The sequence below is a fragment of the Adiantum capillus-veneris genome, chromosome 6 (genome assembly GCF_014529385.1).
Source record: "Adiantum capillus-veneris isolate H3 chromosome 6, ASM1452938v2, whole genome shotgun sequence".
NCBI classification, from domain to species: Eukaryota; Viridiplantae; Streptophyta; class Polypodiopsida; order Polypodiales; family Pteridaceae; genus Adiantum; species Adiantum capillus-veneris.
The window spans coordinates 148,836,884-148,981,062 of NC_140936.1; the positions used below are offsets into that span (position 1 = coordinate 148,836,884).

General features: G+C 44.1%; 2 protein-coding genes and 1 pseudogene across 2 annotated transcripts; 1 reads left to right on the plus strand and 2 right to left on the minus strand.

The window, feature by feature from the left end:
• The first annotated feature begins 12,973 nt into the window (after window positions 1–12,973).
• Window positions 12,974–83,076, plus strand: LOC147456451 (autophagy-related protein 9-like). The gene is made up of 9 exons (XM_086514908.1): window positions 12,974–13,949; window positions 14,023–14,343; window positions 79,882–80,104; window positions 80,193–80,372; window positions 80,476–80,682; window positions 80,783–80,860; window positions 81,268–81,338; window positions 81,468–81,578; window positions 81,663–83,076. Exons 1-9 carry the CDS (start codon window positions 13,384–13,386, stop codon window positions 82,576–82,578), a joined length of 2,673 nt encoding a protein of 890 aa, XP_086371034.1. The 5' UTR covers window positions 12,974–13,383; the 3' UTR covers window positions 82,579–83,076.
• Window positions 83,077–103,536: 20,460 nt separating this feature from the next.
• On the minus strand, window positions 103,537–104,151 carry LOC147456452 (protein MAINTENANCE OF PSII UNDER HIGH LIGHT 1-like; annotated as a pseudogene).
• Window positions 104,152–115,053: 10,902 nt separating this feature from the next.
• Window positions 115,054–142,481, minus strand: LOC147456453 (autophagy-related protein 9-like). Its single transcript, XM_086514909.1, has 10 exons — window positions 142,345–142,481; window positions 120,456–121,091; window positions 120,058–120,378; window positions 118,261–118,483; window positions 117,992–118,171; window positions 117,689–117,895; window positions 117,444–117,521; window positions 116,701–116,771; window positions 116,483–116,593; window positions 115,054–116,399 (listed from the first exon to the last, which is right to left on the minus strand). The coding sequence occupies exons 2-10, from the start codon at window positions 121,019–121,021 to the stop codon at window positions 115,472–115,474; spliced, it is 2,685 nt and encodes an 894-aa protein (XP_086371035.1). The 5' UTR covers window positions 121,022–121,091; window positions 142,345–142,481; the 3' UTR covers window positions 115,054–115,471.
• Window positions 142,482–144,179: the final 1,698 nt, after the last annotated feature.

Genomic DNA, 144,179 nt, shown 5'->3' on the forward strand with positions numbered 1-144,179 from the left:
AGTTGGCCACCAAGTTGGGCATTCAAGCTTTCGAGATGGGAGATACTATAACGACGGACACAACTTTCAAGGGACAACAAGCCTCCGTTACTCCCTTAATTAAGAAATTGAGGCTTCATGTCCAAAGCTACGTCGACAAAGAAGACTTTTTCATCTCTTCTCTCCAACACGAAGATGTTATCCTAGGGGCACCATGGTTCAACCGCATGGCTGCCAACATGAACTTCCTTGAAAGGAGAATCTACTTCACCTACAAGGAAAAGAACATGTATATAGATGCTAGTGGGTCTGGTTGTACTATACCACTTGTAAATCCTCTTGCTTTTGATAAATCAATGAAGAGCTCGGTTTTTGCGTACATGATTTTTGTTAAAGAGTCCCTAAAAGATCCTAAAATTTCATCAAATGTAAATGGTAGGAATTAAGAAGAGTTAGACTTGTCTAATTTTCTAAAAGGATTCCAAGATGTATTCATCGATGATATCCCTATGGACTTAGCTCCAAAATGAGGAGATGATGACCATCGAATTGAGCTCCTACCAGGAAGCTCATCGCCTAACAAGCCTCCTTATCGAGTTTCCCAAGATCAACAAGAGGATATTATGAGGCAAGTATAAGAATTAGTAGACAAAGGGATGGTGAGGCCTAGATCCTCTCCCTTTTGCTCTCCAATCCTTTTAGTGCAAAAGAAAGATGGTACATTTCGTATGTGTGTGGACTATCAAGCACTAAATCATATCATTATCAAAAACAGATTTCCCGTATCTTAGGTAGAAGGTCTGTTTGATAAGCTACATGGCTCTATCTACTTCAGAAGGATTGACCTTAAAAGTGGCTACCATCAAATGAGGAAAGTGGACAAAGATATCTTAAAGACCGCGTTTCATACAACATTTGGTCTTTATGAATATCTACTCATGCATTTTGGCTTAACTATTGCACCAGCCACGTTCAATCGTTTAATGTAGAAAATCTTTAGACCCTATCGCAAATTCATTGGAGTGCTCTTTCATAATATCATCATCTACTCCAAGTCCTTGGAGGAACACAAGCAACATCTCCAAGTGATTTTTCAAGCATTGAGGGAGAACAAGCTTTTTCTCAATCAAAACAAAAGCGAATTTTTCCTTCAAAAGAGTCAATACTTAGGTCATATTATCTCACACAAAATGGTATCCGTATGGATCCATCAAAGTTGGAGGTAATAAAAGCATGGCCTAATCCAAGGATAAGAATCTTTATTGGTATGTGTGCATACTAGAGACGCTTCATAGAAAAATTCTCTCAAATAGCAGGACCATTACATGACTTAACAAAGAAGAACGTTAAGTATTCATGGACTCCTAAGGAGCAAAATGCTTTTAAAAAGCTCAAAGAGAAGCTTACCTCCCAACCAGTCCTTATGCTTCCAGACATCTCAAAGCCATTTGAGGTCCAATGTGATGCTTGTGGTGATTGCCTTGCAGCAGTCTTGCTTCAAGAAGGGCATGCCATAGCATATGAGAGTCGAAGGCTCAATACCGATGAACGTGCCTTGGGCATTCATGAGAAAGAGATTTCAGTTATTCTACATACCCTAGACACAAGGAAGCACTATCTATTGGGGACTCCATTTATTCAAACAGAATACCAAAGTCTCAAGTACTTCATGTTGCAAACCAAGCTTACCAACAAACAAATGAGGTGGGAAAATTTTATTTTTATATTGCTCACGTTGATGGTAAGCACAATCAAGTGGCCGATGCACTTTCACGACGACCAAAAATTAATGTGGTGTCGGCAATCCACAATGATTTATCTTTTATTCCTGATTTTAAAGACATAATGTCCACCCTTGCTTTGGGAAAGAAAGAGGAACCATTTACCTTGCAGGATGGTTATCTTCCTATCAAAAAGACTGTTAAGGCACACCAAATGGCAACTCTCTTCATATCCCAGATTTTCAAACACCATGGATTGCCAACATCCATCGTGTCAGATAGAGATCTTAGAATGTCCAGTAATTTTTGGAAAGGTCTCTTTGAAAATCTAGGTACAAGATTGAATTTCTCTTTGGCCTATCACCCACAAACGGATGGCCAAAGTGAGACATCCAATCTTATAATACTTGATCTACTAAAGACTTATGTTATAGAAGTAGATCAACGCTCACAATGGGAAAAGTACTTACCTCTTGTAGAGTATGCATACAATAATACTGTCCATACTTCTATAGGAAAAGCACCTTTTGAAATCATTGAGGGAAGACTTAAAAGTCCCTTGCTACTTAAAGTAGATGGAAAGATCTCCAATGAGTATATCCATGACCTACAAGAATCTTTCAAAAGATTAAGGAGGCTATATCCATCTCTCAACAAAGGCAAAAATCTACGGTTGACAAAAACAGAAGGGCCTTAACTTTTAAATAAAATGATTGGGTCTTATTTAAGTTTCCCAAGGCTTGATTGAGGCACATGATGGGCAAAAATCCTACAGCCCATCAAAAGTATTATGCTAAACTAGCAAAAAGATACGATGGTCCTTTCTAGATTTTGAAGCTAATCAATGAGACGACTTATCAACTTGAGTTGCTCAACCATTGGCTCATACACAATGCTTTTCATGTGAGGCTACATAAGCCTTACAAAGGAGAGCCACCAAGTGAACCAATTATTGAAGACCCTCCAAAAATCAAACACCAAGAAGAGGTACTCCAACCCGAAGCTATGATCCTTCGGCATGAAGACAAGGTACTACGACATGCTTGCGGCGCTAATATAATGGTCGAAAGGCACTAGAGGTCAACTACTATTACCATGGGCAAGCTTTTCAATTTTCTCTGGTCAATTAAGCTATTTAATCGCGAAAGCAAAGTATTTCATGTTTGAGTGATGACTAGAGACTATACCTAGAAGACCTTGTAGTTAATCTATGATAAAAGGAATTGATCATGAAATCGTCACCTGACTAATTCCCTTTTATTTGACCCCCCAAAGTTTTTTCACATTGATTCAATTTTGATGTGTGCTTATTTTGTATGCCTTGGGCTTTTTGCTTTTCAAGAAAAAGCGCCCACATTGGGAACCTCTAGAGCTCTAGTACCATCCCGTACCATAGGCAATACATGTATGAGAAGTACCAAATCAAGATATTACATTTTGTTACACTTTTGATGTTTTCTTTTGGTTCATTTTCAACATTTCAATTTTGTAACTTTAGGGGGTCATATGACATTCTTAGCCTCCCCACGCTCATCACAGTAGTAAACTCCTTTATAATACTTAAGCTAAAGGTCAATAAGGACTAAGTCCACTAGAAAGCCCTAGTACATTGCACATAATGATGCCTAAGGAACATTAATAACCTAAAGTAACCATTGATTATTAGGAAGGCATTTCCCATGGTATTAAGAGAAGATCTCTAGCACCTAACTTGGTCAAACTAGCTTAGTCGAACTGCTTGATTTTTAAACCTAAACAAGGGATTATGACAGAAAATTACATCAAATTTAATGTTTGATACTTAGAAATGCGTTGAATATTATGCTACCAATTACAATTAAAGCATACAAACAGGGATGCAAAAAAGACAAAGGGAAATGCTAATGGACAAGAAACACTTGTTCGTGTTGATGATCGCACTTGATTTGAAGAGTGAACGAGAGAAAGACTCCATGAAGTGCAAAATCCTAACATCCTGTACACACTAGAAAACACAAAGAATACCTCTAGGAGGCACATCAGTGGGAAGAGGCGCCAACCCTTATTGAACACAATCAAACAACATAAGGAACTCTAACCTAATGATTTGCACCCACTCCTAGAGAGTCAAGGGAATATGATATTGTAGAGATGGGGAGGTAATCCTAAGGCTAAATCCATATCCTCGTCATCGTCGAGAAAACCAAAGTCATCATCCGTGAGACCATATGTTCCATCCCTGTAATCATGTAACTCTTCCTCATCATTAGAGGCACAAATGTTCACTAAGAATATCACTAGACGCCTATAGTCATCTTGGTCAAGAGGGTAGTCTTGTGCAATCGGGGAGATCTCCTCTACTAAGTATGGATGAATCGTGGTCAAGAGACGTATCAACCATTCTAATTCCTCAAAATTCCTCTCACATGCTAGCGTATCTACCAAATCCTATTCACAGGCAATCACCAGGTAGACACTGTGAAACACTTGTAAAAAGTAAAGAGGGTACCTCTCACCCACGGTATAAGTGGATAACTCTAGTGTACTAGCCATATCTGTACACACAGATAGATGATGGTTGGTCGTGTTAAAAGGTTGTGTCCTTGTGCATAATGTGTTTTTATAATTTTGGGTCATGTACTAGAACTTGTAGGTTTTCAAATTTTTTGTTTGGCGTCTCTTGCTCATTTACTTTTTTATTTTCTTTTCTATGAGTATAGGGCTATTATATATAGTCCCTAAGATTGGAGATTGAGAGGTCAAGGAGGAAGGTTAAGAGGGGAGCAAGTGAATGATGGATGTCAGCAAACACTCCCCCCTTCCTTGTGTAGATCATACCTTTTAGAACGATGTCGTCACCCTTTGAAACCAAATGTTCCAAGTTGTTATGGGTAAGGGCTTTGACCAATAGTTTTCGACCAACGTAGGTGTTTCATCTAGTTGCAAGGGTGGTAGGGTACTCTCCCATGATTTTATTTGCAACATTGTTGTAGGTCGTGAACTTCTAACGAGAGGTGCAAATTCTTTCTTGTTTGTTGGGATATTTACAATGGTAGGTGGAGGTTGTGTCGAAGCTTCTATTTCTGTATATGAACTACATGAAGAGTAAGAAGCTTCATTTGACTTCTTTGTTCTTGAGCTAGGTGGAACAAATCGTTCTTTCTTCGGTACCCAAACTAGCTCTGAAGCGAGTGTGTAGCATTCCGTGAATTTTTCCTTTCCGCGATCTTCAAATCATTTTGGAGCTACAGGATTTGGCTCACATGCATCAGGTGACAGTTAAGAGCACAATTTATGTTTCGACGCCGAGATTTGATCATTTCCTTCATAGTAGCCTTGGGCTTCCAATAGTTTTTTAGGAATCCTACATAAAGTTTCTTTACGTTTCTCGGGGCGAGTGGACGTCTCTTTCCAGGCTCCTATTTTTTAGCACTAGCAATGGTCGCTAAAGAAGCTTTAGGGACCCACTTGTATGTTTTCTTCGTTATATTAGGATGGGTCTTGTGTGTCTCAAGCTTTATTTCAACTACGAAAGTTGAAGCTCTAGAGAGTTGGGCTATAGGGACATATGGTTCAACCTCTTGGACATGCAATGTTTTGGGTTTTATTTCCTTAAGAGGCAATATCTCAGGGATTATGGATTGAGTGGCAGGGCTAAGAGTTGGTTTTTGTGTTGTGACACCCCCAGTCCCCCAATCAATAGTGCATTTGGTGGCTATCATCCACGTGTGTCCTAGGTTTATATTACCCTCCATAGTTCTAGTACGCATGACCAAAAAGTCTTGAGCTACAACCCCGTTGTCATAACTGACAAAAGTGTGCCAGATTCCAAAAACCGTGGTTTTTTTTTTGTTGACACCCTTGACTTGGATAGTACTCTCAGATAGAGACGACTTTCCTAACTAACACCACACCCCATATGAGAGCAAATTATACTTAGCACATGTGTCCAATAAGGCGTTATATAGCACTTTTCCATAGGCACTATTTAGCTCAATAGGGTATCATAGAGGTGTGTCAGAGTCCAACCAATCGTCCTCTGTTTCAATGTGGAATGCATGTGTAACTCCCAGGTTGGCCTCCCATTGGCATCTTATATATTGTTGTCGCTCTTTAGCCTCAGCTTGAGCTTGTATCTTCTTCAACTCGGCTTGTGTCTTAGCTGCCTTTTTTCTTTGGATGGTATGTAGTTCCTCTTGGCTTAAAGGATTATAATATCTTTTAAATTTGCTCCCATTGAGGAATCCAATGGTTTCGACTCCTTCAAGAGTTTCGACCCGAATGGTACCTTGTGGGTGACTTTACATACTCCATAGGGTCCTTTTCTCGCATATTTCAACTTTTCTTCTCGTTACACACTCCATGCATAAGAACTTTATCCCCAACATTGATATCTTTGTTCTTTAGATGACGGTCCATTTCTTTCTCCTTTGTTTCTCCACAAGTGCATTTTGCACAGCCAATTGCCTTTCTCATCTAACCTCTCAAGGATACATAAATGCTCAACTAAAGGGTTACCATCCCAACCTTCTTGTGAATCTATACGTAGACTAGGAATTACGAACTCCCATGGCATAAATGCTTATTTGCCATATACCATTTTGAATGGTGTACAATTAATAGCCACTTTGTAAGAAGTACGATAAGCCCATAGAGCTGATGTCAGCTTCAAATCCCAATCTGTGCGATGAGCTTCCACCGTTTTGGTCAAGATAGAAATTAAGGTCTTGGTGGTACGCTCGGCTTGGCCATTTGCTTGTGGATAATAAGGTGTGGACTTATGGTGAGCTATCATGAAGCTAGTAGTGAGTTCTTTTATCACTCCATTTATAAAATGAGTACCATTGTCACTCACAATCTCAAAGGGACAACCAAATCGCGTAATAATGTTCTCAAAGAGAAACTTGGCAGTTGACCTTGCATCAACCTTGCGTGTCGCCCTGGCTTCCGTCCACTTTGTCACATAGTCAGTGGCAACAATAATAGGGTTGAGCTTGGGAACCCGACCCAAGCTTGAGGTGCTTGTCATGCTTGCTGACTAAGGTGCTTGATGTGATTGAGGTGCTTAATGACTAAGGTGCTCCATGGCTAAGGTGCTTGAGGAGAAGGTGTTCCACAAAGTCAACATAATCCCTACTCATGAGGGGACGAGCCCTAATTGTAGGGGCTAGAGAGAGAACACACACACACACCCTCACACATGCCAAGCTTGGTACAAAGAAAGCAAATAGGACACTTGTCAAGCTCCTCTTCATGTTGCCCTCATGGTGTGCCTAAAGCCTATTGGTTGGCCTCCCAAGGGGCTGTATGGTTTAACGTATGTGTTGAAGGCTGAGGACTTGCATGTGCACTGTGCGCGAGCCTCAAAAGGCTGCAAACACACAACTAGAGAGTCCTAGCAAGCTCAAAGAACAATGGTGTGTCACTCACCTCCCAATGCTTCCGTCGTGAAGGATCCCGTGCTGCGAAGAAGAAGGAGCTACCGCGGATGCCGTGCTCTACCGCCGATGCCGCCGCAATGCTCAATCGCTCTCTCTCTCTCTCTCTCTCTCTCTCTCTCTCTCTCTCTCTCGCTCTCTCTCTCTCTCTCTCTCAAGCATACACACACACACACACACACACGTACACACATGAGCATACGAAGGAGAAAGAGACAGAGATGGGGCAAGAGCACTTCTTAGCTTACACCTCCAAGAACGAGGATTTTTAGGTCAAATGGACCTTATATAAGAGTTTGACCCATTCACACATGTACGCCCACAATGGCCGATTGTTGCACTAATATTATAGAAATAGGATAAGTGGTGCGCCTTTCATCGACCATCACCTACACACCTATTGGACCAACAAGCCTGGTCCATGACTCTGCCAAATAAATAATATGATGTCCCCCCTTCCTAATGTAGATTCCGTCCTCGGAAGCTATTGAGATGAAGCTCGTTTGTCGAGGTGGAAGAGCATCTGAGATAAATGTCCTTAGCCTTCTTCAGTCACTGCAAAATCAACCAAAATTGGCACAATAATTGCATTCTCATATACAATTAAAAAGCATATGCAGTTGTAGGCACATAAATTGATTGGTAACAAAATATTAAACAATTTGTTAGCAGTAACATTAAACGTAATATAATCAAACGCATAAGCAGTTGTAAAGGTCAAAAGATAAACGAGTATGGGGTCGCTAATTTAATGATCGAAAGGCAATAGAGGTCAGCTATTATTACCATGGACAAGCTTTTCAATTTCTCTGGTCAATTAAGTTGTTTAATCGCGAAAGCAAAGTATTTCATGTTTGAATGATGACTAGAGGCTATACCTAGAAGACCTTGTAGTTAAGCTACGATAAAAGGAATTGATCATGGAATCATCGCCTGATTCATTCCCTTTTGTTTGACCCCCAAAAGTTTTTTTACATTGATTCAATTTTGGTGTGTGTGCTTATTTTGTATGCCTTGGGCTTTTTGCTTTTCAAGAAAAAGCACCTACACTAGGAACCTCTAGGGCTCTAGTACCATGGGCAATACATGTGAGTGAAGTACCAAATCAAGATATTACATTTTGTGGCGATTTTGATGTTTTTTTTTTGGTTCGTTTTCAGCATTTCATGACGACCAAAAGCTAATGTGGTGTCTATAGCAATCCACAATGATCTATCTTCTATGATAGATGAGTATGCTACTGACCCTGACTTTTTGGGAAAGAAAGCGGAACCATTCACCTTGCAGGATGGTTATCTTCTCCACCCACTCCCTTCGGAGAAAGTCATGTATGAATCATGCTCCTCCCCATGCAGGGCATAGAGGTATTCAACCTACTCTTTGAGGAGTAGAGACGCATTTCTATTGGCCTACCATGAAAGTGAACATACAAGAGTATGTTTCAAAATGTGTGGTATGCCAAAAGACTAAGTATGATAGAGAGAAGCAACCTGGATTACTCCAACCATTGCCAATTCTTAATTCACCATGGGAGAGTATATCCATGGATTTTATCTTTGGATTACCCAATTCTATCCATGGGAATACAGGAATATAGACAATAGTCAATAGCAAGCAAGCACACTTTATTCCTATCAAAAAGACTATTAAGGCATACCAAATGGCAACTCTCTTCATATCTCAGATTTTCAAACACCATGGATTGCCAACATCCATTGTGTCAGATAGAGATCTTAGAATGACCAGTAATTTTTGGAAAGGTCTCTTTGAAAATCTAGGTACAAGATTGAATTTCTCTTTGGCCTATCACCCACAAACGGATGGCCAAAGTGAGATGTCCAAATCTTATGATACTTGATCTACTAAAGACTTATGTTACGGAAGTATATCAACGCTCACAATGGGAAAAGTACTTATCTCTTGTAGAATATGCATACAATAATATTGTCTATACTTCTATAGGAAAAGCACCTTTTGAATCATTCAGGGAAGACCTAAAAGTCCCTTGCTACTTAAAGTACATGGGAAGATCTTCGTTTCCAATGAGTATAGCTGTGACCTACAAGAATCTTTTCAAAAGATTAAGGAGGCTATATCCATCTCTCAACAAAGGCAAAAATCTATGGCTGACAAAAACAGAAGGGCCTTAACTTTTAAAGAAAATGAATGGGTATTATTTAAGTTTCCCAAGGCTTGATTGAGGCACACGACGGGCAAAAATCCTACAGGCCATCAAAAGTATTATGCTAAACTAACAAAAAGATACTATGGTCTTTCCAGATTTTGAAGCCAATCAATAAGACGGCTTATCAACTCGAGTTGCTCAACCATTGGTTCATACACAATGCTTTTCATGTGAGCCTACTTATGCCCTACAAAGGAGAGCCACCAAGTGAACCAATTATTGAAGACCCTCCAAAAATTGAAGACCAAGAAGAGGTGATGCAAATGGAAGCTATCGGCATGAAGACAAGGTACTACAACATGGTAAGATTATCCGGAGGTATCTTATTTAGTTCAAAAATTATCCTTTTGAAGATGCTAGATGGATGCAAGGAATACAGCTTAAGGATAGTATGAACCTTGTCAATGCTTACAATGCTACATTAGAGTAAGAAAATGTACAAATTTCTTTTAAATGACCAATGTTTTTGTCTTATAAGACTAATTCCTTTTTTTCTTGTGCACAAATTTAAATAGTATGCATTCTTAGAATCATGTTTGTGATGACGAAACACCAAGTAGAATTTGTACTCTACTTTGGGAGAATGAAATGGACTAAAGAGCACTCATGCTTGCAGCAACTATGTCTCCCAAGCACCAAATGGATTAGTCATCCATCTTGGAAAGATGTCGAAGGGTAAAAAGGGATCCTCTATCCACTAAGAAACATTGACTAATGACTAAGGCTTTATCTCTTCTATCTCATAGTCGAGGAAAACTATGATTTCAAGAGAGAGGTAATGTCATAAAATCTAATATCTAACTAATCCAAATAATTTTCTCATATTAAATTGATTATTTAATGTGGGAGAATAGACAGGAATAAGGGTTAGAATATAGACAAGTGCTTACGAGTCTATCTCAACACGGGGCCAATAGTAAAGGGGTCTAAACGAGACATGATTTGCCAAAGAGAAAGGCTAGCTAATGGAGCTTAAATACCTTAGGGTTAGCTTCATCAAAGACCTCCAATGGTTAGTGTTAAAAGTCCTTTGACCTTAGGTAAGCTAGGGTTGAGCTTGAGGTGGGAACCTGGCCTAAGCTTGAGGTGCTTGTCGTGGTTGTTGACTAAGGTGTTTGAGGTGCTTAATGACTAAGGTGCTAATGTGCTCCATGACTAAGGTGCTTGAGGAGAAGATGTTTCACAAAGTCAGCATAATCCCTACTCATGAGGGGGCGAGCCCTAATTGTAGGGGCTAGAGAGAGAACACACACACACCCTCACACAAGCCAAGCTTGGTACAAAGAAAGCAAATAGGACACTTGTTAAGCTCCTCTTCATGTTGTTCTCATGGTGTGCCTAAAGCCTATTGGTTGGCCTCCCAAGGGGCCCAATGATAAACTAATTAATTTAATTAATTGTTTTTGTATTTTTTAAGTCCTCTCTCTCAAAGGGGACACTTGTCCCAGGGCTACCCTTGTTCCTTGTTATGCATTAGGCCTGTGATTGGCCAAGCTTGAGGAGGTCCAATCAAATGCCAGATAGTGCTAGAAGAGGGGGTTGACCAGAGTAAGAAGGGTACTATCTTGGGGGGTATACTCTCCCACACATACACACTCTCTCTCATTGCGTGAGGTGCAAATGCAAGAGCTCCATCTCCTTCTCCAAGCTAGTAGAGAAGTTGAGAGCCTACACCAACACTCTTGGCTATGGTATGCAAATCCAACTAAGAGCCATGCTTCAATGCTTAAGCTTGCCATCTTCTCCATCTTTATTATTGTGCTATTATGTATGCTAGCAAGAAGAGGATGATAAGCGAGGAACTACTTCTTTCTCCTATGAATGTTTCTTCTTCCTCTTTCCTACCCTCATATCCTACTAGCACTCTCCACCTTTGAAGGTTCTTTAGGCCTTGGGAGTAAGGCTGGGATAGTTAATGCTTTTTACAAAGTCTATGTTATGCTCGTGATGTATGAAGCTGTCCATCTGCATTGCATCACCTAGGTCACAAGGAACACAAAGATTGTATTGTACCAGTCTCTCTTGATGGGAGAATTTATAATACAAAATCCTATTGGAGGGCGGACCGGCTCCACATAAATCCGGTCCTCAGTTGTTGTCAAGTTCTCTAAACTCTCTCTCTTGCAAAAGTATTGTTCATGCCAAGTTAATTAAGTACTATGATTATGTTGCTACCATCAATTAAGTTCAATCTCTATGTTCTCAAAGGAGTCTCACAAAAATGCTCTCTTTAATTCTCCTATTCCGCTATTCTCAAAGTTCATAGGCCATTTCCATTACACATGTTCAACACTTTTTCAAGAGAGGAGCGAGAAAGGATTGTTGCAGAAGAGACTAACTTCAACATGAAGAGCAAGGTTTCTCCCTCTCGAAAGACTCACTCCTCTCTCTCTCTCCCCCCCCCCCCCAAACAAAGATCTCCATAGCTGTAATGCTTCACTATGCCTCTCTTTGAGCATCTATGGTATCACTTTCATGTTCTAAGAATGTAAACTAGTTTTTGCAGTAGCATCTTTGCTCACCAATCTTGGAGAAGACGATGAAGACGTTATTTGTCATGCATGAACCATATGTGGCACTTTGTAAGTCTATGCCTGAAACTCTATGAGTCACAATCTTCTAAAAAAAAGCATGCACATTTTTTCTTGAAGAGTTTTGTGTGTTTTTGTGATGCTTCCACAGGAGAAAGAAGAGATGCCCAAAAAGGAAGAAGATGACAAGAGAGGACTTTATGAGTCTATGTTTCTAATATAAGAAAGCTGAAATTTTTGACTTAATCAAATAAGGCCATCAAAGGCCACTTTATGGGCAAGTTGATGTATCATGATTGTATTTGGCTTTATTGAAAGCTTAGTAATACAAAAAGCCTTGTGGCAAGGTCGGCCATTCCAACCCTCAATATTTCGTCTCTCTCTCTCTCTCTCTCTCTCTCTCTCTCGCTTTCTCTCTTTCTCTTTAAGTTTCTACTTAGGGTTATGTGATTTATGTTATGAATCTCTTATGATGATTACGTTCAATGATGGTGACAATCTATTCCTCCAAAATTTTGTTGCAGCTTACATGTTAGCATTAACAATCTTTTAAGCCAGCTATGTACATATAGAGGGTGCAAGATATGGATCTCTCTTTCGTCCTTTTGAAGTGTGGGTAAGGTGGAGCGTTTAAGCGTGGTGAAAGCCATTTGGGTTTTTGGTTTTGTCTTTGAGATTAGTCGAATAATTCATTCAAGGAAGGTGGCCAAGATGACATCAATGAATATTAGGCATAATTATCCGTTCCAATAATTGAGGCAACTAAGCCTCTTTCACATTGAAACCACGTAACTGAGTCGTGGTCATGGTCTCACAGGCACATATTTATCCATGAAGGCTTGTGGCAATGAGCTATAGCTCTTTATAGGATTATTACCTTTGCTAACAGGTAGAGAGGAGAAAGAATCTAGAGAGAGAACGCTCTTTTCTTCGAGAGTCGCCTGCATTAGATGAGTTACAAACCTCTACTCTTGTAATTGTGCCGAAATCGGCATAGTTGCAAGAGGGGCTGCATAATTCTACTTGCCTTCCACATAGTGCTCGTGTGACCATGGATGAGCCATAGTGATCACAAAAGTAACAGGTATTGTGCCTCGCGTGACCACTGCCTAATTACATTCCTATGATGACGATCATTATTATTTGGCGTGCTCTTCTCCCCAAGTAATTAAACTGCAATTTGCGTGTTTCATTAAGGTACTTCCATGTCTGCAGTGCTACAGACATTGCCCATGTAGAGGCTGCTGCCTGCAGTTTTCTCTTTTCCATGACCCATCTAGGGTTTTGTTCTGACGCCTTCGTTCACTCGACTTTGGTACGTCATCGACTCTGGCAGCTTCAGATTCCATGAACATAGTATTTTCCTTCGCTCTCTAAACGCTAAATAGTCGCGCTTCCAGAAGGAATCCCTTCAACAAGTGTTTGAACCACAGTGATTGGGTTACCTGCATCATCACTGCCGATTGCTTGTAGCAGAGGAAGTTTCATCATGATCTGAATTCTTCCACTTGGAAGAATGATGGAATTGTATGCAGGGTTAGGTCAAGAAGATGTACAGCGAGTGGAATCGTTTACGACATGATGAAAACAGGGCTTCAAATAGGCCATGGATTATGTTGCATAATCAAGCCTCTGCAGGTTTGGGAAGACGCGGCATTGAGGTGGAACTTTCTGACTATCACAGGCTGCCTAGTGGTGAAGAGCAGTTAAGCCCCCGGAACCTACTTCAAGGAGAAAGCTCAAAGCCTGAAGTTATCACAGACTTGGATGCTTTTTTTGAAAGGCTGTATAAATACTATTGTGGAAAGGGTCTTTGGTGCATTGTCATTCAATGGGTCATCGAGCTTCTCAGTTTGGGATTCACGATATGCTTCTCAGGATTCTTCTTATTAATAGTCGATTGGCAGGTGCTTCACACTTGTGGTGTTCATGCAGTTGAACCTTGTGATCTTTTGAAGGAGGCTATTAAGGAACACCCTCTTGATCCGCTCACCTTCTCAAAGGGTATCGTTGTGACATATTTGATACTCTTTTCTTTGTATTGGGGCTTCTGTTTTCTCCGTTTCTTAGTGCAGCTGAGAGAAGTTTTGAAGGTTCGGAACTTCTATCATCATCGGTGAGTACTATATGTTTGTTTCTTTTGTAATAATTTGCGAAAAGTGAATTTTGAATTTTGGGGAATGTTACAGATTGCAGATTAGCAACAGGGAGCTGCAAACCTTGTCATGGTCAGCTCTTTTGGACAAGATTGTGAAGTTTCAGGAGCATCAATGCCTTTGTGTTGTGCGTGAGCTCTCTGCTCATGATGTGGTCATGCGAATCATGCGAAGGGACAATTATCTAATTGGTATGGTGAACAAAGGCGTCTTTGCAGTCCCTCTACCTGTGTGGGTGCCAGGATTGGGTCCTGTTGCATCTCATGATAGAGCAAGTAATGAACGACGTCTTCTGCTAACAAAAACGCTGGAGTGGAGCTTGGATTGGTGTGTTCTACAACACATGTTTGACAGGTATGCATTTTTGTACGCAACAGTCAAAGTTATGGTACAAGTGTGGCCAATTGAAATATTGTAAATGCTTTTTTTTTGCTTTGATGCATTTGCCTTGTGCATTTATTTTTTAACTATGTGATTCTTTTTAACTGCTTTGCAAACCTACAACTTTGGGATGCATAACTTCTAGTATAGTTTCCTTTTGTCTAGTAGCCTTGGATGAGCCGATGGAGAAGGATTGCTGTGGGCTGTCTCTTGAGATAAAGAGGTTTTGCCCTAAGTAAAAGGCTTTTGATGTAGAGGCGATGATGGACACATACTCAGGATTGGTGCGCTTGCTCACCGGAAAGCTTACTTTTGAGGTAGAGAAGTCAACGCAAACATCAGGATTCAGAGAGAGAGAAGATCTTCATCAAGAACAAGTTTGGGTAGCCAAAAAAGTTTGCGGAGCAGAAGTTTGAATTGTTTAAGCAAGGAAATTGCTTCACTTGTGGAGAACTATGGCACAAATCTTCACAATGTCCAACCAAAGAGGAAGACAGAGGAGAAACATCTAGAGTTGCAGGGGGGGAGAGAGAGAGGGAAAGAAATCAAAGACCGCTGTTGAAATTGTCTTTGAAATTCTGAAAATTCAGTAAGAGGACGAGTTTTCAGAGCTTTGCAGAGCGTGAGAGCATGGGAAATAAAGAGACAATGGGGAGGTTGTATCATGCGTTAAAGTGAAGCCTAAGGAGATGGACCACAGATTGATGTGGCTTTGGCCGCACCAGGCTTTGCTTGCCAAGCCAAAGTCGAAGAAGTGAAGACAGGAGCGCGCACAGAGAGAGAGAGAGAGAGAGAGAGAGAGAGAGAGAGAGAGAGAGAGAGAGAGAGAGAGAGAGAGAGAGGATTTCTTTGCACATTGTAATGGGGACGGGCTCACGCGCCAACAGAAAAGAACAAATTGAACAACTTTAAGCACTTCAATTAATACTGAAAAGAGATGCACGACACACAAGACGGGGCGTGGCATAGTTCCGACCCCAAACGCTGGCGGGAGTATTGTTAACGGGAATATTTGCTTTGCCATCAAGAATGGACGCTTCTGATGCGTCACATCGGATGGGTGATGTAACGGGAGAGCACCATGTGTCAACGGAAAATAACGGACTGAACAACTTTATGCACTTCAAATAACAACTAAACTGAAAGATATGCACCACACGAGATGGGTAGTGGTCGAGTTCCACCCCGAGAGAGAGCACTGGCCCCAAACCCTGTCGCCCCTTTTGGTATTTTTTTATATTGCTTGAACTCAGTATGCCGGTACTCCGTCCTTCATAATTCCACGCGGAAACGTGCTTGAGAATGAGCCCATGGCACATATTTACATGCCCTTGGCCCTCTAAAAGCAATTTACAAAGCATAAATTTCAAAAGCTTCTGGTCCAAAAGCATATGACCAAAAAGCAACCCAACGCAAATCACGGACTGTCCGTGCACTTGCCACGTCATCAACTGCAGTGCAAATCGTAGCGGCCCGTACAATGCCACATCAACATGTCAGCACAAATCGTGGGGGCATCCGTACAGGCCTGCCACATCATCAGCCGTTCGTGACTGTGTGAGCTGCCTTCTTTTATTGTCTTTGGGTCACTTGGGCCCCATCCGGTGGGGTCCCATAGGTTGGTAACACTTTATTTAAGTTGTTGGCCCCACTCGACGAGGACCTGTAAGTTGGTGAGGACTCCTGCATCTACTACGTCTGTTTAGGCCCCTTGACTGGGATCTACAGGTCAGCTAGGGTTGGGTCTGGGAAACCCCACCTAACGGGTCTTCAATTGCTTGATACATCAACAATTTGTGACATCCCTCTTCTCGAAAGAAGAGTAATCGTTCGCGATTACAGTATATCTGCAAAACAATTCAAGTTAGCTAAAAACTTTAGAGGGTCATTCCGAGGGACAATCAGTTTTCTTCTTCAAGATCAAAGCTCGTGATATTCTGGCGTAGCAAAATTAGCCATCACATCTAGAGCGCGCTGATCTTGAATGGGTATCTCGATGCACTCAAATTACATACCTAGGGAATTTTACCCAATTAGGAATATATTTAGTGGTTGGCACATCACAAATGCTCACATATGCATGTTACAAGGACACGACGACATCGCCGCTAAGCACTCCCCTTAGACCGACGATTTGCGGTATGAATCTACTCAACGACTATCTCGTCACTCCCCCCCCCTCAAATAACCTAAAAAGGTCCAGGCAATGAGTTCAGAAAACGAAGTTTGAGCTTGCTACTGCTGCTCGCCCCCCCCTTGTTGCGCCATCGCTACCCTCCCCCCCCCCCCCCCCCCCCCCCCCCCCACTCGCTGCCCCTGCACTGCCCCTGCGCGCTAACCTCTCCCCCCCCCCCCCCCAAAACCGTTGCCCCTGCGCGCTGCTGCCCGCCCGTTGCCCCCCCCTGTTTTCGTGCTGCCCCAAAGGCTGCCCGCTGCCCTCCTCTTGCGTTGCCTTCCCCACCCCATCCCCCCGCTCGCTGCCGCTTGTGCACTCGCACATTACCCGGCTGCCCACTTCGCCCTCGCCGTCCCCCCACCCCCCCCGTCCTCTTTGCTCCCGAAGGTCTTCTGCACCTGGCTTGGCAGCGCTTTCTCTTCAGACAAGTGCTTGGCGTACTCGTTCGCAGATTTTCTTCACCGCCCGCTTCTTCGACTCAGCAGTAGACACAGATGGAGGCTCCAGCTCCACCTCAGAGGGACTCGCCTGAAGCCCCCTCGCCCTACCCCGCTGAGCCCACCATTCGACTTGCTCTTACACCGGCAGAGCAAGCGAGCCTTGCCACAGAGGTAGAACGCTTGCAGGCGACTTCTGTCATCTGCAAGGTTCTCGGCACTCGTCCCAGCAGAGGAGAGCTGCGAGACCTTCTCCAGGCCCGCCTCCTCGCAGAGGTGGGCAAGATCTTAGATGTCCAGATTCTCGGACGGGGGTACTACCAGATTGAGTTCGAGACTTCCGAGATGGCCTCCAAGGTCATAGCTATGAGTCCATTGGCCATCCGAGCAGCACGCGCCCACTTTCGACAGTGGCGACATGGTTTTGACCCGGCTTCGGATGTGCTAGTAGAGGAGGCGGACATCCCCATCTCAGTCTACTTTCCGGGTTTATGGAGGGAGTACCTTCCACTTCTCTCCAGGATTGGCTCCGCCATCGGAACTGTCCTGGAGACACCTCGTACGGCAGCATCAGTAGCTGCCAAGGCGGCTGGCATCCCTTCAGTTCGAGTTTTGGTCAGAGATACCCACACGCTTCCGAAGGTCATCCTTCTGCCTCGGGTGAGTGGGGGTTGGCTTAGACAGAGTGTGGAGTACTCGGGTCTCCCGAACCAGTGTTTCATTTGCAGACAGATGGGCCACCTAGCGAAGGCCTGTCCACGGAGGAGACCACGACCCGCACCCCAGCCTCAGCCCCCAGCCTCAGCCCCAGCCTGCCAAGGCTGGGCCGTAGCCACAGCCAGCGACAGAGCACAGATTCAGCGCCACCCTCCGAGCCTGGGGCTCCAGCGGAGGAGGGGTGGCAGCAGGCCCATGGCCATCGACGCCAGGGGCCACAGCGACAACCTGGCACTCAGAGTGGCCCCCAGGTGCCTACTCAGCAGCAGTGGGTTCCCACGGGGAACCGCTTTGGTCCTCTTGAGCAGGAGGAGCCCCCTACGCCAGCCTCCACCTCCGCTTCACCCTCGCCAGCCGCTCCGCCTTCCGATCTCCCCTCCTCCTCCTCATGCCCTCCCCCGCCCTCTGCCACCGCTCACTCCCCACCTCGCCCCCCCCATGTCTCTGCCGCCCCACCCCGCTTCTCCTCTCCCCCGCCCCCCCCCCAGCCCCTTCTCCCCCTCCTGCTTCAGTACCACAGTCAGCTCAGGAGACTGGACCCTTGCCGGCGGCCAGGAGATCTCTTGGCAGCGCCTTCGCCACGAGTCGCCTAGCGAGAGAGGGTCAGCCCTTCATGCGGCCCCCACTGCAGATTCAGACATCTCCTCTTGCAGCTATCCCTCGTGGTTTGACGAGCTTTGACCTCCGACGCCGCTGGGATTTCTTCGATTACGGGTTTACTCGTTTTCTTGGCGATTCCGCAGCAGACCACGAGGCTGCCTGCTTCAGAGTCCACGCTTTGTTCCTCGCCGCTAGGGGGACAGAGGCCTTGGACGCAGCAGTTGGTTTCTCCTTCCCCCTCTGTGGCAGGACTGAGACAGAGTGGTCCCTCGACTCAGTGGTGGGATGGTTGCATACATAGGTTCTCGAGTTCTCTCACCACATGGGAGAACTTGGCGTTACAGATCTGTTGCAGACTTTGTGGCCACTGGCCAAGTTTGCAGTGACATCCCTAGATTCAGCAGGATGTAGACACATTGTGGTGTACTTTTTTGCTGATACGCAGTGTTTGCCTTGCTATGTATTCATTCATGAGGACTCGTGGACAGAGGAGGTTGCTTTACGCACGGCTCGCTCTACTTGGGCTTGGACCAGGCACTCACTGCAGTCTCGCCTATCTAGAGGACGCTCGGATGCGGATTACTCCCCATCCAAGCCTGCTTCAAAGATAGCTCGTCTTGCTGCTGCGGCAGCATCTGTTCTCTCTCGCTCCCCATGAGGATCGTCTCGTGGAACGTGCAGGGACTCGGTGGGCCCCAGTTTCAGCGACAGCAGGGCCGATTGCGTCAGGAGCTTCAGTGATGCCTTGTGGGAGGAGAGATCGATCTCCTTATGCTTCAGGAGCACCATTTGTCTGAGAGCCGCATTCGGCGATGTGGTCAGGTTTTGCGTGGACGCTATGGTACCTTTTGGTCAGCTGCTTTTGGACCTGGAGGCATCCAAGGTGGGGTATGTATGACTATTGCGGACTCATTACAGCAGGCCATTGTGGGCAGAGGGATTATTGTACCAGGCAGGGCTCAGTGGATTACTATGCAGGTTCAGGGTAGCCTTGTGGGTTTCCTGAACATCTATGCGCCCAATGTGGCGAGTGCTCGTGCAGAGTTTTGGTCACAGATTGTTGAGTCTTTGCCACAGGTTGACCAGTGGTGTGTAGGAGGGGACTTCAACATGTTGGAGGACCCTTCTGACAGAATCGGAGGCAGCCATGCTACTTTGCATGGAGTCGAGTTAGTAGCTTGGGAGAGGTTTTGTATGACGTTGAGGGTCTCGGATACATGGCAGCATTCTGGCTTTGTGAGGCCTCCAGAGAGTCTTGCCTTCTCTAGATCGGACCGCAGAGTGGGAGGAGTGAATCATAGATCGCTTCTACACTAGTGACCACTTCAGTGACTTGGGGGGATCAATGGGCATCCTGGCAGGGACATCCTTCTCGGACCATGCACCAGTGATCCTCACAGTGGCAGACAGGCAAAGGAGTGGGAGCACGATGCTTCGCATCCCAGAGCGGGTCTTGCTGGACTCAACACTCAGAGAGAGGGTCGAGGCTCTATGGACAGAGGGCATGGACAGCCAGGCTCCACCTGCAGACAGAGTGGCCTCAGGCCTAGCTCAGCTCAGCCACTTCTTTCTCCAGGAGTCTTTGGCTCGACGGGCTGCAGCGAGAGAGGAGCAGCGTCTTAGACGAGGCATTGCTTCACTACAGAGGATGCAGGAGCAGCATCCAGACAGTCCATGGTTGGAGGAGCAGCTACAGCAGGCTCGACAGGAGCTTGCTTGCACAGAGGAGAGGCGCCATGAGTTTGCCTTCCACCGACAGGCATCTCAGTGGACTCAGGTGGGTGATAGAGTGACAGGTGTTTTTTTTGAGACAGTGGGACCTCGGCACTCGCATGCCAAGGTCAATCAGTTGAGGAGACCCGATGGGTCAGTTGTTTGCGAGCCAGAGGATATGCGTGCAGTTGCTACTGACTTTTACCGTGAGCTACTGTCGGCTGAGCCCGAGTCAGAGAGACAGGATGCATGCAGGGAGCAGGTTTGGGCACAGATGCCTTGTCTTGTGACTGAGGAGATGCGGCAGAGGCTTGAGTTACCTCTTCAGCTTGAGGAGCTGCACACGGCTCTTAGGGCCCTCCCTCGTGGTAGCTGTCCAGGTGAGGATGGGCTGCCTTTCAACTTCTTCTTGGAGTACTGGGACCTGCTTGGCCCAGATCTTTGTAGTGCCTTTCAGTACATTCTGCACACAGAAGTGATGCCGGATAGCATGAGTGAGGGCCTGATTTACCTCATTCCAAAGGAGGGTGGCTCCTTGGATGAGATTCGACAGTGGCGTCCCATCACCATTCTCAACTCAGCCTACAAAATTCTTGCCAAGGCTCTGAGTTTGAGGATTCAGCCACTTTTGGAGAGCCTTATACATGGGACTCAGACAGGTTTTGTCAAGGAACGCAGTATCCTTGACAACATCTTCACTTTTTGGGAGGCTTTTGCCCTTGCACGGCTCCGTGGGGAGGACCTTGTGATTCTTCTTCTCGATTTTGAGAAGTCATACGACAGAGTTGACTGGGACTTTCTAGAGGGCACGCTACGCAGGATGGGCTTCTCAGAGGCTTGGATCAGAGGGGTGTCAGCTTTGTACAGACAGGCCCACAGTCAGGTGCTTATGGCAGGAGGTAGAGGTGAGCGCTTCATGCTCACACGATCGGTCAGACAGGGTTGTCCTCTTGCCCCCTTTCTCTTTCTGTTCTATGCGGAGGCGATGAGCAGATTTTTGGTGTCACAGTAGGTTGGTTTGAGGGGCTTAGCACTCCCTATACGGGGAGATGAGCTTCTGGACGCTGAGTTTACCGACGACTCAGCCTTGTACTTAGAGGGCCAGGAGGCCAATTTACACAGATGTGGGCAGGCTTTGGAGACCTTCTGCTGTGCATCGGGCGCACTGATCAACTGGAGAAAGACAGTGGCTTTCTCAGTTGGTAGTGCTCCTGTGCCAGATTGGATGCCAGGAGAGGGTTTCAGGTGGATTCCTCCAGGGACTGCAGTTCGGTACTTGGGTTGTCAGGTTGGTTTGGATTTGTCCCCCGAGCAGCAGATTGCTCCTCTTCTCCTGTCCATCAGGAGAAAGCTGTTACATTGGAGCTCAGCACGACTTTCGCTGGCTGGTAGAGTAGTAGTTGCCAACCAGGTGTTGTTGGCGACTATGTGGTACATCACTTCTTGCTGGATCTTCTCGAGTTCTTGCATCAGCCAGGTAGAGAGGCTGATCAGGAACTTCCTTTGGTCTGGTCGCGACACTCAGATTGCCCGAGCCAAGGTGGCTTGGTCGGTCATCACACTTTCTTGTTCTGAGGGAGGGCTTGGGATCATTGATCCAGCACAGCAGAGCAGAGCCCTTCTTGGGAAGTTCGTCGTCAGAGGACTTCTTCCAGGCGAGGAGCCCTGGAAGGAGTTCTTGTTGCAGAGGCTTCGTGCCAGGGTGCCTCAGACAGGAGGCGCTTGGCAACCTTCGACCAGATGGATCTTTTCAGAGTTGCGCTGAGTTGGTTTGAGCAGGAGACTGGAGGACCGATTCGCTGTGAGTTTGCTTCGGTCTTGGGAGCTATTGCGGCGTGGCCTAGAGCAGCGACAGCCGACGTGCACGGAGGAGCGCCTACGGCAGCCCCTCGTCTGGAACCCCATGGTTAGCACTCAGAGAGGCCACTTGGTTGGGAGTAGGCCTCATGTTTCTTGGGGTCCCATGGCAGCAGGTCCAGCGCGCTCTCTAGGTGACTGGCTAGAGTTCACAGGTTTGTCAGAGGAGGTGCAGGTTGTCCAGCTACAGGGCATGAGAGGGGTTCAGAGCATGTGTCAGGACATCTCAGAGTCAGTTCCAGCTGATTGGCTCACGCCTCTCGAGCCAGAAGCACCCCGGTGGATGGGAGCCTTCACACGACTGGAGGTTCTCATTTCAGTCAGGGCTTGCTCAGAGATTGTCCCAGCCCTGTTCTTCGAGCTTGAGGGTGGGGGACGATTACAGAGAGTTGCAGTAGAGGCCCCGCAGGTAGCAGAGTGTTGTTTCCAGAGGATCCGAGTTGTGGGCATCTGTGGGAGGACTTGCGTCATAGACCCTGACCCAACAGCTCTTGAGACAGGACATTGAAGGCTATGGGCTTGGGAGTGCTGTCCACTGGCACGAGTACAGTGGGATCCTGGTGAGTGGCTATGGAGGGACCCATTCTCTTCTGCAGACCGCCCAGGAGTCCCTTTCTTTCAGTACACTGTTCGGCTTGGACGTCATATACTTGCAGCACAGAGAGGCCCACCCCGCTGCAGCACGTCATTGGCAGGAGGAGGGTCTCACAGTTGAGTTCTTGGCAGCTTTTTGGCAGAGGCTGTGGGACTCCAGACAGCCGAGGCGCGTCACCTTGTTCTAGTGGTTGGTTGCACACAGAGCCACAGCAGTAGGGAGCTGGCTTGTACATTGTGGTCTCTCGGCCGCATGTACAGCCTGTGACGAGTTGGTGGAGAGTCAGCGACACTGTCTTTGGGACTGTCCCTCGGCCCAGCAGGTGTTGCTACGAGTTCTTCGGCTGATGCCTGCCCTCTCCACGGCTCGACAGTACACTTGGGGGGCGGCGGCTTGGTCCACCCTCACGGGCCCGGCACTTCAGTTTGAGCTATCTTCCACCAGCAGGATGATAGTGATACAGGGGGGTCGACCTACACTCCAGCCTGCTACAGACCTTACTCCACAGGAGTGGAGCAGTGAGAGAGCGGAGTGTTGGGAGCTCATCAGCGGCCTAGCTCTCTGGTTCATCTGGCGGGCCCGTTGTTTCCGCATCTTTGAGGCTCGCCTTGTACCACCAGCAGAGACTGTTCGTGACTTTTGGCTAGAGCTGATCCATACTCTCAGAGGACAGCTTGAGGGACTACAGGGCAGCTCCGACCGCATGCGGGAGCACCGCGAGGCTTTCCTTCGTCTCTGGCGCCCTGGGCCGTTTTACTCCATGGTCCAGGGGGTGCTCAGATGGCACTACTGTCCACCTGTGTGGCTTTTCCCTCCTCCCATCTCTTGATTTAGCCCCATTGTATATACGCTGTTTTTTCATTGGGAGAGTCTCCCCATCATGTTTGTTGTAGCCCTCTCTTGCAGAGGTGGATGTAGCCCTATGGGCAGCTTTCATTAACTAATAGAAGGATCTTTTTCTCGAAAAAAAAAAAATGAGTTCAGAAAACAGATACAACCAAACGCTCCCCAAACCGCAGCTTGCGTCGCTTGGAGGTTTCAAACACACAACTAAATGCTCCCCAGATATCCTATCTGTGTCGTTTAGAGGTTTTCTAGCATATAACGAAACGCTCCCTAGACATCCTGTCTGCTTTATTCCGAGGTTTTCAAGCATACAACAAAACGCTCCCCAAACATCCTGTTTGGATCGTTCCGAGGTTCAAACATTATCAACCAGCATTTCTCACTACTCCACACAGGCGTAAATAACCAATCATTCAAACCAGTATTAAAACCAGAGTCAAACAATTCAAACCGGCGCCAAGTCAGATTTAAAACAGATATCATCCATTTCAAACAAATTCTAAACAGGATTTCCAAACAAATCTCAAACAAAATTCAAAAAGTGTCGTAATCAATCTCAAAAAGCATTCCCAATGTCAGTCGAACTCGAAAGTCGACTGGCATTCCATCCTAAAACGTGCATCAAAATTAGGTTGGATTCCTTCCATAAGGTTGTAGCTGACTGCAGCATGATGTAAGCTCTTGAATGGTCGAAATTGGCTTGGACAGACAATGTTCCTGTAGCGGCGATGGTAGCCCTAAGATATAGCAATGACACTCGGCCTCCAAGGTTATCTGGTCGAGAAGAGACACCTATTGGGAGATGTTTTAAAATTTCAAGTTGCCATTTGCTATGTCAAAGTGTTGCAGAACTATAAAGATTTCCTTGGATCTTCTTCCCCAAAAAGCGAGAAAAATTTCTTGTGAAATCTGGAAGCATCATCTTGATCCATCTTCTTTTTATTAGGACTGATATGCTTTGAGAAAGTAACGGAAGAGCACAATGTGCTAACGGAAAAGAATAGTCCGAACAACTTTATGCACTTCAAATAACAATTGAACTGAAAGAGATGCACGACACACGAGCCGGGGAGTAGCGGAGTTCCACCCTGAGAGAGAGCACTGGCCCCAAAACCTGGCGCTCCTTTCGATAGTTCTTGAAATTGCTTAAACTCAATACAACGCCGATACTCCGTCCTCTGCACTTCGACTCGGAAACGTGCCAGAAGAGGAAGAAGAAGAGAGTTTTAACGTCATAGGAAACTATCCCAAGAGACCTTAAAGATCTAATGTTAGGTGCAGTGGAATGATTGTTTGCGCTTTGCTCAAGATGATTGCTCCGAACTGTGCTCAAGGTTCCTTTTAGTTCTTATGGAAGGGAGAGCCTTCCATTCTTAATGGAAAGTACTATGATCACAACAAAGTGAATGGACACTGTGCGTGCAAGTGTATGAGATTGAGAGAAAGAGAGAGAAGAGAGATACGACACCAGAGACGTTGTAAAAACCCTCCTCCGAAGGCCCCACTCTCGTCGGCGAGAGTGGTTTACTTTTGATTGCACAAAGTGGTACAATGATGATGCAATGGACTGATGCAATCGGGACTATGCCGGTGACGACGACGACTTTAGGGCTGAAATCTGTGGTCTTCTATCTCCTGAAAATCTGCAAATCTTTGGGCTGTTTTGGGTGGCTGAAAATGACTTTTGGCTGCGTTTTTATGGCTGAAAATGGGGGTTCTTCTGCACCCAACTAGGAATGAACTGTCTGCTGCTAAGGCTTGCTGAAAACGCTGAGCATCTGCTGTCGCTAAGGCTGAAAACCAAAAACGCTGGCCTGCTGTCCTATTGTTAGTAAATTGCTGACCTCTTGCTGCCAATTGGCTGGGAACAGGAAACGCTAGGGCTGTCCTGTATCAGCTGATGAAAACGCTGAGGTTCTGGAGTGTGGCGATATTTGCAAAGCTGAAAATGCCCAAGGTTGAGGGAGGTGCTGATGGAGATGAAAAACGCTAGGGGTACTGCTGGGGTTCTGCTGAGAAGGTGCCTGTTGAGCATGTGCTCCTGCTGCCTCTTCTGCCAGAAAGTGCTAACTTGGGGTTGCTTATATATTAACTTAGCAAAATTGCCCTACCTACTTTTGTTGGAAAGTCACTTAAAAATAACAAGTGAAAAATACCAAAAATAGGGAAAATAGGCTAAATGCACTGGAAACTTCCCCTGATTGAATCTGATGGATTCTGAAGGGAATACTAATGATCATGCTGTGCGCAACCAGAGGATATGCATCTACACTAAGTGACTGGGCATGCACGGTCTACGAAGACTCACAAAAGTGCCATATCACTGCTAATCTAGACTTGACTGGAATGATTGAACCTTGATCATGCTGTAGCTTGTCCACGGACACATAGGGTTGGATGTGTCACGTGACATCTAGCCGACGAGGAGAGTTGAACTCAAGACCTGTTATCCAGAGAATGAACCTATGGCACATATAAAAAGGCCCTTGGTCCTCTACATGCAGTTTACACGAGAAGCATTAACCCCAAAATCTTCTGGTCCAAAAGCATTTGACTGAAAAGCAGCCAGGATAATTTCCGCACAGTTGCTACGTTAGCAACCCATCGCAAATCATCGATTGTCCGTACATGTCACAAAGTGATGATGTGGCGGACAACAAAAACTTTAATTTCTGGCTGAAACCCTAAAATTCCTGCAAACCCTAAAATCTGCCAAAAACCCTAATTTGCAGCAAACCCTAATTTCTGGCTGAAACCCTAATTTGCAGCAAACCTTAATTTTTGCCGGGATGCCATGTGGCAGCACTGGTACGGATTTCCGTGATTTGTGGCGGGAATTGCGGGCTGCTTTTTCTACGCAATGAGAAAGAGAGAGAGGAGATGCTTTTGTTTTTTTTGTTAACTCTCTGTGAGAGAGAGAGAAAAAGCTTTTAGGCTTTTGATTTTGAAGCTTTTGGGGCTCTGCTTTTGGGCATCCCTTGTAAACCTTTAAATAAGTGGCTTGGGCCTTCACTTCTCAGAGCATCTGGACGCAGAGTCTGAGAGTGAACCCCGAGTCACTCCCTTGTACTTTGAACTGATTAATATAAAAACAAATACCGAAAGGGGCGCCAGTCTTTGGGGCCAATATCTCTAGGCATGGAACTCCGCCGGGCCAGTGCAAATCTATTGTGATGTGTGAATTGTTTGAAGTGGTTATTTGGTGCTGTCGCGGTTGATTCTTGACTTGGAGTGTCCAAGTCTGTTACAGTGGTATCAGAGCGTGGTCGATTTCTCTTCTACGGGAAATCCGATCCCCAATTTCTTTTCTGCGGCACTATGGCTTCACGCAAGGATCAATCGACTCCCTCTGCATGTGGAGATGCGGGCAGGGATCACAACGAAGATTCCGGCAGAGAGTATGGCCCGCCTCGGCCTACTGAGGCGGAGCGGCGAGAGATGGAGCGTCGCCAATTGATCGGCGATGCAACGAAGATGATGCTCAATTTTGCGAAGGACCCAAAATTTGCAAAATATATGAGCGAGACTTCTTTTGAGGAAGTGCATGAGCAGTTGCAGAAAACCACTATACCCACTCTCAAGAAACCTTCTGCTCACAAGAAATATTCAGAGAAGGAATTAGAAGAGGTGGTTGATGCACCGATCGCCCAGCTTTTTGACGTGAAAAAGAAAGCCAAAAAGCACGGCAAAAAACAAAAGAAAAGCACCGACTTCTCGGGATATTTGGGTCGTCAGTCAACTTTTGATAAGGCAAAGAAACAGAAGAAGCATGTTCGATTTGAAGGAGTACCCAGTTCTTCTTCTTCTTCTTCTGACAGTTCTTCTAGCTCTTCAGATTCGAGCGAAGAAGACAGAAAAGGTAAAAAGCGAAGCAAGAAACAAAGCTTCGGAAAGGGAAAGAAAAAGGCAAAGAAGGCTAAATCTCGCCCAGAGACTGACAGTTCTACTGAGGACTCGTCTACAGATAGCTCAGATTCTGATGATGGAAACTTCTATGCGAACAAGAAGAATTTTTACAAAGCCAACCAATATGACTTTCTCGAAGATAAAAGCAAGAGTTTAAGGAAGGTGGCCACTCGATCAAGTTTGATACTTTTTCAGGATACTCAGATGCTTCGAAGTCTTTGTCTTTTATACAAAAGTTTGACATTGCTTTCGCGGGAGGACTCTATTCAGAGCACTCCAAGAGTCGGAGAGCTACCTCTTACCTTAAGGGGAATGCTCGTACTTGGTGGTCCACGCTTCTTTTAAACAAGACTACGCCGGTTAAATGGCTGAAATTTAAAAAGCTTTTTATTTCTTCTTGGTTGACGCAAGAATATGAACGAGATATACGAGCTCTTGGAACCATCTTCGGATGACCAAGAAAGATATAATCAATGCTTATTGTGAAAGATTATGGAGCTCTTTTCTACCTGCCTCTTCATTCAAGAAGATCTCGTTCAGAGAACATATTGAGCGGTTCACCTTGGGTCTACCTACAGAGATCCGAGATCACTGCTTGGAACAGAAGTCAACTTCTATTCAGGAGTTGATGAGTCATGTGAAGCGGGGCTTTGCCATTCACTCTGGCAGTCTGACCTACCCCACAGATGAGGCCATGACACAACGAGCCGAACAAACTTCTGGGAATGAAAGTAGAAAGAAAAAGAGCAACCCAGAGAAAAAGGATTCATGACCCAAGCTTACTCCCGAGGAGAGAGCTCGCTTCATCAGAGAGGGGAAGTGCTTTGGATGCGGGGAACAGGGACATATCTCCGCGAGGTGCCCTAAAAAGGCACAGAAAGAACAGAATGATAAAGACGACGACACGCCTGAGAGTTCGAGAGCAGCTGAGGAACGTGGCAGAAAAGGCAGATAGAAAAGCAGAACTGGTACCCACATGGCGTGGGACCTGCACCGAATCTAATGAATGAAAGTACAAACTTTACCGCTTTTGGGGCAAAGTGAAGGATCAGGAAGCTCTTTTGAAGGAGCCAAGGTCAACTTCTTTTCACTTGGAATTGGTATTTTTGACATTTTTCACTTATTATTTTTAAGTGACTTTTGTTGGAAAGTAGGTAGGGCAAATTGAGTAAGTTTGTATATAAGCAAACCTAGACTAGCACTAAATGGCAGAAGAGGCAACAGAAGCCAAGCTCAGTAGGCAACTTCTAAACAAGACCTTGGCGGTTTCCCCCACCAAGCAAGAAGAACTTCAGCCCCTAGCGTTTTCCTTCCACAAGCCAAGCCTAGCGTTTTTGCAGAGTACCATCAGATAGCGTTTTTGCAGATCATAAGTCTTGTGTTTTTGCCTCATGACACCATCGCCACAGAACCTTACAGCTAGCGTTTTCAGCCATTATGACCTCAACCTGCAGAGATTTCAGCAGCAGTAAAGACCAACAAGATTCAGCCTAAAGTGTAGCAGATTCAGCCCGGTAAGAACCTCAGTTTTCAGCCTTTAGGAACCTCAGTTTCCAGCCCTAAACCTGCAGATTTTCAGCGACAAAGACCCATAGAAACAGGCCCCAAATCAGCGTTTTTGGACTAGTCGCAGATTTCAGCCCATAGCGTTTTTGGACAGCAGTAGAAAGATTGCAGATTTCAGCCCGTAGGTCGACTTCGTCATCACCGTCGTCATCGCCGACATAGCCTAGACTTGCATCAGTCTCATGCATACAGTTTGTACTAGTTGTGTAATCATAAGTAGAACACTCTTGCTGACGAGAGTGGGGCCTTCGGAGGAGGGTTTTACGTCTTTGGTGTCGTATCTCTCTTCTCTCTCTATCTCTCAGTCTCATACACTTTCACGCACAGTGTCCATCCACTTGTTTGTGATCATTGCATTCACATTAAGAACGGAAGGCTCTCCCTTCCATAAGAACAAAAGGAACCTTGAGCACAGTTCGGAGCACTCATCTTGAGCAAAGCGCAAACATTCATTCTGCTGACCTAACATTGGTATCAGAGCTTTGGCAATGTTCTGTATCACTCAAGGAAAGAACCACAAGAATGACAAGAATTTTTTTTGCTTGTTGCGGGTCGTACAAACCCAACTTCGCTTGGGCGTGTCGATTCCTAATCGTGTTTTTGAAGAGTGACAGGAATCCCAAGAAAGAAGGGCTTGTCCAGCCTCCCCTTGTGTCTCTTTTCACTCATTGAGAGCGGACCGTACTTAGCGGCCGGCCAATCGACGTGAGGTGGGAAAAAGCAACCTTGGTGTGAGCGCAAGGCTGCCAAGGGGTGCGCCCACAGAAAGGAGTAGAACTCGGATGAAGAGAAGATCCTCTCAAACGCGGTTTGCAAGCGAAAGAAAACCTCAAGAACCTCAAGACCCTCAAGACCCTCAAGAACTCAAGACCTGCAAGAACCCAAGTTCCTTGTGAACTTAAGAACCGAAGACCAGAAGAACCCACGACTTCAAAATGGTCATCACTCGAAGCGGAAGGGATACTTCGCTTGGAGGTGATGAGCATGAGAGAGGCGAAGAAGAATTTTCCCCACCAGGAGGTTTTTCGAACCCTTCCCCATCTACGTCCAGGATTGCACTAACTCCTATGGAGGCTTTGGATCAGATGTTTATGGAAAGGAAGTTAGAACGCGAAGCAAGACATGCAGAAAGAATGACAGAAATGGAACGCAGACACGCAGAAAGAAGAGCAAAAATGGAGCGCAGACACCAAGAAAGAATGGCAGCCGCCGTCAAAGGAAAGAGCGACCAACACATGAAAGAGTTCTTGAAACTCTTTTCTCAAGCTCAGGCACAGATGCAAGAGATTCGGGAAAAGGAGACTCTCTCAGTCTCTTCTTCTCCAAAGCATGATACAAAGGATTTGCATGATGATTTGAATGATAATGATGAGCATGATGTTTTGAATGATGATGATAAGCATGATGATTTGATTGACAATGATCAGCATGATGATTTGATGATAAAGACAAGCATGATGATTTGCATGATCAAGATGTGATTTCTCACAAGCATGATGATTTGCATGATCAAGATGTGATTTCTCACGAGCATGATGATTTGCATGATCAAGATGTGCTTTCTCACGAGCATGATGAGTTGCATGAAGATGATGTGATTGTTCACAAGGATGATGTGTTAGTGGATGCTTTTTCTAGCGAAGCTAATCTCGTTGTAGATTCGATCAATCACAAAGGATCAATCTTGGCTCTCGAGCCTAGGTCCAAAGAACCCCCTCAGGAAGAAGCGATCTTGGCTCTCGAGCTTAGGTCCAAAGAACCCTCACAGGAAGTATTATGTGTTCGCATGATTCATACGCATGCATTGTTCGAGTGTTTCATTCGTGATCGTTTCTTGTATTTTAGTCAGCGTCTTTATGTGATCCCTTTCCTAGGCATGACATATTGTACGTTGAGCACGTTTCTCTCATGAATGAGCACGAATGTATGCGGATTTTTCATGAAAGCTGAAAAGTATGCATTCAAGGAAGTCACATTCCATGTCTCTTCCTTGGCATGACACATTTGTAGAAAGAGCACATGAAAGTATGAGCACCAAGCATGGACATTTCCGTTATGAATTGCCACAGTTCATTGCTTTAGATCATAAGAGAAAGATTCGATCTCATTGTTTGCGTGTGTGTGGTGAACGGTTTGGCACTCCTTCTCTTTGTTCATCTAATTGCATGCACAGTCTTTTAGGAAGACAAGATGCTTTCCACTCACTTTACATGGAATATGTATGTTCATGGTTTTGTGTTGGAAGTGGTTTCAAGAATTTTCAGCCATGGAGACCCTTGAAGAAGAAAGAAGCATGACTCTCGACGAAGTTGAAGCATTGAAGGAGCCACAGAAGACTTTGTGTCGCTTTTGGTGGCCCAAAGAAGGAAGCGTTGCAGACCTTTATGAAGTTCAAGTACCGCCACACTTCAGAGTGGGTCGGCGAAGAGTCCCTTCCAAGATTCCGGATGCTATTGGCAATCTCCCTTGACGCCATACAGTTCGGTACCAGTACCTCACTTTGAAAAGGAGGGGATGTCACGTGACACATCCAACCCTATGTGTCCGTGGACAAGCTACAACATGATCAGGGTTCAGTTAGTCCAGTCAGTCTAGATTAGAAGTGATCTGGCACTTTTGTGAGTCTATTCGTATACCGTGCATGCCCAGTCACTTAGTGTAGATGCATATCCTCTGGTTGCACACAGCATGATCATCAGTATTCCCATCAGATTCCATCGAGGGAATTTTCCAGTGCATTTAGCCTATTTTACCTATTTTTGACATTTTTTACTTATTATTTTTAAGTGACTTTTGTTGGAAAGTAGGTAGGGCAAATTGAGTAAGTTTGTATATAAGCAAACCTAAACTAGCACTAAATGGTAGAAGAGGCAACAGGAGCCAAGCTCAGCAAGCAACTTCTCAACAAGACCTTGGCGGTTGCCCCCACCAAGCAAGAAGAACTTCAGCCCCTAGCGTTTTCCTTCCACAAGCCAAGCCTAGCGTTTTTGCAGAGCACCATCAGATAGCGTTTTTGCAGAGCATAAGCCTGGCGTTTTTGCCTCATGACACCATCGCCACAGAACCTTACAGCTAGCGTTTTTGGGAACCCATTAGCCTAGCGTTTTAGCCATTATGACCTCAGCATGCAGAGATTTCAGCAGCAGTAAAGACCAACAAGATTCAGCCTAAAGTGTAGCAGATTCAGCCCGGTAAGAACCTCAGTTTTCAGCCTTTAGGAACCTCAGTTTTCAGCCCTAAACCTGCAGATTTTCAGCGACAAAGACCCACAGAAACAGGCCCCAAATCAGCGTTTTTGGACTAGTCGCAGATTTCAGCCCATATCGTTTTTGGACAGCAGTAGAAAGATTGCAGATTTCAGCCCGTAGGTCGACTTCGTCATCACCGTCGTCATCGCCGACATAGCCTACTAGACTTGCATCAGTCTCATGCATACAGTTTGTACTAGTTGTGTAATCATAAGTAGAACACTCTTGCTGACGAGAGTGGGGCCTTCGGAGGAGGGTTTTACGTCTTTGGTGTCGTATCTCTCTTCTCTCTCTATCTCTCAGTCTCATACACTTTCACGCACAGTGTCCATCCACTTGTTTGTGATCATTGCATTCACATTAAGAACGGAAGGCTCTCCCTTCCATAAGAACAAAAGGAACCTTGAGCACAGTTCGGAGCACTCATCTTGAGCAAAGCGCAAACATTCATTCTGCTGACCTAACATTGGTATCAGAGCTTTGGCAATGTTCTGTATCACTCAAGGAAAGAACCACAAGAATGACAAGAATTTTTTTTGCTTGTTGCGGGTCGTACAAACCCAACTTCGCTTGGGCGTGTCGATTCCTAATCGTGTTTTTGAAGAGTGACAGGAATCCCAAGAAAGAAGGGCTTGTCCAGCCTCCCCTTGTGTCTCTTTTCACTCATTGAGAGCGGACCGTACTTAGCGGCCGGCCAATCGACGTGAGGTGGGAAAAAGCAACCTTGGTGTGAGCGCAAGGCTGCCAAGGGGTGCGCCCACAGAAAGGAGTAGAACTCGGATGAAGAGAAGATCCTCTCAAACGCGGTTTGCAAGCGAAAGAAAACCTCAAGAACCTCAAGACCCTCAAGACCCTCAAGAACTCAAGACCTGCAAGAACCCAAGTTCCTTGTGAACTTAAGAACCGAAGACCAGAAGAACCCACGACTTCAAAATGGTCATCACTCGAAGCGGAAGGGATACTTCGCTTGGAGGTGATGAGCATGAGAGAGGCGAAGAAGAATTTTCCCCACCAGGAGGTTTTTCGAACCCTTCCCCATCTACGTCCAGGATTGCACTAACTCCTATGGAGGCTTTGGATCAGATGTTTATGGAAAGGAAGTTAGAACGCGAAGCAAGACATGCAGAAAGAATGACAGAAATGGAACGCAGACACGCAGAAAGAAGAGCAAAAATGGAGCGCAGACACCAAGAAAGAATGGCAGCCGCCGTCAAAGGAAAGAGCGACCAACACATGAAAGAGTTCTTGAAACTCTTTTCTCAAGCTCAGGCACAGATGCAAGAGATTCGGGAAAAGGAGACTCTCTCAGTCTCTTCTTCTCCAAAGCATGATACAAAGGATTTGCATGATGATTTGAATGATAATGATGAGCATGATGTTTTGAATGATGATGATAAGCATGATGATTTGATTGACAATGATCAGCATGATGATTTGATGATAAAGACAAGCATGATGATTTGCATGATCAAGATGTGATTTCTCACAAGCATGATGATTTGCATGATCAAGATGTGATTTCTCACGAGCATGATGATTTGCATGATCAAGATGTGCTTTCTCACGAGCATGATGAGTTGCATGAAGATGATGTGATTGTTCACAAGGATGATGTGTTAGTGGATGCTTTTTCTAGCGAAGCTAATCTCGTTGTAGATTCGATCAATCACAAAGGATCAATCTTGGCTCTCGAGCCTAGGTCCAAAGAACCCCCTCAGGAAGAAGCGATCTTGGCTCTCGAGCTTAGGTCCAAAGAACCCTCACAGGAAGTATTATGTGTTCGCATGATTCATACGCATGCATTGTTCGAGTGTTTCATTCGTGATCGTTTCTTGTATTTTAGTCAGCGTCTTTATGTGATCCCTTTCCTAGGCATGACATATTGTACGTTGAGCACGTTTCTCTCATGAATGAGCACGAATGTATGCGGATTTTTCATGAAAGCTGAAAAGTATGCATTCAAGGAAGTCACATTCCATGTCTCTTCCTTGGCATGACACATTTGTAGAAAGAGCACATGAAAGTATGAGCACCAAGCATGGACATTTCCGTTATGAATTGCCACAGTTCATTGCTTTAGATCATAAGAGAAAGATTCGATCTCATTGTTTGCGTGTGTGTGGTGAACGGTTTGGCACTCCTTCTCTTTGTTCATCTAATTGCATGCACAGTCTTTTAGGAAGACAAGATGCTTTCCACTCACTTTACATGGAATATGTATGTTCATGGTTTTGTGTTGGAAGTGGTTTCAAGAATTTTCAGCCATGGAGACCCTTGAAGAAGAAAGAAGCATGACTCTCGACGAAGTTGAAGCATTGAAGGAGCCACAGAAGACTTTGTGTCGCTTTTGGTGGCCCAAAGAAGGAAGCGTTGCAGACCTTTATGAAGTTCAAGTACCGCCACACTTCAGAGTGGGTCGGCGAAGAGTCCCTTCCAAGATTCCGGATGCTATTGGCAATCTCCCTTGACGCCATACAGTTCGGTACCAGTACCTCACTTTGAAAAGGAGGGGATGTCACGTGACACATCCAACCCTATGTGTCCGTGGACAAGCTACAACATGATCAGGGTTCAGTTAGTCCAGTCAGTCTAGATTAGAAGTGATCTGGCACTTTTGTGAGTCTATTCGTATACCGTGGATGCCCAGTCACTTAGTGTAGATGCATATCCTCTGGTTGCACACAGCATGATCATCAGTATTCCCATCAGATTCCATCGAGGGAATTTTCCAGTGCATTTAGCCTATTTTACCTATTTTTGACATTTTTTACTTATTATTTTTAAGTGACTTTTGTTGGAAAGTAGGTAGGGCAAATTGAGTAAGTTTGTATATAAGCAAACCTAAACTAGCACTAAATGGTAGAAGAGGCAACAGGAGCCAAGCTCAGCAAGCAACTTCTCAACAAGACCTTGGCGGTTGCCCCCACCAAGCAAGAAGAACTTCAGCCCCTAGCGTTTTCCTTCCACAAGCCAAGCCTAGCGTTTTTGCAGAGCACCATCAGATAGCGTTTTTGCAGAGCATAAGCCTGGCGTTTTTGCCTCATGACACCATCGCCACAGAACCTTACAGCTAGCGTTTTTGGGAACCCATTAGCCTAGCGTTTTAGCCATTATGACCTCAGCATGCAGAGATTTCAGCAGCAGTAAAGACCAACAAGATTCAGCCTAAAGTGTAGCAGATTCAGCCCGGTAAGAACCTCAGTTTTCAGCCTTTAGGAACCTCAGTTTTCAGCCCTAAACCTGCAGATTTTCAGCGACAAAGACCCACAGAAACAGGCCCCAAATCAGCGTTTTTGGACTAGTCGCAGATTTCAGCCCATATCGTTTTTGGACAGCAGTAGAAAGATTGCAGATTTCAGCCCGTAGGTCGACTTCGTCATCACCGTCGTCATCGCCGACATAGCCTACTAGACTTGCATCAGTCTCATGCATACAGTTTGTACCAGTTGTGTAATCATAAGTAGAACACTGTCGCTAACGAGAGTGGGGCCTTCGGAGGAGGGTTTTACGTCTCTGGTGTCGTATCTCTCTTCTCTCTCTATCTCTCAGTCTCATACACTTTCACGCACAGTGTCCATCCACTTGTTTGTGATCATTGCATTCACATTAAGAACGGAAGGCTCTCCCTTCCATAAGAACAAAAGGAACCTTGAGCACAGTTCGGAGCACTCATCTTGAGCAAAGCGCAAACATTCATTCTGCTGACCTAACATTGGTATCAGAGCTTTGGCAATGTTCTGTATCACTCAAGGAAAGAACCACAAGAATGACAAGAATTTTTTTTGCTTGTTGCGGGTCGTACAAACCCAACTTCGCTTGGGCGTGTCGATTCCTAATCGTGTTTTTGAAGAGTGACAGGAATCCCAAGAAAGAAGGGCTTGTCCAGCCTCCCCTTGTGTCTCTTTTCACTCATTGAGAGCGGACCGTACTTAGCGGCCGGCCAATCGACGTGAGGTGGGAAAAAGCAACCTTGGTGTGAGCGCAAGGCTGCCAAGGGGTGCGCCCACAGAAAGGAGTAGAACTCGGATGAAGAGAAGATCCTCTCAAACGCGGTTTGCAAGCGAAAGAAAACCTCAAGAACCTCAAGACCCTCAAGACCCTCAAGAACTCAAGACCTGCAAGAACCCAAGTTCCTTGTGAACTTAAGAACCGAAGACCAGAAGAACCCACGACTTCAAAATGGTCATCACTCGAAGCGGAAGGGATACTTCGCTTGGAGGTGATGAGCATGAGAGAGGCGAAGAAGAATTTTCCCCACCAGGAGGTTTTTCGAACCCTTCCCCATCTACGTCCAGGATTGCACTAACTCCTATGGAGGCTTTGGATCAGATGTTTATGGAAAGGAAGTTAGAACGCGAAGCAAGACATGCAGAAAGAATGACAGAAATGGAACGCAGACACGCAGAAAGAAGAGCAAAAATGGAGCGCAGACACCAAGAAAGAATGGCAGCCGCCGTCAAAGGAAAGAGCGACCAACACATGAAAGAGTTCTTGAAACTCTTTTCTCAAGCTCAGGCACAGATGCAAGAGATTCGGGAAAAGGAGACTCTCTCAGTCTCTTCTTCTCCAAAGCATGATACAAAGGATTTGCATGATGATTTGAATGATAATGATGAGCATGATGTTTTGAATGATGATGATAAGCATGATGATTTGATTGACAATGATCAGCATGATGATTTGATGATAAAGACAAGCATGATGATTTGCATGATCAAGATGTGATTTCTCACAAGCATGATGATTTGCATGATCAAGATGTGATTTCTCACGAGCATGATGATTTGCATGATCAAGATGTGCTTTCTCACGAGCATGATGAGTTGCATGAAGATGATGTGATTGTTCACAAGGATGATGTGTTAGTGGATGCTTTTTCTAGCGAAGCTAATCTCGTTGTAGATTCGATCAATCACAAAGGATCAATCTTGGCTCTCGAGCCTAGGTCCAAAGAACCCCCTCAGGAAGAAGCGATCTTGGCTCTCGAGCTTAGGTCCAAAGAACCCTCACAGGAAGTATTATGTGTTCGCATGATTCATACGCATGCATTGTTCGAGTGTTTCATTCGTGATCGTTTCTTGTATTTTAGTCAGCGTCTTTATGTGATCCCTTTCCTAGGCATGACATATTGTACGTTGAGCACGTTTCTCTCATGAATGAGCACGAATGTATGCGGATTTTTCATGAAAGCTGAAAAGTATGCATTCAAGGAAGTCACATTCCATGTCTCTTCCTTGGCATGACACATTTGTAGAAAGAGCACATGAAAGTATGAGCACCAAGCATGGACATTTCCGTTATGAATTGCCACAGTTCATTGCTTTAGATCATAAGAGAAAGATTCGATCTCATTGTTTGCGTGTGTGTGGTGAACGGTTTGGCACTCCTTCTCTTTGTTCATCTAATTGCATGCACAGTCTTTTAGGAAGACAAGATGCTTTCCACTCACTTTACATGGAATATGTATGTTCATGGTTTTGTGTTGGAAGTGGTTTCAAGAATTTTCAGCCATGGAGACCCTTGAAGAAGAAAGAAGCATGACTCTCGACGAAGTTGAAGCATTGAAGGAGCCACAGAAGACTTTGTGTCGCTTTTGGTGGCCCAAAGAAGGAAGCGTTGCAGACCTTTATGAAGTTCAAGTACCGCCACACTTCAGAGTGGGTCGGCGAAGAGTCCCTTCCAAGATTCCGGATGCTATTGGCAATCTCCCTTGACGCCATACAGTTCGGTACCAGTACCTCACTTTGAAAAGGAGGGGATGTCACGTGACACATCCAACCCTATGTGTCCGTGGACAAGCTACAACATGATCAGGGTTCAGTTAGTCCAGTCAGTCTAGATTAGAAGTGATCTGGCACTTTTGTGAGTCTATTCGTATACCGTGCATGCCCAGTCACTTAGTGTAGATGCATATCCTCTGGTTGCACACAGCATGATCATCAGTATTCCCATCAGATTCCATCGAGGGAATTTTCCAGTGCATTTAGCCTATTTTACCTATTTTTGACATTTTTTACTTATTATTTTTAAGTGACTTTTGTTGGAAAGTAGGTAGGGCAAATTGAGTAAGTTTGTATATAAGCAAACCTAAACTAGCACTAAATGGTAGAAGAGGCAACAGGAGCCAAGCTCAGCAAGCAACTTCTCAACAAGACCTTGGCGGTTGCCCCCACCAAGCAAGAAGAACTTCAGCCCCTAGCGTTTTCCTTCCACAAGCCAAGCCTAGCGTTTTTGCAGAGCACCATCAGATAGCGTTTTTGCAGAGCATAAGCCTGGCGTTTTTGCCTCATGACACCATCGCCACAGAACCTTACAGCTAGCGTTTTTGGGAACCCATTAGCCTAGCGTTTTAGCCATTATGACCTCAGCATGCAGAGATTTCAGCAGCAGTAAAGACCAACAAGATTCAGCCTAAAGTGTAGCAGATTCAGCCCGGTAAGAACCTCAGTTTTCAGCCTTTAGGAACCTCAGTTTTCAGCCCTAAACCTGCAGATTTTCAGCGACAAAGACCCACAGAAACAGGCCCCAAATCAGCGTTTTTGGACTAGTCGCAGATTTCAGCCCATATCGTTTTTGGACAGCAGTAGAAAGATTGCAGATTTCAGCCCGTAGGTCGACTTCGTCATCACCGTCGTCATCGCCGACATAGCCTACTAGACTTGCATCAGTCTCATGCATACAGTTTGTACCAGTTGTGTAATCATAAGTAGAACACTGTCGCTAACGAGAGTGGGGCCTTCGGAGGAGGGTTTTACGTCTCTGGTGTCGTATCTCTCTTCTCTCTCTATCTCTCAGTCTCATACACTTTCACGCACAGTGTCCATCCACTTGTTTGTGATCATTGCATTCACATTAAGAACGGAAGGCTCTCCCTTCCATAAGAACAAAAGGAACCTTGAGCACAGTTCGGAGCACTCATCTTGAGCAAAGCGCAAACATTCATTCTGCTGACCTAACATTGGTATCAGAGCTTTGGCAATGTTCTGTATCACTCAAGGAAAGAACCACAAGAATGACAAGAATTTTTTTTGCTTGTTGCGGGTCGTACAAACCCAACTTCGCTTGGGCGTGTCGATTCCTAATCGTGTTTTTGAAGAGTGACAGGAATCCCAAGAAAGAAGGGCTTGTCCAGCCTCCCCTTGTGTCTCTTTTCACTCATTGAGAGCGGACCGTACTTAGCGGCCGGCCAATCGACGTGAGGTGGGAAAAAGCAACCTTGGTGTGAGCGCAAGGCTGCCAAGGGGTGCGCCCACAGAAAGGAGTAGAACTCGGATGAAGAGAAGATCCTCTCAAACGCGGTTTGCAAGCGAAAGAAAACCTCAAGAACCTCAAGACCCTCAAGACCCTCAAGAACTCAAGACCTGCAAGAACCCAAGTTCCTTGTGAACTTAAGAACCGAAGACCAGAAGAACCCACGACTTCAAAATGGTCATCACTCGAAGCGGAAGGGATACTTCGCTTGGAGGTGATGAGCATGAGAGAGGCGAAGAAGAATTTTCCCCACCAGGAGGTTTTTCGAACCCTTCCCCATCTACGTCCAGGATTGCACTAACTCCTATGGAGGCTTTGGATCAGATGTTTATGGAAAGGAAGTTAGAACGCGAAGCAAGACATGCAGAAAGAATGACAGAAATGGAACGCAGACACGCAGAAAGAAGAGCAAAAATGGAGCGCAGACACCAAGAAAGAATGGCAGCCGCCGTCAAAGGAAAGAGCGACCAACACATGAAAGAGTTCTTGAAACTCTTTTCTCAAGCTCAGGCACAGATGCAAGAGATTCGGGAAAAGGAGACTCTCTCAGTCTCTTCTTCTCCAAAGCATGATACAAAGGATTTGCATGATGATTTGAATGATAATGATGAGCATGATGTTTTGAATGATGATGATAAGCATGATGATTTGATTGACAATGATCAGCATGATGATTTGATGATAAAGACAAGCATGATGATTTGCATGATCAAGATGTGATTTCTCACAAGCATGATGATTTGCATGATCAAGATGTGATTTCTCACGAGCATGATGATTTGCATGATCAAGATGTGCTTTCTCACGAGCATGATGAGTTGCATGAAGATGATGTGATTGTTCACAAGGATGATGTGTTAGTGGATGCTTTTTCTAGCGAAGCTAATCTCGTTGTAGATTCGATCAATCACAAAGGATCAATCTTGGCTCTCGAGCCTAGGTCCAAAGAACCCCCTCAGGAAGAAGCGATCTTGGCTCTCGAGCTTAGGTCCAAAGAACCCTCACAGGAAGTATTATGTGTTCGCATGATTCATACGCATGCATTGTTCGAGTGTTTCATTCGTGATCGTTTCTTGTATTTTAGTCAGCGTCTTTATGTGATCCCTTTCCTAGGCATGACATATTGTACGTTGAGCACGTTTCTCTCATGAATGAGCACGAATGTATGCGGATTTTTCATGAAAGCTGAAAAGTATGCATTCAAGGAAGTCACATTCCATGTCTCTTCCTTGGCATGACACATTTGTAGAAAGAGCACATGAAAGTATGAGCACCAAGCATGGACATTTCCGTTATGAATTGCCACAGTTCATTGCTTTAGATCATAAGAGAAAGATTCGATCTCATTGTTTGCGTGTGTGTGGTGAACGGTTTGGCACTCCTTCTCTTTGTTCATCTAATTGCATGCACAGTCTTTTAGGAAGACAAGATGCTTTCCACTCACTTTACATGGAATATGTATGTTCATGGTTTTGTGTTGGAAGTGGTTTCAAGAATTTTCAGCCATGGAGACCCTTGAAGAAGAAAGAAGCATGACTCTCGACGAAGTTGAAGCATTGAAGGAGCCACAGAAGACTTTGTGTCGCTTTTGGTGGCCCAAAGAAGGAAGCGTTGCAGACCTTTATGAAGTTCAAGTACCGCCACACTTCAGAGTGGGTCGGCGAAGAGTCCCTTCCAAGATTCCGGATGCTATTGGCAATCTCCCTTGACGCCATACAGTTCGGTACCAGTACCTCACTTTGAAAAGGAGGGGATGTCACGTGACACATCCAACCCTATGTGTCCGTGGACAAGCTACAACATGATCAGGGTTCAGTTAGTCCAGTCAGTCTAGATTAGAAGTGATCTGGCACTTTTGTGAGTCTATTCGTATACCGTGGATGCCCAGTCACTTAGTGTAGATGCATATCCTCTGGTTGCACACAGCATGATCATCAGTATTCCCATCAGATTCCATCGAGGGAATTTTCCAGTGCATTTAGCCTATTTTACCTATTTTTGACATTTTTTACTTATTATTTTTAAGTGACTTTTGTTGGAAAGTAGGTAGGGCAAATTGAGTAAGTTTGTATATAAGCAAACCTAAACTAGCACTAAATGGTAGAAGAGGCAACAGGAGCCAAGCTCAGCAAGCAACTTCTCAACAAGACCTTGGCGGTTGCCCCCACCAAGCAAGAAGAACTTCAGCCCCTAGCGTTTTCCTTCCACAAGCCAAGCCTAGCGTTTTTGCAGAGCACCATCAGATAGCGTTTTTGCAGAGCATAAGCCTGGTGTTTTTGCCTCATGACACCATCGCCACAGAACCTTACAGCTAGCGTTTTTGGGAACCCATTAGCCTAGCGTTTTAGCCATTATGACCTCAGCATGCAGAGATTTCAGCAGCAGTAAAGACCAACAAGATTCAGCCTAAAGTGTAGCAGATTCAGCCCGGTAAGAACCTCAGTTTTCAGCCTTTAGGAACCTCAGTTTTCAGCCCTAAACCTGCAGATTTTCAGCGACAAAGACCCACAGAAACAGGCCCCAAATCAGCGTTTTTGGACTAGTCGTAGATTTCAGCCCATATCGTTTTTGGACAGCAGTAGAAAGATTGCAGATTTCAGCCCGTAGGTCGACTTCGTCATCACCGTCGTCATCGCCGACATAGCCTACTAGACTTGCATCAGTCTCATGCATACAGTTTGTACCAGTTGTGTAATCATAAGTAGAACACTGTCGCTAACGAGAGTGGGGCCTTCGGAGGAGGGTTTTACGTCTCTGGTGTCGTATCTCTCTTCTCTCTCTATCTCTCAGTCTCATACACTTTCACGCACAGTGTCCATCCACTTGTTTGTGATCATTGCATTCACATTAAGAACGGAAGGCTCTCCCTTCCATAAGAACAAAAGGAACCTTGAGCATAGTTCGGAGCACTCATCTTGAGCAAAGCGCAAACATTCATTCTGCTGACCTAACATTGGTATCAGAGCTTTGGCAATGTTCTGTATCACTCAAGGAAAGAACCACAAGAATGACAAGAATTTTTTTTGCTTGTTGCGGGTCGTACAAACCCAACTTCGCTTGGGCGTGTCGATTCCTAATCGTGTTTTTGAAGAGTGACAGGAATCCCAAGAAAGAAGGGCTTGTCCAGCCTCCCCTTGTGTCTCTTTTCACTCATTGAGAGCGGACCGTACTTAGCGGCCCGCCAATCGACGTGAGGTGGGAAAAAGCAACCTTGGTGTGAGCGCAAGGCTGCCAAGGGGTGCGCCCACAGAAAGGAGTAGAACTCGGATGAAGAGAAGATCCTCTCAAACGCGGTTTGCAAGCGAAAGAAAACCTCAAGAACCTCAAGACCCTCAAGACCCTCAAGAACTCAAGACCTGCAAGAACCCAAGTTCCTTGTGAACTTAAGAACCGAAGACCAGAAGAACCCACGACTTCAAAATGGTCATCACTCGAAGCGGAAGGGATACTTCGCTTGGAGGTGATGAGCATGAGAGAGGCGAAGAAGAATTTTCCCCACCAGGAGGTTTTTCGAACCCTTCCCCATCTACGTCCAGGATTGCACTAACTCCTATGGAGGCTTTGGATCAGATGTTTATGGAAAGGAAGTTAGAACGCGAAACAAGACATGCAGAAAGAATGACAGAAATGGAACGCAGACACGCAGAAAGAAGAGCAAAAATGGAGCGCAGACACCAAGAAAGAATGGCAGCCGCCGTCAAAGGAAAGAGCGACCAACACATGAAAGAGTTCTTGAAACTCTTTTCTCAAGCTCAGGCACAGATGCAAGAGATTCGGGAAAAGGAGACTCTCTCAGTCTCTTCTTCTCCAAAGCATGATACAAAGGATTTGCATGATGATTTGAATGATAATGATGAGCATGATGTTTTGAATGATGATGATAAGCATGATGATTTGATTGACAATGATCAGCATGATGATTTGATGATAAAGACAAGCATGATGATTTGCATGATCAAGATGTGATTTCTCACAAGCATGATGATTTGCATGATCAAGATGTGATTTCTCACGAGCATGATGATTTGCATGATCAAGATGTGCTTTCTCACGAGCATGATGAGTTGCATGAAGATGATGTGATTGTTCACAAGGATGATGTGTTAGTGGATGCTTTTTCTAGCGAAGCTAATCTCGTTGTAGATTCGATCAATCACAAAGGATCAATCTTGGCTCTCGAGCCTAGGTCCAAAGAACCCCCTCAGGAAGAAGCGATCTTGGCTCTCGAGCTTAGGTCCAAAGAACCCTCACAGGAAGTATTATGTGTTCGCATGATTCATACGCATGCATTGTTCGAGTGTTTCATTCGTGATCGTTTCTTGTATTTTAGTCAGCGTCTTTATGTGATCCCTTTCCTAGGCATGACATATTGTACGTTGAGCACGTTTCTCTCATGAATGAGCACGAATGTATGCGGATTTTTCATGAAAGCTGAAAAGTATGCATTCAAGGAAGTCACATTCCATGTCTCTTCCTTGGCATGACACATTTGTAGAAAGAGCACATGAAAGTATGAGCACCAAGCATGGACATTTCCGTTATGAATTGCCACAGTTCATTGCTTTAGATCATAAGAGAAAGATTCGATCTCATTGTTTGCGTGTGTGTGGTGAACGGTTTGGCACTCCTTCTCTTTGTTCATCTAATTGCATGCACAGTCTTTTAGGAAGACAAGATGCTTTCCACTCACTTTACATGGAATATGTATGTTCATGGTTTTGTGTTGGAAGTGGTTTCAAGAATTTTCAGCCATGGAGACCCTTGAAGAAGAAAGAAGCATGACTCTCGACGAAGTTGAAGCATTGAAGGAGCCACAGAAGACTTTGTGTCGCTTTTGGTGGCCCAAAGAAGGAAGCGTTGCAGACCTTTATGAAGTTCAAGTACCGCCACACTTCAGAGTGGGTCGGCGAAGAGTCCCTTCCAAGATTCCGGATGCTATTGGCAATCTCCCTTGACGCCATACAGTTCGGTACCAGTACCTCACTTTGAAAAGGAGGGGATGTCACGTGACACATCCAACCCTATGTGTCCGTGGACAAGCTACAACATGATCAGGGTTCAGTTAGTCCAGTCAGTCTAGATTAGAAGTGATCTGGCACTTTTGTGAGTCTATTCGTATACCGTGGATGCCCAGTCACTTAGTGTAGATGCATATCCTCTGGTTGCACACAGCATGATCATCAGTATTCCCATCAGATTCCATCGAGGGAATTTTCCAGTGCATTTAGCCTATTTTACCTATTTTTGACATTTTTTACTTATTATTTTTAAGTGACTTTTGTTGGAAAGTAGGTAGGGCAAATTGAGTAAGTTTGTATATAAGCAAACCTAAACTAGCACTAAATGGTAGAAGAGGCAACAGGAGCCAAGCTCAGCAAGCAACTTCTCAACAAGACCTTGGCGGTTGCCCCCACCAAGCAAGAAGAACTTCAGCCCCTAGCGTTTTCCTTCCACAAGCCAAGCCTAGCGTTTTTGCAGAGCACCATCAGATAGCGTTTTTGCAGAGCATAAGCCTGGTGTTTTTGCCTCATGACACCATCGCCACAGAACCTTACAGCTAGCGTTTTTGGGAACCCATTAGCCTAGCGTTTTAGCCATTATGACCTCAGCATGCAGAGATTTCAGCAGCAGTAAAGACCAACAAGATTCAGCCTAAAGTGTAGCAGATTCAGCCCGGTAAGAACCTCAGTTTTCAGCCTTTAGGAACCTCAGTTTTCAGCCCTAAACCTGCAGATTTTCAGCGACAAAGACCCACAGAAACAGGCCCCAAATCAGCGTTTTTGGACTAGTCGTAGATTTCAGCCCATATCGTTTTTGGACAGCAGTAGAAAGATTGCAGATTTCAGCCCGTAGGTCGACTTCGTCATCACCGTCGTCATCGCCGACATAGCCTACTAGACTTGCATCAGTCTCATGCATACAGTTTGTACCAGTTGTGTAATCATAAGTAGAACACTGTCGCTAACGAGAGTGGGGCCTTCGGAGGAGGGTTTTACGTCTCTGGTGTCGTATCTCTCTTCTCTCTCTATCTCTCAGTCTCATACACTTTCACGCACAGTGTCCATCCACTTGTTTGTGATCATTGCATTCACATTAAGAACGGAAGGCTCTCCCTTCCATAAGAACAAAAGGAACCTTGAGCACAGTTCGGAGCACTCATCTTGAGCAAAGCGCAAACATTCATTCTGCTGACCTAACATTGGTATCAGAGCTTTGGCAATGTTCTGTATCACTCAAGGAAAGAACCACAAGAATGACAAGAATTTTTTTTGCTTGTTGCGGGTCGTACAAACCCAACTTCGCTTGGGCGTGTCGATTCCTAATCGTGTTTTTGAAGAGTGACAGGAATCCCAAGAAAGAAGGGCTTGTCCAGCCTCCCCTTGTGTCTCTTTTCACTCATTGAGAGCGGACCGTACTTAGCGGCCCGCCAATCGACGTGAGGTGGGAAAAAGCAACCTTGGTGTGAGCGCAAGGCTGCCAAGGGGTGCGCCCACAGAAAGGAGTAGAACTCGGATGAAGAGAAGATCCTCTCAAACGCGGTTTGCAAGCGAAAGAAAACCTCAAGAACCTCAAGACCCTCAAGACCCTCAAGAACTCAAGACCTGCAAGAACCCAAGTTCCTTGTGAACTTAAGAACCGAAGACCAGAAGAACCCACGACTTCAAAATGGTCATCACTCGAAGCGGAAGGGATACTTCGCTTGGAGGTGATGAGCATGAGAGAGGCGAAGAAGAATTTTCCCCACCAGGAGGTTTTTCGAACCCTTCCCCATCTACGTCCAGGATTGCACTAACTCCTATGGAGGCTTTGGATCAGATGTTTATGGAAAGGAAGTTAGAACGCGAAACAAGACATGCAGAAAGAATGACAGAAATGGAACGCAGACACGCAGAAAGAAGAGCAAAAATGGAGCGCAGACACCAAGAAAGAATGGCAGCCGCCGTCAAAGGAAAGAGCGACCAACACATGAAAGAGTTCTTGAAACTCTTTTCTCAAGCTCAGGCACAGATGCAAGAGATTCGGGAAAAGGAGACTCTCTCAGTCTCTTCTTCTCCAAAGCATGATACAAAGGATTTGCATGATGATTTGAATGATAATGATGAGCATGATGTTTTGAATGATGATGATAAGCATGATGATTTGATTGACAATGATCAGCATGATGATTTGATGATAAAGACAAGCATGATGATTTGCATGATCAAGATGTGATTTCTCACAAGCATGATGATTTGCATGATCAAGATGTGATTTCTCACGAGCATGATGATTTGCATGATCAAGATGTGCTTTCTCACGAGCATGATGAGTTGCATGAAGATGATGTGATTGTTCACAAGGATGATGTGTTAGTGGATGCTTTTTCTAGCGAAGCTAATCTCGTTGTAGATTCGATCAATCACAAAGGATCAATCTTGGCTCTCGAGCCTAGGTCCAAAGAACCCCCTCAGGAAGAAGCGATCTTGGCTCTCGAGCTTAGGTCCAAAGAACCCTCACAGGAAGTATTATGTGTTCGCATGATTCATACGCATGCATTGTTCGAGTGTTTCATTCGTGATCGTTTCTTGTATTTTAGTCAGCGTCTTTATGTGATCCCTTTCCTAGGCATGACATATTGTACGTTGAGCACGTTTCTCTCATGAATGAGCACGAATGTATGCGGATTTTTCATGAAAGCTGAAAAGTATGCATTCAAGGAAGTCACATTCCATGTCTCTTCCTTGGCATGACACATTTGTAGAAAGAGCACATGAAAGTATGAGCACCAAGCATGGACATTTCCGTTATGAATTGCCACAGTTCATTGCTTTAGATCATAAGAGAAAGATTCGATCTCATTGTTTGCGTGTGTGTGGTGAACGGTTTGGCACTCCTTCTCTTTGTTCATCTAATTGCATGCACAGTCTTTTAGGAAGACAAGATGCTTTCCACTCACTTTACATGGAATATGTATGTTCATGGTTTTGTGTTGGAAGTGGTTTCAAGAATTTTCAGCCATGGAGACCCTTGAAGAAGAAAGAAGCATGACTCTCGACGAAGTTGAAGCATTGAAGGAGCCACAGAAGACTTTGTGTCGCTTTTGGTGGCCCAAAGAAGGAAGCGTTGCAGACCTTTATGAAGTTCAAGTACCGCCACACTTCAGAGTGGGTCGGCGAAGAGTCCCTTCCAAGATTCCGGCTGCTATTGGCAATCTCCCTTGATGCCATACAGTTCGGTACCAGTACCTCACTTTGAAAAGGAGGGGATGTCACGTGACACATCCAACCCTATGTGTCCGTGGACAAGCTACAACATGATCAGGGTTCAGTTAGTCCAGTCAGTCTAGATTAGAAGTGATCTGGCACTTTTGTGAGTCTATTCGTATACCGTGGATGCCCAGTCACTTAGTGTAGATGCATATCCTCTGGTTGCACACAGCATGATCATCAGTATTCCCATCAGATTCCATCGAGGGAATTTTCCAGTGCATTTAGCCTATTTTACCTATTTTTGACATTTTTTACTTATTATTTTTAAGTGACTTTTGTTGGAAAGTAGGTAGGGCAAATTGAGTAAGTTTGTATATAAGCAAACCTAAACTAGCACTAAATGGTAGAAGAGGCAACAGGAGCCAAGCTTAGCAAGCAACTTCTCAACAAGACCTTGGCGGTTGCCCCCACCAAGCAAGAAGAACTTCAGCCCCTAGCGTTTTCCTTCCACAAGCCAAGCCTAGCGTTTTTGCAGAGCACCATCAGATAGCGTTTTTGCAGAGCATAAGCCTGGCGTTTTTGCCTCATGACACCATCGCCACAGAACCTTACAGCTAGCGTTTTTGGGAACCCATTAGCCTAGCGTTTTAGCCATTATGACCTCAGCATGCAGAGATTTCAGCAGCAGTAAAGACCAACAAGATTCAGCCTAAAGTGTAGCAGATTCAGCCCGGTAAGAACCTCAGTTTTCAGCCTTTAGGAACCTCGGTTTTCAGCCCTAAACCTGCAGATTTTCAGCGACAAAGACCCACAGAAACAGGCCCCAAATCAGCGTTTTTGGACTAGTCGCAGATTTCAGCCCATATCGTTTTTGGACAGCAGTAGAAAGATTGCAGATTTCAGCCCGTAGGTCGACTTCGTCATCACCGTCGTCATCGCCGACATAGCCTAGACTTGCATCAGTCTCATGCATACAGTTTGTACCAGTTGTGTAATCATAAGTAGAACACTGTCGCTAACGAGAGTGGGGCCTTCGGAGGAGGGTTTTACGTCTCTGGTGTCGTATCTCTCTTCTCTCTCTATCTCTCAGTCTCATACACTTTCACGCACAGTGTCCATCCACTTGTTTGTGATCATTGCATTCACTCATTAAGAACGGAAGGCTCTCCCTTCCATAAGAACAAAAGGAACCTTGAGCACAGTTCGGAGCACTCATCTTGAGCAAAGCTCAAACATTCATTCCGCTGCACCTAACAAAAACACTGGCTGATCTGGTCCAAAAACGCTAGCTTGATGTTGTAAAGCAAAAAACCTAGGGCTTGGGGTTCTGCTGAGAAGTTGCCTGTTGAGCGAGTGCTCCTGCTGCCTCTTCTACCAATTAGTGCTTGCCTAGGTTTGCTTGTATACAAACTTACTCAATTTGCTCTACCGACTTTCCATCAAAAGTCACTTAAAAATAATAAGTGAAAAATGTCAAAAATAGGGAAAATAGGCCTATGCAATGTAAAAATGGTACTGTTGGGATCTGACTGGAATCTGATGGTCATCCTGTGTGCAACCAGAGGATATGCGTCTACACTAAGTGTCTGGACATGCACGGTCTGCGAACAGACTCACAAAAGTGCCAGATCACTTCTAAATCTAGACTGACTAGACTAATTGAACCCTTGTCGTGTTGTAGCTTGTCCACGGACACATAGGGTTGGATGTGTCATGTGACAACTTGCTTGCTAAATCTGTCGATGACAGTCCAAATGCATACTTTTGGGATACCAGGCAACTGCGTACAAAGTCGTCCACATCCTTCTTGAGTCTCGGCCAAAAGAAGTAACGCTCCAGACCTTTCAAGGTGGTGTTAGTGCCGCGGTGACCCGTAAAAGGTGGACAATGGCATTCGGTTATGTAAGGTGCAACGGAAGTGAATGTTGAACTTTGCTCAAGATGAGTGCTCCGAATTGTGCTCAAGGGTTCCTTTTACTTACGTAAGGGAGAGCCTCCGTTCCTTTTGTGAGAGAGTACAAACGATCACAAACAAAGTGGTGAACACTGTGAATGAAGGTGCATGAGACTGAGAGATAGAGAGAGAAGAATACAACACCAGAATGTTGTCAAAACCCTCCTTCGAAGGCTCCACTCTCTATGGCGAGAGCGGTCTACTATTGATTGCACAAATCTCTACAATGCTTTGGACGTGCCGACGACAATGAGGACGACGACGAGACGGGCTGAAATCTGAAAACGCTAATGGCTGAAATCTGCAAATCTTTATCTACTGAATTCTGAATCTATGTCGATGACGACGGTGATGACGATGCAACGACGACGCGCTGAAAACGCAGATGCTGAAATCTGCGTTTTCCGGGCTGAATCTGCAATCGCTCGTTGATCTGACCATGCGGCGAGGATCTACTGCGGGAAGGTGAGATTTGCGAGGTCCGGGACTTGTTTTGCTGTGTTTAAATGCTGAAAATTGAAAACGTTGGTGCTTCTAGTGGTTTCATCGGGGTGAATTTGCAAAACGCGGAGATGCCAGGCTGATGCAAAAATACTAGGGCTGATTTGGGCTCTGCTGCAAAAACGCTATGGATCTGCTGCTTCTGCTAATGCCGAGGCTGATCTGCAATGCAAAACGCCAGGGCTGGTTCTGTCATGCAAAAACGCTAGGCTTGGTTCTTGATGGAAACGCTAGGGGAGTCCTGTTGGGGAGTCTTGCTGAGAAGGTGCCTGCTGAACACTCGGTTCCTGTTGTCTCTTCTACCAGAAGTGCTAGCGCTAGGGTTTCTTATATACCGACTTTGCTAAATTGCCCTACCCAGTTTCCCAACAAAAGTCACTTAAAAATAATAAGTGAAAAATGGCTAAAGTAGGGAAATTAGGTCAATGAATTGTAAAAATGCTCCAGATGGGTTCTTATGGAAATCTGATGATCATGCTGTGTGCAACCAGAGGATATGCATCTACTGTAAGTGTCTGGACATGCACGGCCTGCGAACAGACTCACAAAAGTGCCAGAACACTTCCTAAGCTAACTGAACTGAATCCATGTTATGAAGTAGCTTGTCCACAATGCACATGCACATAGGGTTAGATGTGCACGTGACATCCTCTCCTTTTTAAAGTGAGGTACTGGTACCGAGCTGTATGGCGTCGAGGGAGATAGCCAACAATGTCTGGAATCTTGGGAAGGACTCTTCACCGGCCCACTCTGGTGCGTGGGTCGTACGATACTTGAACTTCATAAAGGTATGCAACGCTTGCTTCTTTGGGCCGCGCCGAAAGCGACACAAAGTCATCTGTGGCTCCTTCAATGCTTCAACTTCGTCTATAGTCATGCGGGCTACCTTCTTAAAGAATCTTCGAGGATGAAAATTCCTGAAACCACTTCCAACACAAAAACCCCATTCCATGTAAAGTGACTGGAAAAAGACTATTCTTTCAAAAAAATTGTGCATGCAATGTAGATGAACAAAGTGACGGAGTGCCAAACCGTTCATCAAACACACGCAAACAATGGGGTTGAATCGTCACTTTCTGATCTAAATCAATCAACTGTGGCAAAACACAATGGAAATGCCGATGCTTGATGCTCAATTCTTCTTGTGCTCTTTCTGATACCGTGTCATGCCAAGGAAGAGACATAGAATATGAATTCCTTGAATGCAAACATTTCATCTTTTGATGAGTAATCCACATACATCCGTGCTCATTCATGAGTGAATCGTGTTCATCGTACAATATGTCATGCCTATGAAAAGGGATCACATAAAGACGGTGACTAAAATACAGGAAAGCATCACGAATGAAACACTCGAACAATGCGTGCTGACTAATCATTCGAACATAGAATACTTCCTCTGGGGGTTCTTGGGAACTCGACTCGAGAGCCAAGATCGGTTCGTCGTGATCTATCGAATCTGCAATGAGGTTAACTTCACTAGAAAAAGTATCAACTAAACCATCACCCTTGTGAACAATCACATCATTATCTTGCAAATCATCATGCTTATCATTATCAAGCAAATCATGTGTGTCGTGCTTTGGAGAAGACAAGACTGAGAGAGTCTCCTTCTCCTGAATCTCTTTAAGTTGCGCCTGCACATTAGAAAAAAATAGGACCAATGCGGCTTTCCTTTCGTTGTGCTCACGCTCTATTTCGGCTCTTCTTTCTTTGTGTTCACGTGCTATGGCTGCCATTCTTTCTTTGTGTTCTGCCTTTCTTTCTGCTTTTCTTGCTTCTTGTTCTAACTTCCTGTCCATCATCATCTTGTCGAAAGCCTCCATAGGAGTTGGTGCAATCCTTTGTGTAGATGGGGAAGGGGGAGGGTCAGAAAAACCTCCTGTTGGGGAAAATTCTTCTTCGCCACTGCCATGCTCATCACCTCCATGCGAAGTATCCATTCCCCTTCGGGTGATGACCATACACTTGAAGTCTTGGGTTCTTAAGTTCAGGAGGAACTTGGGTTCTTGTGGGTCTTGGTTCTTGGGTTCTTGAGGTTCTCGAGTTCTTGAGGGTCTTGGGGTTCTTGAGGTTCTTCTTTCGCTTGCAATCTGTGTTAGAGAAGGATCTTCTCTTACCCGAGCTCTTCTCTGTTGTGGCCTTGGGCTCACACCAAGGTTGCTTTTTCCCACCTCCCGTCGATTGGCCGGCCACTAAGTGTACGGTCCGCTCTCAATGAGTGAAAAGAGGCACAAAAGGAGGCTGGACAAGCCCTTCTTTCTTGGGTTTCCTGTCACTCTTCAAAAACACGAGTAGGAATCGACACGCCCAAGAGTCTTGGGTTACGTCCGACCGCAACAAGCAAAAAAAATTATGTGGTTTTTTCCTTAAGCGATACAGAACACTGCCAAAGCTCTGATACCAATGTAAGGTGCAACGGAAGTGAATGTTGAACTTTGCTCAAGATGAGTGCTCCAAACTGTGCTCAAGTGTTCCTTTTTCTTACGGAAGGGAGAGCCTTCTGTTCCTTTAGTGAGAGAGTGCAAGTGTTCACAAACAAAGTGGATAAACACTGTGAATGAAAGTGCTAAGACTGAGAGATAGAGAGAGAAGAATACGACACCAGAATGTTGTCAAACCCTCCTCCGAAGGCCCCACTCTCTATGGCGAGAGCGGTCTACTATTGATTGCACAAATCTCTACAATGCAATGGATTTGCCGACGATGTCGACGACGAGACGGGCTGAAATCTGAAAACACTAATGGTTGAAAGTTGTAAATCTTTATCTGCTGAATTCTAACTCTATGTCGGTGACAATGTCGATGGCGACGATACGACGACGACCCGTTGAAAACGCAAATGCTGAAATCTGTGTTTTCCGGGCTGAATCTGCAAACGCTCGTTGATCTGATCGTGCGGCGAGGATCTGCTGCGGGAAGGCGAGATCTGCGAGGTTCGGGACTTGTTCAGCTGTGTCTAAATTCTTCCAAACTGTGCTCAAGGTTCCTTTTGTTCTTATGGAAGGTAGAGCCTTCCATTCTTAATGAGAGAATGCTATGATCACAAACAAAGTGAATGGACACTGCGTGCGAGTGTATGAGACTGAGAGATAGAGAGAGAAGAGAGATACGACACTAGAGACGTAAAACCCTCCTCCGAAGGCCCCACTCTGGTCGGTGAGAATGGTCTACTTTTGATTGCACAAAGTGGTACAATGCGGATGCAATGGACTGATGCAACCTAGGACTATGCCGATGACGACGACGGTGATGACGACGACGACTTTAGGGCTGAAATCTGTAGTCTTCTATCTGCTGAAATTCGGGACTGTTTCGGTGGCTGAAAATGACTGTTTTGGCTGCGTTTTCTAGGCTGAAATGGGGAGTCTTCTGCAACCAACTAGGGCTGAATTGTCTGCTGTCCTTCACTGCTGAAAACGCTGACTTTCTACTGCCAAAGGGCTGAAACCAAAAATGCTGGCTGTTCTTCTACTTCGGAATGGCTGAAAACCAAAAACGCTGAGACTGTTCTGTAGCGTTAGTAAAACGCTAGGGATCTGATGTGCTGGTGGCGACACATGCAATGCTGAAACTCCAGAGCTTGGAGAGGTACTGCTGGAAAACCAAAAACGCTAGCTACAGGGAGAGGTAGTGCCAAGGTTGGGGGTACTGCGGGTTCTGCTGAGAAGATGCCTGTTGAGCGGGAAGCTCTTGCTGCCTCTTCTGCCAGAAAGTGCTAACTTGGGTTTGCTTATATACAACCTTAGCAAAATTGCCCTATCTACTTTTGTTGGAAAGTCGCTTAAAAATAATAAGTGAAAAATGTCAAAAATAGGGAAAATAGGCTAAATGCATTGGAAAATTCCCCTGATTGAATCTGATGGATTATGAAGGGAATACTGATGATCATGCTGTGTGCAACCAAAGGATATGCATCTATGCTAAGTGATTGGGCATGCACGGTCTACGAATAGACTCACAAAAGTGCCAGATCACTTCTAATCTATACTTGACTGGACTGACTGAACCCTGCTCATGCTGTAGCTTGTCCACGGACACATAGGGTTGGATGTGGTCACATGACATAAATGCTGAAAATTTAAAACGCTGGTGCTTCTGGTGGTTCCCTCGCGGTGAATCAGCAAAACACTGAGATGCCAGGCTGAGGCAAAAACTCTAGGGCTGATTTGGGCTCTTCTGCAAAAACGCTATGGATCTGCTGCTTCTGCTAATGCAAAGCTGATCTGTAATGCAAACGCCAAGACTGGTTTTGCTATGCAAAAACGCCAGGCTTGGTTCTTGATGGAAACGCTAGGGGAGTCCTGTTGGGGAGTCTTGCTGAGAAGGTGCCTGCTGAACACTCGGTTCTTGTTGTCTCTTCTGCCAAAAAGTGCTAGCGCTAGGGTTTCTTATATACTGACTTGGCTAAATTGCCCTACTCGGTTTTCCAACAAAAGTCACTTAAAAATGATAAGTGGAAAATGGTTAAAATAGGGAAATTAGGTCTATGCACTGTAAAAATGCTCGTGATGGGTTCTTATGGAAATCTAATGATCATGCTGTGTGCAACCAGAGGATATGGATCTACTCTAAGTGTCCGGACATGCACGGTCTGGGAACAGACTCACAAAAGTGCTAGAACACTTCCTAAGCTAACTAAACTGAACCCATGTCATGAAGTAGCTTGTCCACATGCACATAGGGTTAGATATGCACGTGACAGGTTAGAACTTATTCCTCCGACGGCTGTGTAATGTGTCACAAACTGGTGACGTGGTTGCTCAGTACACACACACACTCCCTCGTAGCAATGGACCCCCGGAAAATGCGGTTGTATGCTGATGTGGCATTGCCGTACAGAGCATCCGAAATCTGCGCCATGTGGCGTGCCGTACGGACACCCGCTTTTTGCGACGCTTTTTATGGAAATTGCTGGCAACTTTTTGGCTACGTGAGATTCTACACAAGGAGATTAAGAGAGAGAGAGAGCTTTTATTTAAAAGCCTTGCTTTATTTTAGCTCAAGAGAGCTTGTGAGAGAAAATTGAAAGTGATTTATTGTACAGCTTTTAATTTTCAGCTTTTGGGGCTCTGCTTTTGGCATCCCTTGTAAGTCTTTAAATTAGTAGTTTGGGCTCTCACTTCTCAAAGCATCTGGACGCATAGTCTGAGAGTGAGTCCCAACTACTTGCTTGTGATTTGCAGATTAATACAAAAAGAAATTCCGAAAGGGGCACCAATCTTTGGGGCCAATATCTCTAGGCACGGAACTCCGCCGGGCCAGTGTCGAATCAATTGTGAACCGTGAATTGTTTTGAAGTGAACGTTTGTGGTGTCGCGGTAGAATCTCGACTTGGACACTTCTTGACTTGGAGTGTCCAAGTCTGTTACATAATGCACAACATCGTTTTCTTCATCAAGTAGCCATTCCGTATGGCATATCCCGCTCCTACCTCCCCATTTTGTATTCGAGTGGAAACATAAAAAAAATCTGGATCTGTGTTTACTGATTGATCATGTCCTCGAAGCTTATATGGTGAATCGCGGAAATAGCCAAGACTAACGGCTTGCGGGACAAAGCATCTGCCACCAAGTTTTTCTATCCCTGAACAAGGACAATCTGGAAGTGAAACTGTGACAAGATGTTAGCCCACCGCATTTGCTTTTTCGAAAGTTGCTTCTCTGACAAGAAGTAGCGTAAACTTTGATGATCAGTGAAGACCGTAAAATCGGCTCCAATTAGTTAATGTCGCCACTGAGTAAGAGCATGGATAACCGCCAAAAGCTCTTTCTCATAAATCTGTGCTATCAATTCCGGCCTTGAAAACAATCGGCTTTCATAAGAAATGACATGACCTTCTTGCATTAAGACCGCACCGAGACTATGACCACAAGCATCACAATACACTTCGAATGACTTTTGCAATCCGGAAAAGTCAATACTGGTCCCGTAGTCAACTTCTCTTTCAAAGTCTGAAAGGCAGTCACCTTTGTGGGTCCACACGAGAAAGGGACTCCTTTCTGTGTCAAAATGTGCAAAGGGGAAGCAACCTTTGCAAATTTTCTAATGAACCGCCAGTAGTAAGAACATAAGCCCAAGAAGCTTTCAACTTCATGGACATTCTTCAAATCGGGCCAATCACGTATAGTTTCAATCTTGGCCGGGTCCATCTCTACTGCTCTGCTGAGAGGATGTGTCCCAAAAAGTGTATCTCTGGCAAGAACAAAATTCCCTCTTCTTGGCATTGATTACTAACTTGTGATCTCGCAATGCCAGATGATGTCTATGTTCGCCTCATCCTTGGAGAAGACTATAATATCATCAAAGAAAGTGCCAACAAAAGATCTGTACTCTCTGAAAATCCTATCCATCATTCGGTTAAAAGTCGCTGGAGCATTGGTAAGGCCAAAAGGCATCATCAAAATTTCATATAAACCGAAGCTCATCCGAAAGCTGTCTTGTAGACATCTCCCGACGCGATTCGGATCTGATGATATCCGCTTTTCAAATAGATCGTGCTGAAACACGAGGATCCCTGTAATTTGTCAAGAATATCATCGATCCTTGAAATCGGAAATCTGTCCTTGATGGTGATTTTATTGAGAGCTCTATAATCAATGCACATTCTCCAAGATCCGTCTTTCTTTAACACCAACAACACCGGAGAGCAGTAAGGTGAAGTACTCGACAGGATAAGACCCTTTTTCAAAACGTTTTTCACTTGGTTCATAATCTTTTCATTTTGGGCTCGACTAATACGGTAAGGTGGCTTGTTCGGTGGTGTGCTTGCAGGTATCAAATCAATAGTGTGATCCTCAAGACGAGATGGTGGCAACTCGCCTGTTAGGTCCTCAGAAAAGCAATTGGCATGAGTGTGGAGAAAATCTTGGCGTTCTTTATCAAGTTCACACATATTCGTTTCGTGTTCATCATTTAACTCTTTCAAGTAGATCAAGTAAACAAACAGACGGGATTTCATTAATTTGGAAACGGCCGAAGCTGATACAATAGGGATAGACTCGCCCTTCTGTTTTACATCAAGTACAATTTTTCGGCCATTTTCATTTGTCAAAGTCGCTTTCTTTGCCCGATAATCGACCATGACGTTGTGCTTATGGTACCAAGGGACTCCTAGGAGGACGTCACAACCTTCCAAGGGCATTATGTAAAAGTCCTCGTTCCCCAAATATCCTTGACAATGCAACCGAAGTTTGCCAATGACAGGTGTAATGGCTATGTCCCGTCCGGGTGCCGCTAGAATTGCTTCTGTTGTGGTGGTCCCATCCTATAAGGTGTAATCTCGAGCCGTGCCGCCAATTCATGTGAAATGAAGTTGGCCTTGGCTCCTCCATCAAAGAAAATCAGGGCTTCTTGATCTTTCACTTTGCCCCAAGCTCGACAAAGTTGTGTACTTTCATCAATCATGCTTGGGTCAGTACCCATGCAATTTGGAATAGTCCTGCTTTCATCTTGCCTTTTCTGCCACGTTCCTTTGCTGCTCTCAAACTGTTTGGCCTGTCTTCATGTTGTTCTTGCTGTGCCTTTTTGGGGTACTTTGCGGAGACATGCCCATGTTCCCCGCATCCAAAACACTTCCTTTCTTTGATGTAACTGGCCCTCTCTCGAAGAGTGAGCCGGGGTGGTGTATCCTTGTCTTTCTTTTCTTAGAAACTCTTTTTCTTTCTACTTTCATTGTGAGAGGTCTGTTGGGTTCTCTGAGTCAAGATCTCATCAGTGGGGTAGGTCAAATTTCCCGAATGTATCGCAAAACCCCGTTTCGCATGACCCATCAATTCTTGAATAGAATTCAACTTTTGTTCTACGCAGTAGTCTCGGATCTCTGTAGGGAGTCCGCAACAAAACCGCTCAATCTGTTGCTTAAAAGAGACCTTCTTAAATGAAAAGGTTGGTAGAAAAGAGTTCCAAACTTTTTCGCGATAAGCGTCCAAAGAATCTCCCTTGGTCATCCGAAGATGATTCCAAGCGGTTTGTATATCTCGTTCGTACTTCTGAGTCAGCCAAGAAGAAATAAAGCCTTTTGAATTTCAACCAGCTTCCTTCCTTAGAAGAGTGGAGCACCATGTTCGAGCATTTCCTTCGAAGAAAGATGTAGCCCTCCTAATCTTGGAGTGCTTTAAGTAATGCCCTCCAAAGAAAGCTATGTCAAACTGCTGAATAAAGGCCAAAGCCCTCGGAGCATCTCGGAACCCAGAAAAGGATCCAATTATAATCGACTGTCCACCTTCTTTGAATTCTTTGACTTGTTAGAAATTGGGCGAAATCTGAGCTTCTTTGCCTTTTTCTTGCCCTTTCCGAAGCTTTGCTTTTTGCCTTTTCTGTCCTCCTCGCTTGAATTAGAAGAGCTAGAAGAACTATCAGAAGAAGAAGAAGAAGAAGAAGAAGAAGAAGAAGAACTGGGTAGTCCTTCAAATGGTACACGCTTCTTCTGCTTTCTTGCCGATGCAAAAGAAGATTGACGACCCATATATCCCGGGAAGTCAGTCCCCTTCTTGTGCTTTTTCTCTTGCTTTTCGGATTTGTTGTTTGCGTCCAAAAGCAGATTAATCTGTGTCTGAACCACCTCTTGTAATTCTTGCTTTGTAAACATCCTCAGAGAAGGAGGTTTCTTGATTGCCGGTTTGATGGGTGGTTCTGTGGCTTTCTGCTATTGGGTGTGCACTTCTGCAATGGATTTCTGAGACAAAAAATTTGCAAATTTCGCAATTTTAATCATCTGCATTGTGCACTCGTCAACCTGCTGTCGACGTTCTATCTCTTCAAGTTTGAAGTGAGTAGGCCAAGGTGGCCCGTACACTTCCTCTGTTTGATTCTTTGTGATCTCCTCCCGCATTAGCAGATGCAGAAGAAAGCGACTGATTCTTGTTGCAATCCATAAGTGTCGCGAGAAAAGGATCAGATTTTCCGGTAGAAGAGAAATCGGCCGCGCTTTGATACCACTATAACAAACTTGGACACCCCAAGTCAAGATTCTAGCGCGACACAACAGAGATTCACTTCAAAACAATTCACAAAGACAACACGGCCCGAGGTAGTTCCGTGCCCAAGGGTATGGGCCCCAAAGACTGGCGCCCCTTTCTGTCACAAGATGGGCACCACGTGCCAATAGAAAAGAACTGACTGTTAGCACTTCAATAACAACTGAATTGAAAGAGAGAGACGACACGCGACACGGAGTGGCGGAATTCTTTATATTGTGTCACAAAAATACGGAAGTGAAAACTGACTGTTAAATGCAATTTATATACTCAAGAGACTTTGGAGAGAAAGAGAGAAAGCTTGACACATCATTGGGGACCAGAAGATGGGCTGGTCCCCCCCCATAAAGAGAACATCTATATTACTAAAGGGAGAATTCTTTACAAGCACAGGAACGGGGCGAAAGCCCGTCCTCTATTCTTTCTTGTCCTTCTTCTTCTTCTGATTGAGAGAGTAGAAGAACTGCTCTCCTGACTACTAAGAGGATCTTTCCTCTTCTGTGAGATTTTGGGAAGCTCTCGTAGATGAGAGTCTATCTTCCACAAAACTCATCGGAAGCTCTCAAAAACGAGAGTCTATCTTCCGCTAACTATGTCTCTTCGGACATAATCATTCCTGCAGTCAACCCACGAAGAAAACATGCAAAACACACGCATACACGCTTGCTGTAATTTTCTGCACATAACCAGAAATTGTTACCTGAGCGCGTTCCAATGCCGAAACGGAGATCCTTTTCGCGACGGAAATGCTCCAAACTTTGTGTGTGTGTATAGTAGGTAGAGAGGAATTGTTTCCTACTAAAGCTTTGCTGAAATTCACCCTAATACAGGTGATTAGGGGCTGAAAACAGAGAATTTGCAGCAGCTAGTAGAGAGAGAAAAAGAGTTTTCTACTACTTTACGCGATGAAACTTCTCCCACAGCTGCCTATGACTATGAGAGGCCTTGTTCTAGGTGATGGGTGCACAGAGGCTCCACATACACCACAAGGTGCTGCTCTCAAGCTTCAATGGAGAGCTTCACTGCGTAGAGGATGTTCAACTTAGGGGAGGTAGTGCACTGCCAACCTGGCAAGAGGGGGAGGGGTTGCTCTCTTATAGCCTCCCAGAAGAGGGGGCGCTAGCATGAAGAGAGGGAGTGAGAGAGTGAGAGAGATTGCATGGGAAAGTGTGCCAAGTGGCACACTTACTTTAAAATTTAAAAACCATTCAACTTCTGACTAAAAAAATCCTATGCTAGTTAATGAAATGTGCAATTAAGTGCACAACTGTAGACATAGATGCAACCAATTAAATTGTTAACTGATCCCCAGCGCAATGTCGTACCGACACTGCTCTGGCATTACCTGTTCGCACTTGTCCGGCCATTTGGTCCAACGCAAATCATTTAAGAATACTTTAACTAACTTATCCTAAGGTCGTAAAATAATCAGACCTTAGGGTTAATTATTCTAAGGACCCCATCTCATTCCTGTGCTTGCACTAGCGCGCGTAATTTTCTGAGCCTGAAATCTGAGGCTGCTATCTACCCCTTCATTGAAGACCCGATTTCCCAATCGCTAGGGCTTCAGGGTATTTTCTGCTAGGGTCTCCCTGAGGTGCACTGGCCCAAACATGGGCGCACCTGAGGCCCCAGAACTGCTAAATCTATTCTGATGTGCACACAACTAATTAGATAATTCTTTTCTCGTAAATAAATTAATTATTTACAAAGTCTGACTTAGTTACATATTGCATGAACATAGTACAAGCCGTACTCCAAACTCTGCATTTTCTCCAGGAAGCATGCCAGAAGAATGAGCCCTTCGCACATATTTAAAGGTCCCTGGCCTATGAAAAGCAGTTTACATGAAAAGCCTTCAAAATCAAAAGCTTTTGGTCCAAAAGCAATGCCAAAAAGCTGCCAGTGTATATTACGAAAATCCGTAGAGTCCTGCCATGTCAACAATGCCAGCGTAAAAAGCGGAAATCCGTACAGTTCTGCCACGTTAGCAATCGACGGAATTTTCAAAAATCTGCCTTGTCATTAATTTTTGGCTTTTTGAGGGTCCTGCTTTATTTTAATCCTTTATGTCACTCCGATGGGGCCCCCATAAGTTGGTAGGACTTCTTCTTCTGTTACTTGTTCTTCTTAGGGTTTAGGCTCCTTGGCCGACATCTGCAAGTTGGCTCCATTCTTCAGGGCTTTGACATGTCAACAGTTTGTGACACTTTCGGTATTTCTTTTTATATTAATCTGGTGCCGCCACGCCTTGTGAACGCCTTGAGCCACGTGCTGCATCATTATTCGCCTGTGCATGTTTGTTTTCTATCTGTCATCTGAACTCGGCCTAATTCTTTGATAAATCCAGACAATCTAGGAGATGCATTGGGGTTGTTGATCTAATAAATAGGCCAGCTTGAGGTCGCCTGGAGAAGTCTATATGGTTGTCTCTTTGTCTATAGCCTCATGGGATGTTCTTCTATGGTGCCGCGGGCCTTCCCTACATGCGGGGAGCCATGGTACTAGATAGAGGGGAATGCTCTATATAGACAAGGAACTAGAGGAATGGGGCTAAGGAAATGTTACAACTCTATCCAAGAGTTGCACAAGAGGATCGGGTGGGCGTTTTGGTTGAGTAAGCAATCCAAGAATGTTTAGCATGAGTATCGGCATTGTACCGAGTTCAAGTAATATAAAGAAATACTGAAAGGGGCACCAAGGTTTGGGGCAGTGCTCTCTCGGGGTGGAACTCTGCCACTCCCCGTCTCGTGTCGTGCATCTCTTTCTGTTCAGTTGTGATTTGAAGTGCTTAAAGTTGTTGAGTCTGTTATTATCTGTCGGCATGTGGTGCTGGTCTCGTGGCAGTGGTATCAAAGCTTCAGGCGTGTGCTTTTTTGAAAGCAGACGGGTTCCACCAAAGAGTAGATAGAGCAAACCGGCAATTCCAAAGTTTTTATTTGAAGAATCTTCGTGTCCCGACCCCGGACTTATTAGCCACTCCCACCCTTACTTCATCGTGCATGGGACGCGCTCCCGTCTTCATCGCTTTGTCTTATAGGGCATAAGCCGTAAAGATCACTTGCAGAGAAGGATCATTTTTTTTTTCTTTTCGAGCTTTTTTTTTTCTCAGAGGCAGTGCCATGCGATGGTGGATGTCTATAGCTACCAAACCGCACACTCCAAGGACTTGACAAGCTTTCAAATTCTTTTTTGCCGGAAGTTATATGGTTTCTGGCAGCTTCTGGTAGAGTGGGGTATCCTGAAATGCTTACCACGGAAACCCTTGCAAATTACGACTTGAAATTTCTCGATATCTCCCAATAGGTGTCTCTTCTCGAGCTGATAACCTTGGAGGTCCAGTATTATTGGTATATATTGGGGTTACCATCACCGCCACGGGAACACTGTTTCTCGAGGCTTGTTTTGACTATTCAAGAGTTCATGGACCATACTGCGGTCGACCTTTTTAGGTTGTTTGCGGGGGGAGTGACGAGATAGTCGTTGAGTAGCTTCATACCGTAGACCGTCTGTCTTGGGGAAGTGCTCAGCGACGTTCATTATGTCTTCTAACATGCATATGTGAGCATTTGTGTTGCATTGTGATGTGCCAACCACTAAATATTCCTTTTTGGATGAGATACTTCTGGGAAGCCAATGACCCAGGATATCAAAAGTTCCGATTTGGAATGAGACTCCTTATTGGATGAGATACTTCTCGGAAAACCAAGGACCTAGGATATCAAGAGCTCCAATGTGGAATGAGACTCCTTATTGGATGAGATTCTTCTGGGAAGCCAACGACTTAGGAAATCAAGAGCTCCGATTTGGAATGAGAAAACTGATTGTCCCTCGGAATGCCCCTCTTACATTTTTGAGCTAACTTGAGTTGTTTTGCAAATATGTTGTAATCACGGACGATTACTTTTTTTCAAGAAGGGGGGATGTCACAAATTGTTGACGTGTCAGGTCACTGAAGAACGGAGCCAACTTGCAGATCCCGGCCGAGAAGCTTAAACCCTAAGTGAAGAAGCAGAGGAAGTTTATCGACTTACAAAGTCTTGCCGAGTGGCCTATTTTCAAAGAAGAATTCCCGCCAACTTATGGGACCCCATTCGAAGGGGCCCAAGTGACATAAAGGCATTAAAAATAAAGCAAGCCCCCACACACACACACGATGCGAGCTGATGATGTGGCAGCTGTACAGACATATTTCCACAATTCATGTACGGAATTTTCCGTTTTACGTTGGCTGTGCTGATGTGGCACCTGTATGGATTTTCGCAAAACGCATTGGGAGTTTTTTGGGCGCTAGTCATTTGGGACTAGATGATTTAGAGTTTGAAGCTTTTTCATGTAAATTGCTTTTCATAGGCAAAGGGCCTTTAAGTATGTGCAGAGGGCTCATTCTTTGGCACTCCTCTGGGTGAAGGTGCAGAGCATGAGAGTATAGGCATTGTACCGAGTTCAAGTAATATAAAGAAATACCAAAAGGGGTGCCAAGGTTTGGGGCCAGTGCTCTCTCGGGGTGGAACTCCGCCACTCCTCGTCTCGTGTCTCATATCTCTCTTGTTCAGTTGTTATTTGAAGTGCTTAAAGTTGTTCAGTCTGTTCTTTTCCGTCGGCACGTGGTGCTCGAGTACCCCTCTCTACCAGAAGCTTCACTCCAAAGAAAAAAATATCGGATGTCATGTAACTTCAGGCAAAAAAAATTCTTGAAAGGTTGCGGAGTCCTTAGAGTGTGCAGCTTGGTAGCTTTATACATCCACCAGTGCATGGCAATGCCTCTGAGAGAAAAAAGTCTTGGTAGCTCGATTTTTTTTTTTGATCCTTCCCATGCAAGTGATCTTGAATTCCTTATGGCTTATGCCTTTGTCACGTGACACATCTAACCCTATGTGTTCGTGGACAAGCTACAGCATGGACATGGTTCAGTTCAGTCAAGTCAGTCTAGGATAGGAAGTGATCTGGCACTTTTGTGAGTTTGTTCGCAGACCGTGCATGTCCGGGCACTTAGATTAAATGCATATCCTCCGGTTGCACACATGATTACCATCATAATCCATCATAATCCATCAGGGGAATTTTCCAATGCATTAAACCTATTTTTTCTATTTTTGACATTTTTCACTTATTTGTTAAGTGACTTTTGTTGGGAACTAGGTAGGGCAATTTTGTAAGATAATATATAAGCAACCTAGCACTAGCACTATCTGGCAGAGGAGGAGAAAGGGCATCAGGCAATTTACTGCAGCAGGCTTCTCTCTCCCACTCTCAGCAAGAACAAGAACCCATCAGCCTGGCGCTTTTCCACAAAGTAGCCTGGCATTTTTCCACAAGGCAACTTCAGCGACTTCAGCCCTGATCCTTGGCGTTTTCAGCAGGGGTTGCAACATCAATTCAGCAGGGAAAAATCAGCAACATAGGACAAGCAACTCAACGTTTTTCAAGCAGCCTAATCAGCGTTTTCAGATCCAGCGAACCAGCGCTTCAGAGAGCAGCATATCAGCGTTTTAGAGGCAGCAGGGCAGCGTTTTGCACATGCAAGTCCAGCGTTTTTCCAGCAGCAAGACATCATCGATTTCAGCCCATAAGAAGTAGCAGAAGGAAGTCAATTCAGCCATCACAGTCATCGTCCCGTCGTCTGTACAGCTTTCAGTTTTCAGCCATAGTCTCGTCCTCCTCGGCACCATTGTCGGCCTCGACATAGCAAGCATTTAGACTCATTGCATCAGCCATTGTACCAGATTGTGCAATCAATAGTAGACCACTCTCGCCATTGAGAGTGGGGCCATGGAGGAGGGTTTTACAACGTCTCTGGTGTCGTATTCTCTTCTCTCTCTATCTCTTAGTCTCATGCACATTCACGCACAGTGTCCATTCACTTTGTTTGTGTCCATTGTACTCTCTCATTAAAGAACGTCCCCCTTTCCTAAGTAAAAGGAAACCGTGAGCACAGTTTGGAGCACTCATCTTGAGCAAAGTTCAACATTCATTCCGCTGCACCTTACATTGGATCAAAGCTTTGGCAGTGTTTTGTATCACTCAAGGAAAGAACCACAAGAATTTTTTTTTGCTTGTTGCGGTCGCACGTAACCCAAGTCCTCTTGGGCGTGTCGATTCTTAATCGTGTTTTTGAAGAGTGACAGGAAACCCAAGAAAGAAGGACTTGTTCAGACTCCAGCCTCCCCTTGTGCCTCTTTTCACTCATTCAGAGCGGACCGTGCACTTAGCGGTCGGCCAATCGACGTGAGGTGGGAAAAAGCAACCTTGGTGTGAGCGCAAGGCCGCCAAGGGGTCCGTCGCGGAAAAGAGCAGAACTCGGGTGAAGAGAAGATCGTTCTCTAACACAGCTTGCAAGCGAAAGAAGAACCTCAAGAACTCAAGACCCCCAAGAACCCAAGAACCCAAGACCCACAAGAACCCAAGTTCCTCGTGAACTTAAGAACCAAAGATCACAGTGTATGGTCATCACCCGAAGCGGAATGGATACTTTACATGGAGGTGATGGGCATGAAAGTAGTGAAGAAGAATTTCCTCACCATGGAGGTTTTCCTGACCCCCCCTCTTCCCCATCTACGCCAGGGATTGCACTAAATCCTATGGAAGCTTTGGTGAAATCGATGATGGACACGATGGTACAACAAGAAGCGACTCGCATTGCCTTGGAACGCGAGCGCGATGCACGAAAAGAAAGAGAAGCACAAAGAAAGGAGGCTGTCACGGGGACGTGGCAGCTGTTAAGTATGTCACGAGGACGTGGCAACTGCTAACTTTAGTTGTTAGTTTCTTTCCAATGGGTTTTGTTTTATTTTTGAGACCCTCTTTTTGAAGTAGCAAACGGTCGGACATTGTATGGCCAATGTGAACGGTAGTTTCACCCGTAGACGGGAAGTGGTCGGCACTGGAATTCGTATAGTAAGAGGATGTCTAGGCTCAGAGCAAGATCATATAGGTCCCCCTGTCGTACTTAGCAAGTTGGTGGACACTAGGAAGTGAACTCAATAAAGGCTTAAAGTCAAGGTGTGACTACCAACAGAAAGTATATGACAGTTGGGCCACATTGCACTTTTGGATGTGGTCCCAATGAGGATAGATGGTCAGAAGACCATTGGGAGCTTGACGGAATCATTTCCTAAAATTTAGGGAACTGCTATTTTGGGCCACAAAATGTGTTCGCGTCATTACCTCCGGTATGACTAGGGGAACACTTTACAACTCTGCCGCGAAGTCAACTGAGCAACCAATTGGGAGATTTTTAGGCGGCAAACCCGAAACGGGAAAATGCTTGTAAATGTGCCAAGTGGCCCATTTCTGTGCACTTGCATCATGCATCAAGAAGTGGCGCTGAATTTATAGCTGGGAGGCTCATTTTTGAGTTTCATGCCACAGGTTAAGAGCTATGGAGTGCTTCCTTTCCCTCTATGTACACTGTGGTGCCAGGAGTGATACCCTGCACGCTACACACTGCTCTCTCTCCCCCTTACGTGCAGTTATGTGATGCCCCACAAGAGGGCTTTTCATTTGACTGATGTACAGTTGTGTGGGTTCATGCGCGATTGCCGAGGCAAGAGCCTCTTGCACAGGTACTGGGTTAGCTAGTGGCTAATCTCCCATAGGTACAGGTGAATTCGGAGAGGTTTCACGGGAGAAATCTCGTCCGATTCAAAGGGCAAGTAGCCCTATAGGTGCGGGAGCTCGAGGTCTTGCTACAGATGCGACTGGTACGCGAAACAGAGCCTAAAACAGGGAATTACCTCCAGCTGTGTATTTTGCAGGATTAGGGTTTCGGCCCTAATCGGTCCCTAATACCCCCAGGAGGTTCGGGGACGCGAGGGGACCGCTGTACAGGTCATTTGGCGCATTTTTGGGGCAGAAAACAGTGAATTCAGCGTGCTGCAGATTCTCGCCAGGTTTTGCAAAGTGTCCGTATGCGTCGGGAAAGTCATCTACTCCGTGGTGATACTGACTATGAAGCGTCCTAGTACAATTATGTTGCCGAAATCGGGCCAGAACAGGTGTTTCTTAGCGTGGATTGTGCGGGGCAGCTCTTAGGAGATCACAGGTGGTATTCCCTCTGTTAAAGAATAAAGAAATACCGAAAGGGGCGCCAATTTTGGGGCCTACAGGTGTGTGTACTTAGGTGTTAATCCTTGTTACAGGTTACCTTTACAAAGTGCTCTGTGTGTCTAAAGTAAAGAATTTCGGGTGAAAGCCAACGCCTACCGCCCCACGGGCCGGTTTCATGGTTCGGTTGCCGGGACATCAATCACTTTTTCCTTAAAGAGTGAGCCTCGGTTGTTTTGGGTAAAGACACAGAGTGCAGGAACGTGGGATTACACTATGGCCGACAAGGGAAAGGGCATTATGGAAGAGGGTTCCTCTTCAAAGGACAGGCAGGAAATCCCTAAGGTTTTCGAGATTGGCGAGAGCTCATGGCCACGTCAGTTTGTACCTCCTGTCAATGTGAATGTCCCTCCAGTAGTACAGGGCTTTATGACTGGGCAACTTGAGGATGATGCGTTCCGTACTCGGTTAGTTGCTGCAGTGAATGTCTTTTCGCAGCCGGTGCAGAATCCAAGGTTTATGGAGTTCTTGCAAGCGCCACCAGTGCAACAGCAAAATAGGCAACCTACACCGCTGTGAGCGGGATGAAAACACACACAGCGCCTCTATAACGACCCGACACACACTCTTGGGAAGATACACACACACACTATGGGGCACCACTCGGCTTACACAACACACCTGGCCGAGACAGGGAACACACCTCTGGAGTGAGAGGAGAGAGACTATCCACTTGCCCACTCCACACAGACACACACACACACACACACCCAAAAAACTCAGCTCAAAAGAGAAGAATTTCTGATGTTTAGATACAAATGAGCTTGGGCCAACACCAATGGGGCAAATAGCTCACATAGTATGGGTAAAATAAGCCAGATACAATCACAAACTGGAGCAGAAACTTCGCTCATAGGAGAAACTTACACAGCCAAAACAACAGAAAAAGAGGGAGGAATTTGGCAAAATGGACAGCGCCATCGCGTTCGGAACGGCCCAAAACCCCAGTCTACAATGTCAAAGTGCTCAAATCCGACCTCGGATGAGCAGTTTACGGCCAAAACAAGCTCCAAAATGAGCAAAAACACACCTGCGGCTGTTCCTCCTCTCTTCTCCACGTTTTTTCTGGTCTTCTCTCTGTTTTTTCAGTTCCCACACTTAGCTTTATTAGTTGGGCACCCTTGGCCTTTTAGATGACCTCAAACGGACCCCGAACAGGCCAAAAACTGACCTCGCAGTGCATTCGCACACCTGGCACTCAGCTTTTTTCCAATAATGCATCTCGCCACCACGTGAAGTGGCCCCAAAAAGTGGTTCTAATGATGACCTTTCTGCATAACTCTCACCAGAAAACACCCACGTTGTGTCCGTCCTCATCCGCGTGCAAATATTGACCTCGTTCGCCCTCCTGATGCCACTAGATGCCATCTGACGCACCTGCTGACCTCACGTCGTCGGCCCGCGGATAGCTTCCTCGAGAAGTTTTACGCGCTACCAACTCCTCCTTATTGTAGAAAAAACACACTAGTATTGATAATAGTGAAAATCGCTGCACTATGTACATGCTGTCCTACCTGTACACATGTGGGCCCCACGTAACCACCTGGCTATGGAAATCGGGTAATCCTTTATTCGATGCACCATGCCTGTGTATGTACATATGCGCAATCCCTTGCTCAAAAAAACTCCTGACACCGCGTACAGAGCTTGTTGAGGCTCAAGCCGAGGTACTTCATGCGGCTCAGGAGGATAGGGAACACTCACATGTGGCGGAGTCAGGGGCTCCAAAACAAGTTCCTCTCGTGCTTGAACAGGTGGCTAGAACACCTATTCGACAGGTTATGCTAGTTCAGCCGGCCATCTTTCCGAGCCAGCATGTTGTCTTGAATGGATAGGGAATTGGATACCAAGCTATGCACCAAGTTTTTCCACCACCCACGGTACATCCTGGGTATTTCGGGGGTGGATCAGTGTTCCAAAGCATGGCTGGTCATGCGCCTGGAAGTCAGTCGTACATGCCAGGAACAGTGTTTGGGGGTATGCAAGGCATCATGCCAAACCCCATGTATGGTAGTATCGACATGCGGCAGGGTTTTCAGAGCAACCACGGCCAGTTTGGGGTGCCACAGGGTCATTTTGGCATGGTTGGTCTTTCTGGACAGTAATCAAATATCGCACCTCTGACGCAAAATGTGAATGGCCAAGATGTGCCGATCATGCCTACTACAGTGCCCGTGTTGCAGACCATTCCATATGACAACTTGGGGCACTGGAGAAGCCGAAGGCTTACGAAGAAGGTGGTGCAGCTATAAAGTTCAATACCTTCAGTGGTTTCGAGGATAAGACAAAGGCCCTCACTTTCCTCCAGCAGTTTGATACGGCTTATGCGGGAGGGAATTTTACAGAGGCCTCGAAGGTCAAGAAAGCTGCCACTTTCTTAAAGGACAATGCGCTTACATGGTGAACCACATTGTTAATGCAGGGACAACACCCGCCACTTTTCAAGCAAATGTTTGCATCTGCTTGGCTGTCAAATGAATTTGAAGCCGATGTCATGACAGATTGGCACCAGCTTACTTCAGCTTCGTGCAAGAGCTTGCTGGAGTACAATAGGAGGTTTTGTAAAGCGTTACTCTCAGTGACCTCCTACAGATTTGTGCCATTGACAGAGCAGATAGAGAAGTACTGTTGTGGGCTGCTTAAAGGGCTTCACGATTACTGTGCCAAGAACAGAGTGGCTACCCTCACTCAGCTTATGGAAGTTGCGAACACTGGTCTTGCCTTGTTGAAGGAAGAGGACAATGGATTTCCGAGCAACGACAAAGGAGGGCAGCAAAAGAAAAATTCAGCGAAGAAGCCCTTTGTGAAAACGGCTCCTGATGTGTCACAGGGGTCAGAAAAGGCCACCAAAGACAAGGATTCAGCTAGGACTTCTAGAGCGCATGCAAAGAAACAGAAAAGGAAGCCTTTTGTGCGCAAGTCGCTCGAGGAAAAGAAGGTCCTAATGGCTGAGAACAAATGCTTTATATGCGAGTAGCTTGGTCACTTTGCTACCAATTGTCCACAAAGGAAAAGACCAGCTGACTCAGAGGATAAAGAAGACCAGAAAGGCAAGAAGCCTAAACCCACGGCAGGTTTAGTGCGAGACATGGTGGGTGACAGGCCCAACACAAATGCCAATGAGTTATGCAGGGCATGGGGTAAAGTTAGGGATCAGACGGCACTCATCTTCTTTGATCCAGGTGCCAAAGCCAACTTTATCTCACCAGAGTTAGCTATGAAGCTGGGCATCAGAGCTGAAGAGATGGGGTACACAGCAGAGGCAGGGTTGGCAAGTCCTGGCCACTCAGAGTGTGTTACTCCCATCATTGGAAAGCTGTATGTGGACATAGAAGAGTTCTACATCATGCCGCTGGAAGAATGTGACACCTTGTTGGGGATCCCGTGGATGTTTCGAGTGCATGGAGTCTTGGATGCCTACAACAAAAAGATCAGTGTACAGCATAGGGGCAAAACTCACATCTTGGATGTAAAGCTTAAAGGAGAGTCAGTCCCTATTGTATCTGCTATCACTTCTGTAATAAAGAATCATCTTTCTGTGTACTTGATTTTTGCACGTGAGGTCAACATTTTTGCAAAAGTTTAGTGACTGTTTTTTTGATTCATTGCCGCCAGAGAGACCATCAGACCATCGGACCATCGGATAGATTTGGTGCCAGGGTGTAGCCCACCAAATAGACCTCCCTACAGGGTTAGCGCGGCGCAGCAGAAAGAGATTATAGGCTAGGTTGAGGAGTTTTTAGAGAAGGGGCTGATTCAGCCTAGTTCTTCACCCTTTTGCTCCCCAGTGCTCCTAGTGCAGAAGAAGGATGGCTCATGGCGCATGTGTGTTGATTACCGTGCGTTGAATAGAATACCATCAAGAATAGGTTTCCTATTCCTCGAATTAATGATATTCTCGATCGTTTAGAGGGTGTTGCAAGTTTTAGTAGGATAGACCTTAAGAGTGGGTACCATCAGATTCATATAAGGCCAGAGGATGTGCACAAGATTGCGTTTAGAACGACATTTGGTCTACCGTCTTTATGAGTTTCTAGTGATGTAGTTTGGGCTAACAAATGCTCCTGCCACGTTCAACAGAATGATGGACCGGATTTTCCGCTTGCATCAACAGTTTGTTGGGACGTTCTTCGATGACATGATAGTGTAGCCGAAGAATGAAGAGGAGCATAGGCGTCACTTGACCATTGTGTTCGAAGAGCTGCGCAGTCATAGGTTGCTTGTCAATCCTAAGAAAAGTGAATTCTTCCTCGAAGAGATCCACTTTTTTGGTCACATAGTCTCAAAGGATGGTGTTAGAATGGATCCCGCAAAGGTCGAAGCTATCAAAACATGGCCAGACTTGAAGACTGTGCACGATGTCAGAAGCTTCTTGGGATTGTGTTCCTACCATAGAAGGTTTATCAGAAATTTTGCAGAGATAGCATCGCCTCTTCACGCATTGCAAAAGAAAGAGGTCACTTTCAGATGGACCCAAAAAGAGATTTCAGCTTTTAGTCTCTTAAAGGAAAAGTTGACTTCAGATCTAGTAATTGTCTTGCCAGATCTCAGGAAGTCATTTGTGGTCCAGTGTGACGCGTGTGGCAGTAGCATCGAAGTAGTGCTAATGCAAGACGGACGGGTAGTAGCTTATGAAAGCTGAATTTTGCAAGGGCGAGAGAGGACTATGCAAGTCTATGAAAAAGAGCTCTTGGCTGTGATTCATGCGCTTTCTAGCTGGAAGCTCTACCTCTTAGGTGCTGATTTTGTTGTCCAAACAGATCATCAGACCTTGCGATACTTCTTGACACAGTCAAAGTTATCCGAAAAGCATATGCCATGGGCAAACATTCTTTCCACGTTCCACTTCCAGATTATGCATGTGGAAGGCAAGAAGAATGTTGTGGCTGATGCATTATCAAGAAAGCCACAAATTTCAGCTGTGTCAATTCGTTATCATCATGAGCTAGATGACATGAAGGAACTGTATACTGCCAATGAAGATTTTGCAAGGATCTTTGAACAGTTACAAGAGGGGCAACATCACGAGCACTACCTCCTCAGAGATGGTTTTATGATGATGCATGGCAGACTTTGTGTCACTAGGCCACTGCGACATAAGGTCATGGAAGAGAGTCATGTCCCACCGAATGCAGGGCATCGTGGCATTGATGCAACAATTAAAGCGGTAGAGACATTCTTCTATTGGCCTACCTTGAGGAGAGATGTGGATGCCTTTGTGCGAGCATGCATAGTTTGCCAAGAGGTCAAGTTTGACAGGCAAAAGGCACCAAGGTTGTTACAACCATTGCCGATTCCGGATAAGCCATGGGAAAGCATTGCTATGGACTTTATCTTTGATCTTCTAAGAACGCCAACAGGGAATGATGGTATATGGACCATTATCTGCAGGTTCAACAAGCAAGCCCATTTTATCCCTGTCAAGAAGAAGATAAAATCTGATCAGATGGCACGCTTATTCATGTACAATGTGTTTAAGTACCATGGTATGCCACAATCGATTATCAGTGATCGTGATCCTCGCATGACGAGTTTGTTCTGGAGAGGATTGTTTGAGAACATGGGCACTACGCTCAAGTTCTCGTCTTCGTTTCATCCACAAACTGATGGACAGTCAGAAGAGGCTAATTCTAATGTCTTAGATCTGTTGAAATGCTATGTGTCAGATAATAAGGGCAAGTAGGAACAGTATTTGCCTATGCTTGAGTATGCGTACAATAATACGGTGCATTCGTCTACTGGCAAAGCACCTTTTGAGTTTGTTGAAGGCGGCAAAAAGGTTCCTCCCATTTTGCATACAAAGGACAAAATCTTTGAGGCAGATCGATAGGTTGAGAACATGGATGAGATGTATAAGAAAATTAAAGTTGCCTTGGAGAAGACTCAGGCAAAACAGAAAAAGGGTGCTGGTCGTCACCGTCGTGAATTGCTGGTATCACCTGGTGATTGGGTTCTGTTAAGGTTCGAAAAGGCAAGATTAAAGAAAATGAAGGGCAAGGAACGGTTGTTTCCTAAGCTCAGTATGCGTTACTATGGGCCTTTTCAAGTGCTTGACAAGATCAACGATGTGGCTTACAGGCTGAAATTGCCTGGTGCATGGAAGATTCATAATGCATTTCACGTGCGCCTTCTAAGACCCTTCGTGGGTGATGTGCCAGAAGATATGCCAGATGAGGATCAGCCAAAGGTTGAGGAACTTGATGAGATCCTGGTACTTGAGCAAGTTTTGACACATAAGGACAAAAAAGTTAAAGGACAGGTTGCAAGACGCTATTTGGTGAAGTTCAAGAACTATCCGCCTATGGATGCAAAGTGGATGGAAGAGCATGAACTGTCAGAGTCACCAAATGTATTGCAGCTTTACCTTGAAGCCTTTGGGTTGCAGCCTACTTATGCCCCAACCCAACGTGTGCAAAGGAGGGGTAATGATAGAGCTAGTATATCAAATGTACATATGAATTCAGTGTAATAGATGGAAATGACAAAAGTATGAAGGTCTCATTAAGTCATTTGTATCTATGTGTTGCGACCTTTCTTGCGGATACATGCAATGATAAAAGAGTGTTGATAGCACAAGATCATCAGTGGCGTGTATTTATGGTATGCAATCGAGGACGTTTGTGATTTCAAGAGGGAGTTATGTCACAAGGATGTGGCAGCTGTTAACTATGTCACGAGGACGTGGCAACTGCTAACTTTACTTGTTGGTTTCTTTCCAATGGGTTTTGTTTTATTTTTGAGACCCTCTTTTTGAAGTAGGCCAATGTGAATGGTAGTTTCACCCGCAGATGGAAAGTGGTCGGCATTGGAATTCGTATAGTAAGAGGATGTCTAGGCTCAGAGCAAGATTATATAGGTCCCCGCGTCGCACTTAGCAAGTTGGTGGATACTAGGAAGTGAACTCAATAAAGGCCTAAAGTCAAGGTGTGACTACCAACAAAAAGTATTCGACAGTTGGTCCACATTGCACTTTTGGATGCGGTCCCAATGAGGATAGATGGTCAGAAGACCATTGGGAGCCCGACGGAATCATTTCCTAAAATTTAGGGAACTGCTATTTTGGGCCATGAAATGTATTCATGTCATTACCTCCGGTATGACTTGGGGAACACTTTACAACTTTGCCGCGAAGTCAACTGAGCAACCAATGGGGAGATTTTTAGGCGGCAAGCCCGAAACGGGAAAATGCTTGTAAATGCGCCAAGTGGCACATTTCTGTGTACTTGCCTCATGCATCAAGAAGTGGCACTGAATTTATAGCTGGGAGGCTCATTTTTTAGTTTCGTGCCACAGGTTAAGAGCTATGAAGTGCTTCCTTTCCCTCTATGTACACTGTGGTGCCAGGAGTGATGCCTTGCACGCTACACACTGCTCTCCCCCTTACGTGCAGTTATGTGATGCCCCACAAGAGGGCTTTTCATTTGACTGATGTACAGTTGTGTGGGTTCATGCGCGATTGCCGAGGCAAGAGCCTCTTGCACAGGTACTGGGTTAGCTAGTGGCTAATCCCCCGCAGGTACAGGTGAATTCGGAGAGGTTTCACGTGAGAAATCTCGTCCGATTCAAAGGGCAAGTAGCTCTACAGGTGCGGGAGCTCGAGGTCTTGCTACAGATGCGACCGGCACACGAAACAGAGCCTAAAACAGGGAATTACAGCCTGCTGTGTATTTTTGCAGGTTTAGGGTTTCAGCCCTAAACGGTCCCTAATACCCCCAGGAGGTTGGGGACGCGAGGGGACCGTTGTACAGGTGATCTGGTGCATTTTTGGGGTAGAAAACAAAGAATTCAGCGTGCTGCAGATTCTCGCCAGGTTTTGCAAAGTGTCCGTATGCGTCGGGAAAGTTATCTACTGCGTGGGGATACTGACTGTGAAGCGTCCTAGTACAATTATGCTACCGAAATCGGGCCAGAACAGGTGTTTCTTAGCCTGGATTGTGCGGGGCAGCTCTTAGGAGATCACAGGTGTTATTCCCTCTGTGAAAGAATAAAGAATTACCGAAAGGGGGCCAATTTGGGGGCTTACAGGTTGTCGGCGTATGCTCGGAGCATTCTAGCTTCCGAGCCGTGTGTGTACTTAGGTGTTAATCCCCGTTACAGGTTACCTTTGCAAAGTGCTCTGTGTGTGTCTAATGTAAAGAATTTCGGGTGAAAGCCAACGCCTACCGCCCCACGGGCCGGTTTCAGAGGTAGCTGAAGAAAGACTAGCGGCCTTGGAGGCCGATCGTGAGGCTCAGAGAGACCTACGCACGCAAGAATTGGTTCGACAGGTTCTCGCCTTGAAGTCCGAGCCAGCCAAAGATGTTGGTAGTTCATCAAGTGGCGCAAGCCGAGATTCGGACTCCAACAACCCAGTCACATAGAAGATCCAATTCAGTAAGTATGATGGTAAGATGGATGCTACGATTATTCATTCTTGGTTGCATCAATTTAATGCTTATTTTGCGACAACTAAAAAGACAGGGAATAGCAAGGTTTGACGGTAGCCATGTACCTTGCCGGTGATGCCATCAATTGGTACCACGCATGGCAAGACGCACATTTAGCCGCGCACCTAGAGGAAGCTGACGAATTCACGTCCCTTTCCTTCAATTGGGCCGATTTCCAAGACAAGCTCAAGGCGCGGTTTATACCACCTCAGTATCTCACACGATTGAAGGACGATTGGCGCGGTCTCAAGCAAAATGGTATGCCAGTTATGTCTTTCTCTAATCGTGTTTTGCAGCTCGGCACTCAATTACGCAAATCGGATGCGGAGCGCAAGGAGGCATTTCTTTATGGATTTGACAAGTATATCAAGTACCATTTCGAGGTGCTCGATCCAATTGATCTCAATAAGGCGGTAGCGATTGCTCTCGCACAGGAGATGAAGCACAACAAGGGAAAGCCCAAGGAAAACAAGACTTCGACAAGTACCTCTCCAACTTCTCAGAACCTTCAGAACGGTAAGAAGGTAAGAAGGGTAACTCTTCTAACCAATCTTCCAATAGTCTCTCAGAAAAGAACTCTCAAAATGAACCTAAGGGTAAAGCTAACACAATTGCTAAACCTAAGCTCACTCCATATGAAAAGGTAGCACAAGGAATTCTAGGAGGATACATCACGTTGTTTTCATGGTCACATAAAAAGAACATATCCTAAGCTTGAATCGAATGAATCTAAAGAACCCACAGACCCCACTTTCTCTGTCAATGCAATAAATGACAACACGAGTGTGGTCAAGTTTCTCATGACCCTCCCATTGATGAGTCTCTCATTAAGTGTTATGGTCATATGACGGGGCTATTTTGTCATATTGTTTGACCCAGGCAATATGCATGATGTGATTAATCCCTCTCTTGTTGAGAGAGCCCGCTTAGAGGTTAGTCAGAAATCTCCTCTCGAGGTTTCTGGCTTCGCTCCCGGTATGGACTCTCTCATCATGAAAAAGTGCCTTGATGTGTTGTTTACAGTTCAACAAAGTGCTTTCCATAGAAATTTTTTTGTCTCTCCTCGTGATATGATTTTGGGCATTCGATGGTTTCGTGAGCATAACCCTCTCATTGATTGGGCGGAAAATATGTTCACTTTCAATTGCAAAAGTGACTCTCCTCTTGTCATTCGTGGAGAGCAAGTTGTTCATTCTCCATCTCTCATTTCTAATGTGCAGGCGAAGATTGAAAGGATTCAGGAAAAGGAGACTCTCTCAGTCTCTTCTTCTCCAACGCATGACACACAAGATTTGCATGATGACTTGAATCATGATGATTTGAATGACAATGATAAGCATGATGATCACGATGTGATTTCTCACAAGCATGATGATTTGTATGATCAAGACGTGATTGTTTCCAAGGATGATAGTTTAGTTGATGCTTTTTTTAGCGAAGCTAACCTCGTTGCAGATACGATCAATCACGAAGAATCGATCTTGGCTTTTGAGTCGAGGTCCACAGTACCCCTTCAGGCAGATTCGATCAAACACGAAGAACCAATCTTGGCTTTCGAGTCTAGGTCCAAAAAACCCTTACAGGAAGTACTATGTGTTCAAATGATTCGTCAGCACGCATTGTTCGAGTTTTTCATTCGTGATCGTTTCTGTATTTTAGTCAGCATCTATATGTAATCCCTTTTCCTACGCATGACATATTGTACGTTGAGCACGTTTCACTCATGAATGAGCACGGATGTATGCGGATTTCTCATGAAAAGCTGAAAAGTATGCATTCATGGAAGTCATATTCCATGTCTCTTCCTTGGCATGGCACAATTGTAGAAAGAGCACAAGCAAGTATGAGCACCAAGGATGGGCATTTCTGTTGTGAATTGCCACAGTTGATTGATTTAGATCAGAAGAGAAAGACTCAAGCTCATTGTTTGCGTGTGTGTGGTGAATGTTTGGCACTCCGTCTATTTGCTCATCTACATTGCATGCACAGTCTTTTAGGAAGACGAGATTTTTTTCCAGTCACCTTACATGGAATAGGTATGTTCATGTTTTTGTGTTGGAAGTGGTTTCAAGCATTTTCAACCTTGGAGATTCTTGAAGAAAATGGACCTACGTTCATAGACAAAGTTGAAGCATTGAAGGAGCTACATAGGATTTTGTGTCGCTTTCGGCGCGGCCCAAAGTAGCAAGCGTTGTAGACCTTTATGAAGTTCAAGTATCGCATGACCCACACATCAGAGTGGGCGGGCGAAGAGTCCTTTCTAGGATTCCGGATGTTATTGGCGATCTCCCTCGACGCCATACAGCTCGGTACCAGTACCTCACTTTAAAGAGGAGCGGATGTCACGTGACACATCTAACCCTATGTGTCTGTGGACAAGCTACAACATTGACAGGGTTCAGTTCAGTCACGTCAGTTTAGGATAGGAAGTGATCTGGCACTTTTGTGAGTCTGTTCGTAGACCGTGCATGTCCAAGCACTTAGATTAGATGCATATCCTCTGGTTGCACATATCATTACCATCAGAATCCATCAGGGGATTTTCCAGTGCATTAAACCTATTTTTCCTATTTTTGACATTTTTCACTTATTTATATAGTGACTTTTGTTGGGAACTAGGTAGGGCAATTTTGCTAAGATAATATATAAGCAACCTAGCACTAGCACTATCTGGCAGAGGAGGAGAAAGGGCATCAAACAATTTATTGCAGCAGGCTTCTCTCTCCCACTCTCAGCAAGAAGAAGAACCCATCAGCCTGGCGTTTTTCCACAAGGAAACTTCAGCGATTTCAGCCCTGATCCTCGGCGTTTTCAGCAGGGGTTGCACATCAATTCAGCAGGGAAAAATCAGCAACACAGGACCAGCAACTCAGCGTTTTTCAAGCAGCCTAATCAGCGTTTTCAGATCCAGCAACCCAACGCATCAAAGAGCAGCATATCAGCGTTTTACGGGCAGCAGGGCAGCGTTTTGCACATGCAAGTCTAGCGTTTTTCCAGCAGCATGACATCATCGATTTCAGCCCATAAGAAGTAGCAGAAGGAAATCAGTTCAGCCATCACAGTCGTCGTCCCGTCATCTGTACAACATTCAGGTTTCAGCCATAGTCTCGTCCTTGTCGGCACCACCGTCCGCCTCGACATAGCAAGCATTTAGACTCATTGCATCAGCCATTGTACCAGATTGTGCAATCAATAGTAGACCACTCTCGCCATCGAGAGTGGGGCCCTTGGAGGAGGGTTTTACAACGTCTCTGGTGTCGTATTCTCTTCTCTCTCTATCTCTTAGTCTCATGCACCTTCACGTAGAGTGTCCATTCACTTTGTTTGTGTCCATTGCACTCTCTCATTAAAGAACGGAAGGCTCTCCCCCTTCCCTAAGTAAAAGGAACCTTGAGCACAGTTTGGAGCACTCATCTTGAGCAAAGTTTACAGGTTTTTTCCAGAGGACCACATCCCCTCCACTCCTAGATCCACTGAGGGAAGTGACTCTCCCAACAGGCTGAGGCGAGCCGGGCCAGACGACACCCATGTGTTACTAGATGTTGGGCCCCACGACTCCACCGCAGACAGATTGAGGAGATCAAGACCCGAGCGCGTCGAGCTACTGAGGAGAGACGAGCCCATATGATGGCTCACCTAATTGCGTTCATCCGAGCAGCTTTTGCTCACGATCCTCCCATGTACCACATTTTAGTATTTTACACCCTTCTATTGGCATAGGATGGAGCTAGCTAGCTTGATGCATTTGCATGGTTGTACTACCTGAGCATATAGACATGCAAATACCCCTAGTGCTAGAGCCCCATTGCCCCCCCCCCCCCCATACATCCCATCACAAACCAAGGTTTTGATCCTTATCCTTATTTTGTACCAGTTTGGATTGTTTTGTCTTTTCCGATAGATGGAGTACATACACCCTTGTATATTTGATTTGTCTCATAGGCTGACTTTGGCCTCACATAGGCGTTAAAAACCTGTGTGCGCGCGCGCGCGCTATGCTTGACCTCTCAAGTCTCGTTATCTCCATCTCTCGCTCCGTTCTACTAGAGAAAAGAAACATTTATGTCAAGGAATTAAATGGTCCAATAACTGACCTTGCTCACATTTGTCATCTGCTGCGGGAGACAGAATTTAACTAGACTCAAAGTATTGTGTGTGATGAATGTAAGTGATATATGCATGATGGAGCTGATGGTTACACAGTTTACAATACCCCCTTTAGTTGTGCACTTTCTTGTTTGTTATTGGTTTAGTCTTTGGGTTCTAAAAGCGATTGAGGTTTTTGCTTTGGTGGAGTTGTATATGCTCTCTTCCTAGCCCCTCAAATGCAGATTTTCTCATGCCTCACTCGAGTTTTATTAACAAAAGAAATACAGAATTTTAGGTTTGTGTTTTTCTTGTGCTGAATCCTGAGGAGGGCTTTGAGAGTTTCTTAATTTTTGTAGGAACTTTCTTGTTCGGAAGGAGTTCATTAATAATCCCCGAGGACTACAAAGAAGATTGATGGCAGTGGGGCTTGCAATGCTATTGCTGTCTCCTTTTCTTGTAATCTTCATGTTCGTCTACTTCTTCTTGCGACATGCAGAAGAGTTCTACCATCATCCAAGCTCAGCTACATCACGTAGATGGTCCAATCTGGCCAGATGGATGTTTCGAGAATTTAATGAGGTCTTTTGTTCAAACATTGCATCCTGTGTATTGATGCTTCACCATATTAATGTCTCAAGTAGTAATTTACTGCTTCATTTTACTTCAGATGGATCATTTATTTAGCCAAAGGCTGAACTCTAGCTACAAGCATGCTGTGGAATACATGAAGCAGTTCCCCTCCATGATATTATCGCAGCTTGCCAAGTTCATTTCATTTGTTTCTGGAGGATTTGTAGCCACTCTCCTCATAATTGCCTTCCTTGACGAGTCACTTCTCGAGGCACATGTATGATTTCCATCTTCATGATGACAATAGAGGAACATGAAAGCTGTTTGATTGAAGCTTTTGATGACACGGCTGACATTTACTGATTGTGTTACATTTGCAGATTTTTGGTCGCAACTTATTGTGGTTTGCAGCAGTGTTTACAACAATAACAGCAATAAGTCGTTCTTTTGTGATAGAAGAATTTGAGGTCTTTGAACCTGAGAGGTATCTAAGGCTCGTTTCATGTTTCACTCACTATATGCCAAAACATTGGAGAGGAGCAGAGAACAAAGATGTGGTTCGGGCTGAGTTCGAGTCACTCTTTCAGGTGGGCAAGTCATAGTGTACGTTCACGAGCTGTTAAATATCACTCTTTACTTTTGGTTGCAAGGGATGGCTATAGTGTGTGTGTTCCCTTGCTTTTGCAGTATACTGGCATGACTTTACTGGAAGAGCTGCTCTCCATCTTTGTAACACCTTATGCTCTCATCTTTCTCCTTCCAAAGGTAAATTCTGCTATTCTGCCTGATTTCTTTCCACGATCTCTTTATCTAGAGTGTTAGCTGGGGTATAGAAGTGTTGCTCGCAACAGGTAACTCTGGGCTTTCTTTGTCAAGAGTGGAGGCTTTATATTATCGTGAGTGGGATTGTTCAGTGTTACCAATCCAAGACTGTTGGCTTAGGCTACGTCATCTGCAAGTGTACTTTAAGGCTTGTGCTTGTTTCACAAGTCTTTCCCTCGGAGCTGTATTTCCAGATTAGTAGGGATTCGGACCGTATTTGAGATTAGGAAGCACACGAGCAAGGTGAGGATGCCAGTGGGGTTACTGGGTTAGTCACTTGCATTTATTCATCTTGGGGTTGCTTTTAATTCTTTTTGTGGCTAAGTGTGCTTTTGTTGCTGCATGTGCAGTATGTGGAGGATATGCTCCAGTTTATTAGAGATTTCTCTGTGCACATTGATGGGGTTGGTGATGTTTGCAGGTGAGTGCACCTTATGCTAGGTGTGCGTTAAATTTTGTTTCCTTTACTGTATTTTATGAAATCTTTGGGAATGCTAAAAGGCTATGCTGCCACTTGCGTTGTGTTACATTTGGTTCTTTCTTGTTTCAGCTTGAGTGTTTTCGACTTTGAGCACCATGGAAACCAGAATTATGGCTCCCCTTTCCATACTCAAAAGGCAATGCGAAGCTGTCAGGGGAAACTGGAGAAATCTTTTCTCAGGTAGGTGGAAGGCTCCTTTGTTGTGATATTGATTATAACATTTTGCAAATTGGCCCCCCAACAAATTCGGTTTTGCTCATGCAGCTTTCAAAGTAGCTACCCCCATTGGGTACCCGATTTCAATGGCAAAAGGTTTCTCTCCATTCTTGCTGATTTCCAAGCTCGTAGTATTGATGAACTGCAACGAGCTAGTAGCTATTCTCATCGGTTTTCAAGACCTCAAGGTCATGGTGTGCAGAGCAACTTCCTTTCGTTACTTATGCAACCTGGTTATGGTTTTAAATGGCCACTTTCTGGCAGCATTAGTGCCCAAGAACAGGTTCAATCTATTGATTTAAGAGGAGATCTTTTATTTTGGGGAAACAATCTGCCCCCTGATCATTTGTATTGGCTTGTTGATCAATACTACATGTCTCGGTCCTCTCAAATTGGCCTGAGACGGGCAGCTACTGATCTTGAAGTAGGCAATGATGTTGAGAGCTATGAGACTCCTTATCAACGGAATGTGCCAAGCTGTGTGACTCACATAACTAGTGAAAATTTTCAGGCAGAAACATCTGACTTTGAAGGTTGTCAGCACCTCTTGCATTCTCGTAGAAATGTTACTGGTCAGGTGCCTCCCCTCTTTTCAATACATGAATTACCTCAAGATACGTTCAGGGGGGAGGTCTCGGAAATATCCGATCAGCTGGAGAATGTGGGAGCAAGGCAAAACTCTGCATATGTTGGACGGCCAGACATGAATCAATGGGGTTTACAGCAGCAAGGACGGCCCTCCGCCTTGTTGACCCAGGGGAGCTTTCTAGAGCCTCCATCTTTTGGAGTGGGACATTTTGCTGGAAGCAGCTATGGGTCCTCTCATGATAGTGATGAGGATCAGGAAAAACCATGGGATCTGATGCACTCACATCAGACCTACAAAAACAGTATGTTAGAAGAAAAAGTCTCAGATTTCGAGCTTCCTTTTGGGGATGTGTATGATGACACACGCCAAAGCTAACACAATAGCCAGCGGCAGGATAGCCAAATGGGGTATTGTGAATGAAGTCAATCGTGTCAGCTATATTTCGACCACCTTGTCGAGAAAAGAGGACTTCAAGCAGGACGGGCTTTGCTCTTCAGGCCTTGTTTGTGCATAGCTATTCTTTTTTGGCTCGTCTGTGAGTGGTGGCAGGCGTGCTGCACCTGAAGATATCAGCCAACCGCCTTATTGTAAAGTGACTGGATACAGATGTCAGTTGATCTGCAGAGCTCGTCCAATTATAAAATTTATTACCATTGAAAGCCCCTATGCTGGGCTTCGATGCACCAATCTGTACAGGACTAGTTTTTTTCAATCAGCCCTTCTCAGGGGCTGTATTCTATATGACCATAATTCAGTGGAAAAGTTTTTGTTAAACCCCTTTCAACAAAGCACATTGCCAAGTTGCCAACTATGTGACATGTGAGAAATCAGCATATTATGCAGGTTAAATTGCATTAGAATATGCTTTATCTTTCTCACGTCTTCCATTACCTTTAGGATGGAGTTGCTTCTTTTTGTACTTTCTGTCTCTACTCAATTTTGTCAACAGAGAAGTGGAAAGTTGTGTGCACATGTTGTGGATGTCAGCAGGCTGGAATTATGATCAAACAATGAGGGCTTGAGAGCATATGGGAATAGATCACTGTGTGCGCTCACGAACGAGCGACATGGTAAGCACCTAGCACCTGCCATTGATGAAGGGAAGGCCGCTCGTAAAGCCACAGCCACAAAGTGAGCCCAAAGTGGAATCATAATTTTCTTAGGGGATGCTCACTCCCAATTATGACCATATGAGCTTTATGAGGAGCATTATGTCTCAAGTGCTAGATCAATGCATGTGTTATGGCAGAGAGAGAGAGACTAGTATACTAAGAGGTGGTTTTACAGGAGACAATTTCATTACTCATGTATGAATCACCTCTACTGGGTCATCCATAGTAGGCAAACAGGTTATGGCAACTATGTGGCATTAGAAATCCCATGCTGTCCTCACTAATAATGGGCTCATGAATTGCAGTACATCCTGGACAAATGAATCGCCCCCAGATCAACCATCAAGATTTGAGTTCAACTACTTAAAGCTACTCCATGGTACCTTAGACGTTATCCAAGCTTGATTGACCTAAGCTTGATTGACCTAAGCTTGATTGACCTTACTCTTGACATAGCAAAAGCAAGCCAAAACAAAAGAAGAATTCATAAATTGGTGCAGTAATGGCCTCGACAAGCATAGTATGAGCCCCCCAATCCCTTCGGAGCGGGGTACATTCCTCTTGAGCCACTAGTGAAGGATTTGCCCTAGCTCACTAGCAAAGCATGTGCAATTGTAACCCTAATAAAACTAATCAATTGTAACCCTAATACAACTAATCGTTCCTAACTTGCAATCCTTAAAGAGTGGTAAATCTCATTGCTTTTTTCCTTGGATGTTCAAGAGGCACAACCATTGACCTTCGCTTGATAAGCTACCAAATATGTGCTAGAGGTCACTCTTATGGGTCATAGCTATGTTGAATCAATGCTTAAGTATATAAAAAGTCCTGAGAGGAACCTTACCAAAAGATTTGGGCAAACATTCTTTCATATTGTAGTTAGCCTAAGCATTCTTTCCTACTTAATCATTTGCCAATCTTTCTAGGGCTGAGCCTTTTGTTTTGGTTTAGTGTTTGCTTTTATTGGTACTCATATTTTAAATAACTTAGGGTTATTGTATAACTTAAATTACATTCCTAACCTCTAGATTTGGCTTGACATGATTGGTCGGCGTTGCAACCACCAGGTTGCTTGGTCCACCTTCATTGTCATTTGCACCTTGGATACACATTCTTTTGTGTCTCATGTGCTTGAGGTGATGATGTACTACACACTTATATACTTAACAACTAGTAAAATTAGAAAGGATAATAAAAAGAACCATAATTGGTTAAAAATATTGTGATAATGTTTCATGATTTGTATAGGTGCAATGCCTTGATTAGGATCTCCTAATTTGAGCCTATAATCTTTGAATTATTAATTCTATCTCATTGGTTTTTAAATAAAATTGGAATAAGTTGTCATAGATGATTATCAAATCAAAAACTTAGGATAATGCTAATTATCTCTAGTTAGCTTAATAGAGATGTAATAGAGGTCTACTTGACAAAGTTTTCTACTCTTGGAAAGAGTTAATTACCCTTAGTAAGCTTGCCACTTTTAAGAGCCCTTCATTGAGTTTAAAGATAGAATCCTGCTTAGTATTGTAAAAGCAAAATCTCTGTAAAATTAGTTCCTATAGTAATCTCTTGATTCGCAATGATGCATCTTTCCAAAAACAATAAATTGTCAAGGTCTAACTGTTCTTGTGGACATGAGAATTTTTTTCTTTTGACCACAAGAGTGATTTTTCTTAAACTTTGATGGAATGTTCATGAAAAGATCTATGTCATAGAACCTACACTCTTTTATCTTGGATCAAGAATTAGATATTAAAAAAGTTTACATTTTTTAATTTTACCAATGGATTATCAAGGTTTTCAATTTTTTTGTAAAAGTAGGCCATAGACATATGTTTTAGCAGTACTTCACTCACAAATGGAAAATATAAAAAGCATCAATAGGGATCACACTAAGAGAATTAAGAACACTATTATAAAGTACTAAAGTAAGAACATTGCACACTTGCAAAAATTGGCGTGAGTATTGACCTTCATCATCCTTTCAAAATGGATCCATATAAGGTCAAACTGGAAATTGATCATGACATTTTGACATGATATATATGCTTTTTATATTACTCATGTCCAGATGCATGTTCTCAAGAGAATATATTCTCACCTTGAAAGTGACCAAATTTTGGTGGAAAACTGCCTATGTTATATTGTGGTGTAGGTGCCAAAAAATTCAAGGAAAAATCATTTTGTGATAATAAGACCTTGATCATAAAGAGGACTTCATTTGGGATGTTCACAATATGTTAAAAAACTAGTAATCTACCACATTTTCCATTTTATATATAAATAAATAAATAAATAAATATATTTTTGTATTTTGGCTTTAACTTGTAATATGAACATTATCTAGCCCTTAAAATAATATTGTCCTAAATATCTAGCATACAAAGCACACAATATGACTGATAAGGTGATTTAATTTTCAACATTTAAAATTTTGACAAAAACAAGCACGTTTTTCATACAGTTTAGATTCTAAAATCTTTTTAAAAGCATAGGTTTGAATGTGGAACCCACAACCCAAAAAAACTATCAATTTTTTGTTACTCGTAAGGAAATTTTGTAGATATTAAGCTCTTGAACAATAAATATGCATATCTCATGGCAATTTTAAATTTTACTTGGTTAATAGGGAATTAAAGTGTTTGAGGATATAAGGGTGTTTGGTTATCACCCTAGTGCTAAGAGAGAGATGAAGAATACAATTTTGATATTTAGTTTAGTAATTTTTTGTTAAATTGCTTAATTCTCCCTAATTTATAAAAATCAAGTTACTAATTACGTACTTAGAAATTGATTGTTTACAAAACTAGCATAATAATGTTGCATTAGACATAAAGATACTAAGGCAATCATTATCATGTGTTCAATCTTAACCAATTGTGCCTAATTTCTTAGTTGTGATTGAGCTATTTCCTCTTAATTGAAGTATGATTAACCTAAATCAGGAAGAAGTTAGTGGGCGGTGTGGGAAGAGAGAGAGAGAGAGAGAGAGAGAGAGAGAGAGAGAGAGAGAGAGAGAATTTATGGGTAAATGAGCATAATGAGAGGTAATTAGATACTAAGTACAAGTCATCACCTTGCTAATCTAGCTAAATGAGGTGGAGATTTGTGTACAAAGAGATGTAAATGAGCATAATGAGAGGTAATTAGATGTTGAATTAGAAAAGAAACCAAAGTCCTTGAAACCAGAGTCCTTATTTTGCTAATCGACATGAGTTTTGATCTTTAAACAGCTTGTATTAGCTCTTCTTTTGGGAGAAGTAAAGTATCACTATGTAGGGAGAGTATATGTTAGCATGTGTATGTGGGCCTATTATATAGTGTTTTTGAAGCAAGACATCACACTTCACATAGGTGAGCTATGTGATCATACTCTTGAGGTGGTTGACAAGAATCGCTATATCTTTATTGGGGATTCCTTATTTATTTGTAGAGATCCTTTCTAAGGCTTACCCTACTCTTCTTCCACCTAGCCCAAGTTTCTGCTCTAAAACCTCCCATACAGGTGATGAAGTCTCACAATCATCTATGAAGTGTACATAGTTGTCGTGCAATGATATTATAATCCCTATAGCTTGCTCATCCTTATCTTGATTTTTTGTACTCATGGCCCGTGTTTTCACTTGCACATCATCACTCAACTCGGATCACTAATGGTTGGTTAAACTATGCTCCATAACCCCTTCTTCATTAGGTAGCCTTTAAGCTTACCATGTCACATGTGAAACCCATCCCCATTGATCTCTCAATGCCCTTCTCTCCCATTGTGCTATAAAGGGATCTTAACCAAGGAAACTCTCCTTTGATCAATGTATGCTCTCTTTACAATAGCACGGACATATTTTAATGGCGAGCATTTTTCGACGAGATCTTTCTTGCAATTGAACAAGCAGATTCCAAAAACGATTCTTTCTCTCTCTCAAACCTTGAGAGTTGAGGATCCGATCTTTTTATCTCTCCTCATCCTTTCTCTCTCTCTCTCTCTCTCTCTCTCTCTCTCTCTCTCTCTCTCTACTGCTGCTTCTCACCCTGTTGTTGTTGCTCCCACCCTGCTTAAGCTCTCTCCCTACTTTCTGCTGCTCACGCCTTGCTCGCGCTCTTGCCTTGCTCATGCTCTTTGTTGCTGCCCCCATCCCCCTCTGCTACCACACCCCCCCTCTCACTCTCGCTCTCCCCCCCCCCCCACCCCCTGGTGACCCGTGCATAGAGAGAGAGTTGGGAGGGAAATTAAACGTAGAGAGAGAGAGAGAGAGGGCCCGTGTGTAGAGAGAGAAGTAGGAGGAAATCTAAGCGTAGAACGAGAGAGATAAAAAGCGTAGAGAGAGAGAGAGAGAGAGAGAGAGAGAGAGAGTGTAGAGAGAAAATGCATAGAGAGAATTTTTGCCCGCGTAGAGAGAGAAAATCTACGTACGTAGAGAGAGAGAGAGAGAGAGAGAGAGAGAGAGAGAGAGAGAGAGAGAGAGAGAGAGAGAGAGAGAGAGAGAGAGAGAAGTGCATAGTGTGTCTCCCGTTGGTGGCGATTAAGCATGAGGAAGCAGAATGATAAGCACGACCCCTTAGAGGATTTCATTCAAAAGTGCAAAGAAGAAATAACGAAAACCATTAGCAAGATGAATCGCAACCTATTGGGCACAATAAAAATGCTCGAAGGACGTGTGTTGATCCAAGAAAGCAAGATAAATGCAATGGAAGATCGTGCGACGGCTCAAGATGAAGAGATTGCGTCACTCAAGAACGATCTTGCTGAAGCACGATCAAGGAACACACTTGATGTTAAGTATGGAGCCTGATTTACCCTTGTAATTTTCTGTGGTAAAAGCACACATTTGTAAGGCCCCCATTATGAGGAGAAGCCATCGTGCGTGAAGGAAAATCACTCACCGGAAACCCAAATTTTTACGGACAAGAATCAGGGGCAACTTTAAAGGCCTTTTTTTCGCCGGAATATTATGGCCGGTCGGTTGGCCGGTGGTCGGAAGTCAATGGCCGGTGACCAATGGCCGAATTCAAAAGCGGAATTGTCTTCTCAAGGGCGGCCACACATGGGCGGATTGGAGGGTCTGATTTGGACTTATTCGCACAAGGGCGGCTACACATGGCTGTCTCTCATAAGAGAGGGCAGCCCTTTTGGCCTATAAAAGGAGGCCATTTCTACACACATTTCATAGTATGAAGTTGATGCAACAAGGTGAGTGTGAGGTGGTGAGAGTGAAGCAAGGCGGGAGCTCCATTAAGGGTATAATCCCTTTGTAAACTACTTCTTGTTTTGAAGTACTAAAGCCATTGAGTGGCTGCTTTCCCGTGGACGTAGCCCACATTGGGTGAACCACGTATATCGTGTGTACTCTCTCTCTCTCTCTCTCTACTCTATAATCTCGTGTATATAAATCTGTCTCTCTCCATTAAGTAATCTACTCAATTATCTATTTAGCTACGTCTTATTTCCTAACAACTGGTATCAGAGCAAGGTTTGCTCGTAGCTAAATTATCTCAAGGAAAGGATTCCTTGAATTGAGTGGGAGTTATGGCGGAGGAAGGGAAGCTCAAGATTGAGAAGTTCAACGGCAAAAACTACCAACATTGGAAGATGCAGATTGAAAACTATCTCTACCAGAAGGACCTCTATTTGCCACTAGGCGGTCTTGCGAAGAAGCCCACAACAATGGCAGATGAAGCATGGATTGTCCTTGATCGAAAGGCACTGGGAACAATCCGGTTAAGCTTGGCGTCAACGGTGGCCTTCAATGTTTTGGAGATGAAGACCACGGAGGACTTGATGAAGTCACTTGACGACTTCTACGAGAAACCATCGGCATCTAATAAGGTATTTCTTATGAAGCGCTTGTTCAATCTAAAGATGGCAGAGAATGGTTCAGTTGCAGAACACCTGAATGACTTTAACACAAACATAAGTCAACTTAGATCAGTGAAAATCAATTTCGATGACGAAGTGCGAGCTCTCCTTATACTATCATCTCTACCGGATAGTTGGGACAGCCTTGTGATGGCTGTAAGTAATTCTATCTCTGGCACAAATACTCTCAAGTTTGATGATGTTGTGGGTGTTCTCCTAAGCGAGGAAATGCGAAGGAGAAGCACAGGAGAATCATCAAGTGCTGCACTATCAGTGGAAACAAGAGGAAGGCTTAAGGAGAGGTTCAAAAACCAAAAGGGTCGTGATCGCTCAAGGCAGAGCAAGTCACGCACAAAGTCAGTTCTTGAATGTTGGAACTGCGGCAAGAAGGGCCACGTCAAGAAGGATTGCTGGTCCAAGAAGAAGAAGGAGACAGCGTCTCAAGACAACAAGCCAACATCGGAGGCCAATGTGGCAGGTAAAGTAGAGCAAGATGCTCTAATTCTCTCATTAGACAATGTGTCTAATTCCTGGATAGTAGATTCCGGGGCTTCATTCCATGCGACACCACACAAGCAACATTTCCAAGACTACACCAAAGGTAATTTTGGGTATGTATACTTGGGAGATAATGAAGCTTGTGAGATTGTCGGCAAAGGTACAGTTTCTGTCAAAACTGCTAACGGAAATGAATGGAAGCTTAAAGATGTTAGGCATGTTCCTTCTCTTCGCAAAAATTTGATCTCTACAGGACAATTGGACGATGAAGGTCACAACATTGCATTCGGAAACAAACGGTGGAAGATCTCAAAGGGATCTTTGGTGGTTGCCAAGGGTGAAAAAGTCGGTACACTTTACTTATGTACTGTTAGCACGCAACCTTCAGCTTGTGCAACAACTACAGAAGTTGACAGTGCGGTGTGGCACTACCGACTTGGGCATATGAGTGCCAAAGGAATGAAAATCCTTCAAACAAAGAAGCTTCTACCAGGTTTTAAAGAAGTGGACTTAGAGTTCTGTGAAGATTGTGTTTATGGTAAACAAAAGAGGGTAAAATTTCAAAAATCAGGAAATGAAAGAAAAAATAAAAAACTTGAGTTGGTTCATTCTGATGTTTGGGGTCCTGCAAGTACACCTTCACTTGGTGGCTCATTGTACTATGTAACATTCCTAGACGATGCGACTAGAAAAACATGGGTTTATGTCATGAAGAATAAATCCGATGTATTTTCCATATTTCAAAGGTGGAAAACCTTTGTGGAGAATGAAACAAGTACCAAGGTTAAATGCCTCAGATCCGACAATGGAGGCGAATATTGCAGCCAAGCTTTTGAAAGCTTTTGTGCTAGCAATGGCATTCGGAGGCAAAGGACAACCCCAAGGACACCTCAACAAAATGGGATTTCGGAAAGGATGAACAGGAAAATCATGGAACGAGCACGAAGCATGCGGCTACATGCAGGCCTACCGCTTGAGCTTTGGGCGGAAGCTGTAAGTACGTCTGTGTACTTAATCAATCGGTCACCCTCAACGGCATTGGACGGGGGAGTTCCAGAAGAGGCATGGACAGGTAAACCGGTGAATTATGCATTTCTCAAAGTATTTGGGTGTGAGGCTTTCATGCACATAGATAGAAGCCTAAGATCAAAGTTAGATGCAAAATCCAAAAAGTGTTTCTTCATTGGCTATGGAGAAGGAGACTTTGGGTATCGCCTATGGAATCCTGAAGATGGTAAAATCTTAAGGAGTAGGGATGTAATTTTTAAAGAACAAAATATGTACAAAGATTACTTGGAAAGAAAAGAAACAAAAGAAACAGGTGATGAGTACATGGAGCTTGAGGACGGTGAAGACTCAAGGACTGCAAACGGTGACAATGTGCAACAACGTCAACCAAATGAGGAGCCTCAACCTATTCCCCGAAGATCTACAAGAGCAAGTAGACCTCCAGAAAGGTTTGTTCCTTCCTTCAACCATCTCTTGATCTCAGATTCTGGAGAGCCGGAATCATATGAAGAAGCTATGCAACATGAATCCAAAGAAGAATGGACGAAGAGCATGCAAGTGGAGATGGACTCACTACATCGCAACCAAACATGGGAGTTGGTTGAGTTGCCTAAAGGTAAGCGGGCACTTCAAAACAAATGGGTGTACAAGCTAAAGGAAGAAGAAGGTGGGAAGAAAAGGTACAAGTCTAGGCTTGTGGTAAAAGGTTTTTCTCAAAAGAAAGGTATTGACTTCAATGAAATATTTTCTCATGTTGTAAAAATGAACTCAATTAGGCTTGTCTTAAGCCTTGTGGCTGCTCATGATCTAAATCTCGAGCAAATGGATGTAAATACGGCATTCCCTCACGGTGACTTAGAGGAGGAAATCTACATGCTTCAACCAAAGGGGTATGAAGTAAAAGGTAAGGAGAAAATGGTTTGCAGATTAAAGAAGAGCTTGTATGGTTTAAAGCAATCATCAAGACAATGGTACTTGAAGTTTGATCGATGGATGTTGGATCATGGATTCACAAGATGCAACTCGGATCACTGCGTCTACATGGAGAATTTGGGAGATGGGAAATTCATCATCCTAATGTTGTATGTTGATGACATGTTGATTGCAAGTGCTAACATGCAGGACATCAAAGACCTAAAAGAGGAGCTGTCCAAATATTTTTCAATGAAAGATTTAGGTGCTGCAAAGAGGATACTTGGTATGAAAATATCAAGGGACAGGACGAAGAAGACAATAAAGCTATCTCAAGAAGATTACATCAAGAAGGTACTAGAAAGGTTTGCAATGCAAAATGCAAAACAAGTTTCTACACCTTTGGCTGGTCATTTTAAACTAACGAAGGATATGTGTCCAAAGACACAAGAGGAGATAGCCTATATGTCTAAAGTTCCATATGCTGCAGCGGTAGGTTCTCTAATGTATGCTATGGTCTGGACAAGGCCAGACATTGCACATGCAGTGGGAGTTGTGAGTAGGTTCATGGACAACCCAAGTAAAGAGCATTGGCAAGCTGTGAAGTGGATACTTAGGTATCTAAAAGGGACAACAACAAATGCTTTGTATTTTGGAGGAACTGATATTTTTCTAGAAGGGTATGCTGATGCAGATATGGCAGGTGACAAAGATACTCGAAGGAGCACTACTGGCTATGTGTTCACGGTTGGAGGCACAGCAGTAAGCTGGGCTTCAAAGCTGCAGAAAGTGGTTTCACTTTCTACCACGGAAGCAGAGTATGTAGCAATGACGGAGGCAAGCAAAGAAATTATGTGGCTTCATAGATTCTTAGAAGAGCTTGGATTCAAACAAGACAATTGTGTCTTGTATAGTGATAGCCAAAGCGCTATCCATCTTGCGAAGAACTCAGCCTTTCATTCAAGGACAAAGCACATTGAGGTGAGATATCACTTCATACGCACTCTTTTGGAAGAGGGACAACTAAAGCTAGGAAAGGTGCATGCAAGTGAAAATCCTGTAGACATGTTTACAAAGGTGGTCAACAAGGAGAAGTTGAGCTTTTGCTCATCTTCAATCGGCATTCAAGGATAAGAAGCCAGAATGGAAAGCAGTCACAGGTTTGGTTTGGAGATCAGTCTCCAAGTGGGAGATTGTTAAGTATGGAGCCTGATTTACCCTTGTAATTTTCTGTTGTAAAAGCGCACATTTGTAAGGCCCCCATTATGAGGAGAAGCCATCGTGCGTGAAGGAAAATCACTCACCGGAAACCAAAATTTTCACGGACAAGAATCAGGGGCAACTTTAAAGGCCTTGGGGGCGGAGGCCCCCGAGACTTTTTTTTGCCGGAATATTATGGCCGGACGGCGGCCGAAAAGTGGTCGGAAAACAACCGATCGGTTGGCCGGTGGTCAGAAGTCAATGGCTGGTGGCCGATGGCCGAATTCAATGGCCGGTGGCCGAATTCAAAAGCGGACTTGTCTTCTCAAGGGCGGCCACACATGGGCGGATTGGAGGGTCCGATTTGGACTTATTCGCACAAGGGCGGCTACACATGGCTGTCTCTCATAAGAGAGGGCAGCCCCTTTGGCCTATAAAAGGAGGCCATTTCTACACACATTTCATAGTGTGAAGTTGATGCAACAAGGTGAGTGTGAGGTGGTGAGAGTGAAGCAAGGCGGGAGCTCCATTAAGGGTATAATCCCTTTGTAACCTACTTCTTGTTTTGAAGTACTAAAGCCATTGAGTGGCTGCTTTCCCGTGGACGTAGCCCACATTGGGTGAACCACGTATATCGTGTGTACTCTCTCTCTCTCTCTCTACTCTATAATCTCATGTATATAAATCTGTCTCTCTCCATTAAGTAATCTACTCAATTATCTATTTAGCTACGTCTTATTTCCTAACACTTGAAGAGGGACAATTGCAACCCTCAGGAATAGAAGAACTAAAACACGATTAAGAAGCAAGTACGGGCCATCAAAGAGGGAGAAGAGCAACACAAAGAAATGACGACTTCTTTGGTGGATGTTATTACAAAGACTCAACAGAAGGCGCATGAAGCCGAGAAATGAATCGAGGTTGCCAAGAAAGGAAAAGGCAAGGAAATAACGTCCACGTCCACGTCCACACCCACTATATTAATCTAACACTAGAGGAGGAGCAAAGAAGACATGTGCGCGCTTTACATGTGAGAATTTGCGGCCTTAAAGACAAAGATAATGTGGACGAATAGGTAAAAGAACTCATGGCTATGATGGGGGTTCATGAACCGATGAACACAAGAGCTTGGAGAGAGTGGGCAACAAGAAAAATGGAAGTAATCGGGAAACCTTGAAAGAAAGGGCACTCATTCTTCATTTTCCCTCCATGGAATCGAAAGACTTTTTGAAGAAAAGGCCAACTCTTAAGAAGACGGGCATCTTTCTCGGGGATGATCTTACCCTCTTGCAGATCACTTATATGAAGGAGGTAATGCCGCAGATTAGAGCGGCAAATGAAAAAGGCAAGATTGCCTTTTACCGAGATGGAAGAGTGGTAATACTGGAGCGACGCGCCACATGACGGTGTGAGACCTATGGGACCACACTCAAAGTTGCTGCCTGGAATTGTAATGGATCTATGTGCCTTGATGTGGGTGCTTTTGAGGATAGTTTTACTGGAAGAGACATTATCTTCTACTCTGAGACACGTCAGGCCCCTCGGAAATCTATGCCTCACATCAATGGATACAGATGGGAGACGTCCTGCAAACAGGAGACGCGATCAGAGTAGAGAGGGTAGGGCTCAGGGGGAGTGGCAGTGTTATTCAGAGAGAAGTTGTAGCCGTTGATACATACAGCCTGTAGGGTTGAGCGAGCTAGGTACATGTGGATGAGATTGAGAGCAGAGACAGGAAAATACCTTTACATTGCTATTTGCTACTTTCCCCGAGCACGTCAATCTATGCATCACCCAGAGGACAGTCCCCCTTTTCTATTTTGGATGATGAAATATGGGAGTTCTCTAGAGATGGTAACATTATCATTCTAGGGAACTTCAATGCTAGGATTGCCCATCACCAGACAATATTTCATGATACTTCAGAGGAGATGCTGACAGTGCTAGATGTTGTAGAGACGGGCCTCTCCAGACTATCATAGGACATGGAACATATTGAGTATGGACGACACTTGATAGACATGGGAATTGCACATGGGCTGGACATCTTGAATGGCCTATAGAGATTTCCTGTTGCGGGGGGCTTTTCATGCTTTCCACACAGACATGGAGTCAGCACGGTGGAATATGTCATGGCACAACCAAGTGTCATCTCTAGTAGCCAAGATCTCACGGTTGGACCCAGACCTGTTGGGGTGGTAGTGGATCATGCCCTTTTGTCAATGACCATCTCTTTTTAGTTTAATGTAGCACATAGTCTACAAGAAGTAACACCTACTTGCTACACCTTCACGCGAGAGACGGATTCTATATATATATATATATATATATATATATATATATATATATATATATATATATGGGATGTACAGACGGCTGTGCAGTGAGGAGCCAGGGCGACCTCTGGAGGAGATTACTACTATACTGACACAGACATTACATGATGCAACACCAGAGGTATACCCACACACGCAGCGTGAGCAGAGACGCCGTTCTGGGAGCATGCCACAGAACAATTGGTATGATGTGGAATGTCGTGAGACTAGAGCCAGACTTTAGAAGGAGGTGCTTTTGGGGGACCACTCACAAACAGTCACAGATTGACTTTCTACGTCTATTGCAACGGAAGAAGAGGAAATTTTTTGCTCGATTAGAGTAGGATCTATACCAGCTATTCTTGAGTCAGGACTCACGTGAGGCATGGCGTCTCTTTCATGAGCACTCCCCCCTCCCCCCACCATTACCTCTACAGAGGCCTGGGGCCAGTACGCTTCATCTTTGTATACAGTTCCTAGATAGATGCCCCTTCCCAACCCTCCCGATCCATGCCCACATGCATGTGCTTTTTTACCGATGAGATGGTGAAGAAGGCCATTGACAAGATGAGGACTGGGAGAGCATATGATCATGATGGCTTAGTGGCTGAGCATTTCATGCATGCCAGAGATCTACTAGCACAACTTCTAGCAGTTATGTTTAACCGTGCCATGTGTGAAGGCTTGCCTGACAATTGGACACACATTAGCACGGTTACACGCATCCATTCTTGACAGTTGATGGGCAGAGAGGGAGAGGGTACGCGCAACCGGGTAGGCAGGGTTCAGGAGAGGCTTTTCTACTCTCGACCATATCTCATTGAGGAGGGCAGATCACATGGGAGACGGATTCTATTGTCGCTTTGTGGACTTTTGCAAAGCATTTGACACAGTACCCAGAGCTAGATTGAGCGCAATCTCCAGGAGATGGGAGTACCTACAGAGCTCATTTGGGGGATCATGGCATTATACAGGTCAGTAGTGAGGCATGTGCTCACCTCAGAGGGTCTATCTACACCGGTTCACTCCATGATTGGGGTGAAGCAGGGCTGCCCACTCTCTCCTACTCTATTCGGTATGTATGTGGATGAGGTTTCTGACTACATTGAGAGCGATGGTGATAGAGGTGCACAGCTGGCAGGGACATGGATTCCACTATTGTTATATGTTGATGATATTGTGTTGATCTCCGACTATCCGGAGGGATGCAACGTCACTTGGATGCTTTGCATAGGTTTGCCCAAGAAAGTGGATTGTCTGTCAACCTTGGTAAAACCAAGGCTATGGTGTTTAATACCACCCCACAGTGGATCAAGAGGTCAGCACCTACATTCACATATAGCCAGGTGACCGTGGAGTAGAGGATGCTTACACCTACCTTGGAGTGGTTTTTACTGGACCAGCATTTTTGTTGAGGAGAGTAGCAGAGACCAGATTGACTAGAGCCCATGCAGCATTCGGTACATTGGAGAGGATGCATTCGCAGGTTTAGTTTCAGGAGCCTCGGACAAAGCTCTAACTCTTTGACGCTTTGGTGGCCTATGTATTGCTCTATGGAGCTGAGATGAGGACCTTCATTGGATCATCACGGGAGTCGCACATATGGATGGGGGGACATGGAGAAACCTCTAGTCTCTATGATCTCCCGGCTCAGTAGAGCCAAGGCTTCAGTACCACGTGGAATTATTTGGGCAGAGCTAGAAGCCCCCCACTAGTGGTTGAGGCACTCACTAGATCAGTCTCCTTCATACACCACATGTGGGAACTTCCCAGAGAGAAATATGCCCACCTTGCACTTGAGTCCTCTCAACAGTTAGCCATGCAGGGAGATACATCATGCTGGTATGGGGAGATGACATCATGGTTTTAGGTGCATGGGTTCAGCATAGACAGGTTTCCACCCTTCTAGTACTCACTGGATGCACCATCTCTCACTCTTATACAGTCCGAGATCAGTAGGCTCATCCGCAGGACTTGACTCAGCTAGACACCAGGAGGACATGGATACAACCATCACAAGTTTGGACACAAAGATGGCTTTCTACAAAGAGCATCTTCTCCAACTTACGGAGGACGGGTTTGTGACGAGATCCAGATACATGGACACCCACCTGTCTCATGGAATACGATGTGCTATTGGCAGGTACGCAGATCTTCACACCAGCTACACTACAGATTGAGACTGGGAGATACAGCGGAGTACCAACAAAGGCAAGGACATGCCCCTTATGTGACATGGAGCCTGAGACAGAGTTGCACTACACATGTCGCTGCTCCATCTACTATGCGATATGAGGCCGCTTCCATTGCTTATTTAGAGAAGTTTTTGGACCACTATCGAGAGTCATGGGCTACGAGGATCAGAGATCCCTAGGTCGAGCTGCGCAGACACAAAGATAGCCTGATGAGAGGAGAGGCTAGCCAGTCTCAAAGACGGATCACAGATTTCTTTAGAGCAGACACTGGGAAGGCGGAGGAGCTACTCCCACAGCAGAGCTCACACTCGTCTCACACCAGAGGCACACCGATTGACCGAACCATTGAGTTGGGGACATCCAGACACCCACAAATGCGCGAGACTACACAACATCGACAGAGGCTACATCAGAAGATTCGGATCACTTTGGCTAGACATGCACAATGCCCGGTCAGACTACTAATCATGGAGGAGATTGATGAGATCCGCCAGCGACCGATGTTGGATCTCCTATGATTTAGCTATCCCAGCCAAGTGCGTACTTTGCTTAGTTCACATCGAGCAGCTTAGGATTCCATAGTATATTTGTTTTGTTATGATGTCAGTTAGTTGATTTTGTTATGACGTTAATATAACATTTCATTTCATTTTCATCTCTCTCTCTCTCTCTCTCTCTCTCTCTCTCTCTCTCTCTCTCTCTCTCTCTCTCTCTCTCTCTCTCTCTCTCTCTCTCACACACACACACACACACACACACACACGCGCGCGCACGCGCATGCGCGTGCGCACACACACAAAATTCTTTCCTTGGTGATCAAACTTCTCAAGCAAAGGAGCTCAAACATTTATAATTTGAAAATATCACTCTCTTCCTCCTATCTCATTCACAGTCATACACAAGGACAAAGACACATTCGAATCATTACACACTTTCAAATATCATAATTTATGTTGAGCAACAACTTTATCTAGTGACTTCATTTTTAAGACCATTCGCACCACGTCCTCTGATTGCTTTTTGAATAAAATATTACATTAAACAAGATGTCACTTCAAGATTAAACAGCTCTGGTTAAATTTGTATAACATCACATGACATCTTCACTTCAGAATAAGTTGTTCTTGACTATCTTATGTACAAAGCACTAGAATGATATCTCATTTGTACTAGTACAAAAATGAATCAAAGACCGATTTGTTTTTGTGCTAATCATTGTTCTTTGTTTAAAGACAACTATCTTTTGAACTGTTATGTTCTTTTGTGTATAAGTCTAAAAAGAGCAACACAGACGTCGTAAACACAAGGTTCTCCCAGAAAGCTGGGAAACCAGGACGTTGGCTTTGGAGATTTTTGTCTATAGGCTTTGATGGACCCATTGTCTATACTTCCTTGCTAGATTGACAGGTGTTAGGTGGTCTTTCCTTGTCTATAGATCCGATTCTTGCTGACAACTACTATAGTCTTTGACTCTACTGGTTTTAGGCTGTAGTTTAATCCAAAATTACTTATCATTGTGTAATTTTTTGGATTCTTATGATTTCGGGAATATTTTACCTATAAACTAACTACTCTTGGATGGACGGTTCGTTTGAGGACTATCCATAGAAACTGATTAAAACATGGAAAACTTCTATGGCTGACAATGAACGACATCCATACTATTCTCTATTGGCTAACAAAGCCTTAAAACTCCTACTGGAGTATAATCCTCTCTGTTAACATTATCACATATAGCTTCAATGAAACTCATGGATTTTTTGTTATGATACAGCTCTTTGGCTTCAGACTTGACTATCTATTCTCTTCAACTTGATGAGGCAGTAGGCCCATACTCAATGGTCCTACTGTCAACTCATTGAGTATGGTGTCTGGGTTGGGGAGGATGCACATGTCACTTTCATTTGTGGATTACTGTTTTGAGAATGGATACTTGCTGATATTTAACACTACATGGATGGTAGGTATAAGTTAAAAGGTTTTCAGTAGGACAGGTTGTTGACACATGTAATATGTATTCAAGGCTAACAAATTTGTTTTCTTGTTTATGTGGATGCAGGTGAGGACTCTATTTTTACTTAGGATCTTTTTGGCTAAGTTGTTGTCCACCACTATCGAACCTGGCCTCTTTCAATTCAAAATAAGTTGTTCTTGATTATCTTATGTCCAAAACACTACAATGATATCTCATTCTCACTATGATGTACAAAAAAGAATCAAAGACTTAGTTGTTTTTGTGCTAATCATTGCCCTTTGTCTAAAGCCAGTTGTCTTTGAACTGTTATGTTCTTTTTTGTATAAGCCTAAAAACTGCAACACACACACACACACACACACACACACGTGTACAAGATAGGTTTACACTGAGTCAGTCATACCAAATGCTTCCAACAACTCTTGGACATAGTCTTCCCCCTCTGTCTGCCATATCTCTACCAATCTAAGATTAGTGAAGAAAATCTCTCTCTCTCTCTCTCTCTCTCTCTCTCTCTCTCTCTCTCTCTCTCTCTCTCTCTCTAGCCGCAACTTGAACTTGAACTGCTCTCTTGTGTCCCTCGAGGGCGAGGGTAGCCCTGTGGGGGGAGGCGTTAAGAGTAGCCTCCTCCCCCCTTCAATCATTAGCAGCTAGGCGAGGCGTGACACAGTTGTCATTTGACGGGCTCCAACACAGCATGCCTGGTTTGACAGGCTCCAACACAGCAATCCGATGTTTCTAGAGCAGAGGCCCAACACAGCAGTCCTGGTCTGACGGGCTCCAGCGCTGTGTGCATTTTCTTGGTTTGATGGGCTGCAAAGTTGTGTGCGTTTTAGGCCCTAGCTCACTCGACCTGGTTATTACTGCCACCCATTTTCTTTGGTGCTGACGAATGCAATTGTTTAGCTTCTGACAAGCAAAGCACAATAAGAACAAATCTACTCTGCGTGGAAGTGATCTCGTTCACTCAGCTTGGTTCTTGACGAGGTACAGGCAAGGAGATTGTTTCAAACCTCCTACTCTGTTTTGATAGACCTAAACACTCACACAGGGGGCTTGATCATGTCTTCCCCTAGTACTCCAACACAGAGCCGCAAGAGCTTTCTTGCGATGGTGGCCGCTCCAAAAAAAGACCCTTTCGCCTGTCAAGATGCACGGATTACAATCTTGGAGACGCAAATCCAAGAGCTAATCAAGGAGAATGCGTCGCTTAAGCAATGCTTGCATTTGCTTGAAGAAGCAAAAGAAACAGAGAGTCGAGCTTTACTTGCAAAAGCTCACAAAGTCGAAGCTTCGTTCACCGACATTGTCATGGCGGTACAAAAAGAGCTACATGAGGTAACTAACAAGAAGTTGGATGCACAAATACATAAAGTGCTACAAGAAAACCGACGGCAAGAGGCTCTTGGACTCAAGGTCAGGATTGGAGGGCTCAACTCCCCATGGTGCACCAAAGAAGACACATTCGAAGAAGCCATCACCAAGCTTAATCTACATCAAGCCCGATTCCATCTCCTAGATCAACGACACAAACAAGGTAATTCCACCCCAATAATGTATCCCTACATTCAAGGACAAAGAAGCACATATGAAACTACTAGAACAATCTCGCCTTCTCAGGGGAAGAACACTTTGGATTGCTGAGGAATTGACTCCACATCAACTCAAGCTTAAAGCTAGCAAGATCAAGAAGATGCACGAAGCTCGTAAACAAGGTAAATGGGTTGTCTACCGAGGCGGTAAATCCATCATCCAAGAGTTTCGAACCCCTAAACCGGCATCTCCATCTCTTGAACCCCGTTAGTGATCCTCAGTCCCTAACTGATATGTATCTCTTTAAAAACCCCATTGTAACGATCTCTTTTTGGTCTCATGGGTCATATGTGACCTCCGAGGATGATAATGAAATCTCTCTCTCTCTCTCTCTCTCTCTCTCTCTCTCTCTCTCTCTCTCTCTCTCTCTCTCTCTCTCTCTCTCTGCTCAAAGGCCTATCACCCAAAGAAAGTACAAACAGCGAATATAGTACAAGTGCTATATATATATATCAAGGTGGCGTATAGGAAGAGTGCATATTGAATCAGTGAGAAAGTGCATAATGCCAAGTGATGTAGCCATGATCCAAACTCAAAAGAACAAAGGCCTTGCCCATATCCAAAGGAAAGAGTATTTGCCTTGTTTTGTTGGAGAGACTCAAAACCCAAATATGCCATCGTTACATATGTGATCCTTTTTACTATGCAAAGTAAATTGGACATGAGAGGTATACATGTATGTATGTCATTGTTTTTACTATCAAAATTTACTCATTGCTAAATATGTCATTGTTTTGGTATGAATATAAGTGCACGACATCTTGGCAAGCACGTAATGAGTGAAATAAGCAAAAAATTCCAAAGTAGATAACATATTCTAACACACTGTCTCTCTTAAGGAACCCCCCCCCCCTCCTCCCTCTCTCTCTCTCTCTCTCTCTCTCTCTCTCTCTCTCTCTCTCTCTCTCTCTCTCTCTCTCTAGCGCGGTAGCCAAGTAATATCTACGTCTAAAACAAGTACAATATCACAAGGATAACAAAGCTATACATGTATTGATAGTGATTTGGCAAGGTAAAGGCAACCTATCAAAAAGTGAGTTCAATAACAAAAGCCTTTACATCCACTTGCTTGTACTACCAAAAAATGATTTGAGAGCAAAAGTTTTCATGTTGAAAGCAGTGCAGACTCTATTGTTGCATGTATAATTTTTTGTTTGGAAGCATTTGAGACTGAAGCACTCATTTCTTGTTGGCCTCAAGGCTCATCCCCTTCAACCTTTTTCTTCTCCTACTATGAGAGCATTTCATGTAATTTTCTTGCATGGAAGTATTAACTAGTGCTTGTTTCTTTTTGGAGACTTGGTGTTTTACCTTGTTCCTACCTACCACTAGAAGGGCCCTTGTTCACCTTTCACATCACCAAGATTTTTCTTGTCTGTTGGTGGATTTCTAACATCCCAGCCTGATGTGCTTGTTCCATGATGCACATTTTGAGCTCCACTCATAGCAATAGGAATTTGTCCTTACTGAAAGGTTGAGCTTGCATGTCCAACCTTCTTTCCCTATAAAGCCTTACTGATGGAGCCGTTGCAAGCATGCTCGAGCTGTCTCATCATGTATGCACACGATGGGAGCTCCCGTTGATTCCATGCAAACACTTCTTTCCCTAGCCAGGAGACTCTCTCTCTCTCTCTCTCTCTCTCTCTCTCTCTCTCTCTCTCTCTCTCTCTCTCTCTCTCTCTCTCTCAAATAATTATCTTAAATAGTCCACGCCAGTGCGGACTGTTTCATGGAGTTTTTTTGGAGGTTTTTTTTTGTTTAATAGTGAGAGTTGAGTTGCACTCAAGGTTAGTGGATTGAGACACATTCGTGTAATGCTGCAAAGATATCAAAACCCACTTGCACTGCTACTAGAGCTCAATATTTTGGAGGTACTAAGCTAAAGTCACGAAGGCCAAGAGCTCCCCTGGTTTCAAGGGCTTGACAAGTCAATTAGATCACTCAAAATTTCCAAAGAGTGATCCTTGAAAATCTCACCCTTCATTTTTCCACTAGGTGCGACCTTCATTTGATTTTTCCTATCACTCCCACCCACTCTTCCCACTATTACATGGTGGGACTCAGCCCTAAGTGAATACAATCACGATTAAGTTTGACAATCCCCTCCTTAGTACTGTAACATACATGCTTGTCAACCACCTTCTAACCTTTCCTTGCTCCACCAATAGTGTTGCCCCCCAAATAACCTTGGCGTTGACGTTGCTTCAAAGCTCTCAACACAATCATAATAATACTAGCAAGCTTGAGCATCTTCAAAATCGAGTCTCTTAACAACTAGCTACCTCGAGATTTTTTCTTTGTAGCCAACATTGTTGGGTCAAATTTGCACAATGCTATTGGTTGTAGGCATTCAATGCCCTCATATAGTAGCAATAGCACTTATGAATACATTGCAGATTCTCACTATGCTTGGCAAGTATTATGGTGGAGATTTTCCTTTTCCTCCTACTTTCTCAAGCATCATGCTAGAACATCCTTATTCAAACACTAGGATCGGAACAAAATGGAATGTCATTTCTAGTTTCAAAAGATTCAATCTAGAACAAAAGATCTGGTTGTAAACAAATAAACAATTTACAAGGATCTTTAGGCAAAACTGGATTGGTGGTGGTTCAAATAGTACAATGATAGGTGACTCTACATATAGTTCTATGGAAGCAAACCCCAACTACTCCACGAGAATATTATTGGTAGAGGAAACATGCACTTCACCCATTGGATGCATTCTTAATTGAGGTGGTGCAAGCTATTGACGCGATTGAGGAAGCTCAAGAGTAGCGATGTGACAAGAGTAAACTTCTAACTGTAGTAGGGGAGGTTGGTTGTATCTATAGAAGGGGGAGGCGGTGAGGATACATTGACCATGTAGAGCACCATGCCAACCCCCACAAGTAGACCCAGAGCCACTTCCATCGCCACAATGAGCATCTACTCTGACCCCTTTGAGAAATCCTCAGTTGTGTTGGGACTGATCACATTTGGACACATACATTGCAAGTTCCACATCATAGATACTTGTTTGTCCCATTGTATCTTTTTCACATATCTTGTCCATTCCTTTTTGCTCAAAGATGTGTATGTTTTTTAGCACTTTAGTGCCCTCAGAAGCTTTCCATTCCATGCTCACTTTCCCCGCCTCTTTCTTTAGAGCAAAATCTTCTTCATTGCATTCCTCTGGTGCATACACAACCTCCATTGGCAGGTTCTTGGGTGCTCTTTGGCCCCTACCACCATCCTACAAGGTGGGATAGAGAACATGACTTGGCGTGGTGTTGCATGCCATCTACTCTCCTCTCTCCTCTCTCTCTCTCTCTCTCTCTCTCTCTCTCTCTCTCTCTCTCTCTCTCTCTCTATCTATCTACTCTCTCTCTGTCACTCTCTCTCTCTCTCTCTCTCTCTCTCTCTCTCTATGACTCTCTCTATCTACTCTCTCTCTCTCTCTCTCTCTCTCTCTCTCTCTCTCTCTCTCTCTCTATGACTCTCTCTATCTACTCTCTCTCTGTCTCTCAAGCTCAGGGAGAGGTGAGGTACACACACACACACACACACACACACACACATAGGTATATAAAAAGGAGGAGGAGATAGAGGCAAAGAGAGAGAGAGAGAGAGAGAGAGAGAGAGGGCGGGAGAGCAAGAGAGAGCAAATGAAGGAGTCGGAGATAGAAAGATATAGAGAGAAGTAGAGATAGGGAGAGGTAGCAAGATCCAAAAGGGGAGTGAGAGAGGAGATAGAGAGAGAGGGGAGAGGAAAAAAGTATTCAGGAGCTTGCTCTAAAAACTCTTTTTGGAGTGACCTTTTTTTCTAGATTTGTTGAGCTGAGCAATATCTAAAAAAATCTCACCTCCAAAGCTTGCTTCAAAAGCTCGCTCCATTCCAATCCCTGAAATAAGCCTTCATCTCCAAGGTCGGACACCAAACCTAAACATCTCTAAGCAAATATAGAATTCTCACTTGCATCCATATAGAGAAGACAACAGATTTTGTTAGGCTTGGCTACGTATGGCAAGTGTCGAAGAAAGCCTAGTTAAAGAGAAAAAAGTAGAAAATCCCAGATCTTTCAAACGAGAGCAATCCTAATGTATAAAAAAATGTAACCAAGATCAAATATGTCATTAATTAAAAAGGAAAATATGCAAAGTTAGGTTTAAGCTAGATTCAAGTTTAGGAGAAATGAAAAGGTGTATAGAACTTGAACCATGAGTCCATAATAGAAAATTGTATTTATTTAATTTTTAGAAAAGAAAATAATTGTCTACAGAAGATCAAACTTATTGGTCTTATAACGAGTATTGTCTACAAAACTTATAAAAACAATACAAGGATAACTGGTCAAGTCCAACGCAACAGATTTATTGATGTGTGTACTACCAATACAAACTAAAAAATCAATATCCAACCTTCAGATTGGTATCCAACTAGTTAGTCATAGAAAGATCAGAGATCTTTTGTATTGATTTAGTGTTGCAAGCCATGAGTATAAACACAAAACACCCCAAGTATTGCACACTTTTAGACATTAGCAATGCCAAAATAAGCCAAAGTCGTGCCAAGATCATCAAGCAAAAACCCAAACTATATGACTGATAACCAACCAGTTAAAGGAATGAGGATAGATATTTGCTATAAAAATTAGTCATGTCAAAACAATGAGCTAGGAGAATCCAAGAGCCAGTACTACTAAAACTATGATTTCACCCAAGGTAAGCATTAGTAAGCATTAACCAGAATGGAATTGTTAAAAATTATAAGGAAAGAGTAAGCTATCAAGAAGAAACCAAATATATTGTTCAAAAACTTCAACAGTAAGTCTAGACATAGAGGAACTCAGTACTCTAAAAAAGACCCATGGTAGTAGAATCAATCATCCAGTAAAATCAAAGGTGCACTTGAGCCATAGGTAGTCAACCACACACTGTGTGCAAATGAATTCATGAAAAGGAAAGTATCCCATCATTAATACATAATTGTTACAAATTAGAGGTGAAATTTTCATTTAAGCAAAGCATTCCCCCCATCCCAATAGAAAGATCAAAACAGAGTACTGCAAGGTATAATTTTCAAGCCCAGTAAGACATAATAAACTAATTAAAGTGCACTAGTATAAGGAACACTTTTCAGCCTACATACCAACACCGAACCACTTGTCAGCATCATGAAGTTCTAAGTGAGATATTAAGTAGCAATACTTGATAGAGGCGTGGAAAGTGATAGATGTCCATAGGACAATTGAAACCAGGTAATGAAGCTCATGAGACCAAAACACAAGCTAGTGAAGTAAAGAGACACCATGCATGCATCAAGATTAGCAACAACATGATGCAAAATCTAATTTTAGAGAGCCAAGTAGAGCCAATAGAAATACGCAATTTTAAGCAAATCATGACAAGAGATCTCAAATTATAGTTAAGAAGTTCCTCAAGGAAATTCCTAGAAGCAACTTTAGGTATAGACAATAAGCATCCAATATGAGCAAATTAAAGTCTAGAAATAGTTTGTTGGATAAAGAATCTCATCATGTATATATGGCAAACCAATCCAGCAAAACAATAGTCAAATGAAAATTAATCAAATACATCAGACAAGGGACTACACATATAATCTAACGCAAACCAGCCTTGTAAATCAAGCAAGGGACTGCCCATGTCAAGAATTGCCAAATCCTAATCCACTTAGTCATGTTCTTCATCACAAAAAGACCAAAAGGGATCCAATATAGCCAGCATCATACAAAAAACAATCCTAGTAACACATCCAATAGTTCTCCAATTCCATAGAAGCAAACCTTTTAGCCAAACAAAAATCAAATGTGCTCAATTCTTCCATGATCCAAATTAAAATGGATAACCAATTCATGTAAATCTTTCAGTGGACTATGTAAAGTTCACGGGGCTTCATGCACCTGAAATATATTTTGCAAATCTGAGTTCATTCGTGGCCTTGAGAAGCTTTGCACATGCAAGTATGTGTGTGCATGTGTGTTGAAGAGGGTTTCTCTCCTTGTAGATCAACTCCAATTAATGGCCTTGCTTTTGATCCAATCTATGGTCTTGCTATTGATCCAATCTATGGTCTATACATTGTGTCTTCTGCATCATCTCTGCATGCTATTGTAGGTCAATGGAACCATCAAGGTATTTGTTGAAGTAATTTGCATGCTATTGTAGGTGAATGGAACCTTCAAGGTATTTGTTGAAGTAATCTCTCCTTGTCAGTAGTCTGAATTGCTAGAGTTTCTTTCGAGCCACTGATTGCAAAGCAAATCCATGTGCGCGCGCGCGCGTGTGTGTGTGTGTGTGTGTGTGTGTGTGTGTGTGTGTGTGTGTGTGTGTGTGTGTGTGTGTGTGTGTGTGTGTGTGTGTGTGTGTGTGTGTGTGTGTGTGGCCAAGTGCATGCCGTGGTATGGGTGATGTACAACTTATGCCATCTCTAGGGATTTTGTGAGCTAGAGAAAGCAAAGGAGAAATCATGCAGGCAGCTCAATAATGCACCTGCTTGATATCGCGTAGGCACCACGAGGGTTTCCATAGGAGAGAATCAGAGCTAGAGCAAATTGAGGTAGGAAAAAACTCCACCAACAAGTGGCAAAGGAGGTACAATGTGTGTGTGTGTGTGTGTGTGTGTGTGTGTGTGTGTGTGTGTGTGCATGCATGCGTGTGTGCGTGCGTGTGGTGCATATGTCAAGTGTGTGTAGCCGCATGGGTTGGGGGAAATGTAAGTGGATCTGCAAAGAAATAAGAGATTTTGTGTGTGTGTGTGTGTGTGTGTGTGTGTGTGTGTGTGTGTGTGTGTGTGTGAGAGAGAGAGAGAGAGAGAGAGAGAGAGAGAGACATGGTTGCGCATCCATGCATAGAGAGATGGTTTTAATGTTGAAGCGATGAGCAAAAAATGTATGAATGCATACACCATCAGGGAGAGCAAACAACCTCCTAAATGTGGGTCCTAATTTCAAGGCACAACCAAGTTGGTTGACCTACCTTTTACAGTGTCTTCCCCTTCCATGAAAAATGAAATTTCCATAGCAAAGTAAATGTAAATTAATGTACTCCTCATAGATTTATGAGATCTTGTGAGGACCAAGTGATTCTATTTGCAAAAAGTATCCATGAGGAGAGATTTTCTATGTAGCTAGCATATAGTTAATGCAAAAAGTTGCTAGTGTATAATAAATCCAAAGGTCTTTTTCTACTGCCGATGAAACATGCTTATATGTAGCCATTTTCTAGGCTAGCTATGTGAGTGTGTTTTGTGTGTAGATTTTTCCCACTGCCAAATTTCAAAGATAAGATCAAGGACCACATTGGGGTGTGTGTGTGTGTGTGTGTGTGTGTGTGTGTGTGTGTGTGTGTGTGAGAGAGAGAGAGAGAGAGTGCGTGCGTGCGTGCGTGTGTGTGTGTGTAATATATGGCATATTTGGGTGTGTGCGTGTGTGTGTGAGTGGAAGGGGAGTAAGAGGTGTGTGCGTGTATGGTAGGAGAAGAGGAGGAGAGACTAAGGGAGGAGAGAAAGTGCAAAGAGAGAGAGAGAGATGTAAGGGGGAAAAGAGTACTGCTACAAAATCCCAAAGAATGATAAAAAAAGAAGCAAATTTTTACCAATTTTTACTTTTAAAAAATCATACAGTAGTATTAAAAGAATGTTATTATATTTTGCAAAAATACAATAAATACATGCTTTCCAGTCATTCTTTTCTCATGAGCTCCTTCTTCTAGGCACAACTCTCACACTATATCTCACACACTCCCTCTCTCCCTCTCTCTCTCTCTCTCTCTCTCTCTCTCTCTCTCATGCCCTCTATCCCTCTCCCTATCTCTTTCTCTCTTACACAATGGACTCATCGTCAAACTACAATATCATGCTCATCAAGAGCGCATTCAATTCATCAAAAGCTATGTTGGAAAACAAACAGGCCACACTCACTATTGCTAAGCCACCACAAAAGTCAAGAGACGGGATTGCATGTCTCTTTAATTATGCAGATAACAATATCGCTCACTTGGGAGAGCTTGAGTCCAAGCTAGATGACAACCAATGCTACCAACAAGTGATCGATATTTCAATTTTGATATATGTGATCCCAAGGGATTCGCTAGTCCTAATAGGCAGATGTTACATGAATGCACAAAAATTACCTTATTTACCCTTACATACAGATCCATCCTTTGTATAATCTTACCCCACTATTGTACACTCACGTGTCACCATAGAATAACCTTTAGTGCATACCTCTAGAAGTTAATCAAGTAAGAAAATGGTAAGCTTATAGAGGGTGGCTACATCACCGATTCAAACATGAGAAAAATTGTAGATGCAATGATGTCAATATACAAGTTCACTCTCTTGGACAAAATTTCTAGTCTTAAGCACCCATGGACAAGACACTTATCAACTCTAGGATGCAATTCCAACAAGGAGTAAACTAGGGACACGTGATTTAGCTATCAATTTGTAATAGTCTCTTTGGATAGTTATGCATGTAATACTTCCTCTTTGGTTTGTAATGCCAACATCTTTCTTCATAACGTGCTTCTTTACACACACACACACACACACATACTTGGTCACTTCATCTGGCTATGATTGCTTCATCTAGCTACACACACACATACAATTGTATTTCCCTCAATGGATGAACCAGTGGGTTGCTTGAGGCTATGGGATTAATGCCCAGGTAAACCAGTAAGTGGCATGCCCAATGAGATTAACTTTGAACCATTCCTTTGCTAAAAATAATATGCTTTGCTTGTATTTGAAATCATCGTGCTTTGCCAAGGTTGTTGAGCTTCTCTAGAAATGAATTATCTTGAATCATTGTAGCTTCAAGTATCTAGCAGAATGAGTTAAAGCTAATGGATCATTGCACTTTGATCACCTAGATAATAGGAGTTGCATAGTACTTTGCTTAATGGAGATAATGAGCATTATATGATTGGACCTCTCACTTTTCTAGCATTTAATTGAAACTAAGAAGGTGCTTTAGTGTGCTTAACTTTCATATGTTTATAAGTGTTGACTCACATTGCTCAGACTCCCCCAACCCCCCTTTTTTTATTAGGATACAAAAATGCTTAGTATTGGATATATTATTGGTCTTATTGTCTCTCTCGCCAAACACGGGCTCCAGTCCCTGTAGATACTCTGGCGTGGCACGATCGGTGCTCTCACTTGCCATGTGGATGTGCTTTATATCTCCAATTGACATCTTCCTACCCACCTGATTTGCCGACAGGCTGAGACATGTTGCATGTATTTATAGATTGCCTTGAATTCTACGTCCTTCTTTTACTTGTGTATGTCCTTGTGAACTTGGTGGCTTTCAAGACTATACCTACCTTGATATTACAGAGCCTTAGTTTGGCAATTCCATGGCTGTGGTGTCTCAATCACCTCTACCTTTTGCTTTGGAAGTGGAAGCCAGCTTGCATGGACTCTTGCTACTATTTAGGTAAGGGTTAACTAACCCTCACTTAGACTTGGTCTTTTTCCTCTTATCTGCTCAAAAAAATAGATGAGATGGTCATGGTCAGTAATATGATAATGAGAATTTGCAATATTTATTTTTTAGATTACCAGATTAAAAGAATGCGAGTGTTTTTTACTACAAGAAATGTAGAGTTACTGAATGGCCGAAGTTCTAATGCTTGCTGTGTGATAAAAGTGGAGAGCTTCACTCAGTTATACCATCATGGATGTTGGGGGAAGGGCCTTCCTTGCAAGTTTTTTTATTAATCTCTTACCTTAGGTCTGAGCTGGACCATGGACACTTATTGCTCATTATCTTTTCCACTCTGTCAACTTGTTCTATTACCATGGTCTTTTTTGTGACCTAGGTCTTTTTTAGTCTCTTGTTAATGATGTGCTTTATGACTCTAGTTATGCAAAAAACTGTATAATTTAGTTGGATCAAACCTTGCTTTTTCTTTGATAGGTTATCATAGTGGGTTACACTTGTTCTCAATTGTCTTAAGATTTGGACTCTAGCAATTTTTGGGTTCTGATATCTTCTAATAAGATCTCTACATTTATTATGGCTTGCTTATCTAATGGTTTACTATATAGTGTGTTTTTTTTTTTTTTTTGGGAAGGGGGGGGGGGGGGTATTGCTGGTGCAGGACAAAGGGATGCAAGAGGCAGGGTGGAGTCAGCCAGTAGCGTAGCAGGCCAGCGTGTTGGGTCAGTCCCAGCAGCCTCAACGCGCACAGCACAGCAGGCAAGCAGGGCATAGGGTAGCAAGCAGGCAGGGCACATGGTAGTCACATGGTAGCATGCAGTCCTAGCATGCAGGGCATAGGGAAACGCACAGATCAGAGAGAGAGAGAGAGAGAGAGAGAGAGAGAGAGAGAGAGAGAGAGAGAGAGAGAAATGAAATGAAATGTGATATTAACGTCTTCTAAAGGTTAAATGACCTATGAGACCAAAGGGTTACAATCTTTTTCCTTTTGCAGTACTCACCAATTGGTGAATTAGAAGTAAATTAAAAATCCAAAAAAATTACAAGATAACCTCATGCACATCAAGTGCCATGCGGACCCATCATAACAATAGACCATCTAGGAAAGAAAACCTGCTACCATAGCACATCCATATCAACAGACAGAAGTCTGGCTAACAGGGAAGCCACCTTATAAAAATTCCCAGCCATGCCATACATATACTCTACAAAGAATGCCACAGAAGGAGCCCCATCTGTCACATGGTGAACCTTCCTCCATTGAAGAGCACCACAGACATGCCAAAAGAGACGAAGTCAAACCAAAAGTATCTGCAACATCCAAATAAAGACGAAGAGTGGCAGTGCCCATAGTCCCCAACACCTGAGCCACCACCATGACGCAAGAGGCTACAGAGCAGCAAGCCGAAAAGAAATTAACAGAAATACTATTAGAGTTGTTGTTGGGGTGGTAAAGCCCAATGTGTCGCGCCTAAGTGTTGGGCAGCCGGAGACTAACCGGGAACTAACACTGACCATTCATTCTACATAAAAGAATAAGGACTCATAACCCTAACACTATTGTGTTTGGAGTCCACCCAAACCTGTCTCTTCTCTTCTTCTCTCTTCTCTTCTTCTCCACACACACACACGCTTTGATACAAGCTAAAGTGCGCTTGCCCTAAGTCTGAAGAGGGAAAGGCTGAAATGGCACAAGTGCCTTATTCATCTACAGTTGGGAGTTTGATGTATGCTATGATTGCTACACGTCTTGATATTGCTTTTGCAGTGGGAGTTGTCAGCAGATCCATGCAAGAAACATTGGGAGACAATGAAAGGGGTTATGCGATATTTGAATGGTACAAAAGACATATGCATTTGCTTTGGAAGAAACATTGCATATGTCAAATCCAGGTAAGAAACATTGGGAGACAGTAAAAGGGGTTATGCGATATTTGAATGGTACAAAAGACATGTGCATTTGCTTTGGAAGAAAAGAAGCATGTGTAATGGGTTACACGGATGCAGATTATGTAGGAGACTTGGACAAGAGAAGGTCCACTTCAGGCTATGTTTTTGAATTCACTGGAGGTGCAGTTTCATGGTGATCTCGTTTGCAAGATTGTGTTACCTTGTTTACTACAGAGACTGAATATGTTGCAGCTTCAGAAGCTTGCAGGAAGCTATATGGCTTGGTCGGCTGGTGGGAGACTTGGGAATCAATGTTGAGATGCATGTGTTACATTGTGATAGCCAAAGTGCTATACAATTGGCAAATAATCGAGTGTTTCATGCAAAAACAAAGCATGTGGATGTGAAGTATCAATTCATTCGTGAGGTGCTTGAGGACAAGCGATTGCAGCTTGCCAAGATTCACACCACTGAGAATCCTGCTGATTTGCTCACAAAGGGCTTACCTTCAAAGAGGTTTGCACATTGTCGCGCACTCATGGGCATTGGGTAGATGATCATGGTCATTGTCTACTTGTATTGTATGTATATATGCATTGTCACCCCAGTTTAAAGGCACATTGTCCTTTAAGTGGGAGGTTGTTGGGGTGGTAAAGCCCAATGTGTTGCGTCTAAGTGTTGGGCGGCCGGAGAGTAACCAGGAACTAACACTGACCATTCATTCTACATAAAAGAATAAGGACTCATAACCCTAACACTATTGTGTTTGGAGTCCACCCAAACCTGTTTCTCCTCTCTTCTTCTCTCTTCTCCATTGCTGCACACACACACGCTTTTCCACGTGCACTTTAGTTGTAAAAGGTGGGTATAAGGAGCCTTGGGGGGTATATATACGAAGGTGTGTATGTATCTTAGAGAACGGACACAAGATGGTGGATGCATGGCTCGCATCGGTCGGTGCATGATAATGTCAATGTCCTCCATGGTGGGAGTCTGCACAGGGCATTGCCCTTGAATGGAATATACTGTGATTACAATATTTGATCCAAGTTGCAAGGAATGCCACGCATAGAAGTAGACTTTAGGACAAGCATAAAATACTTTCTATAGAATTTTTGTGGACATGATTTGTGGTTCTAAGCAGGGATTTCCAAAACCATTTGTGCTAATGGAACAAAATAAGGGCACACTTAATGCTTCAGATTTTCAGGTCAAAGGTTGAAGCATTTTCTAGTTTTTACAAGAGAACTTGTAAAATTTTGCCGATCATCTTGAAGGCAAGCTCTGAATGTAGCCGAGATTTTGCAATTTTATATGATTAAAAATACAATAAACCCCTGATTTTTGCAAAGACAGGTTCTTAGTGAACAAGTTAAAAGCTTTCTCATTGCCATGTCAATGAGAAGATTCGTGCCACGCTGGATTGTGCTTGACATGACATCCTCTAGTGTAGGAAATTTCCTACAATTCTTTTGATGGGGAGCATTTTCCAAGCCCTTCTCTAGAAGGGTAAAACCCCCTTTGAAGGTGTTGTAGCCTTCTAATTTTAGGGCTGCTCCTTCGCAAAATATTACACCATTCCTTTCTAGCTTTAAAGGGAACACATTATGAAATGTTTATCTCTAGTACTCATTTTTCGGAGAGGCTAACAAATGAAAATTCTCCATATTCTTTAGGTGCACTTGGAGGTTTTCCTTTCATTCACTTTTTTAGTGATTTCTAGTCACCTTTCCCTCTTGAAGCGAGACTACAATTTTACATCAATAAATGTTTAGTAGGGCTTTCTAACAAGGAGTTCGGAAACTCCACAAGCTTTTTGTTTTGCTCCATAAACTTTTGCTAATATACGATTTGGAACTTTAATTAGACAAATCTCACCCATGACCCAAACATGTAACTCTTTTTAGGAGAAAGGGAGACTCCAAACTCACACTGTCATCGGATAGTATTCCTTTGAAAGCTCTTAATAGGAAGGAAAAAATGCTTCCACATAAAGGTGTCCAGAGGACCAAGGCACTGCCGGAGATACTGAAAAGAGAGAGCAAATAATTAGCACGAGTTGAAAATACACGACTGCCAATTAATTCGGCAAGTTTTGGGGCCACAAGTGTCCACCAAATCTAGAATTGTTGCATTGGGTTGCCTCTTACAATGCCATTAAGTCTTGATGCCACTAATATTCTTAACACATTGTGAGACTGGCTCTAGGTGGTTCTGGAAAAGGTGTTGCATGTGCTGGCTCCATAAAAAGATTTAGCTTCTTGGCAGATTGGCAAGTATGCTTCTTGTGCGTAATTGGATGCTCAAGTATGTGGGGCTCCTCTTGGGACCTCACATCTTTGCCAAAATGTCATAAAGGGTGTTATCATGGATCGTGATTCATGCATTTCATCCAACTTAGACAAATCACCTTTAATGTGTTGGCGCGCTGTACTCTCTTCTGTGTTGTAAAACCTGTACAACTTGTAAGACTCTCTTGTACATTCTCTTGCACATGACTGTTCCATTTAAAAATGCCATTTTGGGGGGGAGAGAGAGAGAGAGAGAGAGAGCTTCTGATGCCTTCTAGAGGCCAAATTTGGCCTATCACAAGAGCAGTGTACATGTGTGTCTTTTGGGTATCCAAAGAAAAGGAAAAAACTGTAGAAAATGAACCTGCTACAAAATATGTGTGTGTGTGTGTGTGTGTGTGTGTGTGTGTGTGTGAGAGAGAGAGAGAGAGAGAGAGAGAGAGAGAGAGAGAGAGAGAGACCTCATACACATGCCACTTAGCAGCTCGTGTGTTGATCCATTACAAGACAACAATATACACCAATAAAGCGATCCATCACAAGACAACAATATACACCAAAGACCAAAATGTTAAAGCGATCTCAATAACGGACAACCATGAAGAGCACTAGGGAGATAATATTCCTTTTCATTGAATCATGGTGTGTCATGTACAACATAGCCTCAATGAAGGGCTGATGAAAAGAACTATTTCTGTGCAAATTGATGCATCAAGCCCGGGCAATAAGGGGCTTCCAATTGTAGACACTATGCAGATTGACCGACGTTCTTTATTCAATTATACTACAAAGTGGCAGTGGCTGATATCTTCAGGAGCAGCACGCCTGCCACCACTTGGGATGGGTCAAAAAAGAATGGTTATGCACAAAGGTCTGAAAAGAAAACCCCACCCTGTTTCGAGGAGTCGTTCTTTGACAAAAATTGTCTATGAATACCTGGCAATGGCTCTCAAAAATACCAACTAACTGGCTACCCCTGCAGCTGGCTATTCTGTTGACTTCGGGGGGTGTGATCATAAACATCACCAAAAGGAAGATCAAAGTCAGAAGCTTTTTCTTCCAGAAAGCTGCTTGCATGGTTCCTCCGAGAGTGCATCAGATCCCAGGCTCTTTCTTGATCCTCATCGCTCTCATGAGAGGACTCGGAGCTGCTTTCAGCAAAATGTCCGGCTCCAAAAGATGGAGGCTCTAGAAAGCTCCCCTGGGTCAAGGCCGAAGGTCGCCCTTGTTGTAGCCACCACTGGCTTGTGTCCACCTGTCTATGATGAACAGAATTCAGCCCGGACACGACATCCTCGGGCTGCTCTGAAGGTTCGGAGGAAATTTCTCCCCCATAGGTATCTTGAGGTAGATCATATATCGGTGAGGAAGACACTACACCAGCGACCCTCCTACCCAAATCAAGATGGTGCTGATGACTGCTGTCAAATTCAGATTTTCTAGGCTCCACGTTTTCCTCATCCATTATGTCCTCTGGCACATGAGCCATACTCCTTGATGTAGATGAGCGAGCCAAGTTGTTATGATACAAAGGCTCATTGCTGTCAACCACATTGCCTTCTTCCACATCAGTGGCTGTTCGTCCTAGCGTAAGGTGACATGAATGAGACGTGTAGTATTGATCAACAAGCCAATATAGTTGATCCGGAGGCAAATTGTTAGCCCAGAATAAGAGATCGCCTCTTAAATCCGCAGATTGGAACTGCTCTTGGGCACTATTGCTGCAAGACAGAGGCCATTTGAAACCATAGCCAGGTTGCATCAGTAAAGAACGGATGTTGTTGCTCTGTATACTATAACCCCGTTCGTCGTTACTTCGAACTTGGAAATCGGCGAGTATGGAGAGAAACCTTTTTCCATTGAAATCTGGTACCCAATGGGGATACCTACTTCGAAAGCTGCATGAGCAGAACAGTACTTGTCAAACGGCGATTATGCGCAAAAACCTAACATTATCATAACGAAGTGAGCTTCAACCTACTTGAGAAAGGATTTCTCCATTTTTCCCTGACAGCTCCTCATAGCTTTGTGAGTATGGAAAGGGGAGCCATAATTTTGATTTCCATGATGCTCAAAGTCGAAAACACTCAGACTGAAAATAGAACCATGAAATTGAGTATATTGTAAAGCAAGTGGGCACATACCCCTTTTGCATAATATCGAACAAATAAAGATACACGCACGTAATGTGAGACACACCTGCAAACATGGCCAACACCATCAATGTGCACAGTAAAGTCTCGAATAAACTGAAGGATATCCTCCACGTACTGCACAAGCAAAAACAAATGTTCATTTAGCAATCAACAGCTGAAGAGAGAGCATGATTAAACCTAGCATGTAGATATAACACAATGTTCATGCCCAGAATTTGAAATCTAAATGCTCGTGGCTGATCCTCCTCCCCTGCACCCCGCTCTCTGCGCCTACTAATCGACCAAGCCAAGCACCTGCACCCCGTCCCCTTCACCTCCTTTGCACAACCTCGCATACGAGTCGACTGAAGCACCGCCAAGACAAAAAATACATAATCCTCAGTCTTGCTTCTGTCCTTCCTTAATCTGGGAAGATCCAATGGTTATTATGTTCTACCAAATAGTGGCCTTAAACCCAAAATCTGTTCAGTATGCTCAAGTTTCATGCTCGTTTCATTCTAGCTAATCTTGTGTCTACATTTTTGGGCAGAAAATGTGGGAAGCATAGAAGTGGACTCAGTCCATGACAATTTGAGAAACCGAATTATACATGGCAAGGTCATGAGCATGGATGAACTTAGTCCAGACAGCAAGAGATCTTGAAACCAAGCCAGTCGATGGATATATGCAACTAAACATATTCCCATATGTTTTACCTCTCATGAGTAGCACTTATGTGCTGGGTAATAATAAATTTAAAAAGTTAACACTCGAAATAACAATAATAGAAGAAACAAAACAATGTACCTTCGGAAGTGAGAAAAGAAGCACATAAGGTGTCACAAAAATAGATATCAGTTCCTCCAACAAAGTTATGCCAGTATACTGCAAAGAGAGGAGAAAGACGTGTTACAACAGTGAGCTAGACCCAAATGACTACAGAAAGCATATGATACATGCGATAAGAAATTTTTTGGTTGCAGGCCAACTGTTGAGATAACCTTCAAAGTGCATACGACACATGCAATATGCCTTGGAAAGCAGTCAGTCACCTGAAAGAGGGATTCAAATTCGGCCCGAACTATATCTTTGTTCTCTGCCCCTCGCCAATGTTTTGGCATATAGTGAGTGAAACATGAAACAAGCCTTAAGTACCTCTCAGGTTCAAAAACCTGAAATTCTTCTATCACAGCAGACCGGCTTATTGCTGTTATTGTTCCAAACACTGCTGCAAACCACAGTAAGTTGCGACCAAAAAGCTGCATACCAAAAATAGTCAATAAACAGCAACCATCAACAAACTTCTATCAAACTGCTTTTAAGTTTGCTATTGTGTTGATTAGAGAAAATCGTACATGAGCTTCAAGAATCGACTCATCAAGAAAGGCGATAATTAGTAGAGTGGCTGCAAATCCTCCGGCAACAAATGATACGAACTTGGCGATCTGAGACAACATCATGGAGGGAAACTGTTTCATATACTCCACAGCATGCTTGTGGCTAGAATTCAATCGTTGGCTAAACAAATGATCCATCTGAAAATAAGAAAACGAGCAATTTATTATGTAATAAACATTGATATAGCACAACCTACATGCATAGAATGCGGTGGGTAGGCAAAGACCTCATTAAACTCTCTAAAGATCCATCTAGCGAGATTGGACCATCTGCGCGATGTTGCTGAGCTTGGATGATGGTAAAACTCTTCAGCATGCCGCAGAAAGAAGTAGACAAACATAAAGATCACAAGAAACGGTGACAGTAATAGCATTGCTAGCCCCACTGTCTTCATTCTTCTCCGAAGCCCTCGTGGATTATTGATAAACTCCTTCTGAACCAAAAAGCTCCTACACAAAAGAACAGTTTCTTAGGGAAACTCTCAGGGCCTTCACTTCAATTCAGTAGACAAATTCAAGGAAGAAACAAGCTGAATTCAAGAAAGAAGGCTTGCTGAATAAGACTGGAGGCCCATAGGGCAGAATTGAATAGCCGGATAACAAACAAAGATGTGCAATACAGTAAATACAGTGCTTAGTACAAGTTGCCGCAACTAGTGGTCAAAAATTGTAGTACAAGTATAAACACACGTCTGCCTTGTACGTATATGTGTTTCTATGTTTACAGTATAGTACATACATGTAAGGAAGTACATATATATACACTTTTGCTGATGCATTTTTGTTTTTTACAACAGTGCATCCTCGTTGTTTACAAGAAAGAAAGAAGCTAAATTTAAGAAAGAAGGCTTGCTAAATAAGACTGGAGGACAGGACTGAATAGCCAGATAACTAACACACACCCTGCCAGCATGTGCAATACAGCGAATACAGTGCATAGTACAGGTTGCCACAACTAGTGTGGGAAGAATTGGCCGTTGAGTATAGTGTGTTCTTTAGAACAATTGTGGTATCAGACCGGTCGTACTCTGTCTATCGGACTTTATATAAGAGATGAATGAATGCAGCATTCAATCTCCATGACAACATAGTGTGATGGTGAATTATTAGGTAAGGGTGGAAATTGACCAGAGCATCAGACATCTGGATGAGTTTGATGTGAAATGTTAGGCCACGATGTGATGACTAGTTCTGACTCTCCCATGTGAGGTTAACTGTAAAATTTCAAACGAAGATGCATATGATGCATGCTCCATGCTGTATATGGCATGTGTACTGAAGAGATGGTGATGAACATGATTGCATTGTGTGGGGAAGCGGGGATGGGCTACATGGCAGACCAACACCATGCGAATGAATTCAGATGTGGCAGGTGTATGGATGATGAGTTAAAAGTGCTGACATGGCAGCATAAGGATGCTGACATGGCAACTGGCTGCTGAGCAGACAGCTATGCAGATGCTTTAGCTGATCGCAGCTATGTTTTAGCAAGGTGAATGCACGAAGATATTATTGATGTAAATGCTTGCTTTGCACCTATCTCCAGGAGAGCCAAATGGAGTTACTTCTCAACTAATGTTGCATTTATGAATTCTTTCAGGAAAGCAAACAAGCTCTCGCTTGCAATTATCTACTTGTGAGTCAAGCTTGCAGATTGATTTTGGAAAACTATTTTCTTTGATTTTATTCATCAAACTGTGGACTTGGGTCAAACACTCCTTTATGAAAAAGGTGATTCGCCTACCAATTCTTGTTTTGTCCCTCATTATGTTGTTCACTAGTAGTGAATCAAATTTGGAGCACCAATCAAACAAAACTTCCACAATGCAGATGTAAATAATGCTTAGTTTAAACTTCAACAACACCTGCATACACAAGAACAAAAGCCACCTCAAAGTAATCTAACCTGCAGGTTATCTAATCTTGTAGCCATCATATTTCATTCAATAAATTAGATTAAACATTCAATTCTGATGTTTTTTATTGTCAGTGCTCATGGGCCTCTTCTCAAATTATGAGCATACCTGTCGAACATAAGTTGTAGAACACACCAATTTAAACTCCACTCCAATGTTTTGGTTAGCAAAAGACGCCGTTTATTGCCACCTCTATCATAAGATGCAACAGGACCCAATCCAGGCACCCACGCAGGCAGAGGAACTGCAAAAACCCCTTTGTTCACCATACCAATCAAATAATTGTCTCTTCGCATGATTCGCATCACCACATCGTGAGCAGAAAGCTCCCGCACAACGCAAAGGCGTTGATGCTCTTGAAATTTCACAATTTTATCCAAAAGGGCTGACCAAGACAAAGTCTGTAGTTCCCCATCGCTGATCTGCAAACTGTACCAATCCAACAGTTCCAAACGTCACTTTTGCAGATTAGCAACAGAGGAAATTAAAAGCCCACTCGAACTCACCGGTGACGGTAGAAGCCCCGAACCTTCAAGACCTCCCTCAACTGTGTTACAAAGCGGAGAAAGCAGAAACACCAATAAAGAGAGAAGAGTATTAAATAAGTCACCACAATACCCTTTGAGAATGTTAGAGGGTCAAGCGGGTGTTCTTTTACAGCTTCCCTCAGAAGATCACATGGTTCAACAGCATGAACACCACAAGTGTGAAGCACCTGCCAATCAACTATCAATAAAAAGAATCCTGAGAAGCAGATAGTGAATCCCAGGCTGAGGAGCTCGATGACCCATTGGGTGACGATACACCAAAGACCCTTGCCACAATAGTATTTATATAGCCTTCCAAAGAAAATGTCCAAGTCTGTAATAACTTCAGGCTTTGTTCTTTCTCCTTGAAGAAGATTCCAGGGACTCAACTGCTCTTCACCACTGGACAACCTGTGATAGTCTGAAAGTTCTACCTCAATGTCACTTCTTCCTCTACCTGTAGAGACTTGATTGTGCAGCATATTCCATGGCCTTTTTGCAGCTCTATTTTCATCATTTCTTTGATGGCTAAAATCACTGTACATCTTATTATCCAAATTCTCTACACAATTCCATGCTCCCTTCCTTCCAAAGTTAAAATCAAGAGATTCCAATCTGGATCACGACAAGCAATGAACAATGATGATTTACTTAAGCCAAAACCATAACAAGAATTCAAAATCAAGAAAATTGAGTCTGGATCATGACAAGAAAAGTGTGTGTGTGTGTGTGTGTGTGTGTGTGTGTGTGTGTGTGTGTGTGTGTGTGTGTGTGTGAGAGAGAGAGAGAGAGAGAGAGAGAGAGAGAGAGATTTCATGATTGCCCTTTAAGGTCAAATAAATTGAAACATATCATGTGGGTGTGTGGCATTGATAAGTGACTCTCGATGCTCAAGAATTATGGAAATGAGCGTCAAAATATAGAATGGTTGGGAGAGGAATGTGTGTAGGGAGAGCTCATGGCTGAAAGTGTGGCCAAAAGCTGAGCACTCAAGTAGGATACGATACTCAGACTCACGAACTTTTTGGGGACATAAAGTGTATAGTCGATGGGACTCCTTGCCGGTGCCCCAATGCCCTATCTCACATCGTAGAGAATGAGAGCCGAGTCAGATGGAGGCGATAGTGCGGATCACACTGGAGAGGATGGGCTCGAGCATGTGAGGATGGCTAAGGTTTTGTTCTAGATTTCTCTAAGGCTGTGATACATTGGCGTTGTTTAAAACCCTCATTCACTTTTGAGTCTATCGAGGCAACACGAAGTGTAATGCATCCCATCTCCCAAACCATGCCTTGATGTCTTGCATCCATACCCACACTTAATATTTTGCTTTTATGAGCCGTTTGGATTTTTACTTTGCTTTCCAAGCAATCCTCGGAAGTTGATATGAAGGGTTTTTTGTCGCATCGTAGCAATACACCTGTCACCACGACTCTCTTCATACCCATTACCTCGATAGGAAATGATCTAGACTCAATAAGTCGTGCAGTTTTTCTGTGTTTTTGTGGGGTTTTCGCATTGACTTGGAAAAAGTATGTAAGAAAAAGATTTTGGACATTCGGCACTACCACCCATACTTCAACTCCATAAGGACCGATGTCATCAAGGTGTCAAAGAGGCATTTCTTGAGAGCCCAACATTTAATCTCTCCCACATTGCACATGCTCTTAAAAGTATAGTAGGCTCTCTTCTCGGTTTCCAAGCATCATGTACCGCAATCATTCCATTTAAGATTGGCTATGTTGCACGCTTGGACACTCCAAGCGAGAAATCAATAGCAACACACAAACAAAAACTGCAAATGATTGAACTTGAGTAGAGAGATAAAGAAATGAGAGAGAGAGAGAGAGAGAGAGAAAGAGAGGAAAGTCGACACACCACAGCCAGTAGAGTTCTGAGCCAAGACGCATGGCCCCAAAGACTGGCGCCCCGCTCCATACGCTAGTAGGGGTTAGGATTTTAATCCCTAACCCCTTAGGCCCTCGGCCCATTTTCTGGGTTCAGTTGCTCTTGTCCCCTTGGTCAATTCTTTCCAGTTGGGCACACCACGTCATCATTTTGTGACATCAAATAATTGAACTTGAAGAGGGAGAGAGAGAGAGAGAGAGAGAGAGGAATCGACACGGCACTGCCAGTTCCAAGCCAAGATGCACTGGCATGAAGGGTTTTAGGGTTAGGGATTCTGTGTCAAGGTCATAGACGCATCGGTCCAATGCGTTCGTTTGGCCTACCTCACATTCACTCCCCCTTGAAAGGTGGCCCATGCCAGTCTTTTGGTCAAAGCAAAAATCCTCTGAGAGTGAACATTTTTCTCTATGTGGCATTGCATCTGCGATCATTTGCATGGCACTAGGACATCTAAGTGAGCTTAGGATTTGGAACTAACTTGATTGTGTTTTGCACGTTCCGGCCAAGGGGCCTAAACCCTAGAGAAAAGATTCACCAACTTATGGTCTCCGCTGAGGGGCCAAGTTATTAAAAGGCCACAACAAAAGAGGAAATTATTGAAGTTTACCAACTTAAAAAGTCTATCAAGAGGGCCTAAATATTAGAAGGGTCCCCCTAGGAACTTAAAAATGATGACGTAGCTAGCTATACAGATTTCTCCGCGTTTTACACTGACACGTGGTAGTTGTACGGACACCCGGAAATTGCGCTAGCTGCTGACATGGCACTACTGTATGGATTTTCGCTTTTTACATTGGCTGATTTCAGTAATTTTGAGCGCTACCTTTTTGAATCAGTTACTTTTAGGATCAAGTGCTTTTAGGCTTGATGCTTTTGGGACTCTACTTTTAGCATCCCTTGTACTCTTCATAAGTACCCTTAGGGCCATTCTTTTAGGCATCTAGACGCAAAGCTGGAAGATGTGGACCCAATAGGCGTTGAAGAAATACCGAAAGGGGCACCAATCCTGGGGGCCAACGCGTTTTGGCTCGAAACTCCGCTGTGCCGTGTCATCTCTCTTTCTCTCTCTCTCTTTTTTTTTAGTTGTTTTGAAGTACTAAAAGTGTGCCAAGTGTATAGTTTGCAATTATCTGTGTGTTTCCGTCTGACCCCTCTGGAAGTGATTACATTGATGTGGGGGAGCAGGAGAGAGAGCCCACTTGCTATCCTATGCAATGAGAGTGAAGGAGAAGAGGAGAGTGGCGCAGAAGAAACTCACGCAGAGAGAAACGTGAGAGAGAGAGAGAGAACGCTTGTAGCAATCTGGGAGAAGTCACGATTTTTTATTTGGGCTTGACCTTTGAGTATATGAGTAAGTGACTAGGGGGCCATTCACACTTGGGCCCCCTCACTTATAAGTCTTTTAACTTATAAGTTAATAAGTACAAGGCACTTAGGCCTTTATTCCCTAACAACCTCCCACCTAAAGGCAATGTACCTTGGGAGATCAAAGAATCAGCTAACTATGATACATCAGCTGATCATGCACTTACTCATCCAACACCCATCATTTGACGGCAATATGCAAACCGCTCTGCTAGAAGACTCTTGGTCAAAAGATCTGCAGGATTGTCATCTGTGTGCACCTTGACAAGTGTAATGCTCTTGTCATCAAGCACACTCCTGATAAAATGATACTTCACCTCTATGTGCTTTGTCTTGGCATGAAAAACAGGATTCCTTGCAAGCATAATAGCACTCTGACTATCACAGTGTAGCACAGGAACCGGTGACTTAATGCCAAGCTCTTCTACCAAACGCATGAGCCACAAAGCTTCTTTGCATGCCTCAGTGGCAGCCACATACTCAGCCTCAGTGGTAGACAAAGCAACACATTTTTGCAGTCTAGAAATCCAAGAAACTGCACCTCCTGTGAATGTAAACACATATCCAGAGGTAGACTTCTTGCAATCTGGATGTCCAGCAAAATCTGCATCTGTAAAGCCATGCACAGATGTCTCACTCTTCCCAAAACCAATGCACAAGTCTTTAGTGCCTTTCAAGTATCTCAAGATACACTTCACTGCTTCCCAATGCTTTTTGCCAGGATTGCTCATGTACCTGCTTACCACTCCCACCGCAAATGCAATGTCCGGACGTGTAGCAACCATAGCATACATCAAACTGCCAACGGCTGATGCATAAGGAATCTTGGCCATTTCAGCCCGCATATCATCTGTGTTTGGGCAGTCATGTACAGTTAGTTTTACATATGGAGGCAGCGGAGTACCAAGTGTCTTTCCCCCATCCATATGAAAACGATGTAGCACCTTATTAACATAATCTCGTTGAGATAGATACAGACGCCTGTTAGGTCTATCTCGAGAGATACGCATGCCCAAAATATGATTAGCATCACCAAGATCCTTCATGTCAAAGCGATTCTTTAAGCTTTGCTGTAATGCATCTAACTCCGTGACATTTTTACCCGCAATAAGCATGTCATCAACATACAAAATCAGCAATAGAAGAGATCCATCACTTGCCGTTGTAATATACGAACAGTGATCAAAATGACTTCTTTTGTATCCTTGAGACCTCATGAATGTATCAAACTTGTGATACCATGCACGGGGAGACTGTTTCAAACCATACAAGCTCTTCAAGAGTCTACATACTTTCTTCTCTTGCCCCTTTGACACAAAACCTTCTGGCTGCATCATATAGATCATCTCAAGCAAATCGCCATGCAAAAACGCTGTTTTGACATCCATTTGCTTTAACTCCATATCTTCAGAGACAACCAGGCCTAAAACAAGACGTAATGTGGCAAGCTTTACAACAGGAGAAAAAATCTCATCAAAATCAACACCATGCTTTTATTTGTACCCTTTAGCAACCAAACGTGCCTTGTACTTAGAAGAAGCATCAGATGTGACCTTGGTCTTGTAAACCCATTTACATGGCAGAGCCTTATGCCCTTTGGGCAAATCAACCAAGTCCCATGTATGGTTTTTCTCCAAAGACTGCATTTCCGAAACCATTGCTTTGAACCATTTCTTACTGTCTTCCCGTTGCATAGCCTCTTTATAGCAAGACGGCTCACCACAATCAGTAAGCATGACATAGTCCAAAGACGGTTCATATCTATCGGAGGGCCTTGTCACCCGAGTAGACCTACGCACCCAATGATCCATAACAGGTGGATTTTCAGCCTGTAAACCATCAAAAACAGCAGGCTGTTCAGCCGGTTACATCGCAACAACGGGCGGTCTAGGAGCATCAACCTGTTCCCCTACCTGTGGTGCATCAATGGCAACTTGTTGGGGCTGATTTTCAGCAGCTAATGGCTGATTTTCAGCACCATTTTCAGCATGTAAAGGCTGCTGAACATTGGACCTTCTTGGCTGTCCATATGTAACATCTTCACGAAAAACAACCCGGCGCACTTCCTCGACCTTTGTGGGTTGTTTGTGCATGCAATTCTCATTGAAGATGACATCATTGCTGCGTATGATTTTTCGTAATGCGGGATCCCATAATCTATACCCCATTTCACCATCCTCACCATATCCTAGGAAAATGCATTTATGAGACTTTGGTTCTAGTTTGGTGCGCAGTTCACTCCGGATGTGAACATAGGCCTCACAACCAAACACTCTTAAATGTGCATATGAGGGTGGCTTGCCATACCACACCTCCTCACGCACCTTTCCACCCAAAGCCTTGCTAGGTGAGCGATTAATCAAGTGAATAGCTGTTTGCACAGCTTCTGCCCAAAAACCATGAGGTAATGCAGCATGTGACAGCATACTCCGAACTTTCTCTTGGATAGTCCGGTTCAACCTCTCTGCAACTCCATTCTGAGAGGGATTAAAAGGAGCCGTGAGCTCTCTTTTAATACCTTTAGTAGCACAAAAGTCAATAAATGCTTTTGATACATACTCCCCCCCATTGTCTGAGCGCAAAGACCTAAGCTTCTTGTCAGTTTGATTCTCAACAAACGCAAGAAACTTCTTGAAAGTATCCAAAACATCGCTTTTAGCACGTATTGGATACACCCACACCTTACGTGTAGCATCATCGATAAACGAGACAAAATATTTCTTTCCCCCTAAGGACAACTGTGGCATTTCACATACATCGGAATGCACTAAGTCTAACCTGTCAGACTTCAAAGAAAGAGACCTTTTGTGCGGTGTTTGACTGTGCTTACCATAAATTCAGTGCTCACAATGAGAAAAATCAGCATACCTCAAACATGGCAAATAACCACAACGAGACAGAGTTTCCATTCCTCTTTTACTCATGTGTCCCAACCGGCCATGCCACAAAGAAACACTTGGCTGCTCGGTTACGGCGACAACATGGTCACGTACACTAGATACATGCAAAGGATACAAAGTGTCCGATTTACAATCCTTGGCTACAATCCGGGCCCCTTTACAAATTTTCCACTTGCTATCACCAAAAGTGGTGTGATAGCCTGCATCATCTAGCTGCCCTGTACTAATCAAACTCTTCTTGAGTTGTGGCACATGGCGCACTTTGTGCAAAACAAAAGTCATACCATCAGCAAAGGAAAACTGGACACTGCCAATACCTGCAATGTCACATGCATAGTTATCTCCCAAATAAACAGTGCCCAGCACCTCACCTGAGTACTGTGTAAACCAATCCCTATGAGGTGTTAGATGAAAGGAGGCACCTGAATCAAGAATCCAAGTATGCATGTCCACATCAGAACCCATAGCAAGGGTATGTGCATCCACAGAAGAGGCATTGAGTACATCAGTGCTGCTGTCACTGTCACAACTACTAGCAACATTGATTTCCTCAATCAACACAGTGCTCTTCTTGGCATTTCCCTTGTCCTTTGCATCAGTTTCAGTACCCTTGTTCTTTTCTTTCTTCCACTCATAGCATTCCCGTTTATAATGCCCTTTCTTTCCACAATGATGACACACAACATCTTTCCTACGAGATTTGCTGCGTGCCCTGTCCTTACTGTCAGATTTCTCCCTCTGTTGAGACCTGCCTCTCAAGTGCAATGCATTAGAAGACCCACCTGTGGTGTTCTTCCTGTTCATCTCTTCCATCAAGAGAGAACTCTCTACATCTGCATACTTAAGTGACGCACTTGAGTTACTAAGAGCTGTCCGGAATACATCCCAACTCTCGGACAATGTGCATAGCAGAAAAGTAGCTTTGAACTCCTCATCAATCGTGAATTTCAGCTCTGTCAGTTGGCTGAAAATAGAATTGAATTCATTGAGGTGCACTGACATGTGTGTGCCCTCCTTCATGCGGAGATCCATAAGCTTCTTAAGCCAATACACTTTACTGGCAGCACTCTGCTGTGCATACAACTCGTCTAAACGCTTCCACATGCCCCATGCTGTCTGCTCATTCTCTACATTGAAGAGTAAATTGTCAGACACCGAAAGCATAATCGTGGAGTGAGCCAACTCGTCCACTTCTTCCCATTCTTCAACCTCCATATCATCCGGTTTCACACCCTGTAACTTAATAGGTTTCGCCTGTTTCTTCTGCAACATCACATTATAACATTGCTTCTTCCATATAGCAAAGTTATGGGCCCCTTCAAGCTTGTGAATGTGCAACAAATTGCCACTTTCACTGCTAGAAGCCATTCTGAGTGATTGCAAACACTGAAACCCTGTTTTGCCGACCTAAACACGCCCAAATGTGCACAATCGGGCAAAAAACAGCTTGCTGTTACAAAAAAACAGCGAGCAAATTTCACGCGAAATCACCCCAAAACGACGTACATTTACTGCCAAACCTTTACCAAAGGTTTCCACAAGGTGTATACATCATTTGCTTGTTGAAATTCCCTGTTTTAGGGCAAAAATCAGACCTGTAAACACCTGTTTTGCTGAATTTTCAGAACCTCGTTGGTGGAAACACCTGTAAGATTGACCTATGAGACTTGCCCTAATGAAATTGCATCAAATTGACCCCGAAATTGGTCAATTTCAGCAGAAATAGGCTGCTGTTCGCCAGTTTTTGAAACCCTAATTTTGGGAAAACTGTCACCGGAGGTCGATTCTACACGGTGAGAGGATCCCTTCGCGACAGAGTTGATCGAAAACGGTTGAATATCCTTCCCGCAGCGAGCAAGAACAGAATTCTGATCTGTGTTGCGAAAATGGCTCTCTTGGAAACCCTAAAGCTCTGATACCATGTGTGGGGGAGCAGGAGAGAGAGCCCACTTGCTATCCTATGCAATGAGAGTGAAGGAGAAGAGGAGAGTGGCGCAGAAGAAACTCACGCAGAGAGAAACGTGAGAGAGAGAGAGAGAACGCTCGTAGCAATCTGGGAGAAGTCACGATTTTTTATTTGGGCTTGACCTTTGAGTATATGAGTAAGTGACTAGGGGGCCATTCACACTTGGGCCCCCTCACTTATAAGTCTTTTAACTTATAAGTTAATAAGTACAAGGCACTTAGGCCTTTATTCCCTAACAATTGACCCCAAAGACTAGCGCACCTTTCCGTATGTATATTATTACTTCCAAGGTACAACTCCCGAGGGTCCAACTCTCTCGGAGACTGCGTCCAGATGCTCTCCATAAGAGTGGCCCTCTGGGCACTTATAAACATAGAAGTAGCAAAGCCCCAAAAGCTTCAGTTCTAAAAGCACTTGAATCTAAAAGCATCTACACCCAAAAGCTTCCCAAAACAGCCAGCGCAAAACGCGGAAATCTGTACAACCTGCCGCATCAACGTGTCGGTGCAATTTACGCAAATCGGCCCCAGATGTCAAGCTCTTGAGTTTTTGCCTTTTAGGGCCCTCGGCCTATGCTCCATAAGGGGGATAGGATTTTAATCCCTAAACCCTTAGGCCCCTCGGCCCATCTTCTGGTTTCAGTTCCTCTCGTCCCCCTAGCCAATTCTTTCCAGTTGAGCATGCCACATCATCACTTTGTGACATCAGATGATTGAACTTGACGAGAGAGAGAGAGAGAGAGAGAGAGAGAGAGAGAGAGAGAGAGAACTTATAAGTGCCTAGAACGTTTGGACTCTCTCACCTCTAGAACTCTCGAAGAAGTCTTTATACAAGCACTTGAATCGAACGTACTACCACGTTTGTTCTAGATCAGATTCGATGGTAGTCGCAAGCCTCAGCTTCCTGTTCTCAAGGCAAAACCCTATGTTCCTTTGTTCCTTGCTCAAAATCCTCAAGAACCAAGGTTCTCACCTCTAAAACTCACCTTCCAGACTTGAGGCATGGTATCCCGAAAGCTCTATTCCAAGAACCCTCTTCCGTAGAGAACTTAGCATCAGCTCTGCTATCCTAGACATGACGTCCCTCCTTGGGAACTCGACTCCCTGATCCCAACTCGAGATTCTACCACTCGCATTCATCGATCTACTCTCAAACTCAAGGTGCAAAACCCTAGGGCTGAGCTGTAACAAACTCGGACACCCCAAGTCAACATTCTACCGCGACACAACAGAGATTCACTTTAAAACCATTCACAAAAGACGACACGGCCCGGCGTAGTTCCATGCCTAGAGGTATTATCCCCAAAGACTGGCGCCCCTTTCGGTATTTCTTTTTATATTAATCTATGTGCAAAGTATAAAGAGCCCGCGAGTGCTCACTCTCTGTCTCAGCATCCAGATACCCAGAGAAGTGAGCCCCTAAGGCTTATTTATTCTTACAAGGGATGCCCAAAAGCAAAGCCCCAAAATCTTAAGCTCAAAACCTTCTCAAACTCAAAAGCAACTATAACCAAAAGCTGCAAGCGTTAATTGCGGAAGTCCAAACGCTGCAGTCAGCGCAAAAAGCGGAAATTCCGTACAGTCAGCGCGATTTGCGGAGGTCCGTACAGCCAGCGCAATTCGCGGAGATCCGTATGCCCTACCACGTCAGCAGCTTCTTTGCTTTTTATTAATGTCCCCGGGGGCCCCTTGTCCTTTGGCCATAAGTTGGGACAACTTATTAGGGTGCCACGTCACCAATTTGTGACATACCCCCCTCTTGAAAGAATAGTAATCGCCCTCGATTACGCCTATAAAACAGACAGAGGCCATAAACTGTCTTTAAGACACTAACTATTAGTACCGACGCACTAGACACGACACATCTAGCACTTGTACAAAACGACAGTCACATCATAGGACATCACATGACAAATCACAGACAAATTCATTCCAAATCTCAGACCATGATCAATCGGCAACATATTTAGTAATCCCATCTAAATCCCTTCCGGACCTCACGGATGCCCGATTAACTAATCCTTATTGCAATCATGTCTATAGAGATTTATGAGACCGAAATGCTGCGTCATTTCGTCTTTCACTTCTTGCACTCAAACAAGTCAAGTATAAATGTCACGTGCACATCTAACCCTATGTGTACGTGGACAAGCTACTTCATGACTAGGGTTCAGTTCAGTCCAGTTAGCCTAGCTTAGGAAGTGTTTTGGCACTTTTGTGAGTCTGTTCACAGATCGTGCATGTCCAGATACTTAATGTAGATGCATATCCTCTGGTTGCACACAGCATGACCATCAGATTTCAGTCAAGACCCATCAAGAGCATTTTTACAGTGCATAGACCTATTTTCCCTATTTTAGCCATTTTTCACTTATTATTATTAAGTGACTTTTGTTGGGAAACTGGGTAGGGCAATTTGACAAGCAAGTATATAACGCTAGCACTTTCTGGCAAAAGAGGAAAGGAGAGCACAGGCACCTACTTGCAACAGGCCCTCCAGGAGACTTCTCAAGCAAGAACCCCTGCAAAGCCCTGGCGTTTTTCATCAGTAAAGCCCAACGTTTTCAGCAGCCACTTCCGTAGCAGAGCAGCCCTTTGGTCCAGCATTTTTGCAGCCCATTGGTCCAGCGCTTTTGCTGCCCATTCGTCCAACGCTTTGCAGCATACAAAACAGCGTTTTCAGCCCTGGCTTGACAACGTTTTTCAACCCCTTTGGACATCGTTTTTCAGCCTGGCTTGCTGGCGTTTTTCAGCCTTAGCATCGTCATCGTCGTCCACACCGTCGACTTCGACATAGCCTCACAGCATCAGCACCTTGTATCAGATTTGTGCCCATCGAGAGAAGGGCCCTTGGAGGAGGGTTTGACAACTCTTCTGGTGTCGTATTCTCTTCTCTCTCTCTCTCTCAGTCTCAACACCTTCACTCACAGTGTCTGCCACTTTGTTTGTGATCATTTGCACTCTCACTTAAGGAACGGAAGGCTCTCCCTTCCGTAGTAAAAGGAACCCTTGAGTACAGTTTGGAGCACTCATCTTGAGCAAAGTTCAACATTTACTTCCGCTACACCTTACATTGGTATCAGAGCTTTGGCAGTGTAATTCTGTATCACTGAAGGAAAGAACCACTTTTTTTTTTTTTTGCTTGTTGCAGTCGCATGTAACCCAAGACCACTTGGGCATGTCGATTCCTAATCGTGTTTTTGAAGAGTGACAGGAAACCCAAGAAAGCAGGGCTTGTCCAACCTCCCCTTGTTTCTCTTTTCACTCATTAAGAGCGGACCGTACACCTAGCGGCCGGCCAATCAACGTGGGGTGGGAAAAAGCAACCTTGGCGTGAGCACAAGGTCGCCAAGGGGAAAAGAGAAGAGCTCGGGTAAGAGAAGATCCTTCTCTAACACAGGTTGCAAGCTAAAGAAGCACCTCGAGACTCAGAAGCTCAAGAACCTCAAGACTCAAGAACGCAAGAACCCAAGACCCACCAGAATCCAAGTTCCTCGTGAACTTAAGAACCCAAGACTTCAGCTTATGGTCATTACCGGAACCGGAATGGATACTTCGCATGGAGGTTGTGAGCATGGAAGTGGCGAAGAAGAATTTCCCCCACCAAGAGGTTTTTCTGACCCTCCTTCCCCATCTACGCCAAGGATTGCACTAACTTCTATGGAGGCTTTCAACAAGATGATGATGGACAAAAAGTTAGAACGCGAAGAAAGAAAAGCAGAAATGGATCGCGAACACAAAGAAAGAATGGCAGCCATAGAGCGTGAGCACAATGAAAGGAAAGCCGCATTGTTCCGACTCTTTTCTAGTGTGCATGAGTAGATTGAAAGAATCGGGAGAAGGAGACTCTCTCAGTCTTTGCTTCTCCAAAGCACGACACACATGATTTGCATGATACTGATAAGCATGATGATTTGCATGATAATGATAAGCATGATGATTTGCATGATCAAGATGTGATTATTCACGAGCATGATGATTTGCAGGATAAAGATGTGATTGTTCCCAAGGATGATGGTTTAGTTGATACTTTTTCTAGTGAAGCTAACCTCATTGCACATTCGATCAATCACGAAGAACCGATCTTGGCTCTCGAGTCGAGGTCCCAAGAACCCCCACAGGAAGTATTATGTGTGCGCATGATTAGTTAACAAGCATTGTTCGAGTGTTTCATTCGTGATGGTTTCTTGTATTTTAGTCACCGTCTTTATGTGATCCCTTTTCATTGGCATGCCATATGGTACGATGAACACGATTCACTCATGAATGAGCACGGATGTATACGGATTACTCATGAAAAGCTGAAATGTTTACATTCAAGGAGTCTCTTCCTTGGCATGACACGCTGTGAGCGGGATGGAAACACACACAACGCCTCTATAATGACCCGACACACTCTTGGGATGATACACACACACATTATGGGACACCACTCGGCTTACACAACCAGCCTGGCCGAGAAAGGAAACACACAGACGGAGTGAGAAGAGAGAGATTTCCCACTTGCCCACTCAACACTCACACACACACTCTCAATTCAGCTCAAAGGAGGCAAATTGTTGTTGTTTAGACTCAATGAAGCTCAGCCCAACACCAATGGGGCAAATAGTTTACACATTATTGAGGAAATACACCAGATACAACCACAAAGTTAAGCAGAGGCTTCACTCACCGGAGAAGATTACACAGAAAAACAGCAGAAAATCTGTGAGAAATTTGGCAAAATGGACAACGCCATTGCGTCCGGAACGCCCCAAAACCCCACCCTACAATGTCACAGTGCTCAAATCTAACCTCGGATGAGCAGTTTAGGGCCAAAAAATGCTCCAAAAACAACAAAAACACACTTGCGGCTGTTCCTCCTCTCTTCTCCATGTTTTTTCTGGTCTTCTCTCAGTTTTTTCAGTTCCCACACTTAGCTTTATTAGTTGGGCACCCGTGGCCTTTTAGATGACCTCAAACGGACCCCGAACAGGCCAAAAACTGACCTCGCAGTGCATAGTTGTCACCTTTTTGCATCATCCGCACACCTGGCACTCAGTTTTTCCAAATAATGCATCCCGCAACCACATGAAGTGGCCCAAAAAAGTGGTCCTCATGATGACCTTTCTGCATAAGTATCACAAGAAAACACCCACGCCGTGTCCATACTTCTCCGCGTGCAAGTATTGACCCCGTTCGACCTCCTGACGCCACTCGATGCTATCTGACGCACCTGCTTACCTCATGTCGTCGGCCCGCGGATAGCTTCCTCGAGAAGTTTTACATGCTACCAACTCCTCCTTATTGTAGAAAAAACACACTGGTACTGATAATAGTGAAAATCGCTGCACTATGTACACCCTGTCCTACCTGTACACACGTGGGCCCCACGTAACCACCTGGCTATGGAAATTGGGCAATCCTTTATTTGATGCACCATGAATGTATATGTATATATGTGCAATCCCTTGCTCCAAAAAACTCCTGACAACGCCGTCAAAAAGAGCACAGAGCATCAAGCATTGGCATTTCCATTGTGATTTGCCACAGTTGATTGATTTAGATAAGAAAGACAAGTTTCGATTCCATTGTTTGCGTGTGTTTGAGCAACGGTTTGGCACTCCGTCTCTATGTTCATCTACATTGCATGCACAGTCTTTAAAGAATTTCCAGTCACTTTACATGAAATGGGTATGTTCATGTTTTTGTGTTGGAAGTGGTTTCAGGAATTTTCATCCTCGGAGATTCTTAAAGAACGTAGACGCATGACTATAGACGAAGTCAAAGCATTGAAGGAGCCACATTTGACTTTGTCGCTTTCGGCGCGGCCCAAAGAAGCAAGCGTTGCAGACCTTTATGAAGTCCAAGTATCACACGACCTACGCATCAGAGTGGGCCGGCGAAGAGTCCTTTTCAAGATTCCAGACGCTGTTGGCGATCTCCCTCGACGCCATACAGTTCGGTACCAGTACCTCACTTTGAAAAGGAGGGGATGTCACGTGCACATCTAACCCTATGTGTACGTGGACAAGCTACTTCATGACTAAAGTTCAGTTCAGTTCAGTTAGCCTAGCTTAGGAAGTGTTCTGGCACTTTTGTGAGTCCGTTCGCAGACCGTGCATGTCCGAGACACTTAAGAGTATATGCATATCCTCTAATTGCACACAGCATGACCATCAGATTTCAGTCAGAACCCATCACGAGCAGTTTTACAATGCATAGACCTATTTTCCCTATTTTAGCCATTTTTCACTTATTATTATTAAGTGACTTTTGTTGAGAAACTGGGTAGGGCAATTTGACAAGCGAGTATGTGAGAAAACCCAACACAAGCACTTTCTGGCAGAAGAGGAAAGGAGAGCACAGGCACCTACTTGCAGCAGGCCCTCCAAGAGACTTCTCAAGTAAGAACCCCTACAAAGCCCTAGCGTTTTTCATCATTAAAGCCCAACATTTTCAGCAGCCATTTCCGCAGCAGAGCAGCCCTTTGGTCCAGCATTTTTGCAGCCCATTGGTCCAGCGCTTTGCAGCATACAAGACAGTGTTTTCAGCCCTAGCTTGACAGCATTTTTCAGCCGCTTTGGACAGCGTTTTTCAGCCTGGCTTGCTGGCGTTTTTCAGCCTTAGCATCATCATCATCATCGTCCACACCGTCGACTTCGACATAGCCTCACTTAGACTCACAGCATCAGCACCTTGTATCAGATTTGTGCCCATCGAGAGAAGGGCCCTTGGAGGAGGGTTTGACAACTCTTCTGGTGTCGTATTCTCTTCTCTCTCTATCTCTCAATTTCAACACCTTCACTCACAGTGTCTGTCACTTTGTTTGTGATCATTTGCACTCTATCTATAAAAGAACGGAAAGCTCTCCCTTCTGTAGTAAAAGGAACCCTTGAGCACAGTTCAAAGCACTCATCTTGAGCAAAGTTCAACAATCACTTCCGCTGCACCTTACAATAAATCAATCATTTTCATTTTCGGAAATTCCTGTCATAAAGTCATTTAGCAGAATATTGGTCGGCTCATTAGTATCCCTGAAACCCAAAGGGGACATCAGTGACTTTATTCCAAATCCAAGTAATCCATTGACAAAGGAGCGGAGTGACTTCCCTCTTGTGCAAACCCACTGCACTGGATTCACCCTTGTTGAATTCGGGGTTCTATGGGAGTAGACTAAGCTAAACCGAATGCTTCCAGGTAAAGTTCCAAAATCTGAGGAGTATCTGCTAGGTCCTCCTCCTCCATCCACTTCGCATCCAATGTAGGATAGTTCTTGAATTTAACCAAGAACCGACTAATCATTTTACCTTTTATCTTTCTGTCTTTGTGTTCCAAAATTTGTTCTGGAACGAGTATCTCCTCACTTTCCTCCATTCCGGGTTGCTCATCAAGCTCCCCATCAACTGGCACATCACCTTTAAAAGGTTTCAAGAGACTCACATTGGAATGCATTGTGAATCTTCCAAGTATCAAGCAGCTTGAGTCTAAAGGAGACATCATTTATCTTTTCCTTATCCCTGAAACCCAAAGGGGACATCAGTGACTTTATTCCAAATCGAGGTAATCCATTGACAAAGGAGTGGAGTGACTTCCCTCTTGTGCAAACCCACTGCACTAGATTCACCCTTGCTGAATTCGGGGTTCTATCGGAGTAGACTATGCTAAACCAAATGCTTCAAGGTAAAGTTCTAAAATCTGAGGAGTATCTGCTAGGTCCTCCTCCTCCATCCACTTCGCATCCAATGCAGGATAGTTCTTGAATTTAACCAAGAACCGACTAATCACTTTACCTTTTATCTTTCTGTCTTTGTGTTCCAAAATCTGTTTTGGAACGAGTATCTCCTCACTTTCCTCCATTTCGGGTTGCTCATCAGGCTCCCCATCAACTGGCACATCACCTTTAAAAGATTTCAAGAGACTCACATTGGAATGCATTGTGAATCTTCCAAGTATCAAGCAGCTTGAGTCTAAAGGAGACATCATTTATCTTTTCCTTAATTTGGAAAGGGCCATAATACCTCATGCTAAGCTTTGGAAAAAGCTGCTCCTTTCCCTTTCGTTTTCTTAGGCATGTCCACTGCCTTCGCAAAACGTAAGAGACCCAATCGTCTTCCTTTAATTTCAAGTCGCGACGATGTTGATCTGCTGCCTTCTTATGTCGTTCTTGAGATTTCTCTAAAGGCTCCCGGACCTTGGCAAAAGCAGTGTCCAAGTCCCTTGTGTACTGGTCGGCTTCAAAATTCTTACTTTGGGTCTGGGGAATGTTCTATCTATCACCTAATTCACTTTTTCCTTTCTTTCCTTGTGCCCTGGGACCTGTGGATAGCATCTTTCGCTTCCCCTGTCCATTGGCACGTTAAGAGTCAATATCAGAACCCTAAGACGCACTTTCATCTGATTCCTCTTTCTCGGGAATCCTTTAATGAAATTGCATCTGGTTTCCTTAGTTCGACGGAACCCTCTACTTCTCCAGAATCCTGTGATGAGCTATCATCTGGTTCCCTTGATTCATTCTCTTTCACTGGCAGACTATCGCCTTTTTGAGGTGGATACTATCCTGCCCGTCGCATAAGTCAATGAGCCAGCATGCATTCCAAATCGTTGCTTAGTCATGTCCCATAAGTCTCAAAGTGGAGTCATATTTCTGGTTTAAAGCATAGTCTTGAATTTTCTTTAGCAAACCACAGCAAAAACAGCTCAATCTGGTCTTTCAAAGTAATCTTCCGAATCGAAGACACTGGCAAACAAGTATTTCAAAAGCTCTGGCAGTAGTCATCCAATGTATCTTGCTCAGTCATTTTCAAGTGATGCCACGGCGTAATGACATCTCTTGCATATTCATCATGCCTGCACCGTTCTTTTCAAGTAAGATGCTGCATGTCGCTGCCTGGAATGTTCTGAGAACTGCTCTCAAGAGAAGGCGACGTCAAACTGTTGTACAAACTGCTTCAAACAAGCCTTGTCTTAGGTGCTTGTAGTTAAAGAAGCTTCTTAGCACCCTCGAACACTTGAAATGGCCTCTTCCCCGTGTGTCGTTGTAGGCAAACTCCACCAAGGGCAAATACTTTTCCCATTTAGTCTTCTGATCTGAAGAAGAAGACTTCAACAAATTCAAAACCATTGAATTGGCTATTTTAAATTGCCCATCTGTCAGCGGGTGGAATGAGGACGAGAATTGCAACCACGTGCCATTTTCTCCCAGATTGCCGTCCAAACAACTAGTAGACCGGGGATCTTTGTCCGAAACAATGGACTCAGACATGCCATATATTCGAACAGTTTCGCCAAAGAATCGGGCTTAATTGTCTTCTTTACTGCAGAGCAGTGTGCTTGCTTACTAAATATGTCAATGACCGTCCAAAGGCCACCATGCCCACTCTGTGCCTTCGAGAGATCAAAGATGAAATCCATTGCAATACTTTCCCAGGGGCGGGTGGGAATGGGTGGGAATGGGTAAAAGGCTGTAGTAATCCTTGTTCATTATGCCTGTCAAACTTGTCCTTCTGGCATACTAAACCATTGCAAACAAAGTCGTCCACATCCATCTTGAGTTTCGGCCAAAAAAAGGAACGCTCCACACCTTTCAAGGTGGTGTCGATGCCGCGGTGACCCCTAAAAGGTGGACAATGGCACTCAGTCAAAACCTTTTCCCTCAACGGCTTGTGTGACGCACAACATCGTTTTCTTCATCAAGTAGTCATCCCATACAGAATATCCCACTACTACCTCCCTATTCTGTATTCTCGTGAATACTTGAGAAAAATCCGGATCGGTGGCGTACTGATCAACCATATCCTCGAAGCTTCTATGATGAATCGCGGAAATAGTCAAGACTAGGGGCTTCCAAGACAAAGCATATGCCACCAAGTTTTTTTGTCCCTAAACATGGACAATCTGGAAGTGAAGCTGTGACAAGATGGTAGCCCACCGCATCTGCTTTTCTGAAAGCTACTTCTATGACAAGAAGTAGCGTAAACTCTGATGATCAGTGAAGACCGTAAAATTGGCTCCAAGTAGGTAATGTCGCCACTGAGTAAGAGCATGGATCACTGCAAAAAGCTCTTTCTCATAAATCTGTGCTGTCAATTTTGGCCTTGAAAACAATCGACTTTCTTAGGCAATCACGTGGCCTTGCATTATGACCGCTCCCAGACTACCGACCACAAGCATCACAATATACTTCGAATGACTTTTACAAATCCGGCAAAGTCAACACTGGTCCAATAGTCAGTTTTTTTCTTTAAGTGTCTGAAAGGCAGTGATCTCTGTGGAGAAAGAGACTCTTTTCTGTGTCAAAAAGTGCAAAGGGGAAGCTACCTCTGCAAACTTTCGAATGAACCATCGGTAGTAAGAACACAAGCCCAAGAAGCTTCTAATTTCATGAACATTCTTCAAGTCAGGCCAACCGCGGATAGTGTCACTTTTGGCCGGATCCATCTGTACCCTTTTGCTGAGAAGAAGAACTCGCTCTTTTTCACATTTATAAGCATTTTATGCTTCCTCAGTGTCTGGAAAACCCACAAATGATTGGTATTCTTTGAAAATCCAAAAAGTCGTCCTGAAAGCTGTCTTGTAAACGTCTCTAGAAGCAATACAGATTTAATGATAGTCGCTCTTCATATCAATTCGGCAAGTAAAATTCTAAAGTTTGTCGAGTATATCATCAATCCTCGTAATGTGGAAATCTGTTCTGGTTCATTGCTTCTTTATTTTGGCCTCGATTAACTCTGTAAGGTGGCTGGTTCGGCGGTGTACTACGAGGAATCAATCATGTGATCTTCACGACGTAACAACTCGCTTTGTACGCCTTCAGAAAAACAGTCAGCCCCTAATGTAGAAAATCTTGTCGTTCTTTTTCGAGGTCAAAACATATTCGACTTCCAATCATCGTTCAGTTCTCTCAAGAAAATCGAGTAAAGAAACTAAATTTCATCGAGTACAATCTCTTTGCCCTTCATTTGTCAAAGTCACTTTCTCAGTCCGATAGTCAACCATGGCCTTGTTCTTGTGGTACCAAGGGATTCCTCGGAGAACACCACACCCTTCCAAAGGCATGATATAATAGTCCTCATGCCCTAAACACCCCTGACATTGCAAACAAAGTTTGCCAATGATCGGTGTAATGGCAACATCCCGTCCGGGTGCCGCTAGAACTGCCTCTGCTTGTGGTCTCAGCCTGCCGGGCGTAATTTCCAAGTCGAGCCGCCAATTCAAGTGAAAAGAAGGTGGCCTTGGCTCCTCCATCAAAGAAAAATGAGGGCTTCCTGGTCTTTCACTTTGCCCCAAGTGCGGCAAAGTTTTGTACTTTCGTTCATTTGATTCGGTTCGGGCCCCACGCAATGTAATACCAAATCTACTTTCATCTTTTCTTTTCTTCCGCACCCGACCGCTGCTCTATAACTCTCAAATTTATCTTCTGGTGGTCCTTTGGTTCATCTTCTTTGCAAAAGTTCTTGTCCATCTCTTTCTGCGAGTACAAGTTCTGCTTTTACACTCATCTGTCCTTTCGGCTTTCCTCCCTACCTGACAAGAGAAGCAATGGCCACACGCCATCTTGAGTAAATCTTATTGATCGGGTAATTCTTCAAATGTTTCGCCAATCTCAAGTCCCTGGAGTACTTAATCAATCTGTTCACACATATGCCAATCTGCAGTTGACATTTGTACTCCGTTCTGGCAAACTTGTCCGAAAAAAAAATTGCTCAAATCTTCATTCTTTTCTTCAGTTCCCGAGCCGGATTTTTAACTTTTCTTTGATTTCCCACTGAGAGGTGTCATCTCTGTCAGATTCTTTACGAGAACCAATGTGTAATCTGGGATTCTTTATGGCTTTATGCCTTGTAAGACAGAGCGATGAAGACAAGAGCGTGCCCGATACGCAATGTATGAAGGGTGAAAGTGGCTAATAAGTCCGGGGTCGGGACACAAGGATTCTTTCACAAAAGTCTGCATGTGCTGCAGAAAGGATCGGATCCTCCGTAGAAGAAGAATCTTTATGTGCTCTGATACCACTGTAACAAACTTGGACACCCCAAGTCAAGATTCTACCACGACACAGCAGAGATTCACTTTAAAACCGTTCACAAATGATGACACGGCCCGGCGTAGTTCCGTGCCTAGAGGTATTGGCCCCAAAGACTAGCACCCTTTCGGTATTTCTTTTTATATTAATCTGTGTGCAAAGTACAAAGAGCCCGCAGGTGCTCACTCTCTGTCTCTACGTCCAGATGCCCAAAGAAGTGAGCCCCCGAGGCTTATTTATTCTTACAAGGGATGCCCAAAAGCAGAGCCCCAAAAGCTTAAACTCAAAAGCAACTGTAACCAAACGCTGCCAGCGTTGATTGCAGAAGTCCATACGCTACAGTCAGCGCAAAAAGCGGAAATTCCGTACAATCAGCGCGATTTGCGGAGGTTCGTACAGCCGGCGCAATTCGTGGAGATCCGTACGCCCTGCCACGTCAGCAACCTCTTCGCTTTTTATTGATGTCCCCGGGGCCCCTCGTCCTTTGGCCATAAGTTGGGACAACTTATTAGGGTGCCACATCACCAATTTGTGACATGAGCTCGCTCTATTTCCACAGAATTTTCTCCTACAAAGGCTCATGCCTTCCTCTACTCCTACTTCCTCATGAAAAGAAAGTGCACCTGCGAACAAACACTCATAGCTCAAAACATGAAAAACATCGCCTACAAAGACTTGAAACTCAAATTGCAACTCAATTTTGAAGAGATCTCTATGCACAGAAACGTCTCTTTCAATCCTACGCACAAAAGAGGGGTGCTCTCGGGTTCCTTCTCGTAAATCAGCCCCGTCTACGACGTCTATGGGCTGAAAACATAGGAAAACAGCCTCTGAAGGCATTTCTTTGCAATGGAACTCGTCTGCTAGGAACTTTACGCCCTTCTTTCCCCCTTGCCCACTTGTCCACCTAGAATTTATCAATGCAAGACACATTAGAGCCACCAATTATGCTATGCACCATCTGATACTACACTAATGGATTCAATGGGACATGGAAGTCATCCGAAAAGGCTGACGAGAGCTACGGACTAAAATCTCGTACACTTTCATAGACTTCCGCAGCTTTGCAGTTGTAATATATCCTCATGGCACACAAAACTAATGCGCATGTGACACCGGAAATTCTCAGTCATGTTCTCTGTGATGGCGTTCTCTCACATGTGGGCAGCACAATTGATAGCAGTTATGTGGCCTTAAACATGCTTCAGGGGCATCAATGACAACAAATTACTTCGTTTTTTGGGTCTATGGTGAGCTTCACAGGGCGAGACAGCCACCATACTCCATTTTAACATCATTCAAAATTCAGGTTTTTGAACCACTTTACAATCCATGCGTGTTCAGTATTAAAGTACATATGCTATTTGCTTTTTCGGCAGGTGTATAAACTGGACTTGACATTACGCACAAGCCATTCAGGGTGTGCCTTCCTCCTATATAGATTTCAACATCAACAGAACCTCACTTTCCAGAAGTGGGTGGCACGCTGGTCGTGTGTCATCTCGATGGTTTGCAACTTGGCAAGGTCTCAAGTCTCTTTCTTTATACTGCATGGGTAGAGCATGCATATCACACATACGTTGGTACAATCCATCCCCAAAGAGAGGGAGAGCGAGAGAGGTTCATTTGTGTGTATGTGCGCGCACGCGCGCCACTGTGGGTGGGTGGCTGGGTGGCTGGGAGCGTGAGCATGCGTGCGCCGTGTGTGCAGGAGAGACGAGCATACCTTGATTATGGTCGGGACCTCGCGTGTTGTAGTGGTGATGGAAACGACACGTGAGGGACAGAAAGTTTGAGCTGCATTGCAAAGCCTTAAGAAAAGCGTTTCCTTTAAAGGAGGAACAAGGACGGGATCGATCCTACTGGTCGGCAGGACAATGTATGCTTTTCCACTATCGATTTTAATTTTAATTAAACTATTGCTTTCCAAAAACATGAGTTCTTTGTTTGTGATTCTCTCGTAGAGTACACCTTGCTTACCGTGACAATCGTCTTCTAGGTAAACTAGGGGTGGGGCATGCTATAAATAGGGGTTTTCCCCCTTGTTTTTTATCTCTAGTTTGATCCTATGATTAGCCATCTAGTTTTTCACCTGTTGTGAAATGACAAGAATTTTGTTGTGCTGCCCAATGGATGATGGACATGTAACTCAAAGCTAAGGTAGGCTAGTGTAGAGAAAATACAAAGCTTAGTATCACAGCCCTTATAAGAAGAAATTCTCTAAGAAAGGAGCTCAATAATTTCTTATGTCATAATAACTACTATCTAATTCTCCTGAATGATTTTCTCATGTTAAACTGATCATTTGATATGGGGAAGTACCAAGGGAGAAAAGGCTAGAATATCGGTTAGGCTGGCAGACCAATCACAGTAGGGATCCAACGGAGAGAAAATAGGGATCTAAAGGGGGGCCATCTGCAAAAGAGCAATGGGCTTCAAAGACCCTAAGGTTCAACCCATTAAGACTTCCAAAATGCTAAGGTTCCAGAATTAAATGAAATCTTCAATGATCAAACCTTAGGGAAACTTGGATGCTTGTGGGAAGACTCAAAAGTCTTCCCACATCCCTATCGAGGAGGAGGCGATCCATTTTCGTAGGGGATGAGAGAGAAACACACACACATACTTCCAAGCTCCCTTACACAAAGGGCATAGTGGACACATGTCAGCTTCCTAGCCCAGTTGCCCCCAAGGTGCATTCAAATCCTATTGGATGGCCATAGAGGTGGACCAACGAGAATTAGGCTAGAGTAAATTTAGTTTAATTCATTTAAAAACACTTGATAAAAGAACCAATAGAAATTAAGCTCTCTAGAAGACTATTGGACAGTCTCCCAAGGGGTCCAATGAGCATTCAACAACCCAATGGCTTGCCTGATTCCTATTGGCCAAAAGACTAAGAGGTCCAATTAGAGTTTAATTGCATTATTTAAATACCTAAAGCTTTCACAAAAGGGGAAAGGGGGACACATGTCACAAGGCTATCACTTATGCTTCTTAATTGTCATTGGCTGAGCTTTGCAGGGGCCAATAGGATGCCAGCATGAGCAAATAGCAAGAGGGGTCGACCAAGAGAGAGAGGGGGGGCTGATTTTTGCAAGGTATTATCACACACACACTCACACAAGCTCATGTGTGAAGTAAAGAAGACTATCTCCTTCTCAAGCTTTAATGGAAAACTCATCGTCTACTCCAAGCTTGTGAGAAGGGAGGCCTACACCAACAACTCTTGGCTTTATGATGCAAACCCAACCAAGAGCCAAGCTCCAATGCACGCTCATCTCCTCTACCATGCTAATTACTAAGTTATGCTAAGCTATTAAGAGTGATTATGTGAGGAGACATACTTCTTTCTCGTAAGAATACTCCTTCTTCCTCTCGATCTACTTTCATACCCCACTAGCTCTCACCATCTTCGAAGGTGTGTGAGGTCTTGGGTCTGAGACCGTGAGGGAATTGATGTTGTGTTTTCAAGTGTAAGCTTGGTGCTTGAAGCTTCCTTCTTCATTGCACCAGCAAGTTATTGAAGGAACACAAAGTATTGTATTGTAAAATGTCTCC

Bases quoted from the DNA above. Each gene is read 5' to 3' on its own strand.
- LOC147456451 (XM_086514908.1), top strand. From the start codon at position 13,384: ATGTACAGCGAGTGGAATCGTTTACGACATGATGAAAACAGGGCTTCA. The intron at 13,950-14,022 runs GTGAGTACTATA...GGAATGTTACAG, and splicing joins CGGAACTTCTATCATCATCG to ATTGCAGATTAGCAACAGGG. The intron at 80,105-80,192 runs GTCTTTTGTTCA...ATTTTACTTCAG, and splicing joins TGTTTCGAGAATTTAATGAG to ATGGATCATTTATTTAGCCA.
- LOC147456453 (XM_086514909.1), bottom strand. From the start codon at position 121,021: ATGTACAGTGATTTTAGCCATCAAAGAAATGATGAAAATAGAGCTGCA. The intron at 118,484-120,057 runs GTATGCTCATAA...TCTTTTGTGTAG, and splicing joins CTACAACTTATGTTCGACAG to GAGCTTTTTGGTTCAGAAGG. The intron at 117,896-117,991 runs GTACGATTTTCT...TTTGGTATGCAG, and splicing joins AGTCGATTCTTGAAGCTCAT to CTTTTTGGTCGCAACTTACT.